General features: G+C 37.8%; 6 protein-coding genes and 2 long non-coding RNA genes across 9 annotated transcripts; 6 read left to right on the top strand and 2 right to left on the bottom strand.

Annotated features, from left to right (window-relative positions):
- The first annotated feature begins 5,311 nt into the window (after window positions 1-5,311).
- On the top strand, window positions 5,312-16,089 carry LOC126819497 (organic cation transporter protein). Its single transcript, XM_050547602.2, has 10 exons — window positions 5,312-5,578; window positions 6,348-6,565; window positions 8,666-8,896; window positions 9,442-9,644; window positions 10,692-10,782; window positions 12,562-12,764; window positions 13,365-13,499; window positions 14,412-14,497; window positions 15,147-15,264; window positions 15,802-16,089. The coding sequence occupies exons 1-10, from the start codon at window positions 5,440-5,442 to the stop codon at window positions 16,085-16,087; spliced, it is 1,710 nt and encodes a 569-aa protein (XP_050403559.1). The 5' UTR covers window positions 5,312-5,439; the 3' UTR covers window positions 16,088-16,089.
- A 5,386-nt stretch (window positions 16,090-21,475) lies between these two features.
- Window positions 21,476-25,146, top strand: LOC130012350 (uncharacterized). Its single transcript, XR_008787778.1, has 3 exons — window positions 21,476-21,587; window positions 23,713-23,930; window positions 24,993-25,146. It is a non-coding gene; the product is annotated as an uncharacterized LOC130012350 (long non-coding RNA).
- Window positions 25,147-30,058: 4,912 nt separating this feature from the next.
- On the top strand, window positions 30,059-32,928 carry LOC126819584 (uncharacterized). The gene is made up of 4 exons (XR_007679687.2): window positions 30,059-30,144; window positions 30,290-30,375; window positions 31,154-31,271; window positions 32,008-32,928. It is a non-coding gene; the product is annotated as an uncharacterized LOC126819584 (long non-coding RNA).
- Window positions 32,929-37,510: 4,582 nt separating this feature from the next.
- On the top strand, window positions 37,511-55,345 carry LOC126819545 (organic cation transporter protein). Its single transcript, XM_056100076.1, has 11 exons — window positions 37,511-37,571; window positions 42,472-43,008; window positions 44,190-44,407; window positions 46,569-46,799; window positions 47,764-47,966; window positions 48,953-49,043; window positions 50,444-50,646; window positions 51,834-51,968; window positions 52,950-53,035; window positions 54,062-54,179; window positions 54,995-55,345. Exons 2-11 carry the CDS (start codon window positions 42,870-42,872, stop codon window positions 55,266-55,268), a joined length of 1,698 nt encoding a protein of 565 aa, XP_055956051.1. The 5' UTR covers window positions 37,511-37,571; window positions 42,472-42,869; the 3' UTR covers window positions 55,269-55,345.
- A 15,065-nt stretch (window positions 55,346-70,410) lies between these two features.
- Window positions 70,411-128,698, bottom strand: LOC126819499 (organic cation transporter protein). Of its 2 annotated transcripts, none has more exons than XM_056100075.1 (10): window positions 128,593-128,698; window positions 80,216-80,433; window positions 77,853-78,083; window positions 76,709-76,911; window positions 75,148-75,238; window positions 74,330-74,532; window positions 72,736-72,870; window positions 71,682-71,767; window positions 71,334-71,451; window positions 70,411-70,713 (listed from the first exon to the last, which is right to left on the bottom strand). In XM_056100075.1, exons 2-10 carry the CDS (start codon window positions 80,255-80,257, stop codon window positions 70,440-70,442), a joined length of 1,383 nt encoding a protein of 460 aa, XP_055956050.1. In that variant the 5' UTR covers window positions 80,258-80,433; window positions 128,593-128,698; the 3' UTR covers window positions 70,411-70,439. The 2 variants fall into 2 exon arrangements, with proteins under 2 accessions (XP_055956050.1, XP_050403562.1); XM_050547605.2 differs by lacking the exon at window positions 128,593-128,698 and adding an exon at window positions 83,226-83,597.
- On the top strand, window positions 95,692-117,413 carry LOC126819543 (MAM and LDL-receptor class A domain-containing protein 1). Its single transcript, XM_050547676.1, has 6 exons — window positions 95,692-95,963; window positions 105,935-106,114; window positions 110,435-110,679; window positions 111,332-111,404; window positions 112,342-112,407; window positions 113,983-117,413. The coding sequence occupies exons 1-6, from the start codon at window positions 95,933-95,935 to the stop codon at window positions 114,396-114,398; spliced, it is 1,011 nt and encodes a 336-aa protein (XP_050403633.1). The 5' UTR covers window positions 95,692-95,932; the 3' UTR covers window positions 114,399-117,413.
- LOC126819481 (uncharacterized) lies at window positions 118,657-123,976 on the bottom strand. Its single transcript, XM_050547578.1, has one exon. It carries the CDS (start codon window positions 123,119-123,121, stop codon window positions 120,518-120,520), a length of 2,604 nt encoding a protein of 867 aa, XP_050403535.1. The 5' UTR covers window positions 123,122-123,976; the 3' UTR covers window positions 118,657-120,517.
- A 6,543-nt stretch (window positions 128,699-135,241) lies between the features above and the next one.
- LOC126819503 (uncharacterized) lies at window positions 135,242-140,497 on the top strand. The gene is made up of 3 exons (XM_050547611.2): window positions 135,242-137,227; window positions 139,102-139,175; window positions 139,787-140,497. Exons 1-3 carry the CDS (start codon window positions 136,090-136,092, stop codon window positions 140,201-140,203), a joined length of 1,629 nt encoding a protein of 542 aa, XP_050403568.1. The 5' UTR covers window positions 135,242-136,089; the 3' UTR covers window positions 140,204-140,497.
- Window positions 140,498-144,179: the final 3,682 nt, after the last annotated feature.

Raw genomic sequence — 144,179 nt, 5'->3', positions numbered from 1 at the left:
TGCAGTGTTTTCGGTTGATGTTGACGAACACGTCTCCCGATCATGTCCCAGGCATACTCTATAGGCAAAGGGTTGGGACTCATGGCTGGCCAAGGCATATGGACAATATGGTGAAGCTGGAGGTAGTCACGACACGAGCCATATTATCTTGAAAGATGAAACGTCGACCTGCACGTTGAGCAAAGGGCAGAACTATCGGTGCCAGGATGTGGTCACGGTAGTACACACCAGTGACCCTCCCTTGAACAATATGCAAGTCCATTCTGCCAGTCATGGTGATTCCTCCCCACACTCGAATCTGTCATGCTGTCTGACGTTAACATGACACTCATTTACACGCCCCCAAACGCGAGCACGCCTATCGGTGAAACCCAGAGTAAATCTGGACTCATCTGAGAACATTACACGCGCCCATCGACCATTACCCCCAATTTCTACGCTGCCTACACCGTTGACGCCTGTTTGCCATGTGCTGGCGAGTTAATGGAGGCACAACACGTGGTCGTCGCGCATCCAAATGGGCTGCATGTAGCCGATTTCTAATCGTTTGGGGTGTAACTCGAATTCTGTAACTTGGTACAAGTTTACAGAAAGCTGATTGGCCGTTTGTCCTCGATTTTGCAGGACCTGTGAACGAATGTATTAATCCTGGGCTTGTGTAGTGGCTCTAGGACGACATGAACGAGGTCTATCATCAGCATTGTGTGTTTATTGGTACCGGTTCCACAGTCTGCTGATCACAGACTATGACACATTAAGCATGTTGGCTACTGCTCGCTGAAACAGGCCAATAGCACGTAGACGTTCATCATAATGAAGACGTCTCATTGCAAATTAAGAGAGAGAGAAATGGGGTTTAACGTCCACTCGACACAGACTAGGTCATTTCGGGACTAACATTGCAAATTAAACGTAACAGACTAAAGCAAAGATACGCTAAACAGTAAATCGTATCCAAGAACCGATAGGAAAGCCAACATGGATAGGATGAACCAGAACGCGGCAGTTTTCATCAACCCGTCCTTGAAGTGTCAAATTTGGCAATGAACCCCTCTGTGGTTCTGTTGGGGCGGTAAGTTCTTTATCTGCAACATTCTCTCAAAGCATGTCAAGTGTCCATGACTTTTTCATATCTCAATTTGCATTTCAATATCCCCTACTTATTTTGAAGAGTATAATTCCATGTACACGCATATTTTACCTAGCACGTGTTTGATCTGCAGGATTTAAAAATAAAATGTACAGCGTCATGTGAAGTGTCGTCGAACTGTTGTTCATTTCGTTGGACCTGTAGCAAGTACATTGTAATTCAGCAAATTGTGAAACATATTTAAATTCTAAATTGCCATAGGATTTAATAATAACATCGGTCGAATAATGTCAACGTAGTTTAATGACACCATGGATTCAAGAATTCAGTGACAATATTGAATAGATTTCTTATGACATCTTATAAGTGATTGTTCTTCTAAAATTGATAAATTGAACGGGACTTACCTGTAAGGTAAAGTTTGATAACAATTTTATCCGTCATCTTCAAAAGGGATTAAAGGAGATTAGCATACTGATCATCAGTATTCAAAGTAGTGCATTACATGCCAACAGCACACAAAGACAATATATTACATAAGAGCAGAGAGGGAACATCTCACCTTTAATCCCTCCTGAAGAAGATGACCGGATAAAATTTTAATCAAACTTCACCTTACAGGTAAGTCTCATTTAATTTATCAATTTTATCCTGTCAACCTTCAGTCGGAATAAAAGGAGATTTCAAAGATTGCCTTGAAAGCAGAACACAAGAAAACACCAAAAGATCCCGTTCAAATACTATAAGACCAAAACCAAATTACAAAGAGTTAACTGTCTGCAAATTCAGAACACAAGCTACTGTGACAATTCAGAACTCTTTTCCGAAATACAAAAGTAATTGTAATTAAGCACTCTTAATAAAACAATGTATACTACAACGTACTGTTACCAATCACAAGGCATCTTCCTATGCCTAAACATGATAAAAGTAAAACATAATTTAACTGTTTAGATTTAAAACAGTTGTAAGAAAAGCATTCGCTTCGTTATCATCATTATTTGGCACATCATAAAAACGTTGAAAAGTTCTAGAATTAGTCCAGCCTGCAGCTTTCATAATTTAAGTCAAAGGTAACATACGAACTGCAGCACATGTTAAAACAGCTTTAGTGCTGTGTGCACTATAAATGTTCACATCAATGCCTGCCTTACTCAAAGCTGTTTTGATCCATCTGGATATTGTAGATTTAGAAGCCGGTAAATAAGGTGTTACACTTGTCAAAAACAGTTCACTGTTCGTACACCGAAATATTTCTGTCCTGTTTAAATACTCTTTCATGGCGCGCACTACACATAAATTTTGATTATCAAAAACTGGTAAAACCATTACAGGCTGTATCTTAGTTGGTTTGGATTAGTTAATAATTGAATTTATAGAGATTATAATCCTGTTAGTCTCAAAGATCAGATCAAAGGTCTTAACCACATGAAGAGACTGGCCTCTTTGTCCAGATACAATAGTTTCGTAGATAAATCCAAAAACGATGAGTCTTCGTTGGGAGAAAGTTTTTCTAAATAATTAAGCACAATTTTCACATCCCAATCACTTCAGCTACCATTCTGATTTTGGGTTTTGTATATTGTAATAAATTCTGAAATGAACAGATCAATTTCTTTGCTTTTTCAATTGGTAAACGAACAACCATATTAACCGAGTCTAGATTGAAGACCAGGTGCTCTAAAGATTGTTGTGGTTCAAAATTAGATTTGTCTTTGTGAATTAAAAATTCAAAAGCTTGACAGTGATGCAAACATTGTTGATATGTGTTACCCATAAGAAAAACATCATCACTATAACTAAGGACACTACCCCTGATTGTCTCGGGGTGTTGGGTGGCTTAGTGGTTAGCACGTGCGCGATCTGTCATTGAGTCAACTGGCGTGGTTTCGAATCCCCGGTTGTACGTGACAAGGAGTAGGGTCGCCTGTCCAACCTCGTGGGTTTTCTCCCGGTCCTCCGGTTTCATCCCACTGCTAAAGACCCCTACGCGCAAGCGAATTATGGAAATAAAATTGAACCATGTTAGTCCCGAAATGACCTAGTTTGTGTCTAGTGGACGTTAAACCCCATTTCTCTCTCTCTCCCCACGGACTGTCTCAAATGTGCAAAACTGGCTTCATAATTTTGTAAAGATTCGAGAGCCACTGCACAATCCATTAGACAGTGCATTAAATTGGTACAACTTCCCAACTTTCTATGATGTTTGTTGATAGGACCAGAATAATAAGCATCCCGCACGTCAAGCGAGCTAGGACATATAACAAGGTACAATAAGATCAAATGCAGTTCGAACCGTGTCCATCTTGGAGTGGCGATAAACTATAAATTCCTTTGGATTTAAAATCATTCGAAATGATCCGTCCTTTTTTTGGACGCCAAAAAATAGTTGACAGAAATTCCCCCTCAATGACCTTTTTATGTGAAAGCTTAATAATTTCAGAGAAAATGAATTCTCTCTCAGTGTTATGAAAAGTATGCTGTGTTTGGGGGGATTTTTTTTGAAAAGGAAGGGAAGAAAACTCAATATCAAATCCGGAAATGGTTTTCAAAATCCATTCATCAGAGGTATAAAGCTCCCAAACATCAACAAAATTACCAAACTGTCCTGCTATGAAGCTACTTATCCCTGATAAGTCAGGGAAAGGATCAAAGGATATAATATTATGATCAGTTCCTTGCCAAAATGCATCAATGTCAACTTTTGTCAAATCTGATTTGGTTAGGCATACCTGGTCATTACCTATATCAATGGAAATCAAATCTGGTAAATTTGACTTCTGGCAATCATTTGTCATCATTTGTTGTTTTTGGGCTTGCTGTGCACACTGGGACTGAAATTGCGTCCAAACTTCTTCCTTTTGAAGGGTTGTCTCTGGCGATTCTCTAAAAAACGCTGACCACTGTTAACTTTCATTGGCAGGTTTCTATTGAAGGGTTTCTACCACTGCTATATGGTGAGAATCGGTTAGAATGACGATCTCTGTAACTGTATTTGTTGTTAGCTTTCTGACTAACATGATTAGTCACGGAAATATCCTTTAGTTTTTGAGACAGGTCACTGCCGAATAAGAGGGCGCCGTTATCGCCCTTCAAAGTACAAAGAGAACGATAGTGTGAGTGAACCTCCCCTTTCATCCATATTCTCCTACGCCCATTGATATGAGCATTAGCCGCAGCTAAAAGGGCTATGGAACCTGTTAATAGCCGGAACCGTTTTTGACTTCTACTTCATCGCCTTCTTCATAAGCAGTTCACTCAACCTGGTCAACGCAATTAGGCCAGATATAATCATATTTTGGATTCTTTGCGGTTTCATATTTGGTTTCGCTGCTGAAAACCTCCCAGATGGATGGATTGACATTTGTTACCTCCAAAAATTAACAATTGCGGGGTCTTTTGTATTTATTTAATAACTATATTGGCATTATATTGAGAAAGAATGTCAACAATTCCTTCTGGCAAATTTGAAGACTTATCTAAGGGAAAGGGTGTACTACTAGTGGATGATGTATTGTGAATGCTGACATCAGCGCCTCTCCTTTTTGCTTGCCATCAAACAAGTTGTTCAAATTATTCAAGGGTTTGTCCCATAATCCACTATATCTTGTTCATTGTGAAACTCATCACAAGAAACCATAGACTCGTTATCACAGAAATAATTTTAAAAAATCATGTTGTGATTTGCGCATCTCTACTGCATAATCAAGTTGAGATTTTTAGCCATATCACTAACGGCTCCGGTAAACAAGTTTAGCGGGTTTTCACTTTCGTCAGAGCATTCTGAATGTTGGGTTGATGTAATATTACGAGTGCTCATACTCGGTATTCGCCACTTAGACGAAGTTGGAAGGTCATCCTTGACATTGGACTGGCTACAGGACTGTGTTATTGAATCAAGAAGAGATTGTCGTTTCAATTAACTCTCCGAACCCGCTGCCGGATTTTCCGGTACGTTTATTGGTAATTGCTCGACCTGAAATGGCACTGGGATTTATATCCCGACTCTTATCAGTCACATTTACATCCCTGTTCTCGGGAACATTGGTCGCCAGTACGAAACTGCGTTAGGTGTGATAAAAAACACATAACGACAGGTAATAAGAATTATTTAGTCAAGATAAAGCGGTGAATAACGCCAAAAGACATGAAAAAAGGGAAGAATTTTCCCCGAGTCTGCATAGACTCGCAACACGTTTCGTGACCAACGAGCTACTGATGATCACGTGACCCGATGCTAATCTCCTTTTATTGCGACTGAAGGATGACGGAATAAAATCCATAATTTCAAGTTAATGGGATTCTAAACGTCAGTACAAAGAACCACACCAGGACTAAAATCCAGAGAGATGGCAGTAAAGGGGACGGAAGTAGATACGGTTCTCAATGTTTTAGGAGGAAGGGGATTATATCAACATGTTCATCATCTTCTTATCGCTTTGTGTGCTTTTTCTGCTTCTTTCCAACTGTTAGATATGATATTCATTGGTAGGTGGTGTATTGTAAATATCTATTCTTTTATTTAGGGGCCGCTTCTGCGAGTATCTAGATTTTTTTTTTTAAAAAAAAGGTTAACAGAACACTTAAACGATACATTTGAATTACAAAATGATTATTTTGTTTTTGTGGAGTCAGTGTGTTTCATATTGCTGCAATGTTATCAGTGCGCATATTAGTTATGGATATACATCTCGCAGAAACATTATATGTAAGTAAACGCTACCCTTGTGACCTTTCCTTAAATTATCTGCTAGATAAGGAGCCTTTTGACCCTTTGATGTTCTGTCTCGCAATAGTCAAATTGTGCCTAAGTTCCTACTGATGTTAAAGTTGTATTAATACTTATTAATTGTTCTTTGAAACCTGTGCACGTACAAGAATTCAATTACTGTCCGTACAAACTTTCCTTCGTAGCATGCATGCCCGGTAGAAAAGTATGACCTTGAACCTTATTTCATTCATTTCATGCAGGGGCGCCGGAACCCGGGTACACAAATAGTACCCTGTCCTTTTCTGGGGTATACGTGTATACCCATGCGTTAATGATGAAAGTTTTCAACCTTTTTCCTAGTCTATTCATTTGTGAATAATCAGGGTTTTGTCTCTTTCATTATCATTTATTTTAAAGTGTTTTATGTTGGAATTTTAGAGGCGCTCTAAACAGGGTTCTAATTGTCAAATTTTTCTTTTGTGGTACCTGGCCCTCGCGCGGTTCCGGCGCCCCTGATTCCATGGTGTTGTGTTATTTGTTTTGCAGGACGAATTATTCCCCATGAATGCTCTGCACCACCTAATGGTACTGGTATAACCATAGCTGGAGTAGAATTATCATCCAGTAATTATACAGTGGAATACGGACAATGTAATATTTATATTAAATATAATACCACTTCTTCCATCAATACAGAACACACACTACCATGTATATATGGTATGACGTACACAGAAAGAAAAGATGCCTCGATCGTTTCAGAGGTAATTTTGTGTAGAGTGGACAAAATGATCGGTTATAATGACACCAATGAACATCCACGACATTATTCATACCGATAACATCTTATTATGTTAGCGCTCTCAATGTAAAAATGATATGGTTGATTTATGAGTTAAGGACTATTACTAATGACAATGTCGGTGGAAAACACATCTATATCGTTATTCGATTTGAATAATGTTTTCTATTCAGTTAAATGATTCACAATAGGAAGTGTTATGTGTCTAAGGTGACATACGCTACTACTGCTCCGGTCCGTGTATTTTAACAGTGATGGGTAATCTGATTAGAATACATATCTACGACTCGAATATTTCATTTTGTTTTTTTTTATACTTTCGATGACCTACACTACATGGAGATCTGACCGGTTGTTTTGGGAGGTCGCGTCCGGGGTCGTGCGAGCGGCATTTGACCCTATGACGTCAGACATTTAATTAACCAATCAGCATTGATGTCTCTAGTGGGTTACACACATTTCCGTGCACCTTACGCCAAAAGCTCGCCGTATCAGACCGTTTCATTGGCTAATCCCTTGCAAGAGAGAGAAATTGGATTTAAAATCCACTCGACACAAACTAGGTCATTTTGGGTTATTTCAATAATTCGCTTGCGCGCAGTGGGAGGCATCCGGAGAAAACCCACGAGGTTAGACAGGTGATCCTGCTCCAAGTCACGTACAACCGGGGAATCAAAAGTCCACCAGTTAACTAAATGACATAGCTTATGATACAGCGCGCACGTGCTAACCATTCGGCCACCCAACCCCCTGTAGTAAAGACAAGTAAAACGAAATTTTGAACTATAAAATACGAAACGAAATATGATCTGTGTTTTAATCAGAATGCAGTGACGGGTATTTGTTTGCTGACCATTAATGATCGAAAGCCCTTCTGTGATACTATGCAGGATACCTTCAACTTTCTTAGACGTACTCACAGTTCCTGCTACCGTTTATTTCTGGAAGTGGACTTCTGTTGTCACCTTTCGTTAAGAATGATTTCCTGTTACGTTCATGATCAGACATGAGGTCCGAGTTCTCCGCAGACACACGACAGATTTAGCTACCATATCACACGTCTATGAAATTGTGTTCTTTAAACCTTGCACATATGACTTAAAGATACGTTCCCAGAAAAGTATTTATCGCGTGATTATTTCCAATAAAAGTATGGCAATTTTGGTATAAATATCCAACCTTACTAGAAAAATACTGGATTCCCTGGAGCGCATACGGGACAAAAATGTAAGGGTTTCCCTAATCGGCAGCCTGACAATTAGGAAATGTCTGCTCGCGTGACGTCAAAGGTTGCACGTGGGGATTGAGCGCTTGATGTACATTTTGATAAACTTTATGAAGAATTAGACGTACAACACTTTCTTAGATAAAAAAAAATCACGGAAAAAGACGTGGGCAGTGGATAATCCGAGAATTTAATTAGGCTTCGTTATTTATGATAAATGGATAGCGGTTAAAGACAACATCGTCTTGTGTATGCAATGAATTTTCCTCCGACCTCGCACCCGTTGCTAGGTAGGTAGTTCGACAGCGAAGTCACGTGACACAAACATGGCCTCTTTTAATAGATTTTTTTATAGCAGGGATATTCCCTCGCGTAAACAGGGTTTTGAGAAGTATTTGAAGCAAAATTTTGATAGATTAATCGGTTTGAATACGGGAACGTATCTTTAATAAATGAGACAATACTAAATATCTTCAATTATCAATGACGTTCCATCCGTAAGATTGAGAGAGAGTTTAACATCCACTCGACACAATATGGGTCATTTCGGGGCTAACATATGGTACAATTTAATATGAATAACTCGCTTGCGCGTAAGGGTCTTTAGCGGGGCAGGGGTTGGACTTTCATTCGAGATAAACCCGGTCATTCCGGGACTATCATATGGTGCAACTGTTTTAATAATTCGCATGCGCATAGGGTTATTTAGCTGTGTGAGGGACCCTGTAAGACTGGTATCTCACACAAATCGAACATTTATCACCAATGAGATAGAAACAATTAATTTTATACATGCTTTTGTAACCATTATATCGTATGATTGTGTGATATTTTCAGTTTGATCTTGTTTGTGAACGTGATGCGCTCGGCGATTTACCACAGACGTTGTTGATATTAGGGCAGGCCATGGGTGCGCTGGTTCTACCGTTTTTCTCAGATCGTTATGGACGAAAGCCAACCAATATTATCAGCCATGTTGGTGTCATGGTGATCGGCGTTGCTACAGCTTTCTCTAACAGTTATATAACGTTTGCCATACTTCGATTGTTAATGGGAATAGTACAACAGGTATGTAAGCAACTCGGTAAAATATTATGCATCCCACCTAGGACGGACATAACTCAGTAGCGCGTACGTAAGAAAGGAGTTAGAACATTATGGGCTTTAGGTGACACATTTCGTCTACTGAATTTAAATAAAGTTTTGTTAAGGCAAAAGCAATGACCTCCTCGCTATGGAGAGGCACCAATTCTGTCTACGCCACTAAATTCTATAAAAATTAATTCTACCTTGTCTTGTTTTACATAATGTAGTAGTAATAGTAACCCATGCCACTAATGTTATAAAATTGTTTCTGGTCGTATTTCAATTGGTATTTAATCATTTTACGAATGCTATAGCAATGTTACCTGGCAGAATTTCGTGTGGTATTAACCCATACGCGGATTTCGGTCTCTAATGATTAAAGCGGTATTAAATGGACAATAACAGTCCGATAAATTCTTAACAGGAGGTGTTTATCTCCTAAGTAATTTGGTTGACATGGTGTAGTATTTTAATCGATCATGTTCCTAAAGCTATATTGGTGTATTTGATCTTTCTTTGGTTGACAGGGGATAGTGTTATCATCTGCTACATATGCTATAGAAGTGTATCCGACCGCATATCGAAGATATATGGGACTTATTGGCAAATGTGTATGGGGTACCAGTGTTGTCGCTATGACCCCGTTCGGATATTTTCTGAGGATGGAAAGTTGGCGAACTCAACAACTAGCTTTTTGCTCCGTTTCGCTCTTGGTTATTATTCAATTTATGTAAGTAGAAATGATTGACTTGTAATGTTACATTTCGTTATAGATATAATTTTATTACGATTTGGTGACAAAGAATGGCTTTTAACGTACACATAATGATCCGCTTCCTCGGATGGAACCTTAAATTAACAGTGAGCGAAACCCAGGAGGCTAGTCTACATACAGCGATCCTTGGCATCGACACACCACTTCGGAGCCACGGTGGCGAGGTGGTTAAGACGCTGGCTCGCTAGCCTGGAGGTCGGGTGTTCGATCCCTGCATTGAGAAAGTTCATCCAGATTTTCCGACGTGGTTTCCCCTTGTCAGTGGTGCAGAACGGAGGCCCTGACAAAGACATCTGTCTAGTCCTTCGGATGAGATAAAAATCGAGGTCCCGTGTATATATTGGAATGCACGTAAAAGATCCCCTGGCCGTTGGAATTCGATATAAGAGTAGGCGATAGTGCCGCTGTCCGGGCAAAATTTCCCTCATAGCACACTGTATGGCGTATGCCCGTCTTCATTAGCCCAGTATAGGAGCAGAGCAGTAGGGCGTTAAACCCCATTTCATTTTACGACACCACTTCGCTTACTGACAGACCTTAGGGTCTGATTTGGTTCTTTATTTGGTCCATAAATAATGTAATCACGTACAATTTATCTAGTTACATATAGTCATGTATGTAACAGAGCGATAAGAAATAAATCAAATCTTGCAGTTGGCTCAGCATAGCACGGGTATAGTCTTGAACCGGAAGTAGTATTACTCCGGAAGAAGTAGTGCAAATATTCGTGTTTAAAGAGAGGGTAATGCTAAACATGGGGACGTATGTGCACGCAGATATTCGTGTTTAAAGAGAGGGTAATGCTAAACATGGTGACGTATGTGTACAATCTCGGCTCCCATTCATTCGGGAACCGAGATTTGTATGTGCAAAGGAAAGGCAACAAAATAGAACAATTACGTTATATAGTCTAAATGTGGAAATTACACACAGCTATCGTTAGTTGCTTAAAATGCTGATGTAAAGATCGATTTAATCAGCAACTATTTAATAATATTGTAGATTTCTAGATGAGTCGTTCAGGTGGTTGATAGCAAATGGAAAATATGACATAGCTCTTAAGAATATAAAGAAAGCGGCTAGATGGAATAAGGTAATGAAATAACTTTGATATTACAGTACGAATACATCCAAACTATCCAACGCTGGGCATGATCTGGTCACCAGCCATGAGTCTGTGTCACTACAGACCCGGGACGGTACAGCGCATTGACATACCAGCTATCTAAAAAGCCATAGATATTTCTTGGTTTTTTTTTTGCCTCTAGCTCACTTCCATCGCCTTTTTGTATTACGGTTTCTTTCATTTATTTGATTGACCCAGCCAGTGTTATACTTATCTGTATATCAGTATTAAACAAATTATATGTATATCCTTTACCGATGGCCGTTTGCAGATTGCATGTGTTTCAACCCAACTTGTTTTTCCTCAGGAGGACTGGGACATAATTCTTTCCCTGGGTCTAAAACCATTTGAGAGAACTACTAGCAGGGAAGCCTTAAGAAGAGAGAGAGAGTTTAACGTCCTCTCGACACAAACTAGGTCATTTTGGGACTAATATTTGGTTAGTTTTATTTCAATAATTCGCTTGCACGTAGTGGGAGTAGTTTTTATGACATGAGCTTTTTTAGATCAAATAAAGAATTCATGGATTTTCTTCACAAAAATTGATAAATATTACCTAATACTTAAAGACGGGTAGTAATTAGAGAATCTAGTACGAGTCATTTGCGATATCAAAAAATATCGTTTTTGTTACTTTATCGACGAATGTTGATATTTTTTGATATAAAAAAAGACGAGTAGGAGATTTCATTTATCACCGAATCCTTTCTTACATGCACAAATAAATAAATAAATATAATTCTTTGCTGTAGATTTCACTTTTACTGAACCTGATTACATTACGGCGTAGTGATACATCATTTTTTGACAGCAATTCAACCATAGCAAAGTCCTTTATATTGACCCAGTCAATTAAATAACAATAGATCATTATAAAAAAAGTAGTTCCTTTTCAACTGACCAATCAAATTCATGTAAAGCGATATCTACTGTACTATTGGGTGATAATAAGTAATGTTGGTACAAACAGATACGTTTATAGCATTTATATCGGAGAACTGAGTCAAAATTTTCGTTCAAATAGCGAGTTTAAGGCTAAATTTACCGATGCGAGTGTCGATGTTTACTCCCGATGCATCTAAAGGAAAAATTGTTTCCTCGAAATCAATACTTACAAACACAGTTAAGCGGCTAGTCACGAAAATCCCCGTAATTCTACAGTACTCATGACATATTTGCTTGGACGATAGGAATAACCACACTCCGTCAAAAACCGCAGTTTCCAGTCTCAGTACACCAATGTTTAGAGAGTGATTTCTCGGGCCATTACTTCAGGGATATCAATCAAAACATGTTAATATTTTATACTGAATAGAATCGACTACAGTTCTGGTTCGATGAAGGTAGTCGAATGTCAAATTACAGCAAATCATATTGTCATATTTAACTAACCATATAGTCAAGTGTACTATACGAGGCTGTTTGTTCGTCATCATTCTTAGGGCACCGAATATATCGGGTAACGTCTTACAGCTAACTGGGAGCCACGGTGACCAGGCGGGTAAGACGTTGGTTTGCTAACCTGGAGTCGGGTGTTCGATTCCTGCATTGGCCGAGAAAGTGCAAGGGACAGCGTATAGTCGTTCTGAGGTTTTGTGTACACATTGGCGTGCACGTAAAAGATCCCTTAGCAGTTGGATTTGATACAGAGTATGGCGTATGCTCCTATTCATAAGCCCAGTCGAAGCAGAACAGTAGGACTTCAAAACCCACTTCAATACATTTATAGCTAACTGTATGTTTTAGATTGATGTCAATTTGGTTGTGGACAAATTTAACGAGCTGGTAGGAAGGCAAACTTTAATTATTCCCGAGCCGGAGAAGGGCGACGAACTTATTTTAAACGAAGGTGAAATGAAGCCAGTTGTGAAAATAGAGAAATATAGTTTATTAGATATTTTGAAGAGAAAGAAATTGGCACTTAACACATTTATACTGTGGTATCTATGGTTAGTATGCACTGATATATTTTTATTCACTCGATAGATTTAAGGGATGCGATGATGGGGGATATTTGTTGACACTCTACAGGTTTTTAGCTTATGGACCCTTCAGGATTTATTTGATTTTAAAACGGTTCAAATATAGGGATCAAAATCTTTATCCGATTATCCTTTTGATATTAGCGCACATCGGGCCTCCTGGTCCCTGGCAGTTTTATATTTCATTCAAATTGATCCACTATGAACCGACAGCTAAGCTGTTGAAATGTCCGGCTAGCCTTAATCATCATTACTAAAGTCAGTACGATAAACAGCATGTTCTCGATTATCCATTTAATCGTTTAATCGTGATGGAAAGTTATCCAGTAAATCGGTTCATAATCCACTGAAGTTCGCAGGCTATCGACGCCATCTAGAGTTGATTATGGTCTGGATAGGTTAATTAATGTCTAATTAATAATTTAGATAACATTTCAGGCCTAAAGAAAGACATGCAATAGACAGATTTAGCTCTTGCATAATGTATGTTTAAATAATCTCAAAAGAAAATCGTAAAGCATTATAGATAGAATAAACAATTACTTGGTGGTTTCGCTTCTATTTTAGGTGTACGGCTGCTTTATCGTATTTTGGTTTGTTTTTTACCTCGGCTTCCCTGGTTGGCGATAAATATCTCAACTTCTTCCTGTATGCGTTAATGGAATTTCCTGCCGTTATTATCTTCTTTCTGATTGTTGATAGGTTGGTACTAATATCAATAATAATACTTCTACCTATATGCTTTAGTGGAATTCCTCTTATTATTGATCGGTAGATTAACGGCTACAAGGGAAGGTTGCAATCTGATTGAAATATAGATTGAGGTAGTAGTATGGGAGGTCGCCTCAGGGGGTCATACGACTATCTGACGTTAGTATTCTGATTCAAGGGGATATTAGGAAATACAACTTATAGATTTGTTTTCTATTGCTGCGATTGTTGACCCACAGCTCCTCATGCCAGTCCATAAGCACTCAACCCAACAGATCATTTGGTTGGCTATCCCTCACATCTGCCAGAACGCGGGTTATTTAACAACTAGCCTATATCCTAGGTGTGTGAAGACAAGTTAAAGAAAGTTTCAACTATAAAGTACGAAACGCGGTATAGGATCTGTATTTTAATCAGATTGATTGGTCGAGAAAACATCCACTGACATTTTAGAACCGAGCAGCTCAATGTTTCGTTGCTCGACACTTTCCTGTACATCTGAACGCGTCCCGTGGAGAACTATCCACGCCATTTGCTATTAGTACCAGTAGTAAAAATCGACTGCTCGTTTCGTAAGTTTGATATTTGATGGTTCCGTCTATGTAGCTATGTGGTCAGGACGCTGACCACGCGGTTAGGAACTGTTGGCTTTTGGCTAGGAATTCGATAATATAAATTGATAGAATCTACGCTGCAGGCAACGTGCAATAATCTCCACGGTGTTCCAACCTTTCTCGAGATAGTTACGGTCCAAATCTGGTGGCAATTCTATGTATTCAGATCGTTTCAAAGCTAGTGATCGGATAGTTTAATGTGTAACCTTAAGACAACAATTTGGTTGCCGCAGAATAGTCCATGCCATAGAACTATATATAACTTCATCCATTCCTTCTCTCTCTATAGATATGGCAGAAAGAAAACTCTAGCAACATTTTATGCTTTATGTGGGACTGGTATGATTCTGGCTACAATTATCAAAGTTACATCTGGTAAGTCTTTTACATCAAGAATCGCCTTGACCACGGAAAATTAATTTTGTACTTAATTGGAAAAATACCATTCATTAAATCACTTAAATTTTGAACGCATGGTGTTTTAGTGTGAGTAAACTTTAAAACGGTTTGAAATTTTTAACGGTCGTTTCCGGCAATGAGATGGGGCATCGGTCTCTTATTTTGCGCACCGTCTATGTGAGGTCAACTTATGTCCACCCAAAGGTGATCAGGATACATATTCAGAGCATCTCTTGTAGTTCATTTGTGTCGGGAAAAACTGTAGTATTGAAACACACAGGGGTTTGAAATGAAATGGGGTTTAACGTCCTACTGTTCTGCTCCTATGCTGGTCTAATGAAGACGGGCCGATCTTAGAATAATGGCGAATTAGAGCCGGTCTTAGAGTAATGGCGAATTCCATCCGTTGCAGCTGACAAACCTTGTTATCGACAAATACGTTCTCAATCTCAAAATACTGAAGACATCTATGATAAGTGATGTTAATGGGCACTTCGTAATGCTTATATCGTTGGCAGAATTGATTCACACATATTCAAAGTCAAAGCCTCGATGGCCATCGACTTCTATCATTGCTCGGTAATCGTTTAGCTTCTCATCAACCCTATCTGAATTATTTTTACAGATAGCTATGCAGCATCTATATGTATAACAATGTTTTCATTGCTCGGTAAAATTGGAGCGGGTGGTGCTTTTGGTGCCTGTTTCTTCTATACCCCAGAAATATTCCCTACCAATTTAAGGTCAGTATGAGTAGAGTTTACCCTTGCTCAAGCTATTGGATTCTATGCGTACCACTTGCCCCTTTCCGACACAGTCATGGTATTTTCAACCTGTGACTGCCTAAACCATCGTTAATACCAGCTCACACGACTTAAAGACACTGTCGCACACACTAATAACCAAATCTTTCCGGAAAACAGTGCAACATATCGTAGAGGTCTGAACATGATCATGGCTGATCAAAAGTGACTGTTCCACCGTAGACACGGACATGCACCGAAGAGAAACGTGGTATTTGTGTTAAATCGTTAGTAACATTTTCTTTGGTGTCAGTAACCGCAGATCATACTTGACAACACTGTAGTTATAATGCGTCACAATAAACAATGATGTGTTATCGCAGTCAGCGATATTATGATAAGCCACGATTAGCTGTGATTTGCAATATTATTCTGAGTGTCCGTTCGGCTTTAGAGGATTCGTTCACTCGCAGTGAATTCAATAAAATATATTTGGATAATAAATAAAAATAAAATATTAGCTTTCTATTTTGTCAGGAATGTTGGACTAGGATCCGCGTCCATAGCGGCCCGAGTTGGTGGAATGTTGGGGCCTTTCTCACGGGTTTTATCTCAACATATATCATGGGGCCCAGGAGCTATATTCGGTGGTTGTTGTCTGCTTGCCACCCTGTTGATTACCTTGTTACCGGAAACTATGGGGAAGGAACTCCCACAGACTATGGCGGACGTGAAACTTCTGTATAAGAAGACAACAGACGGCTCGCCATTAAAGCTGAAGGACGGAAAGACAAAGATATATAAGTCATCAATTAAATGTTAATTAATACTAATTTTTGTTAAACTTGTCTAAATTAAAGTGTTTTGAATTAACCTGATGTGTTAGTTTGATTATTAAATGAGGCAAGTTCTATATGGTGAGTTATGTTGGGTCGCTAACCTAGAGGTCCCGTGTTCTTTGAATGCGTTGGCCGAGAAAGTACATCGAGATTTTCCGGCATGGTTCCTCCTTGTCATTGGTGTAGGACGGAGGGCCTGGCATGAGAGAACGTGTTGTCGTTGGCTTGCACGTAAAAGAACCCTTGACAGTTGGAATTCGAAATAAGAGTAAGCCATAGCGCCGCTATCAGAACTAAATGTTCATCATACCACACTGTCCGTCTTTACTAGTCCAAGGCCAATAAGAGCAGAACAGTAGGACGTTAAACCCCATTTCATTTGATTGCAATTGCTTTTCGATAGACGTAGTAGCAACGTGGATTTAAACTGTCAACTAGTAAACATAAAAACAGTCGCCAACAGTTCACATTCAAACCAGACTAACCTTGCATAGATGACTCATTTACTTGTCTCAGCTAATTCGTTACGCGAGAGCTTGTTCCTTTTATTCTGATTTCTTAAGTAGATCGAGGCATTTGTCATCTAAGCTTCAACTACAAGGATACTTGCGCACTAAACTTATTAAAACCTTTAAAAAGTTTTATGGCCGTCATATTGATTTGATTGGTAAATATAACGTGTCTCTCTCGGCTATTATTCTAGAACATTTAATTGACCCGTATACTATTACTATCTCCCTGATAATGTCTTCTACATCGTTAACACATTTCATCGCGTGCATTTTGCATACCGATAGTTCATTGGCCAATCACGCTATTGTACCGACATTTCGCCTAATAGTTTGGATGCGGGTGTGGCGCCAGACAGGGTACACGAGGAGCAGTACATTTGCTGATTACACTATTTTGCTTGAATACACTATTTTGCCTATAACGTTTTTTAGGACTTCGAATTCTGTCTTATGGTTTGGATTGTTCGTACTTGGTTTTATTTTATTACTATCGTTGTATAAAGCACATCGCAATCAAATTGTCTATCACCCTGCATACCCTAAGGCAACATGCTCATTATCGAACGTAACAAAGATATTCATTCAATGAACCCATATTTCACCACGAACACCGCCCTCCCTTCCTCAATTAGGAGCTAGGTTTTAGTGTTTTCTAAAAGTATGTCAATCAAATTGCACCGACTGGGCTAATGAAGACGGGCATTATTATAAACATCGACACCATGATTGATCATGCTGTGCAATTTACAAGACGGTTATGATTGTTTTTCAAAGGGTGCCATTGACTGACAAACATGCAAAGCTAATGTTCTTACTTAAGAAAGGTCTTCAATAGTGAAGAACCTTATACGCTGTCTGTAATAAAATATAGGGCGTTATGAAAATTGCATAATTGATTGGATTAACTGAACAAATAACTTAATCTTTTAATAAACTACATTCATACTGTGATGTCATTTTAATTATCTTCAAGTGTTTAGTATGTATTTTCATAGCTTAACAACTGAGTAAAATAATGCCGATTCGGGTTGTTGCAAATACCAAAACTTAGTGGCTGCAGAAAACATACGCCATGATCATTTATTTGACCTAGGAAGTGAGAACAAAATTAGTTTAGGGTTGGTATCACTGTTTTTTGGCCTAAGAGAGTTGCCCATCGTGATGTAACAAAAAAGCCAAGAACCTTTCAGATCAAAGTTGAAATACAATATCAGCTGAATTCACTGGATACATTTAGGAAGAATGAACAGGGCAGGGCAGGGCAGGTTAAAGCTGTAAGTTAAAAACGTGACCATACTAACATAACATAAATAAAAACACTCTACCATATACTCTTGCAATCCATCTGGTGATAGGCGCATCATTTCAGATTGTCGTAGAGATTTTGCTACATTGGAGTAGAAGTTACTGCTAGTTGCTGCAGCAGAACATGGTGTGCATGCTGCATACGGGAATCTGATGCTACCTCATGAACTACAAAATAAATAAAACACGGAAGAGCCAGCAGTCCAGTTACATAACACCAGTTACCTCCCTTTATATATGTGTGATAGAATTTTAATAATAGTGACGGATATTACAGAAGTCCGGCTTTATGAACTATCCTAAGTAAAGATCTGTTCATGATACCATACCTAACATACTTCTTTATTAATGTCACTTTCTCATTCATACAATGCAGCACATAGTTATTTCATATACATGTCTATATTGTTTGCTGTCATGTTGTAACCTTTACTTGAAGAATAAATAAAATAAAATAAGTCTAATGTGGATGCTTTACATGTTACATATTAAATTGTCACAGAACACCCTTAATTAAAGATACACTATGGGAGATTAGAGTTCTCATTATAATAGTTAAAAACTAGATAATGTAAAGGGGATTTGCTGAAAATATCAGTCAAATTGATCCACTCTGAACCGAGATTTTAGGGATTGAATTTTCGGCCTAGCTTCGATCATCATTACTAAAGTCGGTACGATAAAAAATATAGTCTCGATTATGATTAAATCAGGAATGGAAGTCGGAACAGCAAATCGGAATCTTATCACAGGCTAGCGATGACATCGGGAGTTGATTATGGTATGGTAAGTTAATTAATAATTTAGATAACATTTCAGAACTTAAGAAAGACCTGTAATAGGCAGATTTAGCTCTTGCATAATGTATGTTTAAAATTCATTCAAACTAAGGGGTTTGTTTTCGGGCATCGATGATTATTTTTCGGGATTTGAAATTTCTTTAAATGGATAAAATATAAGACATTTATAATCAGTGCAATGAACAGTGACCCTTTGTGCAAAACGATAATATCGTAAAGGGTCACCTCCAAGTCTATAAAACCAGCGGCTGCCAGGCAGGATACGCCCACATTTTCGAGAGATGGATAGAGAACAAGCTAAAAAGAAAGTGATTTATCGTACAATCAGGAGCCATAAATCAGGCAGTTACGGTCCGATATGCGTGAATATCGAAAGGAACCGAGATCTTTGGGTTATAAACCTACATTTCAAGTTTCAACAAAATCGGATAAAAATTGTGACCTCTATAGGGTCCACAACCTTGATATACCATATTTTTACGCTTTTTGAGAACGAAGGGCGGCCATTTTGTCTATCAGTTTTGGGCCGATTTTCACGAAATTCGAACTCAGTCGTCCTTAGGGTCTAACGGTAATATAATAATACGTTTTTTTAAATTTGAATAAAAATTATGACCTCTATGGGGTCCACAAGCTAAAATCGTGATTTTTCGTACAATCAGGGGCCATAATTCAGGAAGTTATTTTCCGATATGCGCGAATATCAAAAGGAACCAAGATCGTTGGGTTATAAACTTACATTTCAAGTTTCATCAAAATAGGATTAAAATTGTGACCTCTATAGGGTCCACAACCTTCATATATCATTTTTTTTAACGGTATTTTAGAACGAAGGGCGGCCATTTTGTCTGTCAGTTTTGGGCCGATTTTCACGAAATTCGAACTCAGCCGTCCTTAGGGTGTAACGGTGATATATTAATACGTTTTTTTAAATCGGATAAAAATTATGACCTCTATAGGGTCCACAAGCTAAAAACGCGATTTTTCGTACAATCAGGGACCATAATTCAGGAAGTGACCTTCCGATATGCGCGAATATCAAAAGGAATCGAGATCTTTGAGTTATAATCATACATTTCAAGTTTAAACCAAATCGGATAAAAATTGTGACCTCTACAGTGTTCACAAGCTAAAAACATGATTTTTCGTACAATCAGGGGCCATAATCCATGAAGTTACAGTCCGATACATGCCAATATCGAAAGGAACTGAGATCTTAGGGTGATAAACCTATACTTCAAGTTTCATTGAAATCGGATAAAAATTGTGACCTGTAGACTGTTCACAAACATGAAGATGTGGGCGTATAAAAACAATTAGTGTATAGTACATGGACTTTAATGTGATTTATAACTAGTATTATAGACCCTGCCTCGCGCACAACTACAGAAACGTGTTTTACTTATGTAACCGACAGAACAAAGGAATATAAAATCAAATATACAAATTAGACATTCAGTTACATAGTCCTTCATGTACATATCAAATTTAATAAATTCATTAACAACTACTTGAGTATGTTGAAACACAAATTATTACGATTAAGCGTTGACCGTATCTCGTTATCAGCAACTGACCATTAAGAATAACCAAATTTTGAAGTCCTGAAGGAGTTTCTGTCCATAAACCTGTTCGTCTACAAGAAGCGGCGTGGCCTCTTGATTCTGGATAAAAAAAATAGCAAAGCTCTGGGCCCTGTTTCACGAAATTTTATCTAAAGATAAAATCCAAATTTTAGTAGATACTTCAATTTTGATTGGCTAAGCACTAAAATCAATCTAATATCAACCAATCAAATTACTAAAATTTGTATTTTATCTTAGTTAAAATTTCGTGAAACAAGCCCCAGGGTTTTACCACTTGTCAGGGGCTGTGCCTGCGAGGCTGCAATGTGTACATAGTTGTTCGAATGATACAGAAAACCGATGCACGCATGGATCTCTTAACACTGTAAGTAACTCATTCCAAATTTAACAAGTTCGTTTTCACCAATAATGGAACCCCGTTGTTTCTAGCCAGTTTCACCAAATTATAGCGACTTCACCTTGAATGCCCCCCCCCCCCATGGGTCGTTTAAGCCCTTATTAATGCTTTAGAAAATGTTCCAAAGTATGCCCCTGTCAAAGTATGTAAACCGATGCGAAATTAGACGTCACAGTACACGGAATAAAAATGTGTGATAGCAGACAGTCCCTTGTGTGATCACAATCCGTCTATGGCGACTCTGCATGCGCACATTCTATTGCTCTATATAGTTTCGTGTTCTCGCATAATTTGTCTAGCACCTTTGAAAGATTTAAAAATAAACAGTTCACCCATTTAATACTGGTGGCATCTAGTTATGTGTCATTGAGCTAGCTGTTGGTCATTTTGGATGAATTACACCAAGCGTCCAAGAATTTAGTAACAAAAGTAAATACGGATTATTTTTATATGGACACCTGACCAGTTTGCTGGTTACTTATAATAAGTGCATTATAATTCAGCAATTTGTGGAACATATTGGAAGTTGAAGATTTCCGGAGGATGAAATAAAATCAGAATAATTATGACTGTGTAGTTTGATTTAAACCAAGAGTTCAAGCACTAATGACAATGTGAATACGGATTTTTTTATTTGGACATTGGCCATCTATTCAGAGAGTGTTCATCTACAATTAACAACTTCAGATTAATGTGATTCTAAACGGCAGTACTAAGAACCACTTCAGGACTGAAATACAGAAATATGGCAGTAAAGGGTACGGAAGTTGACACGGTTCTCAATGCATTGGGAGGAAAGGGATTATATCAACGTGTTCATCATCTCCTTATCGCTTTTACTGCATTTTCTGCTGCTTTTCAACTACTGGATATGATCTTCATTGGTGGGTTGCCTATTTATAAAATGGTATTATAAATAGCTATTCTCCCGTTCATTTGAGGACTGCTTTTTGGGATATTTGTAAATGTGTATTTATTAGCAGGGCACAGGACAGTAGAACGTTAAATCCCATTTCATTTCCACCGCACAGGCAATGCTCAAAGGCGCTTTACAAAAAAACATAAATTGAAACAATATAAAATTTAAATGTACATAAAAGTCTACATATAAATACAACAAAACCAAGTACGAACAATTCAAATTTATTAAAATACAAGAAATATAACATCGTTTTGATTAAAAGCATAAAAGGAACAGTCACCGGACATAGTCCGATCAGAGACAGTTCCGAAATGAACTAGGAAAGAGGGAGCCTATTCCAGAGTTTGGGTGCCTGGAAAGAGAAGAATCGGTCAACGTAGGAAGAAAGATTAACCGAGCTGGGTTTAAGAAGTTGCATCTTATGAAATGTATTTTCTAATATTGTTTTATTGTAAATATGAAAATAGTAGCTTTAATATACGGTGCATTTTAATCATATTCATGTTTTTGTCAAAAATAACACCAATGTCTCGCAGAGTTTACAAGTAAAATAACAATCTCAGCAATAGATATAAATCTACAATCAGATATTTGGCTTGGATTATTTTTTGATCCTCTATTCAGTCTTATTACTGCGTAATTTTAAAAAAATATACACAAGTTTCCCATTTGTCATTTTTTGGTGTTACTATCATTTGTTATAGATGAAATGAAATGGGGTTTAACGTCCTACTGTCCTGCTCCTATACTGGGCTAATGAAGACGGGCATACACCATACAGTGTGCTATGAGGGAAATTTTGCCCGGGTAGCGGCACTATATAAGGCCTACTCTTATATCGAATTCCAACTGCCAAGGGATCTTCAACGCGCATTCCAATGTATACACGGGGACCTCGGTTTTTCGTCTTATCTGAAGAAATAGACAGCTGTCCTTGTCAGGGCCTCCGTTCTGCACCACTGACAAGGGGAAACCACGTCTGCAAATCCAGATGAACTTTCTCGGCCAATGCAGGGATCGAACACCCGACCTCCAGGCTAGCGAGCCAGCGTCTTACCATCTAGCCACCGTGGCTCCCTTGTTATAGATAGTTTAAACGGAATATAAATGTGTATATCATCTGCATATATACTAAGCCATGGCCTAGAGCGGGGAAAATAATGGGTTAAAACAGTTGATCAGATACAGAGCTGGTAGTTCTCACTATAACAGTTAAAAGTTGGATAATGTCAAGGGAATTTGCTGAAAATTTCAGTCAAATTGATCCCGTCTGAACCGAGAATTTAGCGATTGAATTGTCGGCCTAGCCTCGATCATGAGTACTTAAGTCGGTACGATAAAAAAACGTAATCACGATTTTCCATTTCATGATTAAATCTTGAATGAATGTTGAGTATCGGATCCTAATCCAGTAAATATCGCAGGCTAGCGATGACAACGAGAGGTGATTATGGTCTGGATAAGTTAACTAATGTTAATTTAGCTAACATTTCAGGCTTAAAGTAAGACCTGCAATGGGCAGATGTAGCTCTTGCAATGTATGTTTAAATAATACTTTATAAATATTTAAAGCAAAAGTCAAGACCTGCGATAAGGTGATTTAGCTCTTACATATTGCATGTTTAACGATCACCACTTCATTGCAAGGAAAAACATCTCTAAAAGGCTATCCTTAAATGAAAGTGAAATCAAATAGCTACACTACAAGTATCAAACAAAATAATCAGGCATAGAAGTTGAATACCGAATTCAAGATCAGTTAGAAATAAAACAACTGAGTTATCTGATTTTATTTTAGATCATGATCTAGATATATTTGGAATAACAGAAACATGGTTACTGGTACATGAGCCGAGATAATTTAGAGGTGGGGGTATTGGCCATATTTTTAAATCTGTCATAAACGTGAGCAACTGATAAATACAGCTACGTATGTATCCCAGTCAGTGCACAACAGCGGGACGTTACACCCCATTTCATTTCCATTCGCACTGTATCCTTCATAACAAAAACAAAACATTTAAAGCGATATATATGTAGGTTAAACATTAATGAAATTATCGTGAAATGTGTTATTTGTTTTGCAGGACGGATTATTCCCCACGAGTGCTCTGCGCCACCTAATGGTACTGGTATAACCATAGCTGGAGTAGAATTATCACCCAGTAATTATACAGTGGAATACGGACAATGTAATATAAATATTAAATACAATACCACTACTTCCACCAATACAGAACACACACTACCATGTATATATGGTATGACCTACACAGAGAGAAAAGATGCATCGATCGTTTCAGAGGTAATTTTATACAGATAATAAATAGGACCGCACAAATCAAAATCCCATAACATTTGTCATTTCAATCAAACACACAAATTAGATGGATATATCATCCCTGCCATTGGTGAAACCATCATTTTGGTTATCAATAGTAAGCACAGTAAGAAAGTAACCGATCTTATACGGTAACCCGGTCCACGTAAGGGCAGTCAACGCTAAAGTAACGATGTTTTTTGTTTGTCGTTTTGTTTTCAGTGACTTATATTGTGCTGGTTCACTTACCAGGAGGTCCCGGCGTTGGCCTTGAAAAGTTTATCGCGATTTTTGAGAATGGTTTCTTTGCACAAATTTTTGTTTTACGGTAACATTCCATTCCTAAATTTGGAATAATAGCTGAGCGTAAGTTTGATAATGGCGGACCAATTTTGTATCGCATAATTCTACATGAAAATAGTGTTGGATTTTTATAAATTTGTGTGGGATGTGGCAAGAAATGATTCCTTTTGGCGATCAAAGAAGTATCACGGTGAAACATAGACGGTAAGGATTCCAAAATAGCCTTAGAACCGAGATGGGGGGAAAAGGCCTTATTTTCATATTAGTTGTATAGAGCATGCACCAGTAACATAGTAGAGAACAGAGGCGATACAATATACGTTACTAAAGTAACTAACTGTATGACGTATGCTCGCCTTCGTTGGCCTAGTTCGGGCAAAACAGGCCGTTAAACCCCATTTGTAACATGGACAGGAAATCTTCCTTTGTTCTTTTCGTTGAATAGGCAGATTGTTTTCCCTCTAGTAGATTGGGTGGAGCTTAACCGTACAACAACTGGACATGTTCAATGTTATTGCACACTTTTGCTGGTTTACAGTAGTTTTAGTAGAAATCATATAGAGAAGTGGGTGGGTTTTCTGTGCGCAATAACAACAAGCATGTTGAGCAAGTCATTTATAACACGCTTCATTCGTTAACAGGTTTAACCCCTCGTCCTCTCTGGTTAAACCTGTTAACTCATGGAAAGTCGTGCTATAAATGCAACTTCATTTAATTTATTTCATGATTTTGTAATATTTTCAGTTTGATCTTGTTTGTGAACGTGGTGCGCTCGGTGATTTACCACAGACGTTGCTGATATTAGGACAGGCCATTGGTGCGCTGGTTCTACCGTTTTTCTCAGATCATTATGGACGAAAGCCCACCAATATTATCAGCCATGTTGGTATGATGGTGATTGGCGTTGCTACAGCTTTCTCTAACAGTTATATAACGTTTGCCATACTAAGATTGTTAATGGGAATAGTACAACAGGTATGTGAGTCTTTCGGTCCATTGTTAAGCTACACGCCAATGAAGGAGATACACGGTAGCGTATTAAAAGGAGTACTGGGCTGCCAGCTTCAGGCTGCGCATTTCGTGTACTGCGTTTCCAAAAGGTTGTGTTTCAGCCCAGGAACACCACTTTTGTCTTTGCAATTTATGCATGATTGGGGTGTGCGGGGAGGTATTGCATAAACTGTAGTTACTCCCCGGAATTATATCCTGGGGGTGGGGGGGGGGGGCTATTAAAATTGGTCTGCATGCCCGTCGTTCTAATTCTGGTAGAATGTTCCAACTTGGTGTAGGCCTTGATAGAGTTTTAAGATGAGTATGTGATGTAGTCTGTTAGTGCCTGCAAGATCCTACGACCGTTGCCAACTAAGCAATACATCCTATTCTACAAATTCTCTATAAATGTTATGTGACCGTATTTTGTTTTATAGGGGGTACTATTAACCAATGGTGTTACTTCATTTAAGGCGTTATCAACCTGTATTTTGTTTTATAGGGGGTAGTATTGACCTATTCTACGTATTCCATAGAAGTTTATCCGACGCAATATAGAAGATATGTAGGAGTTATCGGTAATTTCGTATGGGGGATCTGTGTTGTCTCCATGACCCCGTTTGGATATTTCTTGCGGATGGAAAGTTGGCGAACTCAGCAACTGGCGTTTTGCTCCGTTTCGCTCTACGTTATTATTGTAGCCATGTAAGTTGATTGATTCGTGTAAATGATTGATTTTCTTTAAAGTCGGAGCTCTATGGTTCATAACGCCTATGAAGGTTTATCTTTGAGTCTACGGTAGCGTTGTTTCGATCCTAAGCTTATGCGTCACAAGTAGTAGGGTCGCCTACCCATTCACGTGCCTTTTCAGCGGTTTAAACCCAACTGCTAAACTAAAGAACCTTGCGAGCATTACATATTGTCATTTAGGATATTGTCGTTAGCGATATTCGGTATTGTCCATTATTGTCAGAGATGCACAGAATCGTAGGATATTAAACTACCCACCACCATCTAGAAAATAAAACGACCCTTTTTGATTATCACGGTGTTGGTCCGAGAACGCTACTCTGGCTTTCGCCCCATGTCAGTGATGCAGAAAGGGATGGGCGCTGAGGTGGATAATTGTCTATCTGTGACGACAAACCGATTTCACCAGTGTATTCATTTACGGTTGGAATCCGAAGAAGAGAAGGCCTCAATCCGGTAAAATAACGTGAAAGTGCCTCATGGAGGCCATCTTGAATAATTAGATTTGCCCAAGGATGCCAGTGTATATATTAATAATGGCAAGGATACATGTAACTAGACTATTTGTCAATGGATGAAAGTACTGATGTAAAGAACTATTTAATAATGATATTGTAGATTCCTGGACGAGTCGTTCAGATGGTTGATAGCAAATGGAAAATATGACATCGCTCTCAAGAATGTAAAGAAGGCAGCTAAATGGAATAAGGTAATTGAATAGCATTAGTATCACAGTATGAATACATCGAAACTATCTTAACATTAGTCAGTAATCCGGCGAATGATGGCAGGTTAGCAATCTGCAACAGTCAGGGACACATGGTCATAACATCACTTAGCTCGGGGCCTAAGGGAAAATATAGTATTAATTTTCCGAGCTTTGTTGATGAGTCTGTGACTCGTTGTTTGTATGATATAAAGAAATGATAACTGTTTGAGATAGGAGTATGGAAACGACATGTTTTGCTGTTGCCTGTGACGCAATGTTAGTATTTCTTAACATCACCGACTAATGTACGTTTACGGATCCGTAAATTTCAAATAATAGCTAGTCTTCCTCTCGAATAAGCTATCGTTATTTTCTTCTTGGAGCTGTGATAACACACTTTTGTAGATATAATGTAATGCTTTATGTCAACTCTTAAGACAGAAGAAAGGAAAACATTTATGTTAAGCAAATTGGATAAAGAAGACATCCTTTAAAAAGTCTAATCTCGATCTTGCAAAAATATGTTAACAAGCGGTGCCGTGCAAGATTTGTACGAAATGGACAGAACAAGCTAAAAAGGCTACTTTGCGCACAATCAGGGACTGTAATCCAGGACGTTACGGTCCGACAGGCGTCAATATCCAAGGGAACCGAGATCTTTAGAATATTAACATATATTTTAAGTTTCATCAAAATCGAATACAAATGGTGACCTCTAGAGGGCCTACAGCCTAAGTACATTCTAATTATATACTCAGCCAAATTAAAAACTTGACACTGATGAATTTCAACAAATTTTTGTTCTGGTAAGTCAAATCAATTTTAAAGTGTTTCTAACGATAGTAAGTAGTAAGAAGCCTTTAATTTCATAAAATTGTAAAGTCACGTGATTTTGAGCATATAAAGATGAAAAACCTGAAAAACACGTGCAAACACAAACTCGTGAGGTCAATCGATGCAAGTTTGCTTAAACTGAACACGCACACGTAACTTGAACTGGAAAAACAAATTAAAATTGTTATTTTCATCTTTGTTAGAAAATGCCGCGCCTTTCAAATGTAGAACGTCTACGTGCTATAGGTAGGCTCTATGCTGGTCAGTCTGTGGTCACTGTTGCAAGAGCCTTTAATTGTTCACGCCAGACAATAATTAATCTTAGAATGAGAGTGCTTCAAACTGGAACTATTGCCGACCGCCCAAGGGCGGGAGCGCCACGTGTGACGTCACTCTAGGAAGATCAAGCAATACGATTACGTCATCTTAGAAACAGATTTGTCACTGCAACCTCCACAAGTAGAGATGTTTGGTGGAAGGGTAACTGCTCAAACTGTTCGAAATCGCTTGCAGGCTGCTGGTCTTCGAGCTCGGAGGCCCTATAATGGACCAATATTGACACCTCTTCATCGCCGTAACCGACTTGTGTGGGCCACAAGACACATAAGATTTACTCAAAGACAGTGGAATTCGGTTGTCTTTAGTGACGAATCTCGATTCACTTTGAGATTTGCCGATAGCAGATTCCGAGTGTACGGTGTACCGCAGACGAGGTGAACGTTACGCTCAAGTATGCGTCAGAGAAGTTGACCGATTTGGTGGCGGCAGCGTCATGGTTTGGGGTTCTTTTTGTGCACATGGACGTTCTCCTCTTGTTGTTGTCCAAGGGAACTTAAATGCTGTCCAGTACAGGGATCAGATTTTGCAACCTGTTCTTCCGTTTATGCAGAAACATGGGCCTGGACTAACGTTTCAACAAGACAATGCTCGACCCCATACAGCAATTGCTACCCAGAATTTTTTAAGAAATGCCGTTGTCCAAGTCCTGGATTGGCCGTCGCTTAGCCCCGACCTTAATCCTATTGAACACATCTGGGACGAACTGGATCGACGTGTTCGTCAGCAAGTGAATCCACCACAGACGTTGCAGGCCCTTCAACATGCTCTTGTTGAGCAGTGGCGACGTCTTCCTCGGGTCGTGTTTACTAATGTTCTGAGATCCATGAGAAGACGTTGTGTGGCAGTACAAGACGCTAGAGGAGGCCACAACCGTTACTAAACACTTTATTCCGATTGTTCTCCAAGTCTGTGAATTTCATTTTGAGGGGTACTGTGACATCACGAACGTTATCAATGTCAAGGACTTTCAGCGAGACGTATTCTTGCTTTCTGTTGATGTCAAGGTCGTCTGTGCACAACATAACACTAAAATAGTTGTCTTAAACCAAATATTAAAAATCTAATCCCAAAAATCCCGAGTGTCAAGTTTTTAATTTGGCTGAGTATATTATTTGAGTACAGGGAGCATCCATTTTGTCGGGTAGTTTCCGTCCTAGTTTTGAAAAAAATCGAACTCATATATTTGAACCGTGTTTATAATCAAATGCAAATTGTGACCTCTAGAAGATCCATAAGCTAAAAACGTGATTTTTTATACACGCCATAATCCAGGAAGTTGCGCCAATATCGAACGGAACCGGGATCTTCGGGTTATAAACAAAATCGGAAAACAATTGTGACCTCTAGAGTATCCATAAACTAATTTCGATATTGCCTTTGTTTGTGCCCCCCCCCCCCACTTTACGCAAATATTGTTAAAGCATGTAATGCCAAGACTGCGGAACCTGTGGAAGTAACAATGGGTATCAGTTTTTGGGGAAATTTAAAATATACCTTTATATCTCAAAAATCTCAGATCCTTTTGATATTGACGCACGTACGTTGCACCTATATAACCTCCTGGAGTCCGACCCCTTATTGTTCGAAAATCGCATTTTAGCTTGCTGTCTGCCCATCTCTTGTAAAATGGAGGTATATCATGCATGGCAACAGCTTGATAACTGTTATTATCATGATTGGAAATGTTATCAATTTTCATCATTCTAGACAACCTAATTTACTTGGGAAGTTTTTATAGCTATTCGTATGTTACAGGTTGATGTCAATATGGTTGTAGAAAAATTTAACGAGCTGATAGGAAGCCAAACTTTAATTATACCCGAGCCGGAGAAGGGGGACCAACTTCTTTTGAACGAGGGTGAAACGAAGCCAATTGAGAAAATAGAGAAATATAGTTTATTAGATATTTTGAAGAGAAAGAAATTGGCACTAAACACATTTATACTGTGGTATCTATGGTTAGTATGCACAAATATATTTCCAGCGTGGGTTTTCGCCGGGTGGGACTAAAATTCGGAAAATAGATAATAAAAAGGGAATATGTTGAAAAGAGATCTGCATTAGACAGGTTCAGCTCTTACATAAATGCATATTTAAGTTATGGAGTGGACTGAAAACGTTAATGGATCCTTGTTTCAGGTGTACGGCTGCTTTATCATATTTTGGTTTGTTTTTTACGTCGTCGTCTCTAGTTGGTGATAAATATCTCAACTTCTTCCTGTATGCGACAATGGAATTTCCTTCCGGTATTATATTCTTTCTGATCGTTGATAGGTAAGTAATAATATTAATAATAATACATTGCTAATTCTAGACTACAGAGGTCGACATGTTCAGTTCTTTTAGTGGCTTGATATTGTCCCGTAGATCTTACATAACTTAACGAATTGTTGTATTCCCTTCCTCTCTCTCGCTGTAGATTTGGTAGAAAGAAAACACTAAGAACATTTTATGCTTTATGTGGGACTGGTATGATTCTGGCTACAATTATTAAAGTTACATCCGGTGAGTCTTTAACGGTAATTACCACTTTCACCATGGGCTTTTAATTTATAAACGTAATTTGGAATACTATTATATTCATGCTTTATGTTGTTAACAGGGCAAAATATAAGAAAGGCCTGTTCTACACTTTCGAAATTAAGTGATTCTGACATAAAGTAATGTATTGTGCGCAGACGATCGCTGAGAGTGGTGTATGGCTCTAAAATTGAAATTAACATCGTAATGGGATCTCGCGATCCGTCTCTTAATTTGCACACTCTGTGTATTTAAATCATGTTCATTCAAAAGTTGCAGGCGGAGGTATTCAAAGTATCCATTTTTGCCCCCGAGTGTCAATTCAAAAGTTACAGGCGGGGATATTCAAAGTATTCATTGCAGTCCATTTTTGCCCCCGAGTGTGTGATTGACTAGTATTGAATCACTCACTATTTGCCATTAGATAGCAGCTTGTCATATTAGTAAATTGGGAACCAGTAACCGATGTCATTCATAACTTTAGCTCTGTTAATTCTTCCAATCGTTAAATCCTGCCCCAACCTCAGAATACCCAAAGATTCATCGACACCAATATATATTTCAAAACCGATTAATGCTTGAAAGATATGGTTGGCTGCCCTGATGTTCGAAATTCGAGTGTCCCCGGGATCCAGAGTATAAGCGTCAATGGCTATTGATTTTTTCACAGGTAGCAATGAAGAACAGCTCTGTGTCACTAGCTGTTACCATTGTCTGGTAATATTTCAGCTACACATCAAGCTCAAATGAATTCATTTTACAGATAGTTATGCAGCATCAGTTTGTATAACTATTTTATCATTGGTTGGTAAACTTGGAGCCGGTGGTGCTTTTGGTGCATGTTTCTTCTACACCCCAGAAATTTTCCCCACCAATTTAAGGTTAGTATGAGTTCAAGCTATTCCAGTATTGGATCCGCCGCACTCCCACAATAACCAAAGTCTTCACAGTTTAAGGTCAGTATGAGTACAGATAACTGTTCACGTATGTGCACAGGTCTTGTAGTTTACCCACGTGTGACTGCTTAAACTCTACGTCCAACTCGAGTGATAAACCGTTTTAACCCTTTAATGCCAGCTTACAGGACGCTGAGTAAGGCACTGGCGCACACTCAAAATAATCAAACTTGCAGACGGTAACAACAAACCCCGCTCCCCGAACCAGCAAACTTTCCGTTCCGAACTGTACTGTACTCTGTTACAGTAAAATGCGATAGCCAGTTATCGGAAAGAATAACTCGGATGTTGACCAAATGTGATGAGAATCTGTCCCAGAAATTCGACCTCTGACGTGTTCACAAACTTTTCTGGCACTTAAAACATCTCTGGAAATGAATGTTACAGAATGTTGAAATCCGAAAGCTTCACGCCAAATTCGAGCCCTAATGCTTCAGTATCGTTTTATGGCTGATTTTATCTAGCGTAGCTGATCATGGCTAATCACAGCAAATTTGGACTATCGCAATATCATTTGGAATGGTTGCTTTCTACTGGAGAAGGTTGAAATTAAAAATAGGCGATAGGAACTTTTTCCTCAACGTCAGCAATCGTAGAGAAATCGTCGGTAATCATAGATCATTCCTGACACTAAAGTAGCTATTACTTTATATTTTTCTAGGAATGTTGGACTGGGATCAGCGTCCATCGCTGCTCGAGTTGGTGGAATGTTAGGACCATTCTCACGAGTTTTGGCTCAACATATATCATGGGGTCCAGGAGCTGTATTCGGTGGCTGTTGTTTGCTTGCCACCCTCTTGATCACCATTTTACCGGAAACTAGAGGGAAGGAACTCCCACAGACTATGGCGGACGTGAAACTTCTGTACAAGAAGATACCAGATGACTCAACATTAAAACTGAAGGATAGAAAGACAAAGATATTTAAATCGTAATTTTAAATAGATAAATAGCAATATCTAAAATTTCGACTTGTGTTTAAAGAAACAGTGCGAAGTTAACTCGAGGTGTTATGTTGATTAGTAACGAGGCAACCTTTTTTTAATACGCCCGTCGGTTCCTTCACATTTGTTTGTGGACATTCTACAGGTCACAATTTTTATTCCATTTTGACAAAACTTGGAATATAGGTTTATCTCCATAAGATCTTGGTTCCTTTTGATATTGATAGGTAACCGACCATAACATCACGGAGTATGGACCTTGTTTTTAGCTTGTTGTCCCTCTAGAGGTCATAATTTTTATCCGATTTTAAACACCGTTTACATATATCACCGTTACACCATAATGAAGACTGACTTCGAATTTCTGGAAAATCGCAACGAAACTGACTGAGTTCAATGATTAACATTATCAGCTAAAGCTAAGTAGAGCTAAGCAATTTCATTGGTCGATTCTTTGGGACAAGATACATTTGATTCTAACTGATGGAGAGTGATGAAACTTAATTAGCGTATAGCTAATTGCTCGATACTTTTCAAAAGGATAAATGCAATGTGCAATTAATATATATATGTGTCATCTATTTATTGTGGGATTGCGACGGGGGACATCAGGCGGTTGATATGGGGCGCTTCGTTACTTGTCCCCAGAATTGTAACGTTGATTGCTTAGGAAATAAAACAATTATGTATTTTTATTATTGATAAATATGTAGCGAGGTCTAATGAAGTCACATATGACAAAATCTGCTATCGGTCTTGGCTTTTTTAGACCTTACCTTCCACAAACTAAAAATGTGATTTTTCGTACAATCATGAGCAATATAGTCCAGGAATTGCAGTCCGATATTCATCAAAATCGGATAAAAATTGTGATCTCTACACTGTCCACAATCTATTTCAAGTTTCATAAAAATCTCCTCTACAGTGTTCACAAGCTTATAAAACGTGATTTTGCACACTGTAGAGATTACAATTTTTATCCAATTTTGATCAAACCTGACGTGTATGTTTATAACCCAAGGATCTCAGTTCCTGTAGATATTCGTGCATAGCTGACAGTAACTTACTGGATTATCGCCCCTGATTGTACAAAAAATCACATTTTCGTTTTAGCTCGTTCTCTGTCCATCTCTTGCAAATGTGGGCGTATTTACGGGATATCGCTTTACATGAATTTGATTGGTCAATTAAAAAGAACCTACTTTATTATTAAAAAGGAACTACGACGACCATTCTCTCTGGTGACAAGGTTTCAGTAGGCCTTTCTGGACAAGGAACGGTTTCAAATAGTGTAGATGAACTAATTACTCTGTTGAAATTGAGGGTTCTGGCTATATAGCTTCAATTCATGTAGACAGACTCCAGTTGCTCGGATCCCAAAACACAAGTATTTCCAATGCAGAAGAGCAGACAACCACTTCAAATGTCATATCTATAAACCAAAGTGTGCTCCCATGTACTTCTAGACCAGGAGTCCGGGTCCGGGGGGGGGGGGGGCCTAGCTGAATAGTGTACTAATTTTAACCTATATGGTATCAATGCATGCATATCTGGTATCATTAGAATGTAAGTCTGTCGGGTATCTGGTAGTGGGTGTGGTATTCCACTCCTAAAATGTCATGCCCCCAACTAGGCTAGATTAGCTCAAAAGTGTACCACATGAAAGTCGAACAGCAGTGTACCGTACATCTTCAGGTGTTACAAAAACACTTTGACAGACATTTCTAGTGGTGGAGTACCCCTGACAGAGATATGTAATTGCCAAATATTTCTAGTAGTGGGGTACCCCTGACAGAGCTATCTACAGAATAGATTAGCTGAAATCTGTACCACCTAAAACAGCTTTGGAGTTGTTCAGACGTACCACCATAGGAATCAGAAATGACCACTGCCAGATATACATGTATTGATACCATATAGGAGAAAATTGGTGCACTTTTAAGCTAGGTTGACCCCCTGGGCCCCTGCTCTATTCTCTGACTGGCCGTGAACGATTTATTACAATTGACTAAAGCAATATTGATAAATTATTTACTGAGCAAGAAAATACAAATACTGCAAGAAAAATATTAGCAGACACAAACCTACTACATAAATTCATTTCTAAGAACAAAGATGCTCGACAAATCCATGAAATTCCACCAAAATGAATTAAACAAATGAAATGAAATGAAATGGGGTTTAACGTCCTACTGTTCTGCTCCTGTACAGGGCTAATGAAGACGGGCATACGCCATACAGTGTGCTATGAGGGAAATTTTGCCCGAGAAGCGGCACTATCGCCTACTCTTATATCGAATTCCAACTGCCAAGGGATCTTTTACGTGCATTCCAATGTATACACGGGACCTCGGTTTTTGACTCATCCGAAGGACTAAACAGCTGTCCTTGTCAGGCTCTCCGTTCTGCACCACTGACATGGGGAAACCACGTCGGAAAATCCAGATGAACTTTCTCGGCCAATGCAGGGATCGAACACCGACCTCCACGCTAGCGAGCCAGCGTCTTAACCACCTAGCCACCGTGGCTCCAAATGAATTAAACAACATTTTGTGCAAATTTATTGTGTCTGAATGCAAACTTGATGGTGGCGAGTCTGAAAGCAATACTTTGCGTGGTATAAGTTCATCTGTTAAACGCTACCAAAAATGTGGGTACATATAGACTGAATAAAGAACGTCGTCCAGTGAAACTATACAAACTTTATAAGAGTTTGAGGCCTCACAAGTTCTCAAATCCAGAAAGCCCTCCTTTTTATATTTCATGTTCAACTGGATCTAATCCAGAAGTAGATTCCCAATGGGTTAAGTGTCAGCAACTTGGCATACATAAACTTGAACATTTCATGAAAACCATATCAAAGTCAGCTGGAATTTCAACAGACAGAAAACTTACCAATCACAGTGCAAGAAAACACCTAGATCAAAAACTGAATGATTCCGATGTTGCTCCGCCAGACATTTGATTAACCAATCAACGTTGATGTTTCTAGTGGAATACCCACAGAGAGGTCACCAATACGGACTGTACCACAACCACACCGATATGAACCTATTTCCTATGCATATAACAGTCCATTCCCACTACATGCTTCCAACTGGCCTAGTTTTCAATCATTTAGTCGTAACCCTCCTCGGGTTCCCTATAATCAGTCAAATGTGTTCTGGTAATTATAAGTAAACACATCTCTACGTGCCTTTTCTTATATCTTTCCTTGAATGTAAAAGGCTGCTTATTCGATAGCGATTCTGTAATCTTTTATTTCTCATGACTTGAAATCTCAGTTGCTAAAATTAGCTTTATGTAAAGTATGAAGAATGATGTCAATGATTTTTCAAATTAAAAGTACTGGGTCCTTATTCAAAGGATGTCTTAAGTCTTAAAAGATATATAGTCACTTAACTACTAGCTTTCATTTCAAGGTTAAGTGGTATTCAAAGGCAATGTTAAGTATCAAATTTTCCCTTCAATTAAGTTAAGTCTTGTGGTGATATTCAAATGCCAGTTTAAGTGAGAAAAATCCACTTAAGTGACCTATTGGAGGTACCTTAAAGTTAAGCGAGATTATAATGACTTCTTTGTACCGAAGTACGGTACACATTGTAGTAGCAGGCCAGTTATGGCGGTTTTTAAAAGGAAGCGGATTGAGACTGAAACAAAGACAATGTCGCCGGGCGTAATTGGCCTCAAAGTTTTTTATCCTCAGCTTTGATATGGTATTGGTATCTTGTGATATCGCCCTTCATGATTCCTCTTTGACTGGGACTGCAGGACGGAAGGCCTGGCAATGGATAACGTATAGTCGTTCGGATGATACGAATACCCGACGTCCCCTGTACATATTGGCGTGCACTTAAAAGACCCCCCTGACACTGTATAAAGTATGCCCGTCTTCATTAGCCCAGTTGGAGCTGAAGAGTAGGACGTTAAAATTTCATGTCATTTTCCTAAACCAATCGGACTTTTGAGGTTGCAGTGCCATATAATAATAGTGTATGGTTTTACTACCACCGAGATGGTCAAGGAATTTTTTTCTGATCATTTATCATGTTCGTATTGCTTAATAATGTTTTCCACAACTGTCTCATAATGAAATTTGCTGCGTTCAATTCATTTGCAGAATTTTACATTGTGATGACATTCTGTTGTAGATTTCAGCAAATATTTATACTGCTGCTATAAGAAATTCATTCCCATTTACATATTCGAAAAAATGAAATGAAATGGGACGTCCTACTGTTCTGCTCCTATACTGGGCTAATGAAGACGGGCATACGCCATACAGTGTGCTATGAGGGGAATTTTACCCGGGCAGCGGCACTTTCGCCTTCTCTTATATCGAATTCCAACTGCCAAGGGATCTTTACGTGCATTCCAATGTTTACACGGGACCTCGGTTTTTCGTATCATCCGAAGGACTAGACAGCTGTCCTTGTCAGGCCCTACGTCCTGCATCACTGACAAGGGGAAACCACGTCGGAAAATCGGGATGAACTTTCTCGGCCAATGGCAGGGATCGAACACCCGACCTCCAGGCTAGCGAACCAGCGCCTTACCCGCCTAGCCACCGTGGCTCCCATACATATTCGAAGTTAGCTGCGGATTGCGAATAGTATTGATTGAAACATGTTCTTGTCTTCGTATATAAATATGATGATGATTGCTGACACAATGATTTACAATTAATTGTTTGTCTTACCTACTGCGTTTTAATTGGTAATAGGCAATGTATCCTCAACACACACCAGGCCTTTCGGATTCTAAAGTATAGGCACTGACACAATTGCTATGCATTTCTCAATTAAAAGCCAAAGGTCTTTGTGTATTGCTAATATGTTGTTTTCTATCGTTATACATTGTTAAAACAATAAAGTTTACAATATCCATCATTACACCCCCACTTTTCGAAAACTGCAATTGAAATCGATTGAAACTGATTTTTTTAAAAACATCCACGAAAACAACTGTTCCGGCAAGGGATGCGTACTATCATAATTGATCATAAATTATAATCATACTATTTTCATGCGTTACAATATATGTCGACAAACATTTTCCAAGTAATGACAACTAAGATTTAGTAGAGCACAGTGGTGCTCTTAAGGCGACATAATTTGCGCGCAACGTGAGAAATTTGTGATTTTTGGCAGTGGAGGGTGATCCATAGTTAAAGATTCATGCTTTTTGGCTAATGTTGGTATTCCATATTTTAAGTGTGTAGTTAAGTTTTCGACAGTCAAGAAGATGTAAAATAGAGCCTGCCTTTGAATACCGATTTAAGGTAAGACACTTGGTTAAGTGGAAAAATTAAGTGTTTTTACTTAACTTTAAGAAAACCTTTGAATACGGACCGAGGTATTGAGAAGCAAGGAAGTACTGTAATTAACTGCTGCCTGTCAAGACTAAATATTGATGTTTTAGCTACTGTCAAATGTTGGTATCGATTTGATGTTATTAATATATACACAGTAGTACATGTTTATGGAGGAGCGGCTGAATTGGTTTCTGTTGTTTTTTTTCATAGGTAGGGCTATATGTTATTGTGTGGCTGTCCAGTTACTAACATAACATGCCTTTAAAAGATTATTATATTGTTACTAACAATAGCTTACTCTTCAGTTTATTAACACTAGAGCACTTGGGGTAATTTAGGTCAAAACAGCTAAGTTCCCAAGCTTTTAAAGATCAACGGTAAAGATATGAAGTTATAAATACAAGTTGTTTTGTTTTTTATTTTATTTATTTATTTATTTTTTTTTTTTGGGGGGGGGGGGTCATTTTTTTCTTCTCTTCAGTTTTAATGTTTGTATATGTTATTGTTAAAATAATATCTCAGTTTATCCCTTGCTATAATGGTCTTTGTTATGTACATTGTTATGTACAATGTTGTAATCTGTGTTGTACTGTACTGCATTTGATATCAATTTGATAATTATTTTAAACTAGCTCAGTCTCTAACCCAACATCATCCAAAGTCTTCGACATTGAAAACACGAATTATTTATCAATTTAAATCACATTGATGTTGTGATCTTACCGGGAAAAGATGGGCTATGATATCCAATATTTAAGACGAATCTTGTACCATAATGCGTTTCAGGGCCATTTGTAAAGGACTCAAAGAACAAGGCTAGACATATTCCACAAGTCCTGTCAAAGAGTGACGCCATATTCTTATCTGGAGAGCATGCCCAATAAATACTATCGGTGTAAACTGGAATAACCAGACGTTAGGGGCTGCCATTCGATTGAGACTTCTGACGTATATCGCTGAACATAACTGATTAGAAATTAGAGTAAAAACAGAAACGTAAATCAGTTAATATACAGTGTACATTCATATTACATTAATATATGCGTTACGACCCATTTGTGTCAATATCTTAGGTCCCAAATATTAGCGATTTAGCTCCTTTAAGTCAAAGCCAAACATAATGCCCAGGATTGTACTTTAATATTGTACCTTTCGGCCTCTTAACCTTTACATGTAGTAGAGCATTACTATTTATAGGTTGTGTTATCTCTTGTAGTTTATTTCTGTTTTTTTAAAATTTTATTTATTTCTACTGTACATATACTTGTCTTAATTTTCACATATTGTATAGCCATTATAGTGTTTATGCTTGATAATATATTAGTCCATAAAGGCTTATATGTCGGGCACATTAATGTTCACCATGTGTTCAACAAAATAGATGAGGTGAACATGCTTATTAATGACTTTCATGTTTTGGTCACATTGACACACATTTAAACCGAAGATTTAAACCGAATAACAAAACAACTTGCTGTAAAGATTTCTGACTTCCATGAGCCATTCAGAAAAGATAATTGTTTGGGCTGTTCCCCCGGTGTCTCTTTATATGTAAAAGAATCTCTGTAGGGGGGGGGGGGTGGATGGCCGAATGGTTAGCACGTGCGCGCTGCGCTGTATCATACGGTCTGTCATTGAGTCAACTGGTGGGGTTTCGATTCCCCGGTTGTACGTGACTAGGAGTAGGGTCGCCTGTCCAGCCTCGTGGGTTTTCTCCGGGTCCTCCGGTTTCCCCCCACTGCTAAAGACCCCTACGCGCAAGCGAATTATTGAAATAAAATTAAAGCATATGTTAGTCCCGAAATGACCTAGTTTGATTCGAGTGGACGTTAAACCCCATTTCTCTCTCTCTCTCTCTCTGTAAACGTAGGTCTGATTTTGAGCATTATAAATTTATTGAATGTATCTGGGTGGAAGTATAGGCTATCTAAGAAACATTCTACCTATTTGAATCGGTTGTTTATATCGTATATTCCTGCCTCCTTGACCAATGGCTTGTATATTTGCAAGAAATGATGGATACTGTTTGGAATCTAGGTCATGGAATTAGTATGACGGGAGACAGGAACTTTGATCTCTTTAAATCTAACAACTTCTTTTGGACAGATATTCTTGGGTTATATAACCTTAAAGCTGCAATTTCATATTTTTAAGTTATATTTTTAAAATTTATTAAAATAAAGCCTTAAAATAGATGGTATCTATAAACAGTCCTACCTTGTTAAAGAATAATCCTATTAATCCTATAATTCACTATTGCCAGTTGAGAAATTGGCAAAAATATCATTTTTAACTTTAAATTCAAACGTTTGAAGATAATTATTTCATGGGGGGGGGGGGTATAGAAAAACAAGGGAGGTAATTGTGTTATTATTTCCGGGGTCGAAGGATTTTTAAGAGGGAGAATAATACCTATAATTGTATAATAGTGAGTTGACAACCTATTGAGCAAACGACATAGAAATAATTATGTTTTGACTTTCTTAGAAAATATGAAATTATCGCTTTAAACAATCGATTGATTTTCCTACACGTGTTACGGCATCATCAACATTAATTGATCATTAGGGTCTTCTCTTCAACACATCGTGGAAATTAATGTACCAATTATAAATTTATCCATGCTGTTTTACATGCTATAAGAAAGGTATCATGATCGCGAAATCATCCCATCCTACCATTTCTTATGTCATTCAAAACATTCAATAAAACTGATTTCTTGGGTGATTTAATTTTGCCCCTTTTGATAACGTGCTCTTTAAAATGTGGTATGATACGATTATTCCTGTCATTACATGTTCCTTTTAAGGACTAAAAGAGTTAAAACTGTCTCAAAACCGCTATGGCTTTCTGAGAGGCGAAATCATTGAATATAAAAAATGCAGACAAAGATTGAAAAATTTAATCAGAAGCTCTAAATCTAAATATTTCCGTAGAATTAGTAACTGATTCAAAAATTCAAAAGCAATCTGGAAGAGAATTAATAATGTAACTGACACGTCAAAATCTAATTCGCCTACACCCATTGATTGTGAAACTACATGTATTGACTATTTTTCTAAAATAGCTAATAATCTTTTGAAGAAGTAAGGCGCTGGCTCGCTAGCCTGGAGGTCGGGTATTCGATCCCTGCATTGGCCGGGAAGGTTCATCCCGATTTTCCGACGTGGTTTCCCCTTGTCAGTGAGGCAGGACGAAGGGCCTGACAGGGACAGCTGTCTAGTCCTTCGGATGAGACGAAAAACCGAGGTCCCGTGTAAACATTGGAATGCACGTAAAACATCCCTTGGCAGTTGGAATTCGATATAAGAATAGGCGATAGTTCCGCTGCCCGGGCAAAATTTCTCTCGCAGCACACTGTATGGCGTATGCCCGTCTTCATTAGCCCAGCATAGGAGCAGAACAGTAGGACGTTAAACCCCATTTCATTTCATTTCTTTTGAAGAAAGTACATGTCTCACCAGAAGATTTCAATGATTAGCTAGTTTTTAATATTATTCAAGGGCACCGTCAAACACAAGTGGTTTTTGAAATTACTCCTATAGCTATTATGCAAGTGTCACAATTCTTAGGGTACTTGATACAACTAAAACTAATAAATAAAATTCTGAATCAGAAACTGTTTCAATTGCGAAGGATCAAAACATATCTATCTAAATCCTTCCAACTACAGTATTACAAGTCACATTTCATGCCATATACATTTAACTGCTGTCCAATTTGGGGTAGTTGTAGCAAGACTGCATATTTATACCTTCAACGTCAACAAAATCGTGTCTTTAAACTAATTCATGACTTGCCCCCTTTTCTAAAGAAATGCAAGCTGTGAATATCAGTTAAGTAAACATATTTGTTTCTATAACATACTTAACAATGTTTGTCCAAGATATTTATCTAATATGTGTAGCATAAAGTACGAGACTTTATCTTGTTTATAAACCGTCTATTTTTACATGTAACTAAAATGAGAATATCCCAGAATTTCTATAAGGAAAACAAAACCTCCCCTGGGGGAATAACCCGTTACAGGCTTAAAGAAAAACTTTCAGAAGAATAACCCCAAATTACCCTGAATATATACTAAGCCGCCGCCGACTTTCAGACCACAAGTTATTCCGGGCATTAAATATACCCAAATGATCAAATAGATTCACCGTTATTGGTTTATAATAATGCTATAAGACTCCTCGACCGACCCTTCTCAGACCGAATTTAGATATTGTTAAGAATAGTTTGCGTTATAAGGATGCAAAATTGATAAGTGGTGAAAACATAAAAAATTGCAGACATGTTCATTCCTTTCCAAGACTTATTACTAATATGTGTCAAACCTAAATCGCAGTTTTACTAAAACTACTAGTATTACATAAACCAGGGGGTCACGGTGGCCAAGTCACTGGATGATCGAGACTATGTTTTTTTATCGTACAGACTTTAGTAATGATGATCAAGACTAGGCCAAAATTTCAATCGATTAAGTGGATCAATTTGACTGAAATTTTCAGCAAATTCCCTTTACATTATCTAGTTCTTAACTATTATAGTGAGAACTGCCAGCTCTATATCTTATCTCCCATAATGTATCTTTAAATGATTGATATAATTATTTCATTTATCTTGCACATATATATGTTTTATTTAAGCTCGGAAATTTTAATGTTTTTATTTTATAATTGTAATGCATTTTAATCATTTAGTTTTTGGTTACTTGTTATGCCTGCAGGGATTAGAAGAGTCTATTTCAATTTGTAGTATTGCATAATGGAATGTTCCATTATCTATTATCTGCTAGCTGGCTCCCACATCTTTATCTGCGAATTAGTTTCAACATATAACTTACGGCTTGTCTTTTATTATATTTTTACAGTTCATCGACGCTCATCCCATCTGATTGTTGAAGTACAGAATAGTTATAGAACTTTGTATTAGTCTTCTTTTGTACATCATCATTTAGTGAATAAAGTTATTCTTAGAAGTTGACTGAACTGTGAATTGTTAAACGACTACTATTATTATAGGATCTATATAGGAAGTGCGAGATTAGTTAAACATATTGGAAGATGAAAATTACCAGAAGATCAATAAAAATCAGAGGAGTTTAGTTTGTGTAGTTTGTTTTACACCAAGAACTATTACCAAAGTGAATACATGTTATTTTTTGTGGACATTGGCCACCTGTTCAGAAAGTGTCCATCTAGAATTTTCAGGTCAATAGGATTCTAACACGTCAGTACCAAGAACCTCTCAGAACTACTAACCAGAGAAATGGCAGTAAAGGGGGCGGATGTTGATATGGTTCTCAATGCATTGAGAGGAAAGGGATTATATCAACATGTTCAACTTCTCCTTATGCAATTATGTTCTTTTTCGTCTGATTTTCAACTACTTGGTATGATCTTCATCGGTAGGGGCGTATTTATTAACTTTTTTTAATAAATATATATCCTCTCTTCCATTTGAGGACTGCTTTTTGAAATATTTGTAAATGTGTACTAATAAGTTTATCTCTTCTCTCTTTCATTATAGGGCGGCGTTTTATGAATGTTTTTCTTTTAAATGTACGTAGTGATCATTCGAATTTTAGATGTAATATGCAAGAGCTAAATCTGCCTATTGCAAGTCGTTTTATTTTTTGGCTTCAAATGTTATAAAAAATATTATTTAAACATGTATTTACATACCAAGCACATAATCAACTCCCTGGCCCATCGCTGTGGCCATTTAATGATTATTATTTAGGCATGTATTTACATACCAAGCCCATAGTCAATTCTCTGGCCCATCGGATGGCTCCGATTGAAGGTAGATTCAAACGCTGTGGTCATTTAATGAATCAATTTAAAATTGGCGACACGAGGCTAAATCTCGAATAACAAATGCCATTGTTATGATAATAATCAGTCTATGAAATGTGTAGCTCAGAATAGAGTAATTTGAATTAAATTTTCAGTATATTCTTTTGGCGTTAAATCAGTCAATGCCATGTGTTGTCAAAACTTCAAACAGTGATAATTTAGCTCAGAATAAAGTAATTTGAATTAAACCGAACGGCCAGCTCTTTATCTAAATCTTACATAATGCATATGTAAGATTGATATCTTGTTTTCCTATTGCTTCAAAGGTCCTAGAGTGCATATTAGTTATTGCGTAAGGACATGTCGTTATCGTCGAATTATCGCATTTGCTGCATGTTAGCGATACGCCATATGTGCGAACGCTGCGCTTTGTCCGATATAAGGGGACATAATACCCAACACAAGGGGTCAAAATATATTTAGCCTCATTGAAGTTGTGTCCATACTTTATTATTATTCCTTTGAAAGCCGTGTACAAGCTAGTTACTTTGCCTCCACCTCCCATTCCCCCCATCCTCGTTGCACTCCAGGCAATAAAGTGTCGGCTAAGGGGTGAATATAACACTGTTAACACATAGCTATGCCTGTCCTCATTAGTCCAGTCAGTGCAGAAAAGCAGGACCTTAGACGCCATCTCATTTCATGTTTATTCGCCATTTATCTTTAATGACAAAAAATCATGTAAAACGATATAATTTATAAAGTAATTAAAATGTTATTTGTTTTGCAGGACGAATTATTCCCCATAAATGCTCTGCGCCCCCTAATGGTACTGATATAACCATAGATGAAGTAGAATTATCACCCAGTAATTATACAGTGGAATACGGACAATGTAATATAAATATTAAATACAATACCACTACTTCCACCAATACAGAACACACACTACCATGTATATATGGTATGACCTACACAGAGAGAAAAGATGCATCGATCGTTTCAGAGGTAATTTTATACAGATAACAAGCGGTTGCCACGCAAGATACGGACACATTTTGATGGACAGAAAACAAGTTAAAAAAACCAATACAATTAGGGGCCATAATCCTGGGCCCGATTCCTAGAAAATTCTTAAGCACGTTCTTGTGCTTAGATTTAAGTAGACTTTGCATTTAAGTAAACTTACCTTATTTTGTGTTCCCAGAAAATTCTTCAAAACGTTCTTGTGCTTAGATTTTAAGTAGACTTCATTGTAAGCACAAGCACGTTATTATGCGTTCCAAGAAAAAAACTTAAGCACAACATCGTGCTTAAAAATAGTCAATCTTAGCACAAGTCCCAAGCAAGGTATACGGCTTGCTTACCGACCTTAAGTCTATTTCTGCTTTAAAAAGATGGCTGACCGTAGAATTATTCGACGGCATTTCCGACACCTTTTGATACCAAATAGTCAATTCTCCAGAAGAAATTTCAAATTAAGAATGCTATAGAAAATTTCGCTGCTGGGCCTACCCTGAAACCATTTTATTTATTTGCCAATTAGTAAAAAATAGGCTACAAACACACAGGCTACTTTAACATCAGGAGCTCTCACAATTATTCAGTTAGTTTCTATGTGTCTGCGGGTTTTTTTTATCTTGTGGCACATTTTATATGTGAATAGGGGACATGCATCGAAATGAACCATATGTATATATATATAATATGACGTCAATGAAGCAGACGACAAATTTAAGACGCAATTCGCATACCAATGTTGTTTTTATGACGTTAAAGAGCATTGTAGTCTCAGTTTATGGTAAATTTTACCAGTCACAATATGCTTAGACTTATACTTGACTTGTGCTTGAGAATTTTCTAGGGAGGGTATTTTTATAAGTTTCTTACGTAAGAAAAAGTGAAGCATGACTTTGTGCTTACTTTAAGAATTTTCTAGGAACCGGGCCCGGAAAGTAAATACGGATATAAACATATTTTAATCGTCATTAAAATCGGATAAAAATTGCGACCTATAGACGGTCCACAACCTTGGTGCATGCCCAACCCCCAGGGACAGAAACACACCTATTTTATCTTTGTGCTCTTCATTTTAAAAAGTATCATATCAATCAAAGCTAGAATGTTTACGTATATTGCAGCGGTAGCGATGCTCTTATCTGATAATTACTTAGTGAGTTGCTACTCTTAATCAGATTTTAGTGTATTATAAATGTTTCATTACCGGCAAAAGAAACCATTAGCTCGCTCTCAGTGATTAATGATGTTCTGGCATTTAACCATACATTATGCAACAGCTAAATCTTCCTATCTTTCTTTAGGCCTGAAATGTTATATAAACTATTAATTAGACATTTATTAACATAATAAGACCATAATCAACTTTCGATGGCATCGGATATCTCCGATATTAAGTGGATTAGAACGGTTCAGACATATTTTGATTTAATATAATAATGGAGAAGCGAGACTTAGCTTCGAACAACCAGTACGTTGATTGCAGTTTTAACTATATCTTCGTTCGCATTTGAGTAATTGTAATGAAATTTTCAATATATTAATTTTGAATTATCTATTTTCGAACTATTATAGCAAGAATGGCTCTCTCTTTATCTAAATCTTGAATAATGTATCTTTAGGCAAATTGTTGCTTATAATATATCTTTAAACACATGTATTAGTCGTCATCGTCAGTTCCATCATTTTACAGTGTCAAACAAGTGCCTGTACTCAAAACAACCATAACAGATGTTACCAATCATGCATCACAAAGATATCGTTTGTTTTTGCATGATTATTTGGATAAGAAGAACACTGTAGTAGTAAAATGTATATAAATTCAAATTTTTACAAAAAAAAAAATGGTCTAAATTGTGATTTTGGTATGTATGAATAAAATTGCAATGCATGCGGTAGAACAGACGGTTAGTCATGCATGCTTTTGTAATCATCTTAACTTGTCAGTGGCGCACATGCATCGAGGTCCCGTGTACACATTGGCGTGCACGTAAAAGAACCATTGGCAGTTGGAATTCGATAACGAGTAGGCCGTAGTGCCGCTCTCTGGGCAAAATTACCTGTATAGCCTACTGTATAACGTGTGCTCGTCTTCACTGGACCAGTTGGAGCATTTCATTTAATTTATTTCATGATTTTGTAATATTTTCAGTTTGATCTTGTTTGTGATCGTGACGCGCTCGGCGATTTACCACAGACGCTGTTGATATTAGGACAAGCCATTGGTGCGCTGGTTCTGCCGTTTTTCTCAGATCGTTATGGACGAAAACCAATCAACATTATCAGCTATGTTTGTGTCATTGGGATTGGCGTTGCTACAGCTTTCTCTAACAGTTATATAACGTTTGCCATACTTCGACTGTTAATGGGAATAGTACAACAGGTATGTAAGACTTTCGGTGCATCAACTGCCGTGGTTTCGATTCCCCGGTTGTACGTGGCAAGGAGTAGGGTCGCCTGTCGAGTGGACGTTAAACCCCACCTCTCTCTCTCTCGGTTTATTGTTATGCCACACATCAATGAAGGAGATACACGGTAGCGTACTAAAAGGAGTACGGGGCTGCCAGCTTCGGGCTGCGCATTTGTTCTACTGCGTTGTCAAAAGGTTGTGTTTCAGACAGGGAACACCGCTTTTGACTTTACAGTTTAGACATGTTTAGTTTGTATTGGGAGGGTGGGTAGTTTGGTGTGTATTGTGCTCTCTTTTTATTATAAGGAGAGGGTGGGCTGTGGCTGCATGGATCTCTCCAGGTTGCACAAATTATTGTAATTACTCCTCTGATTTCTATCATATTTTGTTTTTCTTGATATAGTATTACTCTATATATGCTACAAAGGGGTATCTGGCCATATTTTATTTTACAGAGAATTGTATAAATCTCAATCTGATTAAAATAAAGATCTATATTTCGTTTTTTTATTCTTTCGGTGGCCTACACCACATGAAGATCTGACCAGTTGTAGTTGAAGGTCGCGTCAAAGGTCATACCAGCGGTATTTGACCCCATGACGTCAGACATTTGATTATCCAATCGGCGTTGGTGTTTCTAGTGGGTTACCCACAGTTCCGTGCACCTCACGCTGAAAACTCGCCGTAACAGACCGTTTCATTGGCTAATCCATCACATCATCGAGGACGCGGGTAACAACTCTTCCAGATCCTTATAATGTAAAAACAAGTAAAACGAAAGTTTGAAATATAAAAACGGAAATAAAATAGGATCTGTGTTTTAATCAGATTGTATAAATGGTATGCTACAAATACTATACAAATGTTATGTGACCGTATTTTGTATCAATGCTGCTAATTCTTTTAAGGCGTTATCAAACCGTATTTTGTTTTATAGGGGATGGTATTGAGCCTTACTACGTATTCTATGGAAGTGTATTCGACGCAATATAGAAGATATGTAGCAGTTATTACTACTGTCGTTTGTGGGGTCTCTTTTGTCTCCATGACCCCATTCGGATATTTTTTGCGAATGGAAAGTTGGCGAACCCAGCAACTTGCTTTTTGCTCTGTGTCGCTGTACATTATTATTGAAGTCATGTAAGTGTATTAGTTCATGTACATAATTGATTCCTAAAGTCGGGGTTCCTAAAGTTCATGCTTTTAATTAGAAGGCTTGTCATTGAGTCTATAGTAGCGTTGTTCCGAACTCAAGGCTGTACTTTGCTATTAGTACTGTCACCTACCCAGCCACGTGCCTTTTTAGTGGTTTACTCCCAACTACTAAAGAGCCTACGAGCATTACATATTGTCACTTAGCGATATTGTCATTATTTTTATATTGTCAGTTAGAGATATTATCATTATATATATATTAGCGATATTGTCATTATATATTAGCGATATTGTCATTATATATTGTCATAACATATTGCCATTATATATTGTCATTATTGTCAGATAGCGATATTGTCATCATATAGTGTCAGATAGCGATATTGTTATCATATAGTGTCAGATAGCGATATTGTCATTATAAATTGTCAGTTAGCGATATTTTCATAACATATTGCCATTATATATTGTTAGTTAGCGATATTGTCATAACGTTTAATTGTTAGCGCTATTCGGTATCGCCCATTTGTCAGAGACGCAATGAATCGTGGGATAAGGAACTACCCACCGTTATCTCGAACATAACCTTGTTTTTATTTTTATCCCGGTTCTGGCCGAGAAATTAATGTAGGAATGGATGGGGGCTAACGAAAAACCCATTCTACCAGTGTATTCATTTACGGTTAGAATGCGATGAAGAGTAGACTCAATTGCCGCTATCCGGCAACGCCTCGTGGCGGCCAACTTGAATAATTAAATTTCCCCAAGGGTGCCAGTGTGACATCATCCGGACTCGGAATCTACACATACTGAAGATAATAATATAATTCATCAAAAAACATAACGTGAACTATATTTTCATGAATAGGGTTAACCAGGTTAAGTGAAGACATATAAATAATGGCAATGATACATGTGACTAGATTATTCGTCAGTTGTTGAAAGTACTGACGTAAACAACTATATTGTAGATTTCTAGATGAGTCGTTAAGATGGTTGGTAGCAAATGGAAAATATGACATCGCTCTCAAGAATGTAAAGAAGGCAGCTAAATGGAATAAGGTAATTAAATAGCTTTGATATCAAATATGAGAATACATCCAAATACTTCCATCCAGTAATCTAACGAATCCGCGATAGTAATGAAGTAATTAAATAGCTTTGGTATCATAGTATCCAAATACTTCCATCCAGTAATCTGATGAATCCGCAATAGTCAAGGACACATGGTCACAACATCTGTTAGCTCGGTCCTGAAAGTCGGGTAGAGGAAGGGGTTCGAGAGCAAATTTTAATTTTCCGGGCTTTGTTGTTGGGCCTGTGACTCCTGGTTAGTAAGATGTAACGAAAGGATAACCGGATGTTGACTGTGACACATTGTTAGGATCTCTGAACATCAAACTAAGAATACATGTATGTTCATACTCTACTGATCCATGAATGTCAAATTAAAAGTTAGCCTTCCTATCGGATAAGCTATCGTTCGTCTTCTTGGAGTTGACATAACCCGCTTTTGGCTTTTGTAGAAATGCGACATACGATATAATGTCAGCTCAAAGAAGAACAAAGATAGCTTATCAGAAAGGAAAACTATTATGTTGACCAAATTGGATAAGAAAAGGATCCTTTAAAACATCTGATACCGATCTTATTCACAGGCTTCTAAAAAGTATTAACAAGCGGTTGCCGTGCAACATACACCACATTTTGTAAGCAATGGACAGAGAATACGCTAACAAAGCGGTTTTCGCACAATCAGTATCTAAAATCCAGGACAGTAATATCAAAAGAAACCGAGATCTTTAGGATATTAACACATTTTAAGTTTCATTAACATCGGATAAAATTTGTGATCTGTAGAGGGGCCAGAGCCTAGTTACATACTTAGTATACTATTATATTAGCGTCAGGCAGTCTCCTTCCGATTTTCACAAAATTCGAACTTAACCGTAATTACTGTGTACCGGTAATATATCGGTTCCTTTCGATATTGGCATGTACCGGGCCTAAGGTCATGGATTATGGCCCGTGATTGTATGAAAAATGACGTTTTTAGTCTGTGGACAGTCCTAGGGGTTCGAATTGTTTCCGATGAAACTTAAAATGTATGTTTATAACCCAAAGATCTCAATCTCTTTCGATATTGGCTCATATCGGCCCGTATGACTTTTCGAAACATCACGCTCTTAGCCTGTGGACTCTTTAGAGGTCACAAATTGTATTTGATTTTGCAGAAACTTAAAATAATATATGTTTCTATCCCAAAGATATTGACGTACGTAACATCCTGGCGCCCCTTATTGTTCGAAAATCGCATTTTCTTTAGCTATTTTTCTGTCTATCTCTTACAAAATATAAGCGTATCGTTCATGGCAACCAGTCGTTGGAAATGTTATCAATTTTCATCATTCTAGAGCACCTAATTTGCTTAGGAAGTTCTTATAGCCAATCGGGCGTTTCAGGTTGATGTCAATGTGGTTGTAGAAAAATTTAACGAGATGATAGAAAAACAGACCTTAGCTACTTCCGAGCCGGAGAAGGACGGTCAGCTTCTTTTAAACGAGGGTGAAACGATGCCAATTGAGAAAATAGAGAAATATAGTTTATTAGATATTTTGAAGAGAAAGAAATTGGCATTAAACACAGTCATTCTGTGGTATCTATGGTTAGTATGCACTGATATATTTCCAGCGAGGATTCCCCGGTGGGACTAATATTCGGAGGTCGCATATCCATGGTTTAGTGTACGTAAAAGAACCCTTGACACTTGGTATTCGATATAGAGAAGATGGAAACGCCGGTAGCCTTCCTTCGTAGCACACATCCATGATGTACGTACGTCGTTATAAGCCCGAGGTCTGACAAGGACAGCTGCCTAATCGTTCAGATGGCACGAAAAACCGAGGTCCAATGTACACATTGGCATGCACGTAAAAGATCCCTTGGCAGTTGGAATTCGAGTAGGCCATAGTGCCGCTGCCTGAACAAAATTTCCCTCATATTACATGTACACTGCATGGCGTATGCCCTTCTTCATTAGCCCTGTCGGCGCATAACACACACCCATGATGTACTTCCGTCTTTATTAGCCCAATTTGTGCCGAAATGTAGGACGTAAGACAAATTCAACGGAAATATAATAAACTTTTGTCGGGGGACTGCACAAAAAATGTAGAAACTACGAGGTAATGAGAGAAGAGAGAGAGAACTGAGGGTGGTGGTGGTGGGGGGGGGGGGGTAACGTCCACTCGACACAAACTAGGTCATTTCGGGACTAACATATGGTTCAATTTTATTTCAATAATTCCCTTGCGCGCAATGGCCTTTATCAATGGGAGGAAACCGGTGGACCCAGAGAAAACCCACCAGATTGGACAGGCGACCGTATTCCTTGTCACATACAACCTGTTCCAAAAGAGGCCGAGTAATTGCAAAAGTTACCCGAAAAGATGCATTTTGTAAGATCCAGACAAAGAGTTGTCAGATCTGGATATAATACACGTAGTTAACAAGTAGATAATGAAAAGGGGGTATGTTGAACATTTCAGTAAACTAAGTTGATTCTAAGCGGAATTATGGCCGTTTGAATAACAGTTTTATTCTCGGTTGTCATTGCTAACGTTGTTAAGATAATAAAGTCACGATTATCTATTTTTAGATCAAATTATTAACTGGCAATCGTGTTTAAATCCGTTGAAAATCAAAACCATACGATGACCTAGAGAGTTAGTTATGGGCTTGGTTGGCATGTGCATAAATGTATAATTCAAGATGTATATAACATTTGATTCTTACAAAATGCATCTTTATGTTACCGACTGAAAAAATTAAAGGATTTCTTTTTTGTTTCAGGTGCACGGCTGCTTTGTCATATTTTGGTTTATATTTTACGTCGTCGACTCTAGTTGGCGATAAATATCTCAACTACTTCCTGAATGCGTTAATGGAATTTCCTTCTGGGGTTTTATTCTTTCTGCTTGTTGATAGGTAGGTAATATAATTAATAATAATACATTGCTAATTCTAGCCTAAAGAGGTCGAGATGAGCAGTTCATTCGTTCGTTCAATGGGTTGATATTGTCCCGTACATCTTGTATAACTTAAAGGAGCTAAGTCGCTAATATTTGGGACCTAGAAATTGACACAAATGGGTCGCAACGCATACAATAATGTAATATGAATGTATATAAATTGAATTACATTCAATCGTTTCTGTTTTTACTGTAATTTCTAATCAGTTAGGTTCGGCGAAATACGCCAGTATTCTCAATCGAATTTCAATCTCTAACGTCTGGTTATTTCAGTCTACGTCGATAGCATTTATTGGGCATGCTCTCCAGATAAGAATATAGCGTCACCGTTTGACATGACTTGTGGAATATGCCTAGCCTCGTTTTTCGAGTCCCTTATTACAAATAGCGCTGAAACGCATTATGGTACACGATTCGTGTACCAATTGTAAAATGTTTATTTTGTCATTAAATATTGGATATCAGAAGGTCATTTTTTCCCGGTAAGATCACAAGATCAATGTTGATTTAAACCGACAAATAAATCGTGTTTTCAATGTCGAAGATTTTGGATGATGTTGAGTTAGAAACTTAGCTACTTTAACTTATTCGTCCGTCATTTGTTATATTTATCCAATGGTTAGAATCGATTGTGCGGCTGGTGTGCTAGTTATTAATATTTGTAGATGAGCCCCTTTCTTTGTTATGTGGTTGGAACACTTGACTCACGACTAGAGTGTTCCCTATTCGAATGCGGAATAGTTCAACCACCGGTTATGACACACGGCCCCTGGCCAGAAAGTCCCGTGTACGAATTCTTTATTAGGAAATATCGCCGCTAGAAACTTGCAATAATATAGTATCCACATCGTAATTACCAATATAAATATGGTGGTTTTAAAATTTTCGAATTGTATTTGACGATGGTAAACACACTATTCCTATCCTTTCTCTGTAGATTTGGTAGAAAGAGAACACTAGCAATATTTTTTGCTGTATGTGGGATTGGTATGATCATTGCTACTATTATTAAAGTTACATCCGGTGAGTCTTTTACGGTAATTATAACTTTCACCATCTGACTAATTTATATACGTAATTTGGAATACTATTATATTCATGCTTTATGTTGCTAAAAGGGCAAAATATCAGAAAAGGCCTCGGGCCTAATTTTCCACCCTTTCGAACCTAAGTGAGTATTATTTTTACTTAAGGATACATTATGGGAGATTAGATAAAGAGCTGACATCTCTTATTGTAATAGTTAAAAACTAGATAATGTAAAGAGAATTTGCTGAAAATTTCAGTCTTGGCGAATGAATTTTCGGCGTATAGCCTCGATCATCATTACTAAAGTCGGTAAAATGAAAAACATAGTCTCGATTATCCATTTTATGATTAAATCATGAATGAAAGTTGAGCAGCAAATCGGATCCTAATCCAGTAAATATCGCAGGCAAACGATGATATCGAAAGTTGATTATGATCTGGATAAGTTAATTAATGTATAATTAATAGTTTATATTAATTCAGTTCAGGCCTAAAGAAAGACCTGCAATAGGTAGATTTAGCTCTCGCATAATGTATATTTAAAGCAATGTCTTGTGCGCACATGATCGTTGATAGTGGTGTATGGCTCTAAAATTGAAATGAAAAACGACGGTATCTTCGCAATGGGATATTGGACACGTCTCTTGATTTGCACACAATCTTGAATATTTGACTGACTGTAGTACTGAATCACCAACTATTTGCCATTAGATAGAAGCTTGCCTTATTATTAAATTGTCAACAAGTATCCGATCACATCCATAACCATAGCTCTGTCAATTCTTCCAACCGTTAAATATTGTCTCAACCATAGAATACCCAAGGTCCACCGAAACCAATATTTATTTCAAAACCGATTAATGCCTGAAAGATAAGGTTGACGGCCTTGATTTTCGAAGTTTAGGCGTCAATGGCTATTGACTTTGCACAGGTAGTTATGAAGAACAGCTCTGTGTCACTGTTACTATTGCTTGGTAACGTTTCAGGAATTCACGAAGCTCAATTCAATTCTTTTTACAGATAGTTATGCAGCATCAATTTGTGTAACTATTTTTTCAATGGTTGGTAAAATTGGAGCCGGTGGTGCTTTTGGTGCATGTTTTTTCTACACCCCAGAAATATTTCCTACCAATTTAAGGTGAGTATAAGTATGGAAGGGTATGGTATTGCTGCCAATATTAAATGCTCTGCTAAAATTTCTTTTCCATTGATTATATGTAAAAAGTGCATTGCATTTGACGTTTTACATTTAACTTTGCCTTTAGAGGTATTTTGACTTTATCATTACCGGTATTAAGACTTTGTACATTGTATTTTCTTCACATATTCAATGGAAAATACATTTTAGCAGAGCAAATAATATTGACAATAACCAAACTTGACAATATAAGTACAGATAAATAATCAAGTATGTATGCAGCGCTTGTGTCTTACCTACATGTCAGCTTACCGGGCGTTGCGTGAAAGACATTGCCGTACGCTCAAAATAAACAAGCTTTACAATAAAAAAAAACCGCGAAATAAAAACTCCCATGTTGACCAAATGTGATGGGAATCTGTCATGCCTTTAAAATATCTGATCCCTGTCATGTTCACAAGCTTTTCCGACACATAATACATCTCTGGTAAAAATAGTCATAGGATGCTAAAATTCCGAAAGATTCACACCAATTTTGAAAATCAGTAAGATCCATCCTTGCACAGTCGTAATGCTTCAGTGTCGTCATATAGCTAATTTATCTAACGTAGTTGATCATGGCTGATAACCGCAATCGTAGACTATCCCTGTAGCGATTTAATCTGGAATGGTTGCTTTCTACTAGGGGATGTTGAAATTAAGAAGAGGCAGTAGGAACATTTTCCTCAACACCAGTAATCGTAGAGAAATTGTCGATAATTGTAGATCATTCTTGGCACTAATGTAGCTATATAACTTTTTTCTAATTTTTCTAGGAATGTTGGACTCGGATCAACGTCCGTAGCTGCTCGAGTTGGTGGCATGTTGGGTCCATTCTCAAGAGTTTTGGCTCAACATATATCATGGGGTCCAGCGGCTATATTCGGTGGCTGCTGTTTACTTGCCACCCTCTTGATCATCTTTTTACCGGAAACGACGGGAAAGGAACTTCCACAGACTATGGCGGACGTGAAACTTCTGTACAAAAAGATACCAGATGGATCGACAGTAAAACTGAAGGATGGACAGACAGAGATAATAAAATCGTAATTTTAAATAGATAAACAATATCTAAAATGGCGATTTGTCTTTAAAAAAACAGCGCGAAATAAATGAAGTTAACCCGATGTGTTAGTTTGATGAGTAATGGATCTTGCTATGGCGTGGTCTTTTCTATAGTTGCAGGAAACGCCAGTTTCGCTTTTCACTTAAACTATCTACCATTTAACTCAAATTCAGCAGCCAAAGTGAACTAAACCAAGTCAACCATGAGGCTAGCTTCCTCGTTTCAATCCCAAAATACATAAGACCCATTTACCTGTTTTATAAAGCCTCTAACTATCAAACTGGTTATCACCCTCCCGCATAACCGAAGCCAAAAATTATCATGATCGAAAGTAGTCAAAGGTATTCATGTAATGCAACTCTTCACCAAGATACCTTTTGTTGCTTGGCCGAAGCAGAAAATGTCGATCATCGGAGTTAAGACATTAAGTTATAGCGGTCAAACATTTTGATTAAATGTATTATTTGTCATTAATTAGCATCCCAGTTACGGAGACGCTGGGGCGCGGTTTCGTCTCGTCAGTTGTGCAGGACTTCTGAGCTTGCCAGGAACAGTGATTAATAAGTCGTTCGAATAAAACAAAGAATCGAGTTGCCGTGTACAAAATGGCGTGCCCAAAAATAAATCCTTGGCATTTAGAATTTGAAATAAGAGTAAATAATATCGCCGCTGTCCGGGCAAATTTGTCCTCAAATCACACCGTATGGCATATGTCCGACTTCAATTAGTCCAGAGGGCAGAAAACTAAGTCGTTAAACCCAATTTCACGAGGTCCAATCACACCTTCTTCAATCAATTGTTTGACCCGCCTAAAGGAGACTGAGGATTTGCCCGGACATTAGATAAAAGCATCGAGTGAAGGCCCCTAATGGACGATTTCGGTTTCAAACTTTTAATTTAATTGAACTTCGCCAATCTATTAAAACATCGCTAAAACCCGAGATCAACATAGCTCCTTTAATACTAAAGCGACTTGGAACTATTTTTGAGCTGATATTCAAATTTCACAATATTATAGAATGCATATAGCTAAATTCACGCACCACTGCGTCTTTAATATCCATATGCGGATCAAACATCTATCAGAATCCATTTAGATTTTCCGACGTGGTTTCCCCTTGTCAGTGGTGCAGAACGGAGGGCCTGGCAAGGACAGGTGTCTAGTCCTTCGGATGAGACGAAAAAACCGAGGTCCCGTGTATACATTGGAATGCACGTAAAAGATCCCTTGGCAGTTGGAATTCGATATAAGAGTAGGCGATAGTGCCGCTGCCCGGGCAAAATGTCCTAGGCCTGAAATGTTATCTAAATTATCAATTAGACATTAATTAACTTATCCAGACCATAATAAACTTACTCTCGATGTCAAGGCTAGCCTTCGACGTTGGGTGGATTGGATTCCTATATGCCGCTAACGGCCGTTGATAATTAAATAAAAAAAATTGGATAATCGAGACAATGCTGTTTATATTAATGATTTTAGTAATGATGACCGAGACTATGCAAAAATGTCACCCGCTTCTTTCTCGGCTCATAGTGGATCAATTTGACTGAAATTTTCAGCAAATTACCTTTACACTATCTAGTTTTTAACTATTATAGCGAGAACTGCCACCTCTTTATCTTACCTCCCATAATGTATCTTTAACATCTAATTAAAAAGATAGGTTTCCAGGCAACAAAACATACACCAAAACATACAGTCAACGAGAGTTGACGTATATTTGTTTAAACATATTTTATTACCATACAGTAAAAGGATTGGACAAGTTACATAAACATCTTCTCCTTCATAAGTGTATCAAATTATTCAGGATCACAAAAGATGCAAAATAAGAAGTGAATTAAGCCGGTGTGCTGAGGAATAAATCTCAAGATTTTCAAAGATAATCTAAGAAAAATATCTAAGAATTATTCCAATGAGTGAAAGAATCTTGATATTTCAACCCCACTTGAATCTATCTTACAGCGAAAAAATAGCGAAAGTTTGCAAGAATGCTACTGTGAGGTTATTGCAAGCTTAAAGGTATATACCCAAGTAATAAATGAAATGAAATGGGGTTTAACGTCCTACTGTTCTGCTCCTATACTGGGCTAATGAAGACGGGCATACGCCATACAGTGTGCTATGAGGGAAATTTTGCTCCGGCAGCGGCGCTACGGCCTATTCTTATATCGAATTCCAACTGCCAAGGGATCTTTTACGTGCATTCCAATGTATACACAGGACCTCGGTTTTTCGTCTCATCCGAAGGACTAGACAGCTATCCTTCCGTCCTGCATCACTGACAAGGGGGAACCACGTCGGAAAATCCCGATGAACTTTCTCGGCCAATGCAGGGATCGAACACCCGACCTCCAGGCTAGCGAGCCAGCGTCTTAACCAACTAGCCACCATGGCTCCACCCAAATAATAACTTAGGCTAAGGGCCACTCTAAAACAGTTGGCGAATTTTCGTTTACATTTCACAAAAATCTATGGTATTATTATTATTGGAAGCACACCTCTGACGTGTTGACCACAATCATGTTTTTAACAAAATATCCTGTTCATTTCGAATAGAAAGAAGAGTAATAATTCAGTAACATTGTCAAATCATTTAGTATCTTTAAAATATTTATGTATCTTTTTTAAAGGGGCATTATGGGAGATTAGATAACGCAGTTCTCACTATAATAATTAAACACTAGCTAACGTAAAGGGAATTTGCTGAAAAGTTCAAAATGATCCACTCTCAACCAAAATTTTAGCGATTGAATTTTCGGCCTAGCCTTGATCATCATTACTGAAGTCGGTACGATAAAAAGCATAGTCTCAATTATCCATTTCATGATTAAATCATGAATGAATGTTAAGCAGCAAATGGGATCCTAATCCACTAAATATCGCAGGCTAGCGTTGACATCGAGGGTTGAATAAGTTAAATAATGTCTAATTAATAATTTAGATAAATGGAATGAAATGTGGTTTTGTAACAGGCCAGCGCCAACCGGGCTATATTGCGCCAGACATACGGTGAAAAGTATGAGACAAACTAAATAATATCACAAGGATTTCATGTACACGAATTAAAGCAATTATCACAGTATATTAAAAAAAATAAAAATCACAACTTCATGTACACAAATATTTAAAAATAAAAAAAACCAAGATGATATATATTTACAATTAAAATTGTTTATAAAAATTTGTCGCTTTTAAAAAGTCTAGTAGTTTCGAATATAGACACGGTTGGGCAAATAAATGATTTAACGGTTGGCAACGGTAATAATTTGTTCTGATGTCTCTAAGAAATGTGCTTAACTGTCAAAGGAACTTTACAGTGGTGACATTCTGGTTGAGTCTCTCGCTTTAAGATGAAAATGTGTGTTAAAAGAGTATGACCTCTACGAGAGCGACACAAAACAACTTTATCCCTCCTGTTGGTTCTGTAGGAGTTTGGCCAATCCCCTAAGAGAGGCTAAGGGGGTACTCGATTGAACGTTCCGGAATTTAAATCCTTCAATTCCAAAAATAGTGACAATCGAATGAAAATGTGATTTCGGGTTACAGCGTGTGCGTCGCCTGAATAAGTAAATATCTCAACCAACCGTGCAGCCGAAACCTTTTAATTACGTCACGATTCTACTCACACCACCTCCGTTGTTGGGACTGACAGAACTGAATTCCGCGTTACTCGATTGCAATTCTGTACGTTGATTTTCAAAGATGGTGTTATTTTCAACCGCTCGGCCGCCATACTGGATTTTACAAAAACCATTCAAATTGATATTCATCCGCCATTTTAATTCCGATTTTCGAAAGCTTTTTTTTTGTATTGAACCTACTCCAAATGGCAACATTTATTAGGGAACCGATTTTTTAATTTCAATTTTGTTTACTTCCGGTTTCGCTTAGAATTTTGTTCGACTTTTCACCTTCTAGATGGTGACCTAACTATTCCATGACCCTTGACGCCGATGTCTACTAACGATTACTATAAAAAAAAGTTCGGTCGTGAAGTAAACTTCCTGTTTTATTAAATGACAAGGTTTTACACTTTAATAGGTATTGGATGTTACTATACCCAATCATTGATAATTTATAGAACTGTAATAGTTCAATTTTGGTACCTATATTGCCCATAAATAGATCAATACATCGATTACTTACACGTCAATAATTTATGAAGAGTGCTTGTAAAAAAAACAAACTCGCGATACTTCAGAAGTTATTTCCAAATGAAAGCTGTTGCCTACAGGCAGGTACGGATAGATCTGTAATCGATCAAGTTGGAGTCTTGTTGTAGTACGAGAGATTTGGAATGTATTCGGTGATTATATTTGCATGTGCCATTCTACTGGTTTCTATTCATGCACTAGAAAAAACCTGCTCACGGATCACAAACTTCCCACTTATTCAAGAGGATAGACGCATAGCTAACCAAAGTTTTATCTCATTTGAAAATTTATACCTTTTGAAATGCGTTCAAACGTGCATGAAAAGTTCAATTTGTAATTCAGTTAGTTTTGAACTAGTCACAGGAAAATGTTACTTGTACCAAAGAACTGTTTCTCAATACCATCTTGAAACAGTTAACGGATTCATCGCAACTGACAGATTTGAGTGGACCGAAGAATTGCTCGAGTCGTGTAATGGACACACTTGCCCCAACAATACTCTGTGTGTCTCAAGCTCCATTGGACCTTCCACCTGTGATATTGTTGGATGTTACACAACATCGGTATTGGAACATGTTTTAACCCATGACCAGCTTGTGTACCCCGTTGGTTATACCTTGGAAAATGGCTGTATGCAGGGATATTATTCTAATTCCTCAGTAGTTTGTCAAAGTGATGGATTGTGGTCAAGTTTTATCTGTTTGCCGTACCCACATAGTTGTGATGAACTACGACAGTGTAACAGTTCCTATGGAGATGGTGACTATTGGTTATTTCATCAAGACGGTGGCCAAATGAAAAAGATGAAAATATATTGTCATGAATTAAACAGTAATACTCCAACGGCATACATCACCCTTCCATATCCAAATACAGCCTCTAATTCAACTTATAAATACTTGAACAACGAAACCTGCAATGTCACAACATTTACTGCCTCGGAGATATTGGACAGAGAATTGGGAGAAACAGTGTTCCATAAAGTTTCTGTTAATACGTTTAACTTAAAACTTGTCAGAAGTAAATCTACGTTTGCAAATTTTACACATTTTACCAAATACGGTGTGGCGCAAGATTGTACCAATTTTATAAACCCGACATGTCCTTCTCTTGGAACTTTTGTCATTGACCTCAGAAATACAGGGTTCGTCATTCAAACAGGAGCAACTTGGACGCTTACTGGCAACAGTCCAAGGAAGATAGATTACACTAATTTTACAGAAGCTAATCAGGTTGTTCATGGTAGGTGTGGTGGATCTTGTGGGGGATGTCATAAAATTGGTTTGTATGTTGAGATTAACGAAGCCTTACAACCGGATATTGAATCAGCCGTATTCCCGGTTTGTACTGTTTAAAAGGTTTGCAGATTAAAACGTTAGTATTGGAAGTGAATTAAAGTACTCAAAAGACAAGTTCCCTAATTGATAACAGGGGAGACACGGACCTCGTGCATAATCCTGGGTATCGTTCATTCTTGGGGTTCAACGTCCGCTTCCACCGAGGGTGGTATCGCAGACAATCCGGGGGTATGTTCTACTGAGCTATATAAATAGCCATCAAACGTGAATTTTTCTACGTATTTATCAACTATTAAACCTGTAAAATTTCTATTGTTAACGATTCCGAATAACAGTTATTTTTAGCTTTTTGGTTGTTACAGCAGCTGTGGAAATTTACGTCCGTTATGGTTTTTTTTTAATTTGCTTTTTTAACTATACCGCTAGGTGTAGCATCTTTTGCTTTAGTACAATTAAGATCTCCAACGCTTGCCCGTACGGCAAAATAGAATACTAGTAGTGTTTTCCTTTTGCGTTTACAAAGTTCTCAAAACAATTGTTGCCTACCTCGCGAGCTACTGATTTAGATTTTTATACGCCCACATTGAAATGTGGTCGTATATTGTCGGCGCCCCCGTCCGTCCGCCAGTCCGGCGTCGACAATTGCTTGTGGACGCTCTAGAGGCTAAAGTTAATATCTGACTGACTTTAAATTTATAGACAGTGTTTAAGGTCATGAGACGAAGAAGCCTATTGATTTTCAGCGATTTCCGATAATTACTGCCAGAGTTATGGCCCTTGATCACTTCAAAAAATTTTGTGGACGCTCTAAAGGCCAAAGTTAATATTCGATCGACTTTAAATTTATACACAGTGTTGAAGGGCATAAGACGAAGGAGTCTGGCCCTTGATCACTTCAAAAAATCTTGTAAATGCTCTTGAGGCTAAAGTTAATATCCGATTGACTTTATACACAGTGTTTGAGGTCATGATACAAAGAATCATATTGGTTTTCAGCGATTTCCGATAACCAGTTATTGCCCTTGATCACTTTGAAAGATCTTGTGACGCTCTAGAGGCTAAAGTTATCATCCGATTAACTTCAGATTGATACACAGAGTATAAGGTTTTGAGATGAACAAGTATATTGATTTTCAATGAATTTTGATAACTTGAACAGCTACATCCATGATATTAAATGTTTCGTATACTAAACGTTAGCATGGGGCAAACTTTATAAAAAAAACAAAACAAATTCTAATGTTTTTTTGATAATCACTTAATGAGTTGTTACTCTCAATCCGATTTTAATGCATTATAAATGTTTCATTACCGAAGAAAGTAAAGTTGATTGCCCGGACGATTTAGCTGCTGTGTGCGTATGTTTCGTTGCCTGGCAACCTATCTTTTGATCTAGGTTTCTGTAATGTTTCGTAGAAAATTGTCTTGATTATCCAGATCTGTCAATATGAGGCGGAGAACCAAGGGCACGTAACCTATTTTGCACTCAGAACTGTCTAGATGTAATGGCAGTTTGTTATTTACCCTTTCAGTCTATATTTTATTGATATTTAAATGTATATATCTTGTTAAATACTATCTGACCGTTTATTTAATAACGATAAATATGATACAAGCAAGTTAAGGCTTGATATATATGTATATTCAATACTTCGAGCAATTATGGAACAATACACGTTTATGTACATCAATGATGTATGGAGACAAGTTTAAAAAAAAATTGTTCTTTTACGGCGGCAATCGATGACAATGCTGCAGACTCAAACTAAATATCTTTTTATAACCCACGCGGAGTTGGGTGTGTTTATTCAATACTTCGATCAATTATGGAGCAATACACATTTATGTACAAGTTTTTTTAAAAAAAACAACATGTTCTTTTACGGCGGCAATCGATGACGGTGCTGTAGACTCAAATTAAATATCTTTTTTATAACAACCACGGAGTTGGGTGTGTTTATTCAATACTTCGATCAAGTTAAACAAAACTTGTTCTTTTACGGCAATCGTTGACGATGCTGTAGACCGAAATTAAATATCTTAATTATCCCCCGCGGTGTTGGGTAAATGTTTAAGATCATAAGGTTTGTGGCGTGTTTTCGAACCTACACTTATATGTGTCAAGGAGTAGGGTCGCCTGTTCAAACTCGCTGGGTTTCTTCGGGTCCTCCGTTTTCCCGCCACTGATAAAGACGATGAACACAGACACTTTTGGGAGGTATATCCAAGATCAGGGGATTTAGCGGGTCTAATGTTTTTTGGGTTTTTTTTTATAGAAATCCCCTTCAAACCCAGGTCTCGGAGAATTTATCACGAATTTTAAACAACCAGAAAATACCTCATGGAGGCCATTTTGAATATTTAAATTTCCACAAGGATGTCAGGATGGCATCATCAGGATTCTGAATATAACATATTGAAGATACGTAATCCACAATCCATCAAACAAATAATTGAGCTGTATTTCCAGGCTTGTCGACCACCTGCAGGACTACTGTTTCGTTTCGTGTGTAGTCTACCGTTATTCCAATCTGATTAAAATACAGAACGTGGTGAAGCCAAGAGAATAGACCCTGTGTTTTTAGACGGGTAAATGATTAAATGCATATTAATCTGTTCATTATCGCGGTAGGATAATAATTGCCCTACTGGCATTAATAAGAATATTATTGATATTGGAGGTTGCCAGCTGTATGTCATCTTGATTAGGTTTTAGATCCGTCACCATGAATTGGTTAATAGATGTACAGGAGTTTGGTTTATGTAGCTCAATCAAGAAGGCTTGATCTGAGTTTTCCTGCCAGACAAATTTTTTAACTAACTTCTTTTTCCCTATTATATAATCTTGCTTTTTGGGAGAAATAGGTTTATTCACTTTCGGTTTAACCTCGGTTGGACGGATATTATTAGTTTTAATTTTGCAAGAAACAAAACAGTGGTCAGACAAATATGTTAGTGGCGATACCTGCATACTTGAAATTTGGTCGAAGTTCGATACGCCAGTTAGAATGTAATCAACCGCACTACACCCGTTGTAGTTTACGCAAGTGTATGCTCCAAGTAAATCCCCGACGAACCTGCCATTTAAAATACACGTGTTAGTACTAGTACTAGTAGAAGGAAGTATTATAAACTATCCCATTTCTTTCAATATGATTAAAATACAGATCTATATTTCGTTTCGTTTTTTTTTATACTTTCGATGGCCTATACTACATGAATATCTGACTGGTTGTAGTAAAAGCTCGCGTCGGAGGTCGTACCAACGGCTTTTGACCTTATTACGTTAGACATTGATTAATCAATCAGCGTTGACGTTTCTAGTAGTTAGTCGCCCTTACAGATGGTTTCATTGGCTAATCCCTCACGCCATCAAGAACGTAGGTTTTGAACTATAAAAAACGAAACGAAATAGGATATGTATTTTAAATCAGATTGCCCTTATTCCAGATTATTCACAAAGGTGTCGCTATTAATTTTACAGAGACAAAATAATCGAGATCCAGTTTGTAGTTTTTGGGTTGTCTTTAATAATAAATTGTGTTTTTTTTAATAATGTAAAGATTTTCGACCTAGCTGCTAATTGAAGAGAAGTTTTTTTTATCGGAAATCTTGAATGTATATTCTCGATCGGAGAAACACGCCACAATAAATTCTTAAACTATATTGAACGGTTCGTCAACTAATTATTGAGTTTGACAAATTGACTTCAGCATGAGATAATGTTTAAATTATGTTGATGGTAATAATAACAGTATTGCCAAATTAAAACTATTACTGGAGTATTTTGGGTATTCGACATATTAGGCTATGCTTACACATTTGATTTTGTTCGCTGTGGCGTGGGCGGGTACTTCGACATAATCATAATAATATACTATTCAAAAAAAGTAGGGGATATTTGATTTTGGGGGCATAATACTAAAATATGCAAATGACTACGAAAAAAGTCACTATAGAACCTAACAGAAGAAACATTTCCAGGTACATGTGACGCCCAAACGCACCAATAGCTACCGCTTGGAATGCAGGTGATGCTTGGGATCATCATGGGGGTCCAACCCAAGATTTGCACGACTCTGACTTTGAATGTTACAGTCATTGTGGCATTGAATTCCAGGGTGGAAACATCAGTTTAATTGTTTTAGTGACCAGAAAACAAATTTTGATATGCGTCGGCTTACCCAAAATAAAAGGTTACGTGCCCTTGGCATGCTACAGATCGGCACAACACAGGCGGTTGTGGCGCGGACGATGAATGTTTCTCAGTCTGTCATAAGCAGGCTATGGTCCAGATACCGTGATACACAATCTGTACAGGACAGACCACGCTCAGGTCGACCAAGGGCGACAACTCAAGCCCAGGATCGATTTATCCGTACCTTGGCCTTGAGAAATCGTGTCATCACAGCAAATCAGATCAGCGCTCGTCTTCAAACAGACACTGGTGTGAGAGTGAGTGGCCAGACGATTCGGAATCGACTGCATAGGGGTCACCTTCGCGCCCGACGTCCTCGCGTGATCCCTTGTTTGAGAGATCATCACATTCAGGCAAGACGTCGATGGTGTAGGGATCGTCAACACTGGGATAATCGACGCTGGAGCAATGTGATGTTTTCAGATGAGTCAAGGTTCACTGTTGATTTTTTGGACAGACGTAGGAGGGTGTGGCGTCGTCGAAACGAGCGCTTCCAAGACGTTAACGTCATCAGACATGATCGATTTGGGGGTGGTTCTGTTATGGTGTGGGGAGGCATCACTGTTGCTGGAAGAACGGCTTTACATGTTGTTGCAGGGCGTGTTACAGGCCAGTACTACCGGGACAACATCTTGGCAGTCCATGTTGTGCCGTTCACACGACGTCATGGCCGCCGTTTCATCTTTCAGGATGACAACGCAAGATGTCACACGGCCAGGATCGTTACAGGTTACCTCCAACAACAGAACATCACCACATTACCTTGGCCAGCACTGAGTCCCGACCTCTCCCCCATCGAGCATGTCTGGGACATGCTTGGACAGAGGTTACGTCAACGTCAACAACGTCCTGCCAATGTCCAAGAACTTGCTGCTGCGTTGCAACAGGAATGGGACAATCTGGACCAAAATGACCTTAGACGTCTCATTAGGAGTATGCCACGTCGGATCAATGCTTGTTTGGCAAACAGAGGAGGATTTACCCGTTACTGACTTGGTTGTGATGCTGTGGTAACTTTGCTGTTTGACCCCGGGTATCATTTTACCCTTATAATGGTCAGTCTGTGCCTTACTTAGTCTAACGATCATTTGGAATAAATCGATGAATGTGAACTTCATTTCATTTTGTCATTTGTTTCTTCGTCAGTTTCATTAGGTGACTTTAATAACACTTAAAAATCAAATATCCCCTACTTTTTTTGAATAGTATATTAGACTATGCCGCGGGGGCGGGAGGCGGAGAAACTTAGCCACAATAAGATATTAGGCTTTTTGCTAACAGCTTCGCTGTTCAAGTCTGAAATCCATGTACACCTTAAGTACGACATGTTTCGGTCACAGCATCATTCTACTGACTGACCTAATAGTACTGACCACCTATTGAGGTTGATTCGCGAATCAAACAATAAATTAACATATGGCGTAAAATCTGGATTTTTAGAGTTGGCGAATTTGAAGGTCCTTTCCTCAATTTCCTCGCTGTTAAAAAAAATGACAGTCCTGAATTTTCTCGTCAACTTCTCGGCTAAATTTAGATTGCAACCTCTTGGATATTCGTGGTAGCCATATTAACCGAGCAATGCGCTGGCCAACTAACTAGAAGGTTCCTGGTTCGATTCAGGTGTTGGCTGAGGAAAGTTACCGGGATAGTTTAGCATGGCCCGTCAACCCTCCGGACAGCTGAGTTCCACCTACACCGACAGACAAAGCTTGATTTTCACAACGTGTATGTTGCAGTATAGACAAATCCAGAGTAGCACCGAATATTAGCATAGAAAAATAGCATTAATCTGTAAACAGCCTCAAAGGTAATACGGGGATTATCGTATATCTCTGGCGATTAGCTGAGGGGGAAATTTTTTTCTTCACCTTACATTATCATATGTAGGGCCTGACAAGCACAGCTGTCTAGTCCTTCGGATGGGACAAAAAACCGAGGTCCCGTGTACACATTGGCGTGCACGTAAAAGATCCCTTGGAAGTTGGAATTCAATATGAGAGTAGGCCGTAGCGCCGCTGCCCGGGCAACATTTACCTCATAGCACACTGTATGGCGTATGCCCGTCTTCATTAGCCCAGTTTAGGAGCAGAACAGTAGGATGTTAAACCTCATTTCATTTCATTATCATATGTAGAATGCATTGTTAACCTATCTCATAAATCAACTGTGAACCTGAACAAATATGTGTTCACTGCAATCGAGACGGTATCCGCTATACAAGGTCGAGACTATTTGTGAGGTGCAACCTTTAAAGTAGCCAAGTCTCTTAACTCAATATCGTCCAAAGTCTTACACGTTGAAATACGAATTATTTGTCAATTCAAATCAACATTGATGTTGTGATCTTACCAGGAAAAGGTAGGCTTCTGATATCCAATATTTAAGACAAAATAACCATTTTACCATTGACACACGAATCGTGTACCATAGTGCGTTTCAGCGTCGTTTGTAGCAAGTGACCAGAAAGAACGAGGCTAGACATATTCCACAACTCATGTCAAATGGTAACGCCATATCTTATCTGGAGAGCATGCGCAATAGACTGGAATAACCAGACACTAGAAATTGCTATTCGGCTGAGACTCATGTCGTATTTCGCTGGACATAACTGAGTCCAAACGGAAACAAATGAATGTTAAACAGTTTATATACAATTATATTACATTATTATATGCGTTGCGACCCATTTGGGTCAATTTCTAGGTCCCAAATATTAGCGATTGAGCTCCTTTCAGGTAATAGTTAACCAGTATCAACTTATTATTATTATTATTCATCTTCTATAGCGCTTCATTATATCCGGTGATATTTCAGAGCGCTTAAGAAATTTCACGTCACAGTTTGTAATCATATTTAAACAAGTGTGTTTTTAACTCTGATTTATATTAACAAAAGTTGAACTTTCTCTAATTGTTCTTGGTAGCTTACTCCACATATGGGCACCATTTATAGGGAAGGATAATTTTCCTCTGAGTCTCTTGTAAGCAGGCACAGATAATAATGTAGTATCTGTGGACGAAGGAAGATTCGGTCTTTCATATTTGTAGAATGTAAATAATTGTTTCATGTAGGAGGGAGCAGTATCCGAAAAAAATCTTTATACACATTTGATAGCACTTTAAAGTCGTTCCGGGCTATCACAGGCAGCCAATGAAGACTTTTGAGAGTTTCTGTTAAATGATCTCTAGAAGATGACTTGGCAGATAGTCGAGCACAGTTATTTTGTGCAACTTGGAAGACAGTTGAGGGAGAAATCTGGAATGCCAGCCAGGAGTCCATTTCCATAGTCCAACTGAGATATGACTAATACAACTCTACCACATGAATCGTTAGTAAGATACCTCCTGATTCTGGATATTGGTTTTAATCCCATGTACATTTTACACATAATATTGTTAACCTGTGGGATGAGAGACATTGTCTTTGTCCATGATAAAACCATGATTTCGTGCTTTGGTAAAAAGTTGTTGAAGCTTTCCAGTTTTGATCTTGGCAATATCATCAGGAATTCTGTCTTTTCATCGTTCAGCTTTAAGTTTTGATTCATCCATGTCCGAATATCACTGATACAAGATTCTAGCTTCTTTAGGGCACCGTGTATTGACATTTGGTCAGAAGGAATGAATATGTTATGCAATTGCGTATCATCGGCAAAACTATGATAGCTTATACCATGTCTATGGATAATTTTACCAAGTGGAAGTACATACAGTAAGAAAAGAAATGGACCTACGACCGATCCCTGTGGGACCCCAATGGACAGCAGTTTACATACAGAGTTGCTGCTATGAATATTGACACATTGGCTTTGGTCAGTTAGATAAGACTTCAACCAATCCAGCACCGATCCTTTGATTAACACAGTTAACTGGAGTCGATTGAACAGAATGCTATGGTCGATGGTATCAACTGTCGCACTTAGATCTAGAAGTATAAGGTTGATGCCAAGGTTGATGCCCAATGCTGCATCAATATCAGCTTTTACCATCAAGAGTGCTGTATCTGTGCTGTGACCTTCTTTATAAGCAGATTTTATAAAGTCATGACCAGAGTACTTCAAGCGATCTAAGTTTACATTTCAATTACCCACTACCGTGATTGCGCGTGCACGTGTAAGGGATAGTATCCTGAAAGCGCTTTTGTTAGCAAATACAGAAACTTCAATATACATATCGTTTTTCACTGCTTTTGTAGCAGTCTATGTGATTTTGCTCTGAAAACGAATTCCTAACGTCCGCATTCGGGATTCTTCGGGTTTTTTTACGTACGTACAATTAACGACTGAATTTAACATTTGTAGCAACCCCGGGAGAGAGAGAGAGAGAGAGAGATTGTTTGTATTTATCAGTTACCTTTTCGGCTGATTTTTTTAACGTTTAAATGCAATAGTTAAAACTTTCTAATAAGGGTGAATTTCGTGGTTTACAAACGCAGTATGTAGAGAGTGCTTGCCGTACTTATATTGTAGATGTTAAATATACTTTATGATAATCCTATTTTGTTTCAAATAATTATCACAGACAAATATAAATATTATACACATCAAAAACAGAGCACACGACACACGCAAAGAAAAACGCCTGAAGCATTTTCAAAGCGGTTCGACAGAAGTGGTACACATTGGCTTGCACATAAAATAACGTTCAGTTTCACCATGGCTCCAATGATTTTAACAGAATTGTGGGGTTGGGGGTGGGTCAAGAAGACAATGGTACAGGATGTTCTGATGCATCCGGTGGTGGCTGACAGAACTCAGATGGGATATGGATTTCTATACCCTGGTTATTGCAGAAGATTGGCACCTTGCAAGAAAAAAGTTATATCTGCATTCTGTTTGTTTTGGAGACATTACTTTCTCTTGGGAACTTTAGCAAATAGTTACCTCGCGAAGGATGGTTTCTTCTAGAAGTGTAGAAGACTTAGAATAATTGAATTTTTGTAGAGATGGACATGGTCTCATTTTACTAGTGTGTTTTCAAACTCGTGTCAAGAAAAGATAACCTCTAATGTACTGTATATACAGTACCACTGATTACTGACAAGTGGCAATTGCATGACCTTTTCTTATAGCTTAAGTTATTGTAGATCTTTGTTGGTCTATTGGTTCTTGCAAAATTCCAAGTTTCTTCACGATCCACGCCATTATACCATCCAGGAACACTGTAATGAAGATTCCCGTGCCATTACCGCTTAACAATCGCGACCCATCTCTGATTTAATATAACAAAAGGTATTATATTGTGTTATTTCGTTTAGTGATGGGATTTAATCTTTCTTTTCAAAACTCCTTTCCTACGTTTAGGATTGTTTGGATGTGTTGCTTTGACTGTTGATTTTGAGTGATAAGCGAAACTAGCTTCTGCCTCTTTCGAAAGGCAAATACAACTATAAAGAGCTTGCCTCATTATTAATAAATATAACAGAACACTTTAATTGTTTAAATATTTATTTTTAGAAATTTGAGCCATTGCTTTTATTCTTTTATCTACGATCTAAAATCATGATTGATATATCTTTGTCTTTCCATCCTTCAGTTTTAATATCGAGCCATCCGGTACCTTCTTATACAGAAGCTTCACGTCCGCCATAGTCTGTGGGAGTTCTTTCCCTCTAGTTTCCGGTAAAATGGTGACCAAGAGAGTGGCAAGCAGACAACAGCCACCGAATATAGCTCCTGGGCCCCATGATATATGTTGAGCTAAAACCCTTGAGAATGGCCCCAACATTCCACCAACTCGAGCCGCTATGGACGCTGACCCCAGTCCAACATTCCTGGGAAAATATAAAGTTATAACTGTTTTATCAATTTTACACCGAACATTTTCTATTAAATATCGATAGTACGGGCGGCTGAGTCGTCTAAAGTCGGCTTATCATACGATCCTGCCACAGGTAATCTTCAAATAGCATATCGCAGACAATCGTACAAATGAACGCTCCTACATACACGCTGCGATTGCAATCGAGCTTCCTGTGATATAAAAGAGAGGGGGGTATAAGAATCTTAGGTGTTGATTCCCAACCGGTTACGATATAACCACTGTTGTCACCGAATGACCAAGAATTTCCATATCGAACTAATTGTTGGTGATGAAAGTTTCTAATTGGATGAGATGATCAAGTAGCTTCTTTGGGAACGAAATCCAAATTAGGGGACAGTTAGAAGCCAATTTCTCTAAAGGTATTATTTACTATGACCACACCTGTGTGTAATAGTCGGGATTACTGGTGTTCCGGTTATCAGGTATATGTTGGTGTTCTATCTATTCTCTAAATATATATGGCTATTTAATGAACTTAAAGACATAAAGAATTACATTGCTTCGTTTGGGTGTGCTGTCTATGAAGATTTCAATAGCTCGTACAAGGGTAAACACCGTACTCGTACTAACCTTAAATTGGTGGGGAATATTTCAGGGGTGTAGAAGAAACAGGTACAAAAAGCACCACCGGCTCCAAGTTTACCAACCAAAGATAAAATAGTTATACATATAGATGCTGCATAGCTATCTGTAAAAATAATGCAAAAAATGGTAACTGTTGCAGTGGTACAGATAGATGCTGCATTGGACCATAAGAAGTCAAATAGCCCGAATCCATCTGTATTCCCCCCCCCCCCTCTCTCTCTCTCCAAAACTCCAAAAAGTTTCTTTAACGATAATATTAATCCTTAGATAGTGTGCAACTTTGATAACTGACATAGAATACTAACTTGATCAATCGTAATATAAAAAGCTTACCAGATGTAACTCGGATAATTGTAGCCAGAATCATACCAGTCCCACATAAAGCATAAAATGTTGCTAGAGTTTTCTTTCTACCATATCTATAGGGAAAGGGAATTAAATTTGAACCCCATAATCGTAATATACGATATGATGATTATTGCAACGTTTGCTGTTAAGGAATGTGTATCCTGTCCTAAGCGCGTGTTAAGTGGGAACGGGTAGACAGATCCCGCGCTGGTATTTAAGTCGGGAACATTCTGGTCCTAACCACATAGCTTAGAGAAATGGAACTAACCTTCAAATATTAATCACGAACAAATGAAACAGGAAGCCGAATCTAGCCATTGGGTGAAATAACAAATGGCGTATTTAATAAGAATAATGTGCCACTTACATGGGGACAATTTTTTTAAGGACACGCAAACATGTCCAAAGTGTACGGGACAGTATCAATAAAATAAAACCAAGTACGAACAATCCAAACCATTAGACAAAATTCGAAGTCCTACCCCCCCCCCCCAAAAAAAAACAAACAAACCGGTATTGGCAACGACATGCGATGCTAGGTTCTGTCTCGAACCTACCCCGACTATAATATCCTTGAAGTAATAATACCTAGAGTTGGGAACTCGAGTCCCGCGACTCAAGACTGGAGTCCGACTGAAGTCGCATCAATGATCCGACTCGACTCGCGTCTTGAAAGAGCTTAGGACTCGAATCGCGGCATAAGTCTAAATTACCTTATTCGCCATGAATTGCTGACTCATTTGATCAACGGGCGCCTTGGACGCGACTCGGGCTTTGTGCAGACTTGGGACTCGAGGAGCGGCGACTTAGGACTCAACTCAGACTCGAGGTCCCGCGACATGTTCCCACCTCTGTTAATACCTATCTCTATATTCATATGTTGATATTAATATCTATATATCAATAATATAAGACCCGGTGGGAATTCCATTAACCATTTGTGAAGTCTTAGGACTCGACTCAGACTCGAGGTCCCGCTACATGTTCCCACCTCTGTTAATACCTATATCTATTCCCATGTATTGTTATTAATACCTACCTATCAATAATCAAAAGGAATATAAGACCCGGTGGGAATTCCATTAACGCATTCAGGAAGAAGTTGAGATATTTATCGCCAGCCAGGGAAGACGACGTAAAAAACAAACCAAAATATGATAAAGCAGCCGTACACCTGAAACAAAAACCAATTATTCCACAGCTTACAATTTTCTGTTAAAATTACTCTAGTATTATAAAGCCCGCCTCACACAAGGCAATCTTTGCTATGATACGATACTATTACCTATAATAGCCGTTGACAGGTAAAAAGTCGTAGCGTGTAGAGATGTCAGTGATACGAGTTTTGGTAAGATACGATATTTTAATGTATCGTAGAAAATCGTAGTATATTGTATCGTGCTCAAACGCAGTCGTGTGGGGTTTATCGTGGAATATAAATCTTTATGCTAGGTTCCCACCATCACGATTCGCGTTACGCTCTGAAATCGTCGAGTAATCGTGATGATCCTATCATATATTGTGGCAATCGTGTCGATCGTATCCGAACGTATCTTCACGTACAAGATCGTGGACTCAATAGGGACAATCCTACCGTAACGCATCGAACGACAGTGGGAACCTAGCATTAGTCGTTGCTCTCTACTGGGGAATGTAGATATTGATGAACAGGAATGATGTAATATCGATGAGGTTCATGTCTACAATAGTCTTTGATATTCGATTCCACAATTATCTACGATGTGTAGAATAGACAGAATGTCGATTCATATGGTGTCAAACTAGCCTCGGGATGACAGTTATCCAGGCGACGGATGGTGATGATAAAACTTAACGGTGAACGATTGTGACACTCGCACATTGAACCGTGGGGTCTTGAGGACTAGAAGAACAGTTCCATTTACGGAATTATTAACATTGCCATGAAAACCTTGTAGACGTATTTGGGGGCAGTTATTAATGGATTTTGTCAAATGTTGATAGATTTAATCATATCATCTTGGGATGAACCCTATTGAAAATGAGCATGTTTTCGCGAGTGATTGTCCTTGCCCCCGAAAACCAATTAGCGCGTTATAGTCCGGCAGTCGAACTCGTTTCAGCCTTGACATGAAAATATAGTCTACGGCTTAGTCGGGAACATATTGGCATGTTCATATTTGAATTACGCGGCACCCAAAAGCTATATTTCAGTATATTACACATATAGGGAATTGTATGATTTTTCCGTCAGTTTTGAATTTCGGTCCCTAGCGGAATTTTCGCCATCACTTTTGGAAGGGGTACCCACGCGTTCAGCAGGTCGAATTCTTTCCCAATTAAATAACCCGAAAATGCCCAATAGCGGCATCTTGAATATTTAAATTTCCCCATGGATGCCACGGTGTCATCATCCCGATTCTACTGCACACATTGAAGATATATCATCCATCAACAACATTAGGTGGACGACAATATCCTGGTTTCTCGACCTGCTGCCGGACTATTAGCGAGGACATGCATCCATGAATGTTTTGGGGGTTTTTATCCCGAAAGAGAAATCATAGCGTATTGTGTCAGCTGGGTTATGCAGGTCCCCATCTTCTCTTCCGTTGAATTTGATTAGTAAAGAAAATATACAAATGAATACTAACCATAGATACCACAGTATAACTGTATTTAGCGCCAATTTCTTTCTCTTCAAAATATCTAATAAACTATATTTCTCGATTTTCTCAATTGGCTTCGTTTCATCCTCGTTTAAAAGAAGTTGGTCCCCCTTCTCCGGCTCGGGAATAATTACAGTTTGCCTTCCTATCAGCTCGTTAAATTTTTCTACAACCATATTGACATCAATCTGAAACACACAGTAAAAACAAATATAGTTAAATGTGGCAATAATTTGTTTTATCCGGTTCTATGTATTCTGAAATATTAGCATGAATTAATTTGTCAATAAACACTTTTTTATCTGTGTCCGGTCATAAGTACCCAAATAGCGCCATCGCGTCTTGTTGACCACCGCTAGTAAACATAGTAGTTCCTACTACATGACCATGGGGAGGAGTGAGGCGGGGGTGGGTTGGTGAACCACTTTGCCCCACTCCTCTTATTCGCCTAAATACCTAAGAGAGAGAGAGAGAGAGAGAGAGAGAGAGAGGGAGGGGGGCACCAATTGTGATACTGATACATAAGTTCAAAAGTTATCCTGACAGTTATTCTTGTTAAGAATTATTATTCTTAAAACTGAACTAAGAAGCCATTATTTTCCTAACATGAATATGGAGTGATATGTCATATAAACACTACATACGTATGTCGCATTCATAGAAAACCGGCTTTCTAGGCAATTGGGTATTGAATGAGAATATGTTTATATGATTCTATAATATAATACTTTTCGCGAACTTCATATTTGGACACTATCCATTATAATGTTAAGGCAAGGATTCACTTTTGTTATATATATTACCTTATTCCATTTAGCCGCCTTCTTTATATTCTTGAGAGCGATGTCATATTTTCCATTTGCTATCAACCACCTGAACGACTCATCTAGAAAGCTGCAACAGTATTAAATAGGTACTGATTAGCTGTCGTCCAAACTGAACGCTTTTCCCCGTCAGTCCCCCGTACTGCATCACTGACATGGTAGACAGTTTTTAAAACCCTGAGGAACGCTAGGGTCGAATCATTCACGAAAACTTAAACTAAGATACAATCGAAATTTTGAGAAATACTGCAATTCGATTGGCTGACCAGTAAAACCAATTTACATATATCCAATGAAGTTGCAGTATTTCTTACAAATTTCGGTTGTAACTTAGTTTTAAGATTTCGTGAATAAGGGCTCTGATTAGTGTAAGATCGGCGTTGTCGTTGTCAGACACTGCTAATGACCCCTACGCGCAAACGAATTATTGAAATAAAATTGAACCATATGTAGGGTGATCCATGTACTCACAGAAATACAGTCCACCGCTGATAGTTCGAGACTACCACTGAAGCGTGCACATTCGCCGTGCCGAGACCAACTTTCTGACAGTATGATACTATAAATAGCCATGGCACGTGCAATTCTCTACAAATCTATCAACTATTATAGCAGTTAAATTAAGCTTCTTGGTTATTACAGCAGATTTAGAAATTACGTTCGTTTCATTTTTTAAATCGCTTTATCATTAACTGTACCGTTAAGAGCGGCATCTTTTGGTTTAGTACAAATAATATCTCTGAATCACTCGGGTTAGGCAGGAACATGATACTAGCAGTAGTTTCATTTTACTTTTACAAGCTTCTTAAAACGATTGTTGAGCTACCTAACGTGCTTATTTCTAAATTCAATTTCTTGTTCTAGCTTTCTGTTACGTTTCGTAAAAAAGTAGTCTTGATTATCCCGACCTGTCAATCAGACGTAGAATGGTCGATAGACTGGTTAAGCGAGACTAATTTCAAAACAAGGGCACGTAACCTATCTTTTACTCAAAAGTGTCTGGATGTTATGGACGACTCTTGGAACCAGTTTTCAGTCTATTATTTATAGATGATTAATGGTCATAGCTTATTAAGTACAACATGATCGTTTATTTAGTGACTATAATTGTGTGAAACTGATTTGAGGCTTGGCATATATATAAATATTGTGGCGTAATTGTCGAGATATATGGAGATATTTATTTATGGTGGGTCACCCTACCATATGTTAGTCCCGAAATGGCCTAGTATGTGTCGAGGGAACTTTAAACCCCATCTCTCTCCCCCTTGTCAGACAATATATGCTGCACGACTGTCAGGGTAGCCGTGCTGGACAATCCCGAAGAAGTTTACGGGTCACCTGGTTACCAAGTTAACATGTACATCTGAGACCACTTGACAATCTGTTATGTCAATATCTCGATTTTGTAACTGCATATTTTAGTAGCATTTTTTTAAGTGATTGCATTTACCGTATGGCCCATTTTGAATCAAACTTTTCAACAGTAACATTACAGATGTCGCAATAAAAAACTTTTAAGTCGATCATTTCAACTTACATGATTTGGATAATGACGTAGAGTGAAACGGAGCAGAAAGCCAGTTGTTGGGTTCGCCAACTTTCCATCCGAAGAAAATAGCCAAACGGGGTCAGGGCGATAACACAGATCCCCCATAGAAAGGTGCCGATAACTCCGACATATCTTCTATATACCGTCGGGTACACTTCTATAGCGTATGTAGCCATGGTCAATACTATCCCCTATAAAACAAAATATACTAGTCAAATAACACTTCTGTAGCATATGAAGAGCCCCAGGGAAGAACGATCTTAGTCACTTTTTCAACGAACCCCAGTTAATGGCACCATTATAAGCTTTCTGTGGAATAATCTATTTCAGGTAAAAACGATCGGAGTCACATCGAACCAAGGCCGTTCTAAAATGGCCTCCTGGATAAATACAAGCCCATCGTACCCTTTTATTTAACCTTAATTTGCCTGAAATTACTGGTAATTATGATTCGTATTAAACATCATTTTGAAGTTGTAATTAAACCCACTTGTTGTTCTGTTCGCGTCAAACATTCTCGTCCAACAGTCTGTTTTGCCTTTTATGCGAAAAGACAAAAAAGTGACTTAGATCGTTCTTCCCCTGGACTCTTCATATGTAAATACTAGTATATACCATCCCCTGTAATACACAGATAACACTTCTGAAGCATTAGTGGCATACTATCAGATGACACTTCTGCGGGATATGGTGTTAATAGCACATGTAAAACAAAATACGGTCCGATACTAATTACATAACATTAGCAAAATATTGTAGGATACTCTTCTTTACAAAATTATCTCCTGTAACAATTGGGTTTACATCTTCTCAAAATGTTAATCGAAGTATAACAAACGTTATAAATATAACTGCCTTGACAACTATAAATGTGTTCCAACCTCGTCGGTTTTCTCCGGGTCTTCCGGTTTGCTCCCACAGCTAAAGACCCCTATTATTGAAATACAATTGAACAATATTCTAGTTCCGAAATGACCTAGTTTGTGTTGAGTGGACGTTACACCCCGCCTCTCATTTAAATTTGCTTACGACAAACATATATATATAAATATATCGTTTCGGCAATTCCCCCAAAAAACACCAGTAGCTAGGGTCGTGCCACTTTTGGAGGTTCGTGTGTTTGAATACATACCTGTTGTACTATTCCCATTAACAGTCTAAGTATGGCAAACGTTATATAACTGTTAGAGAAAGCTGTAGCAACGCCGATCACCATGACACCAACATGGCTGATGATATTGGTTGACTTTCGTCCATAACGATCTGAGAAAAACGGTAGAACCAGCGCACCCATGGCCTGCCCTAATATCAACAGCGTTTGCGGTAAATCGCCGAGCGCACCACGTTCACAAACAAGATCAAACTGAAAACATTACAAAATCATACGATAAAAATGGTTACAAAAGCAAACACAAACGAAATCGTACTGAAATTATTACAAAATCACATTCTGATTAAAACACAGATCCTATTTCGTTTCGTTTTGTTATAGCTCAAAATTTCGTTTTACTTGTCTTTACCACACAAGGATCTGGAAGAGGTGGTATATAACCCGCGTTCTAGATGATGTAAGGATTTGGTTAATCAAATGTCTGACGCGACCTCCCACTACAACCGAAAGAATAAAAAAAACGAAATATTTTCTTCATGAAATAAGATGATTACAAAAGAATTGAAACGAATTTGTTTTACTACATTCGTTTCAAAGGCACAATTTGTAAGCGCTACTCATATTGTTCCTAATATTGTTCTTGGAAGCTACGATCTTCGAATAAAGTCTAAGACTCCGCCAATTCAGGTATGATTGACTTGACATGCTTGTTCCATGGACAATCGCGCGTCGATTGACGAAGAACGCTAGATCGAAGATGGTTCATCACCAGAGGCGTAGCTGTGAAATATATATATTGGGGGGGGGGGGGGTCCGCAACCCTTAACCCTAACCCATTTTTAAAACCCCTAAAAAATATAAACAAACACCATGTGGCCTAGCTGTCTACCAAGAAACCGCGTGTAAAAGCATTATGGTTACGTTGCTGGCTGAGCGGGCGATAAATATTTGGTTTAGGCGGTTATGTTTTTGGGTACCTACATGCGAGTCACTCTGATAAGTGGCAGAAAAAAATTAACAAAATATTACTGACAGGCGAACTAGACACAATTTTATGGAACACAGGTACTTTTCACTTCACACATGTTTCCAGGATGATTATCTCTGTGTTTTATTTTAGCAGTATAAACCATATTGGGATATGTACAGGTTTTATACAGATAGAATCTTAACTAATCCTAATCAATGACAGACTTTATGACCATTCAGCCATCCAACCCCCCTTAATTTGTCGGAGGAAAAAAGTTAATATTTGTGAAATGAAATGAAATGGAGTTTAACGTCCTACTCCTATACTGGGCTAATAAGACGGGCATACGCCATACAGTGTGCTATGAGGGAAATTTTGCCTGGGCAGCGGCACTATCGCCTACTCTTATATCGAATTCCAACTGCCAGGGGATCTTTTACGCGCATTCCAATATTTACACGGGACCTCGGTTTTTCGTCTCATCCGAAGGACCACTGACAAGTGTAAACCACGTCGGAAAATCCTGATGAACTTTCTCGGCCAATGCAGGGATCGAACACCCGACCTCCAGGCTAGCGAGCCAGCGTCTTAACCACCGTTAATATTTGTGCTCATTAAGTCGCATCGTTAAAATTTGTGACTCATTAAGTCGCATCGATGTCATCCTTATCAGTGATTGTCGCCAGGCGATACGTTTCAAGTCAGTAGCTTGAAGCGTATATATGGTATTAGTGTCAGTGGCCTGTGGCACGAAGTAACAGTATATTGTCGCATACATAATATATTATGTCAACGCTTGGGCGATATAATATATTATGTCAACGCTTGGAACTAGGATGGAGGTGACTAGGCATGAACTTGCAACGATAGATTTAATTGGCGCTTTGATAACCAATGAATGCTTGTTTTTTTCTTTTCTGTTTTTTCTCTCTTTTCTGTGTCCTAACCCTAACCCTAACCCTAATCCGAAAGAAAAGTGCCCTTTTTTGAAATTCTGACATCACAGGTGCCCTTTTTCTGATAAGGATGCCCTCTTTTATTTACAGGGACACTTTCTATGGCTCTGATGACGCGTACATTCCACTGAGTCTACAGGTCTAATATGCTAACACGCTTGGAGCGTCAACACAATATATTATGTCGCCCAAGCGTTGACATAATATATTATGTATGCGACAATATACTGTTACTTCGTGCCACAAGCCACTGACACTAATACCATATATACGCTTCAAGCTACTGACTTGAAACGTGCAGGGTGTTGTCGCGGCCTAGCGAACATTCACTGCGGATCAGTGTGTGCTATCATATGTAGTCTCTTATCCGTAGTACAGTGGTACTTGGTATGATAAATGTTGTAGTATGTTTATTTGTGCCATTAGAACCGATCCTATTTTTTTCTGTATAAAATTACCTCTGAAACGATTGATGCATCTTTTCTCTCTGTGTAGGTCATACCATATATACATGGTAGTTTGTGTTCTGTATTGATGGAAGAAGTGGTATTGTATTTAATATAAATATTACATTGTCCGTATTCCACTGTATAATTACTGGATGATAATTCTACTTCAGCTATTGTTATACCAGTACCATTAGGAGGCGCAGAGCATTGATGGGGAATAATTCGTCCTGCAGAACAAATTGACATGGAGAAATAAATATAGAAGCAAAGTCGGATACACAAATCAGACCGACCTTTAATTGGCAAATAATGATACTTATCTCTCGATAATATATGTTATATATAACATATTAACACTTCATTTAGGATAAAATAGATACAATGAAATGGGCTTTAATGTCTCGTTCACGAAAACCCATCCTTCATTATAAGACAAATCGGTTTGAATTCTTTTACTGTAACGAACGGTAGTTGAAATGCATTTGAGCAGCAGCGTTTCCGCCTATTCGCATTAGATTTCATAGGCATTCTTCTTCATGAACACCAATATCTACACGAAAGATTCCATTATTTCGTTACATCAGTGAAGGCTTAAGCACATTTCGTTGTATTGAGTATTGAGCCGAACTTTAAAGGATTCTTATCTAGCAGACGATTACATGTCAGGTTCATTGACCCCCCCCCCCCCCTCGCCCCTTTAACATGCATTATGTGAGATCTAAATCGTCCTATTGCAGAACTTTCTTTTGTCTTCAAGTGTTATGTAAACTATTAATTATACACCATCGGATGGTTATGGTTTTGAACGGATTGAAACACGGTAGCCATTTAATATTTTTTATTTGGACAATCGAGACAGTGCTTACTTTCGTCACAACGGTAGCAATCAAAATCGAGACTACGCTCTTCTTCAATCAGTCATAACTTCCCTCAGAATGAAGTAATTTGACTGAAATCTTCAATACATTCCTTTTACATCATCTATTTGTAAACTATGATAGTAAGGGCGAGTAGCTCTTTATCTTTATCTTGCATCTTTCAGACATGACTTCAAAAGGTCAAAGTGGCCCTTATCTTGCAGACGATTTGATATCGTTCAGGTCCTTTAGCGTTCACACATTTAACGCATCTTTATCGTGGAAGCAAATACAATAATTCTGCGTTTTAATCTGAAACGTGACAATGTCGGGTCAGTTGTATGATGCGCTCTGGGAACCTTTCAGCAATATGAAACACGTGAACTCTTCAAAAACGAAGATAAAGATTTACATATATATGTTGGACTAAGGGTTCACCTCGCGGTCAGATTAGCCCCGTGCATCCGCGAATCTGTCTAATTTCCGTTTACTAATCTGCGCTTGCGGATTTAAGTCTGCCCAGGGTATGTAATTGATTAACTATATGGAAATAATCCACGGGTCCAACTATGTTAATTTTACCGCGAGAACGTCGCTTTTTCACATAAAGCAAGCGGATTCTTTTTCCACACGGGTTTTTGTTCATCCAAACATCAATCAACTGGACCTCCTGTTTTAACTGATTTTTAACACCATGTTTTAAAAGTGACATTCTGATATACAAGAACTTATTTTTGTTTATGTTCTTATGTAACGGTTTTTTATATCGGATAAAAATTGTGACCTCTACGGGGGCCACAAGCTAAAAACACGATTTTTCGTACACTCAGGGGCCATAATTCAGTAAGTTATGGTCCGATATGCGCAAATATAAAAAGGAACCGAGATCTGTGGGTTATAAACATGCAATTCAAGTTTCATCAAAATCAGATGAAAATTGTGACTGCCAGAGGGTCCACAACCCTGATACACAATATTTTGACACTATTTGCGAATGAGGGGCGGCCATTTTATCCGTCAGTTTCGGTCCGATTTTTACGAAATTCGAACTCAATCATCCTTAAGGTATACGGTGATATATTGTAACGTTTTTTTTTTAAATCGAATACAAATTGTGACCTCTACGGGGTCCATTAGCTAAAAACACACGATTTTGCATACAATCAGGGGCCATAATTCAGGACGTTATGGTCCGATATGCGCAAATATATCAAGGAACCGGGATCTGTGGGTTATAAACATGCATTTCCAGTTTCATCAAAATCAGATGAAAATTGTGACCCCCAGAGGGTCCACAACCCTGATACACAATATTCTGACACTATTTACGAATGAGGGGTCCACAAGCTAAAAAAACACGATTTTTCGTACAATCAGGGGCCATAATTCAGGAAGTTATAGTCCGAAATGAAATGAAATGAAATGGGGTTTAACGTCCTACTGTTCTGCTCCTAACCTGGGCTAATGAAGACGGGCATACGCCATACAGTGTGCTATGAGGGAAATTTTGCCCGGGCAGCGGCACTATCGCCTACTCTTATATCGAATTCCAACTGCCAAGGGATCTTTTACGTGCATTCCAATGTATACACGGGACCTCGGTTTTTCGTCTCATCCGAATGACTAGACAGCTGTCCTTGTCAGGCCCTCCGTCCTGCATCACTGACAAGGGGAAACCACGCCGGAAAATCTGGATGAATTTTCTCGGCCAATGCAGGGATCGAACACCCGACCTCCAGGCTAGTGAGCCAGCGTCTTACCCACTTAGCCACGTGATCCCCCAGTTATAGTCCGATATGCGCGAATACCGAAAGGAATCGAGAACTGTGGGTTTAAACCAAATCGGATAAAAATTATGACCTTATACAGTGAAATTAAGAGTTCCACAAGAAATTAGATTTCTGTAAATAAATACATTCCACAAGATTTTCTGATACAGTGTTTTGGGTCTGTGGTGTTTTTCACCACAAGAAATTTTCCAAAATTTCTCCTCGGGGCCCCTTATAAGCCTGTGTGGTACCACATTCCACAAAATTTTCGACTTAGAATAATTCTGATACAGTGTTTGGGGTCTGTGTTTTGTCATGTCTCTAATCGATTGATTGTCCTCAAATGGAAGAGAATAGATATTTATACTACAATTTGTAAAATACACCACCTACCAATAAATATCATATCTAACAGTTGAAAAGCGGCTGAAAAGGAACATAAAACGATAAGGAGATGATGAACATGTTGATATAATCCCTTTCCTCCCAATACATTGAGAACCGTATCTACTTCCGTCGCCTTTACTGACATCTTTCTGTATTTCAGTCCTGAAGTCGTTCTTAATACTGACGTTTAAAATCCCATTAACTCGAAAATATGGCTTTAGCAGAACATTCACAGATCAGATGTCCACATAAAATAATCCGTATTCACTTTTGTTACTCAATTTGTGAACGCTTGGCGTAAAACAAACTACGCAGAGCTATTTTGGAACTTCTATTACATTGTTTTAAAAGAGGTTCAATTCTTATACAGTTGCGAGACTATCAGTGAACTATTTTTAAAACTGCTGGATATGCGTGCACACGAAACTATATCGTCTCCATCATGTGTTATCAACATTTGAGAATAATAGGTCGTTGGCTAGATGATCCGGTCTTTTACATTATCATGAACAAAGTCCAAGAGACGTAACTAGCCCTAGAACAAGATGTCAACGCCCATGAAATTAATTTAAGAATTGCCATTTCAGAATACCCAACATTCTTATTTTTTTATTGTAAATTTTTTCTCTTCATCGACCATATCTATGGTTTTTAATTAATCCTAATCCGTCGTCACGTTTGTTTATAATAATGCATGGACTATGGGATTTATTTCGGCAAGGGAAGCAACCATTATTTGACTTGGCCAAAAATACTGGATAATCATTATCAACTACATAAAAAACCAGTTACGCAACAGATACAAACTTGATATGAACATTTTAGAGCATGCCGAAACCATTATTGGAGGCGAAATTTTGATTTCGACTTCACGACCCATGTAGACCATTTAGCTTCCTCCAAGTGCTTCTTGTTAGAACTCCCAGGATTGTAACTTGATAAAGCTCACTGAAAAACTGTTCTAGACGCAAGCCTGAATTTATTGAATTGGGAATGGGTTATTTTAAGAGTAATGATCGACATCCTTCCATTTGCAGTGTTCAGATGTTTCTGTCCACTCGTCTTCAACTATGTAAACCCTTCAGCTCCAGCTCTCACAAGCATTTATGACAATGGGGCTGGTAAAGTCCAGAGGTTTTCTTGGGTCAGACCATTTATATTGTTTATCGGGGGTCATGTGTCCATGGGGACCCGTGGTGGCTCAGTGAGTATAACGTTGGCTCGGTAGCCTAGAGGATCGATCGGGATTTTCCGGCGTGGTTCCCCCTTGTCAGTACTGCGGGACAGAGTGCCTGACAAGGGATTACGTATAGTTGTTCGGATGGGTAAAAATAAGATGTCGCATGTACGAATTGGCGTGCACGTAAAAGAGCACTTGGCAGTTGGAATTCGATATAAGAGTAGTCCGTAGCGCCGCTGTCCGGGCAAAAGTTCCCTTATTGTACATTGTATGGCATATGACCATCTTCATTAGCCCAATCTATTCTTAACGTGGACGATCATGGTTGTGGTCATAAACTTCTGTTCAGTAAAATTTGGGCGACTGCTCACTGTTCAATTACTGATAACGCGATAAGGTATATGTTTAATCATAATAAATTGTGTTTACACAAGATCAAGTAGTTGTTAATGAATCTATTAAATTTAATATGTATAGGGCTATATGTAAACGAAAGTCTTATTTGTATATATTCCCTTTTCTATCGCTTAAAAATATATAAAACCATGTACGAGTTAAACTTAAAGAACCATTTCGCCCTTTTGCTAAATATCTGACCCTACTTTATTGATTAGTTTTACTGGTTTGTCTGACAAATTACTCTTATCTTCCCTTTGAATTTATGAACCTGATTTGATATAACTGGCAGAGCAACTCTACGGTTGTTGTTGGGGGGGGGGGGGGGCAGAATGGTTAGCGCGTGCTCGCTGTATCATAAGGTCTTTCATTAAGTCAACTTGTGACAACCAGCTTTTCCATGTTTCCTTAGTCACTTGTTGTTGAGTTACTTTTTCGTTATTGTATGTAGACTTGCAAACCAACCTGAGATTACGATCTATATCTAAGTCAATGCCTGTTATTTTGTGGTATATTTATATTCGTTAGTATTCTAACATCGCAATAACCCGTATGTCATATTTTCCTCTGATTTTATATATTAACGGCTTGACACTTCATTTTCTATAACAATTCGCTCTGATATCATGAGCGCGGCCATTGTTGTTTACATTTTCGCACGATACTTCCGGTAGTCTCGATCAACGCTTAGCAACCTTCATAGTTACGGCGAACTTTAAAAATTGCCGGCCGTAATCTCTTAATTATATCACAAGCGTTAGTTCATTACTGTTTTATATTTCAACAGCTATTGTATTCTATATTATTAAAAGCAATTTGTATTTTAATATATTTTTCATACATGTATTTTCCATCCTTGTCTTGTATTTTGTGGAATACTTCCCACAGTTTCCAACCTTTCCAACATTATTCCACAAGAAATTCCAACGTCGTTGGAATCGGTGGGTCTATGTAAGGCAAATAGCGCGCGGAATTCGAGAACCGCCAGACCAATTTTGGAATTCAAAGGGGAAGGATCTGTAAACTAATTTAGTGTTTTATAAGAGTTTTTCCCATTATATCTAGTCTGATAATCAAGGAGGTGCATTTTTATGGTGAGTTGGCTGTTTACTATAATACAATAGTCAGGATTAATATTTACTTATTTTAGTTTATTCTGGTAAGAATTATAACTAAGGGGTTCTGTTTTGTCCAGGATTTGGGCAAAGGGAATTGTTTCTGACTCAAGTTTAGTAAGGGAAAGCAACTCATTAATTAACATTCTAATTGCAGAGTATAAAGCCTACGATTACTTATGCTAAATTATAATTCTATAAAATATTTGTGAAGATTCATGATCATATTTTATTGCACTTAATGTAAATACTAAATTCATGTCAGCACTTGTTTCATTAAAGTATTGGTTTTTTTTTTCACATTTAGTGGTTTCTTCTTGCTTGGATAATTTGTTTTGTCAAGCCAGGTAACACTGGTAGGGACAGTGTTTTATCAACTTAATTTGGGGGGGCTAGTAGTTTATGCCGTCGCCCCTGTCCGTCCGTCCGTCCACAATTGTTTGTGGACTCTCTACAGGTCACAATTCTTATCCGATTTCGACGAAACTTGAAATATAGCTGTATCCCCAAAAGATCTCGACTGCTTTCGATATTGGCATGTATCGGATCGAAACTTCATGGATTATGGCCCCTGTTTGTACGAAAAATCACGTTTTTAGCTTGTGGACCCTATAGAGGTCACAATTTTGATCCGATTTTGTTGAAACTTGAAATGTAAGTTTATAACCCAAAGATCTCAGTTCCTTTCGATATTCGCGCATATCGGACAGTAACTTCCTGAATTATGGCCCCTGATTGTACGAAAAATCACGTTTTTAGCTTGTGGACCCTATAGAAGTCATAATTTTTATCCGATTTAATAAACCGTTCTATTATATCACCGTTACACCCTAAGGATGACTGAGTTCGAATTTCATGAAAATCGGCCCAAAATTGACAGACAAAATGGCCGCCGTTCATTCCCAAATAGCATAAGAATATGGTATAACAAGGTTGTGGACCCTATAGGGGTCACAATTTTTATCCGATTTTGTTGAAACTTTAAATGTAAGTTTATAACCCAAAGATCTCGGTTCCTGTCGATATTCGTGCATATCGGACCGTAACTTCCTGAATTATGGTCCCTGATTGTACGAAAAATCACGTTTTTAGCTTGTGGACCCTATAGACGTCATAATTTTTATCCGATTTAAAAAAACATTCTATTATATCACCGTTACACCCTAAGGATGACCGTGTTCGAATTTCGTGAAAATCGGCCCAAAATTGACAAGACAAAATGGCCGCCGTTCGTTCCCAAATAGCGTAAGAATATGGTATATCAAGGTTGTGGACCCTATAGGGGTCACAATTTTTATCCGATTTTGTTGAAATTTGAAATGTAAGTTTATACCCCAAAGATCTCAGTTCCTTTCGATATTCGCGCATATCGGACCGTAATTTCCTGAATTATGGCCCCTGATTGTACGAAAAATCGCGTTTTTAGCTTGTGGACCCTATAGAGGTCATAATTTTTATCCGATTTAAAAAAACGTATTATTATATCACCGTTACACCCTAAGGACGACTGAGTTTGAATTTCATGAAACTCGGCCCAAAATTGACAAGACAAAATGGCCGCCGTTCATTCTCAAATAGCGTAAAAATATGGTATATCAAGGTTGTGGACCCTATAGAGGTCACAATTTTTATCCGATTTTGTTGAAACTTGAAATATAAGTTTATAACCCAAAGATCTCGGTTCCTTTCAATATTTGCCCATATCGGACCGTAACTTCCTGAATTATGGCCCCTGATTGTACGAAAAATCATGTTTTTAGCTTGTGGACCCATTAGAGGTCATAATTTTTATCCGATTTAAAAAACCGTATTATTATATTACCGTTCCACCCTAAGGACAGTTGAGTTTGAATTTTGTGAAAATCGCCCCAAAATTGACAGACAAAATGGCCGCCGTTCGTTCTCAAATAGCGTAAAAATATGGTATATCAAGGTTGTGGACCCTATAGAGGTCACAATTTTTATCCGATTTTGTTGAAACTTGAAATATAAGTTTATAACACAAAGATCTCAGTTCCTTTCGATATATGCGCATATCGAATTGTAATTTCCTGAATTATGGCCCTTGATTGTAGGAAAAATCACTTTCTTGTTAGCTTGTTCTCTATCCATCTCTCGAAAATGTGGGCGTATACTGCCTGGCAGCCGCTGGTTTTAAATAATATTTTCAGGTTACTGGCGATACAATCCATAATATAAATTTTAAAAAGCCAAAAGCTTTCAGTCAATGTAGTAGTAAGTAACACTAACACTATATTACTACTGAGGCGATGTTTGACGCCGCATGCTGTGACGCTACATGTTGAATGCAGTCATCTTTTACAGAGAGATTAGAAGATTTTCGTAATCCTCTGTGAAAAAGATTGGGGTTGCTCATGAGAAGGAGGCTGTTGATGAATATTTTACATTCAGCCAACATGATTTCAAATACATCTTGAGCACCCTTGTCTTGGAGCTTCACCAGATGGATTAACCAATTGTGATTTGGACTGGTGTAATTGAAATCAAATGCCCGTTTTCTCGAAGTAATTCATCTCCATGTCAAGATCCACTTGCCATGACCCATAAATGTTTTACTCAAATTCAGGGACAAATGTACATTCTTAATTTAAACCATTGGAAATTTATAGCATGGACACCCAAAGGATTGCACATTGAGAGAATATTTGTATTGAACTGTAAAAGTACTTTTCTAAGATTGTTTTGCCAGAATTGTTAACTATGAACTAACGAAGGCAGCAATAACATAAATTATATTGTCAATACTTGGAACACTTCCTTCATCGGTAGTTTTTTTTTTAAATTATGGTAATTGGTAAAGTTCCTTGCAACATTTCTAAGATTGTTTTGCCAGAATTGTTAACTATGAACTAACGAAGGCAGCAATAACATAAATTATATTGTCAATACTTGGAACACGTCCTTCATCGGTAGTTTTTTTTTTTTAAATTATGGTAATTGGTAAAGTTCCTTGCAATATTTCACGTTCCATATGAATTATGGCTCCTGATTCTTTCACCTCCTTAGCGCTAGGATCTGTTTACGCGTATCGAAGGAAGTGGCAATGTGGGTCAGGCCGTTGTCTAAGCCTACGCACGAAACATTATGGGATACATTCCAGATGGATTTCCCCAAGTGCGGTTAAACGGACTATGGAACCCTACGACAAACTCTAAATAAAAATAAAATTGAACCATATTTAAGTCCCGAAAGGACCTAGTTTGGGTCGAGTGGACCTTAAACCTCATCACCACGACAGCGTGGAAAGGTTTTGGCCTTGCTTTAAGAAAAGTAGTAACTGAACCAGGTCGTGCTGTCTTGTATTGGTAAACTGATGTCTGATAATCGTTTAAAATCCTACTCGACACCATCGATATTGTCCCATTGGGTTATTTACGAATATGTGTGGCAATTCGGATCAGCATTGTCCCCGGCGATGACAATTAACCTCTCATAAACTAGTTCAACATAGAATAAAGGGACTATTGCTTGCCGCATTTCCGTGTCAGTATTATTAGCAATCGCTGATGATCTCGCAGTGGCATTGCGTAATAGGCGTTGAAGTCACTATCCAGGCACAAATCTCTTTGCATTATCCACGTAAGCATAATAATTGCCACATTTCAGTTACAAAATGACATATACTGTGTTGGTCTTTGCTAGTCTCGGTCACATAGAACCTCCTAGTCTTGAACGTACTGAGGGTCGAGGACCGTTGTCAATCTTTGACGAAAAGTCGACTGCTCATGCGTAACTGGGAGTTTGGTTTTTAATGTGGTTGATTATCCAGTATCTGGCCAAGTCAAGTAAGAGTTGCACCCCTTCCCGCAATAAATCTCATAATTCTTGCATTAATATAAACAAACATATATTTTGACAACGAATTAGGATTAATTTTAAAAAACATATATGACCCATGAAGAGAGAAATTTTACAATAGAAAAAAAATACTCTAATCTTTAATTAGTATCCTTCCACTGCTATATAGTTTCAATACAACTAAAATGCAAACTCACAATGACTTTGATAAACTCCACCACGAATTTATAATTTAAGCTTTGTAATGCTGTGGTCTAATTTCTTATAGTACACTTATGGGGGAAGTTCAACAAATTTTGGGCCAATTCAGATGAAACTTCACTGTATATGTTAAGGATCACAAAATCGTGGAGGCGTTGTCCGAGAGATGACCATCTTGAATATGCCCACCATCTTTGATTTTCGAATGGCCAATGGACTTTTTCTAAGTCTAAATTTAAAATTACCTGCTGCTCAATTAAACTTTCTTTTGAGTCACTCGATTAATGCGAATAATTGATACCATTTGTATTTTTTGCTAAATGATAAATATTACGCAGTAATAACTTTACAAATTATATAACTTGCAGGAAACCAACGACAACAACAAAGTGAAACTATAGCGATAGACGTCACTCCAAGTTACAAACTGGTTAAATCGGGCACAAAGTTTCTGCTAGCCGAGAAGTTCATCTCCAGCAACACTTGACAACTAGGCTTTGGTATTGAAGAGAAACAGATAGTTGGTTGGATTGCAGGGCGAACTTATTAGGTTAGTGATGGGGCAAGATCCACGGTCAAGCGAATACAAATCAGATTGTCATGCAAAGCAACATGTAAACAGAGTACAAACACCACGAAACAACATCCAGAAACCCGAATAAAATCTGTTCAGATTTAGTAAGTAATACATAAAAGCACTTAAAAGTTTCAGCTAAACGTCTAAAAAGTGATGTCATTTAATAACATATAAATACCATGTATGTATTAAAGGTATGCGCTGGGTTAAAAAAAATGTGATCTAAACAACAGGGGTCACATGTTGAATGGCGCAGTTCTGAATGAAATGAACCGGAAACATTACGAATATACGAAAATGGACAATGAAGAGGGTGTGATTAATTCTGGGAAAATATATGGTTAAATTGGGGTTTAACCCAGATGACCTTTATATTATAATAAAGACTGTTAGATAAAAGAAACGGCACGAAAAGAAGAAATACTTCACATATTTTGATGACGCCATGACACTGATTATACACCAAGTAATCAGATTTTACATAACTTAACATGCTTTTGGTTGAATACGAATATGTGTACAAAGTGTTATGTTGTGGATATTATCGATGTCATTTGGAAGTTTATTTTCAATTCTACAAACAAAATTACTCATAATTGCTGTTGATTATGTGCACTAGACCCGATTGTCAAGCCTGATAAGTTTGCATACCATTCTAAATGACTTCCGTGTCTGGGTTAATCGCGACTTTTTGACAAGGTTCGTGATGTCCTATCGCTGGCACGGACCCCACTGTTTGTTAGTAAACACGTAATCTCGAGAATTAACGCGAAGTCACGTTAATCCACGTATTGCTCGTACCAACACTAAACGAACAGAAACACAAGTGGCGTAATTTTCACTTGTTGATTTTTAAGGCCACTAAAATTTACAATTCAATATTTGCTGTTGGGTGCTTATTTGGGAGAAAAAAGGCGCTAATTAATTAATCTTTCGTTCTCTTCATACGTTTTTTACTCCCCACGCACTCCGCGTTGTCGTAATAGCATTATAGGCCCCTATTCATATGGGAATAAAAATGTGATCTTGCAGAAGTGACCGTGATACTAAACCAAAGGCGAATATTTTGTTCGTTCCTAAAGTGTTACGTCCACTTCCACCAGGGGTGATATCGTAGACAAGTGTTTCCCAAAAAAACTTACTAGAGGACGCCAACGGAAATAGGCTTGATCCAGTTCGATTTTTGAAAGACAAAGTGTCTTTACAGGGGAATGCCCAAAGTAAATCTCATCGAAAAGAGAAAGTTCGGGGAATAAAGGCGAATAGCAACGTCCACGTATTTATCATTTAGGATAGTGTAGTATTTGTATATTGACAGCAAATCACAGCATACATAGATTAGCATAGGGCCCTTAAACTCGTGGGGTCCAAGGGCAACTTCTCAGCATCTCAGCAACCCCATGCGTTACGACGGTCCTGACGCACCCCCTTTCCACCGAACATATTTAAACTGTTAAAACAAAGAGCGGCCGAGTATTTTGTGTAAGGAATCTAAGCACTGAACGATTCGGGCATACGAAAAAGTTGCATTTACGCAAATCTAAATGAATTTTCGGGATGGGATCGCCCTATAATTTGTGTATTTTTTTTAAACTATATTTTATTCAATAAGACATAGGATTGGGAAACAATATACATGTAATTACAATTAGTTTACTTAAATACATGTATATAATCGAAACTATTCATATTGTGTTATTAATTATTAAAATTCTGAAAGTATACAGTAATATGTTTTTTCAAATAAAAAGGTTATTTGATATACATAATGACTAAATTTGGTTTAAGGCCTGAAAGTGTACAAATATGTAAACATAATCTAATGATGGTAATGATAATTGACGATTACAGTACTTAAAATCTATAACTTAATTCTAAAAAGTTTTGCACCTCAATAAATATTAATTTATTTTGTTCAACTGAAATATCCGTAGAGCCATACAGTAGAAATTTTGTGTTGGTGTATTATGTTGGTAATGTTTTTATGGTTGTATTTCGTGCATCTGAATATAAGGGACATGTCAGCAGAAAGTTCACATCGGCAGGTTGGAGAGTCGGTTATGTGTCTTAAAAATGCATGCCCATTTAGATCACTGTTTGATAAACGAAGTCTTGAATGGATGATTTGAACTTTTCTTTTTCAGATATTGTAAAAAGAAGGTACCAAGTGATCATGTTTTGGGTTTTTGTTTAAAAATGAATAACGTATCTGAATTACGTATAGAAAGATCTAGATTGTTCCAAAGTCGTGTAGTTGAAGGAAAGAAAGAATTATAAAATAGATTAGTTTTACAAAAGTAGCGGGGTAGGGTTTTGTCATTTCTTAATGAGTAGTTACTTTGTGTATCAAGTGTATGTCTACATAAATATGCGAAAGCTCGTGGTTTTAACTTGACAACTTCATCGGCGTTGCCCCACTGCTGTTTTATATTTGGACCAATGGTTTCGTTTATCTTTTTATTTATTTACCAATAACTAAAAGGTTAAAATAAAATATTACCTTTAAGTAACGATGCGTGAATTGCATTTTTTGTGGGCTATGGTTTCGGGCGTCAATGAAAAACATATCCTACAAGCGAATGCCGAAGTAATTAGTAAAGGCCGATTCACAAACTATAAAATAATAAATAAAAAATCTATAGATTGGACTAATCAGGCGTAAACAACTGTCGTTCAGTTTGAACTATTCACGTATTTCACCGAACATAATTGATTAGAAATTACAATATTTTTCAAAAGTTTGAATATAAATTATTACATGTATTTCCGTCTACTTTAAGGTTCTAAAGAACAGTGCCATACGTCCTTTAATGCCTAGGGCCCACTGGGGAAAAATCATCGGCGATGTGGAAATATACAAATTTTCTACCGATGGCTTCCGATGATTTTGGGCACAAAAACGGAGTAGTCCCGTAGAGATCACATAGGTAAAAATTTCAATGCTTGTTTCGCAGTGCTCCCGAAGGTTTCACATTGTGCGCGACGCCCCCGAAGATTCCCAGGGACACCGGGGAACTTGTTCCCGGCTCCTCCGGAGGCTTATCAATTTCCATCGGTAGTACATCCCCGGGGGAAAACATGACCAGTGGGATTTAGGTTGCCTCGTATCATTACGCTGTGCATAAGTCGGGCAAACGGAATGACATAACACAAACAGTGCAAACACGGTCAGTATTACATCTCTATGTCAAGGCTATAACAAGTGACGGTGCTATGTACGAGGCGAGGTATGCTTAGTTAGAATGACTCGTATAAGTAGGTCGTTGACTATTTGGAAAAACTAGAGACAACGGTGCAAAAGCTATCAATATCGCATCCTAATGTCATATACGTCTTCATTCATATATCACATCATTTTATATTATTCTAGCCGTCAGTCCTTAATAACAATACGTGGTATCATGTGTTTCGTACGGATAAGCACTCATTTTGGTAACTGGTAAAGATTGTAGGCAACAAACACCCCAACGAAATGTAGAATGCACTATTACATAAAGATGCATTATGTAAGATTTAGACAAACAGCTGATCGTTCTTGGTATAGTTCAAAATAGATATTGGGAAATGAAAATATTGAAAATTTCTATCAAATTACTTTATTCAGAGTATTTGAAGTTTTACCAAGAAATACCGATTGTCCAGTACCATTGGTTTGATAATAAACTGAGTTTCGATTGTCAGTCATTGTATTGAATATATAGTCTAATCTATTCTATATCGCAGTCATTCGAATATGTAGAGAGTTGATTATACGCTTAGTATGTGAATAGATATGAATTTATGTAACATTTGAAGCTAGAAACCTGCAATAGGTAGATTTACCTCTCGCATAATGCATCTTTAACATTTCAATTTAATTTTATGTTTTATTAACTGTCAAAACAACAAAACCGTAACGAAATTTAGAATGTATTAATAACAAACTTAAAACGTCAAACGTTTCAGTCTTATGTTCTCCTGTCTGTTGTACGATAACAGCTAGATGGTTTCCGTTCAATAAAAACTTAGCGAAATTAGTCAAGCATGATTAGGTAACTGTTCCCAAGTTAGATTCATCTTGTTTATTTTCGAAAAAAAAAACAACCCTAAAGTTGTGCCAATTCAAAGTTGTGAAATTTGGCATGTTTCTTGGGTAATTGCGCATTGATTGCCTGACTCTGATTGTCGATATGACGTCACAGTTCAAAGATGGCGGCTATGAAGTCACGCGCGATTAATAATCAACATATTAATATCGTACTGTTTTGGGTTTTTTTTTTTCTTGAACGATGAATTTCTTTAGTGTGAGATGTCAATTCATTTAAACCTCAACTAACGTAACAATTTAATAATAGCATTAAACATTCAGTTGTATGTTCTATGTTCTGTTGTACTTCTTGTAGATATGTTCTGTTTTAGTGGGCAGATAGTCACAGCCCAAATAAAGATATTATTATTATTAAAATATAGATGATGGCGATTAATGTATCCGCAAACGAAATTAAGAATACACCTTTACGCAACAATTTAACAATAAAATTATAACTTTATACTTTTTCATTTTATATTTTGTTTTCTGTTGTAACAAAACTTAGAATTCATCTTTATGTAACATTCGAACAATAAGATTATACTCATCTTTACATAACTTTATACTCATCTTTACGTAACTTTATACTCATCTTTACGTAACAATCTAATAAAATTATAACGTTATACTTATTTCTACGTAACAATCTAACAAAAATTATAACGTTACGTAACAATATAATAAAATTATAACGTTATACTCATCATTACGTAACAATATAATAAAATTATAACGTTATACTCATCCTTGCGTAACAATCTAACAAAACTATAACGTTATACTCATCCTTACGTAACAATATAACAATAAAATTATAAAGTTATACTCAGCGTTACGTAACAATTTAACAATAAAATTATAACATTATACTCTAATGTTTATGTTTTATTTTTAGTTATACGATAATGTACGCTATATTCTATTTCCTATTGTGCTATGAAATACCCTAGATGATGTCAATTCATAAAGTACTTAAACCGCTTACTGTAATATATTTTACGTCCCATTGTTTTAGTTGTTTTTCCTTCAACGCCCTTGACTTGAAAAGAGCGCACGGTATTTTAATCAAATTGTGCAAGGCTTTGTTAGTTCGTGCTCTAACTTGCATAAGATTAGTCGATGAAATAAAGAAAGGATTGAAAGGATATTAAAATATATTTTGCTTATTGAAAACTTTAATTTTAGATACAAAAGTTCATTTTTAGTGCGTAAATCCTAAAGTGAGTAAACAAACAATCGGATTGGTTTGGCCTAAGTCATAGTTTGTACCATCCAAGGAGATGGAGAATTTGGAGAGAACATCATTTGTGTTTTAGTCGTGGAAAGTGGTAACATGCCGGTAATATCTCTAATAAAATGGATTTAGTTATACCTATATACCTGATAGGTAAGTACATGTAATAATAATACAATATATACACTTCTGTGATAGGCATTCAGTATTTGAACATAACTTATTAACTCAAGGTACAGTTTTATCGATAAAAAATTACTAGATTTACTAATATACATATATCCTTTAAATGACGTTTACAAAAACTTTATGGATACACTTCTGTGATCGGCATTTAGTATTTGAACATAAGATATTAACACAAGGTACAATTTTATCGATAAACAATTACTAATATACAAATATCCTTTAAATGGCGTTTACAAATACTCTATATACACTTCTGTGATCGGCATTTAGTATTTGAACATAGCATATTAACACAAGGTACAGTTTTATTGATAAACAATAACTAATATCCTTTAAATGACGTTTATAAAAACTTTATGGATACACTTCTGTGATCGGCATTAAGTATTTGAACATAACATATTAATACAGTATAGTTTTATCGATAAACAATTACTAATATACAAATATCTTTTAAATGACGTTTACAAAAACTCTATATACACTTCTGTGATCGGCATTTAGTAATTGAACATAACATATTAACACAAGGTACAATTTTATCGATAAACAATTACTAATATACAAATATTCTTTAAATGGTGTTTATAAAAACTTTATGGATACACTTCTGTGATCGGCATTTAGTAATTAAACATAACATATTAACACAAGGTACCGTTTTATCGATAAACAATTACTTATATAACATAACATAACATATTAACACAAGGTACAGTTTATCGATAAACACTTACTTATATCCGTTAAATGGCGTTTATAAAAACTTTATGGATAAATTTCTGTGAGGGGCATTTAGTATTTGAATATAACATATTAGTACAAGGTACAGTTTTATCGATAAACAATTACTAATATACAAATATTCTTTAAATGGCGTTTATAAAAACTTTATGGATACACTTCTGTGATCGGCATTTAGTAATTAAACATAACATATTAACACAAGATACAGTTTTGTCGATAAACAAATACATATTATATGCTTTAAGTAGTGTTTATAAAAACTTTACAGGCGCAATGTTATTGATGGCAATGTTATTCTGAACTACGTTTAGAACCATTCGCCCGTCTTCATTAGCCCAGTATAGGAGCAGAACAGTAGGACGTTAAACCCCATTTCATTTAGAACCATTCGCTCTGAATAAATTTCATAGTAGTTGTTAAAATATCTATGTACACATATCCTTTCATTAGCATTGCTAAAAAGCTTGTTATAGATAACAATAACTTGAGTATGTTATTCAGAGCTACGTTTAGAACAATTCGTTCAGAATGTATGTCATAGTAGTTGTTATGTACACAAAAGGAAATATTGTGTATTCGAAAACTATTTATGTACATGTAGTAGTAGTAGTAGTAGGTCTACAACCCGAATCGTCTTGATTCGTAAATGAAATGGGATTTAAAGACCTAAGTTTCTCTTCCAACCGTGCCTAATGAAGACGGTGTTGATTCCTTTTGTTTCAGTCAAAATGTATTATATATGGATATATATTTTTTTATCTGTGTCCGATCGATTTGAGTTTATTAAAAACTCCTTTAAAATAGACGTTTTTATGAACCATGTTCCTTCGTTTTCAGTAGTTAATTAAAGATGCATTCTGTGTGATTTAAATAAGGAGATGGTCGTTCTTGGTATATAATAGTTTATCAAATTAGTATAAATATTCTCGATTGTCAAGTATCATTACTACCATAATAAGCAAATTCTCGAATATCCAGTTTAACTTTAAATTATTAAATGGCGCGGTTGTTCTAATGCATTTAATATCTCAACCATTCGATAGGCCCGAGATTTGATTCCGGGCTTATCACAGTACATTTCTACATAATAATTTATATAACATTTGAAGCCAGCAAAAAATTAGGCTATTCAATTCGTGTCATATTTTTTTAAATCCATGCCATATGTGTCAAGTACCGAAAGAGATAACTATAAAACTGGGCTTTAAAATTAATCTAGATAATCCATAGAAACTAGTTTATATATATATACATTCTGGACTTATGTAGAACTTATAATAGGCCTCACACAAATGGGTCTAAACTGCAAAATACTAGTTCTTGGTTAAATTTGTATAAATGTAATTTGCTTTTGGTTTAATTCATTTTAACTATTTATATACACGAAATGCCGGATATTCATTTTTAAATTGTATATATTATCTGTGATACTTGTTTTTATTTGTGTATTTAAATATATTAATGTGATAATGTTTGATTTGTCTCGTTAAATTCACCATATGTTTGGTGCAATATAGCCCAGTTATTGCCGGCGTGCCATTAAACAACATTTCGTTTCATATAATTGGCCCTAGTCATAATATTACAGGATAGAAATAGTCTATGTTGTGAAACTATGGATTATGGGTATATTTATTTAGCAATTGTAGATCTTAGCCGGTAGTAATCAGAGGTGTCAATTTAGATTACATGTTGGGATGTAGACATTTTAACACATTCTTCGCATTATATTGAATTTCAAAAGTTCCGCGGATGAGGTATAACAGTGCGTTGATACAATGGGGTCAGTTCTTCGGTTTCCTATAATTACCGGAGTCTACGGTGATGTGTAATATGATATTTTATCGAATTACTTCTAAAGACACGTGACATAATGAATGAATGACTGAAATGGAGTTTACGGTCCTACTGTTCTTAACCAAAATGACTATTTGAATTCCAACTGTGATGGGTTCTTTCAAGTGCATGTCAAGGTGAACATGGAACCCTAGTTTTACGCCCCATCCGAATGACTATTGGAGCCTGTTCCTCCGCGTGATTTGCCCTCGTAGCACATTGCATACCTTATGATCAATTGCCTGGTGGGGAGTGACACATAGGACGTTAAACCATATTTCATTTCATTTCCAAGAAATTACACAGCGACCATTTCAATACGTATTCATGTTGACCGTCGTCGGGTCACAATAATTGCATGAGTCATTTATTACATTCTTCCAGTACTCAAAGGTCTGTGTCATGGCGACACAGTCGCCTCGAAGTCAGAAAACAATCTTCCTTTCACAACGTTGTGCTATGTTATACACGGCTATTGTGTACAGGCAGTACTTAGCTAAACATTTAAAAACAATGGGGAAAAGATGTTATAAATAGTGTTCAAAAATAGAATATTATGCAAATCGCATTTTTCTATATTTAGTTTCCGTTGATTTTTGCCTTGTTAATTACTTAAAATTTTGTTTTGGATGTCTTTACGTTTTTTTTAGAGTTTCATAATCCAGTAAGCAAACAATCGAACAAGTCTCCGTACAAGTTTTAAACATTCAATTTGGGAACATCAAAGGGGTCGTTAAATTTAAGTTATTAGCGAACATTTTTTAAAAAACCAAGTGTATATTTATCTACAGTTTATCAGACATTACATATGTGAACTAAATATCTTACTTTAAATATTTTAAAATTTACTAATATTAGAGCCAAACTTTGACATTGGACAGTGTTAGTCATGTGGCAAAAATTTGTACTTCATATCGATATTAAGGAGGGTGGGGGGGGGTCGATTGGTCTAACGCGAGCGCTTTAGATCATGCTAATATTAGAGCCAAACTTTGACATTGGAAAGTGTTAGTCATGTGGCAAAAATTTCTACCACATATCGATATTAAGGAGGGTCGCGGGGGGGGGGGGCAGGAGGTAGATTGGTCTAACGCGAGCGCTTTAGGTCATAAGGACTGTCATTATGTCAAGGCGTGTGGTTTCGATTCCAAGCTTGTGCTTGACAAGGATCCAACCTCGTGGGTTTTCTCCAGATCCTCGCGTTTCAGCTTGTGTCGAGTGGGCGCTTAACTGTCAGGCATTTATGTACATGAAAAGCCAATAACTAACTCTCTGGGTCATCGGATGAGTGTAATTTTGAAAGGATTACAACACCCGCGTCATTTAATAATTTAACATCAAAATGGAAAATTGAGACTATGTTTATTATCGGAACAATGGTATCTGACAATCAAAATTGTCTTGTCAAAACTTCTCATATCGCTCAGATAAAGTATAAAAAAGGGCCTGCGATTATATGTTAAATGTTTTGTGATAATTGTTAGTTCACAAGATACATAAAGAAACGTGTTCGTTTGAACTTTAAACAATAATCAACGCACGTGAGTCACTTGATGTTTCCGCCTACATTTATAAACTAGTAGTATGTTCAGGGTTTTTTTTATATGAATAAAAAATATAATAAAATCTGCTTTGAAATAGTAAAGGTTAATCATAATCTCTAATTACCAAATCCATTAAATTATTTAGATTTTTTAAATACAAAAAAACAAAAATGTCCAAACATAATAATAAATTATATGTTACATCCTATAATATTTATATTACAATTTGTTGCCGAATTTATTGGGGGTTGGTGGCCGAATTGTCGAACGGGTACCCTTTAATGCTAGTTCCCACTGTCGTGCAATGCGTTAGGATAGGATTGTCCCTATTGGGTCCACGATCTGGTACGTGCAGATACGTTTCGATACGTTCCATACGAACAACGAGATTGCTACGACTGACCTCAATATGTGATAAGATCTGATAGGATTACTCCACGATTAAACCCTAGCATTAGATCTTAATGTATATCATGAGTCATGGAGGATATTAAGGTCTGTCATGGGGTCAAGTTGTGTGGTTTCGAATCCCCGCTTGTACCTCGTGGTTTTTCTCCGGGTCATCATCCGGTTTCATCCCACTGCTAAAGACTACTACGCGAACACCAATTATTGAAATGAAATTAAACCATATGTTAGTACCAAAATAACCAGTTTATGTGTTTTTTGTATACAAAATCCCAACAAAAAATAAATTGTGTATATTATTGATGTTGTAATCTGCCTGACAGTTGCCAGATGTATTGGTTTTAATTCCTTTTTATTTATAAAAAAAAATACTGACAAAAATTAATTAGGTATGTGATCCTATTATATTCTGTATTTGATTGAAATTATAATCGGCATGACAATGAGTTTTACTACGGACTGACATAATAAAACACTAAAATATCAAATATTTTGTGGTAATCTTATAAAAAATAACAATAAACACCCACAAACTGAAAATTTTGTAGACATATGGGGTAACAAGTCAAATACCTTGTGGAACACCACAGATTATAAATTTTAACGTTTTTTATTTAAATTAAAATTTCTGTCATTTTATTGTGACGAAACATTCCACACGAACGTCCATAGGCGAACGGGACAGGGCGGGGAGGGGGGGGGGAGCAGCTGCCCCCGCTAACTTTCGGGTAATCTGACTTTTCGGGCAGCCGGGTAAAGTGAAAAAAAAAAAATATCATTTCATCTAGATGGCAAAATAAAGTGCCAAAATCTTTTGTCTTGAGCCACTCTATTTTTCGGGCATCGATTATTAATTATGAATGCAGCTGTAACGGTTTGGTTGGATGGATAGAATTCAGGTCGGCATAGAGTGGGATTTTGGTTACAAAACCAATGGACAACTTTTGAGTTGCTTAACCCACGGGCAGAATAGCAGAAACACGCATTTAAGGCGGTTAGATTTCAAAATTTTTTCCGGGAATGCGAGGCCCCCATACCCCACGACGATTGATTGGTTGTTTGGGATTCAGGTCAGCCACCTATAAGGTAGGCTATATTGGACCACACTGAAGTTGCTGTAATAGCAGAAAAACACGTTTGCGGCAGTTAAATATTCAAAATATTCTCCCGACGATACTGTCTACGTGGACTGTAAACGATTGATTGGTTGATTGGAATTCCAGTCAGCCATCTTAATTAGGCTATATTAGACCACTTTGAAGTTGCTGTATTCACGGGCTAGAATAGCGGGAAATGCGTTTGCGGCCGTCCAATTTTCCAAACTTTGCTTGGAGTGTTTCTACACGGTAAGCTCCGCTCTTAAAGACGATCGGTGCCGCCGCCTCTAACCCGAAATTTTTCCGGGCATTTCAGGTTCTACCCCCCCCCCCCCCCCAGTAAATGTTATCGAACTCGTACGCCTATGCAAACGTTCGTCCCCAAACATTGTTATATGTGAACAAGTAGGCAAACTTGTGTGATCTATGTAGTGGCGTACAGAGATTTGGTGATGACAGGGAACAACTCCTTGCTTGTATAAACCCAAGACTCCAGTATAGGGGCTGGTTCTCAGACGTGAACTAGGAAGACATTTTAAATAATCTTTTATTCAAATTAAGTAAAGAGAGAGAGAGAGAGATGGGGTTTAACGTCCACTCGACACAAACTAGGTCATTCCGGGATTAACACATGGTTCAATTTTATTTCAATAATTCGCTTGCGCGTAGGGGTCTTTAGCAGTGAGAGGAAACTGGAGGGCTCAGAGAAAACCCATGAGGTTGGACAGGCGACCCTACTCCTTGTCTCGTATAACCGATGATGGCGTGCACGATGGCTGTCGTATATAGCGCCGTTGGTGAAAAATTAGCAAACTACATGACGTATGCCCGTTTACATTAGCCCAGTTGATGCATAAAATTATTGTTGAACTCCATGTCCGTTTATTTCACCAACAAATGTAAATGGGGTCAAACCGCGGACCTACAGAGCTTAAAATAGTGACGGGGTGTCATGCAATAAGGTTAAACGTTCTAGAGCACCTTGAGGTTATTAATTAATTTTAATTGCTTTATTACTGGCAGAGCAAGTCTACGGTTGTTGTATAGGTTCATTGCTGAAACAGAATTATTGCGCATGTGCATATTTGAATTCGTTCAGTAAACTGAAATTGGTCTAGTTTCTAGATTGTATTTGTTTATCAGACTTCTATACCGTTTGAATTTGTACAGACAGACTACAATTGAAGTTCGGTCTGGCGAAACGGAGCCAGACGTTCTAGTATCTGTTTTACTGAAAGATGGTGTAGTGGTTAAGTTTGGTTTGGTCGGAGCCGTACTATTTTGTGTTCAGACTGTATTTGTTTGACAACCATGCATTTAGTTCAAACAAAGTCAAGTGACTTCTATAGCCAGAAATAAATCCAAGATGTTGATTTTGTGTTTAGCAAGTTTTTAAGTTAATCCCCATGACAGCCATCACGGTAAGGACTTAAAAAGTTTACAGCCGAGGCAAACACCACGGTACATTAAAAAGGACGGACCTGATTAATAGTCAAATAGTACGTGCAGGGGGACCACACTACACGCAAACAAAACCCATAAGACAAAGCTGCGGACAAGCCACACAAACTACTCATTAAATAACCATATATATCAAATCTAGCGACGGGGACAAGCCATAAGCGGCCGCTTCGCTTGTACAGTCCCCGAGTCTAATTATGCAGATCCCACTCAACACAGTGTTTCCATAAACTGGAATGAATGGTATGCTTCGTAGCCTGAATTGATTTACAAAAGTTTAGCGGTCGCTTGTGAACAATGCGTCGGTTTAAGTAGAACGGTTCTTGGATTGCCTATAGTTACGGCGTAGCTATGAATATGTACGGCGTTGGTCGTAACTCATTATATCATTTTAACTGGTCTTAAAATACAGTGAATATTTACGGTATTGATTATCATAGCCTATTGACCTTAATCTATTGAATAACTCAATTTAAATGTATATCACTGAATCGGTCGTGCTTACCCTTATACCAGTATGGTATGAATCCTAACCGATTGAATAACTCAATTTAAATGCCCATCACTGAATCGGTCGTGCTTACCCTTATACCAGTATGGTATTGACCCTAATTGATTGAATATCTCAAGTTAAACGTGTATCACTGAATCAGCCCTGCTTACCCTTATACCAGTATGGTATTGACCCTAATCGATTGAATAATTCAATTTAAACGTATATCACTAAACCGGTCTTCCGTATCCTAAAACCTGCAAAATTCCATATACGGGGTCACTCCTTATAAAAAATAATATAATTATAACAACTAAGGTCCTGCTCTGGGAGCCGCGTGATGATTTTATATCTCATTACCGTGCTGCATTACTTTGCATTGTACCTGTACCTAGTTACAGCTGGGTAGATCGGACGACAGGGATGATGCAAGGGCTTGACACACATCCAAAATGAGGATCTAGCATACAGCCTTATGTTTACAGATCTAGTTTGATAGTCGCCATGTCGTTTCCCTCGTCTGTTCAAATGTTTCACCATCACTACTTGCCCGCCGTACTCTGATCTTACTGATTATTATCACATAAATTTCGTCTTTAGTATCGCTGCCTTGTCGTTTTCCTCGTCTGTTCAAATGTTTTACCATCACTACATACCCGCCATACTCTGATCTTACTGATTATTATTACATAAATTTCGTATTTGGTATCGACGTGAGTTATGAGCCTTCGTTCGTTCGTGGGGTTTAGTGTCCGCGTCAACCTAGGGTGATATCGCCGACAATACTTCTGAACTGATCTATCCATAATGATAAGGATAACCGATAGTTGATCGTAGTATCCGATTGAAACCAGAGAGAGAGAGGAGGGAGATGAGGTTTAACGTCCATTCGACACAAACTAGGTCATTTCGGGACTAACATATGGTTTTATTTTTTAAAATTCAATAATTCGCTTGCGCGTAGGGTCTTTAGCAGTTGGAGGGAACCGGATGAAACCATAGAACACGATAGTCTCATCTTTACTGTAAAATCCATCTCTGTTCACCTTTGAGCTTCTGATGATTTGAGAAGTAGTCTAAACAAAAGTACATGGGAGAGGGAGGGATGATGGTAGTAAGGTTAATCTGATCGGAGGTATTACAAAACCTTCACAGTTCACAGTTCATCTGTCATCATTTAAAGCCAAATCTTTTTATTAATCTCTGGAACATTGGAATAAACACCCACTTGCTATAAGAAGCAGTCCCACGGTTGATCCGGTTAAAATACCCTTAAGGTTCATTGATTTTTAAACATACATTATGCAAGAGCTAAATCTGCCTATTGCAGGTCTTTTGGCCTGAAATATTATCTAAATTATTAATTAGACATTTATTAACCTATCCAGACCATAATCAACTCTAGATGGCATCGTGCGATATTTGTTGGATTATGATCCGATTTGCTGCAGAACCTTCCTTCGCAATTTAATGATTAACTGGATAATCGCGACTATGATTTTTGTCGTACCGACTTTAGTAATGATGATCGAGGCTAGGCGGAACTATCAACCGCTTAATCCTCGGTTCATAATGGATTAATTTGACCTAAACTTTCAGCAAATTGCCTTTACATTATCTAGTTTTTAACTATTATAGTGAGAACTGCCAACTCGTTATCGAATCTCCCATAATGTATCTTTAAAAGCGTATGAAAGAATAGTATCTTAAATGGCGCCTTTGTTGGACTTTTGTTATAAAATTATATTATAAATGTTTTTAGAGTTTTATGTTTATACATATATTGATGCTATGTTCTATTGCAATACTTGTAAAAATGTAGTTAAAAATAATAATTACCAATGAGGGTGTGTATAATTATCAATGCCTGTCTATAATTATGAATGGACATGTATCAGTATCAATTTGCGTGTATAATTATCAATGGGTGTTTACAGTTATCAATAAGTGTGTTACTGGGGATATAAATTTACCAATGGATGTCTCAGTGGGCGTGTATAATTACTAATGGGTGTGTTTAATAATCAATGAGTGTGTACAATTACCAATGGGCGTGTATAATTATCAATGGTTGTTATAATTATCAATCGGTGTGCCCAGGGTCGGATTTACCAATAGGCGTAATTAGGCCATTTGCCTATCTGTGGCCCACTGAAATTAATTTATTGCCAGCGTATAACTTTCTTTCCCACATTTCTATAAATTTGAGGCCCACTAATGAATTTGACCAAGGAGGCCGAGGTCCTACAGGTAGGTAAATCCGGCCCTGGGTGTGTGAAATTATCAATGGTTGTGTATAAGTATCCATGGGTGTTTTTACTTATCACTGGTGTAATTCTATATTTACAGTGCACGCAGTCATACTGGGAGCACGAGGCGATGTACATTGTAATTTTGAATTTGGTAAATTGTGTGACGGCTGGTCACAAGGTGTTGACGGGGCAGAAGATGATTTTGATTGGTTAATTTGGAATGGACACGAGCCTTCCCAACCTGCAGGTGATATGCAACCCGGATATACTGTCGATTGTAAGTTACTTATTGTTTTGATGTGTTATTTTTTTTAATTTTTTTTTAAAATTTATTTTAGTACACTAGAAGTGTAACCGAATGAGTTTTGTTTTAGATGGGGAAGTATTAACTACCCAACATAAGCTACTAATTTTCTTTTTTTAACCTGCATATTTCTATAATGACACGCTAACCCTAACTCTATTTGAGAATTGTAACCTGTTTGAGCATCATCTTTCCAAATGAATATTTATTCGTAAAGTGTTTATTCCGCCACTAATCGAAATGACAGATTTGATCAACCCAATTCATTACTTTATTTTGAACTAAATCGGAATTAAATGGGGTTTAACTTCCTACTGTTTTACTCCGACTATGCTAATGCAGACGTATATTTCGTTTCGCTTTTTATACTTTCGATGGCTTACACTGCATGACGATCTGACAAGTTATAGTGGGGGTTAACGTCAGGGGTCAATTGATTAATCAATCAGCGTTGACGTTTCTAGTGGTTTACCCACAGTTCCGTGCATTAAACGGCCAAGAACTCGCCGTAACAGACCGTTTCGTTGGCTAATCCCTCACATCATTCAGAACACGTCAATGATATCAACTCTTCCAGATCCAAGTGTAGTAAAGACAAGTAAAACGAAATTCTGAACTATAAATAGGATCTGTGTTTTAACCAGATTGAGGCTAATGAAGACAGGCATACGCAATATAATGTGGTATGAGGGGAAATTCCATCTGCCAAGGAATCTTTTACGTGCACGCCAATGTGTACACGGAACGCCGGTTTTCGTCCAATCCGAAGCACTAGACAACTGTCTATGACAAGGGATAATAACACCTAAATCGAACAGGTGAACCTGTGTTAATGTAAAGAGGAAGAGGGGGGTAAATTTGGTTTAACGTCCACTCGACCCAATCTAGGTCATTTCTGGACTAACATTTTGATCAATTTCAGCAGTAGGAGGAAACCGTATGACCCGGAGAACCCCAGTGTAGTAGGTCTGGGCACCATATTTCTTGCCCCCTCGGATCGAAACCACGCCACATCCTCTAGACACAAACTAGGTGGTTTCTGAACCAACATATGGTTCAATGTTATGTAGGAAGCTTGCGTGTATGGGTCTTTAGCAGCAGGGTGAGCCCAAGAGGTTGGACAGGCAACCCTACTCCTTGTCATGTACAAAATGTGGGATCGGAGTCACGGTGGCTAGGTAGGTAATACACTGGCTCGCTAGTCTGGAGGTCGCAGGTTCGCTCCCGCTGTCGGCCGAGAAAGTTCATCGGAATTTTCCGGTGTAGTTTTTCCTTGTCAGTAGTGCAGGGCGGAGGGTCTGACAAGGTCAGCTGTCTAGTCGTTCGGATGGGACGAAAACCCGAGGTCCAGAGTACACACTGATGTGCACGTAAAAGTTCCCTTGGCAGTTGGACATCTATATAAGAGTAGGCCCTTAGCGGCGATATCCAGGCAAAATTTCCATCATAGCACACTGTATGGCGTATGCCCGTCTTCATTAGCCCAGTCGGAGCAGAACAGTAGGAAGTTAAACCCCATTTCATTTCATTTTACAAAATGTCGGATCGAAACTATGCCACCAGACTCAATGACAGACCTTATGATCTAAAGAGCACGCGTTAGACCATTCGGCCACCAACCCCTTTTATGAACAAAGATGTTCATTTCATCTATTAAATCTTTTAAGCTTTATTTCATCCAAGAGGTCGTAACATTTTAAATTACCATACTTCATAAAACGTATCTGGTGTCAGTCTCTTTTAAGCCGTGGAGGATTGTGACATTCACATGATGTCATTTCATTTTATCTTCTTAGAAAATTAGTCGGAGATTAATTTAGATAAAACCGAATAATTAACCTTTGAAACAAACAAACTTTCTTTAAAATGTGACATTTATTTTTAATGACAAAACATTGGGTTTGTGTTGTATTTGATACATGCGTGTCATTTTTTGCCCGACATTTTTAATCCCGAACTACAAAGTAAAAGGTTTGTGTATAATTTGTTTGACATCTTTATAAAGGTGATGATATCATCGTTGATGTGGTAATATATGGGTTACGACCTACCTTTAGATGCACGTATATCTATATGAATGGGCGACTAGAAAATAATTAGATATATGTAGTACATGTATCTTATTATGAATCATAAAAATGCCCGAACGTTGATTACTACAAATTAAAAAGATCTTAAATTATTTTACAAATATCAAACATGCTTTATGCAAGTGATAAATCTGCCTATTGCGGGTCTTTCGTTGATGTGGTTATTTAAGACCTACCTTTAGATCCACGTATATCTTATATGAATGGGCGACTAGAAAACAATTAGTTATATGTATTGCGTGCAGGGTAATTGTAGTATATGATTATGAATCATAAAAATGCCCGAACGGTGATTACTACAAATTAAAAAGATCTTAAATTATTTTACAAATATTAAACATGCATTATGCAACAGGTAAATCTGCCTATTGCAGGTATTTCGTTGATGTGGTTTAAGGCCTACCTTTAGATGCACGTACATCTATCTATAGAAAATAAATAATTAGATTTATTGCGTGCAGGGCAATTGTATTATTATGAATCATAAAGATGCTCAAACGATGATTACTACAAATTAAAAAGATCTTTACGAATATTAATTTATAATTAAAAGGCTGGTATGTGGGATGTTCTAGTACAGTATAGCGTTAAGTATGTCAGAAGTTGGTTCCATGGTGTTCATAATCTTCTTATTATTCTTCTTCTTTGGCTAACTTTCTTCAAAAAGGTCCCAAGACACCGTCAATTCGTGTATGCTCGACTTGAAACGTTGCATGTGTGGACAAATGCGCTTTGGGCATTGTTCATAGTACGTGTTTCGTTTGAAGTTTGAAGATGATTCCTAGAGTAATCTCTTTAAAGCCTCCTTTACCCCACAGAACGTAAATATAAATCTCAGTGTCAAAAATATGTGCTATTTTAGAGTAAAGACTGTGGTTTTGAACATTAGCACATCCCGACATTAAAATATTCATAAAGACAACAGGCTTAGTATTACTATATATTTTGTTTAAGATATGTGTAAACTTAAAGATACATTACGGGAGATTAGATAAAGAGCTGGTAGTTCTCACTATAATAGTAAAAACTAGATAATGTAAAGGGAATTAGCTGAAAATTTCAGTCAAATTGATCCCCTATGAACCGAGATTTTAGCGATTGAAATTTTCGGCCTAGCCTCGATCATCATTACTAAAGTCGGTAGGATAAACAACATAGTCTCGATTATCCATTTCATGATTTAATTATGAATGGAAGTCGAACAGCAATTCGGAACCTAATCCAAAAAACATCGCAGGCTAGCGAGGCCATCGAGAGTTGATTATGGTCTGGATAAGTTAATTAATGTCTAATTAATAATTTAGAAAACAGTTCAGGCCTAAAGAAAGACCCGCAATAGGCAGATTTAGCTCATGCATAACGTACATGTTTAACTTGCCCATTTCTTAACACACATAATGCAAGAGCTAAATTTGCATATTAATTAGACATTTATTAACATGAAAAGATCATAACTCTCGGTGTTTTCTTATGTGTCCGTTTTTTATTGGATTGGAATCGGATCTGCTGTTTAATGCCCATTGATGATTAAACGCAAACCTAAATAATCGAGACTTTGTTAATTAACCTGACAGCGGTAACAATGACAATCGGGGCTACGGTGATTTTAAAATAAGTTTTTCTCGGCTTAGAGTGAAGCAATTTGGCATTTTCAAAGATACACCCGGACCAACTTACGAGTAGATTTGTTAGAAGTTGAGGGCCCTTATTCACGAAAACTTAAACTAAGATACAATCGAAATTTTAAGAAATATTGCAATTTGATTGGCTGACCAGTAAAATCAATTTGCATATATCCAATTTGCATATTGGTCAACCAATCGAATTGCAGTATTTCTTAAAATTTCGATTGTATCTTAGTTTAAGTTTTCGTGAATAAGGGCCCTGAAATAAAAGATAAAATATATCGGGCAATGATTTTGACGTTCTCCTTGTTGCGGACAGCCATAACAAGCTAATGAAGACGGGCATACGCCATACAGTGTGCTATGAGGGAAATTTTGCCTGGACAGAGGCGCTACGACCTACTCTTATATCGAATTCCAGCTGCAAAGGGCTCTTTTACGTGCACGCCAGTAAAAGGTTGAACTACTGTGAATAAAACGACTAGACCAGTAAACGGTTGAACTGTTGTGATTAAAACTAAACAATACCATATACTTTCTAACTATTATTAAAGTCTTGTTTTTCTTTCAAATTCCAGATACCTTGCCCAGTGCTAAAGAAGAGCGGGCCATGTTTGGAACGCCAGTTTTAGAACCAACCGGGGGGTTGGTAAATGTCAGTTTTTGGTTCCGATTAAACGGTGTAGATGTCCGCCATCTTAATGTGTATGTTCGAGATTTATCCATCGGATCGCCTGCTAGAAAACTTTGGTCTGCTGATGGATCACAAGGAGAAGCTTGGCATTATGTGGATCTGGTGTTCGAGGTGGTCGGACCCTTCAGAGTAAGCAACTTTTTGTTTTCATTACTGCTGTTATTTCTAACACCAAAGCGAAAGCCTTATTATTTGATAACGCAGTCATCGCATTTCCTCACAAATTTTTATTATTTTTTTTACTTGTATTATGTATGGATAACGAACGCAGCCATCTCATTGTAATCAATCGATGACATGATGTCACGTAATTTAAGGTGTCGAACATTACATGGGGCGTATGGAGATTTCCCTATGAAATGCTAAGATTACCTATGATAGCATGTTGTAGGACAAATTGTGCACTAATTTGGAAGGCCTACCCAAGACCAACATCGACAAAATCATCCAAGAGCACCCTGGATATATGTGGCATGACATTTCTACGATTCTCTTTGATTTCCAGTCGTAACTCTGTGGGGCTTAATCGAGGACTGTTGCTGTAGCATTTTTATCTGGGGTAGTTGCTTGCTATTGAAGAGCAACGGTGTATGTTGTAAGTTCTTACATTTCAAATCGAAGAGCAATGATTTATTGTCGCAGTCAATACGATTATAATCGGAGCGTGTTGGGGTGCTCACGTCCACGGTTAGCTGTGATAGGTTACATTTCGTAGAGGAAAATCGCAAGGTGTGAGGTTGGCTTCAATTTCGTATTAATTATGGTTCTATTTTCATTTCAGATATTATTCGAAGCAACAATATTTGGTTATGACTCAGATATTGGTGTTGATGATATATATGTACAAAATGCAGGTAAGTTCATATTAACCCCTGGTCATACAATATGGCTGAATTATTGATAACGGTGTTGATATTTCGTTCTTAACACAACCTCATGAAGTAATGAAATAAAATAAAATGGGGTTTAACGTCCTACTGTTCTGCTCGAACTGGGCTAATGAAGACGGGCATACGCTATACAGTGTGCTATGATGGAAATTTTGCCAGGACATCATGAAGTAATGGTTATGAGCTTTACGTGTTTAGGGGTTGGATTGCCAAACGGTTAGCACATGTGCGCTGTATCATAAGGTCTGTCATTGAGTGAACTGGCGTGGTTTCGATTTCCCGGTTGTATGTGACAAGGAGTAGGGTCGCCTGTCCAACCTCGTGGGTTTTCTCCGAGTCCTCCGGTTTCCTCCAACTGCTAACGATCACTATGTGCAAGCGAATTATTGAAATAAAATGGAACATGTGTTAGTCCCGAAATGACCTAGTTTGTGTTGAGTGGATGTTAAACTCTCTCTCTCTCTCTCTCTCTCTCTCTCTCTCTCTCTCTCTCTTTTTTTTTTTTTACATGTTTCTGATTATTTATCTCCCCTTACAAAAATAGTTGTATAAAATATACATACTATTTGGCCAGAAGAGGTAAAGGCACGTTATTTTATGTTTTCTATAACGTCAATTATGACACAGTGTGATTTGGGTTATGACATAGTGCAATTTTTGTCAGCGTGATTTTAGTTGGCACGTAGTGTGATTTGGGTAAGGATACAGTGAGCAGTGCAATTTAGGTTAAGACACATTAAATACAGTACATACTCCAAATGATTTCACCCATGCATTTCGGTGCCCTTTTATCTCGCCAAATACGACAATTATATGCATCCCGGTATTCTAACCAACCCAACACAAATGAAATGTTAAGCTCGCCCTAAAAAATGTATGTATGAATTACTTTGTGTTTCAGACCCATTGCCAGATGGAAGTAATCCATGGGGTGAAAAAATATACCCTAATCTTCACGCAGCAATAGGTAAGTTGTTTTATAGCTTATATAGAGCTCTCGGTTAAATCAAGCTTGTTAATCTTATTTGGGTGCTAAAAACACGTTCTGTTAACATGACAGGTGGACCTGCTTCCTAGTTCTTCACATAGTAATCTTCTACTTTCAACTGTGTTAGGGGGGATGGGTGGCCGAATGGTTAACGCTTGTGTGTTGCATCATAGGATCTGTCATTGAGTGGTTTCGATTCCCCGTGGGTTTTCTCCGGGTTCTCAGGTCCCTGTCTCTCTCCCTCTCTCTCTCTGAACTGCGTTATATACTCGTATGTTCATTATTGTAGAGTAGTTGGGGGATCACGTGGCTAAGTGGGTAAGACGCTAGCTCGCTAGCCTGGAGGTCGGGTGTTCGATCCCTGCATTGGCCGAGAAAGTTCATCCAGATTTTCCGGCGTGGTTCTCCCTTGTCAGTGATGCAGGACGGAGGGGCTGACAAGGAAAGCTGTCTAGTCGTTCGGATGGGACGAAAAACCGAGGTCCCGTGTACACATTGGCGTGCACGTAAAAGATCCCTTGGCAGTTGGAATTCCATATAAGAGTAGGCCGTAGTGCCGCTGTCTAGTCGTTCGGATGGCACTAAAAACCGAGGTCCCGTGTATATATTGCCGTGTACATAAATAAATTAGAAATAAGAGTATACCGTAGTGCCGCTGTCCGGGCAAAATTTCCCTCATAGCACACTATATGGCGTATGCCCGTCTTCATTAGCCCAGGTTAGGAGCAGAACAGTAGGACGTTAAACTCCATTTCATTTCATTTCGTTTTGTAGAGTAGTTGTTTTCCCTGGTTAATAAAGACGTTTATGATCTCTGAAACTAATATGGGAGATAACTCCTATATAATAATTCCACTACCCCATCTTAATCTATTGTTTTGACTGACAAGAAACATCTTCTCCTGGAAAATACAATTCGCGGAGATAGTCACATGAAAGAACCGTCCCCATTGTCATATGGTTTGTGTCAGTTTCAATACACCTAGATGAAGTTAGGCATGTGTTTCAAAAGTTCAAGAGATTTATAATGCAAAATGTTGAATTTACGTGTACCAAAATCTTGCGAAACGAGGCCAGGGGCGTGAAAGCATTTTTAAAATTAGAATTATCACGATCACAATCTGATTAAAACACAGATCCTATTTCGTTTCGTTTTTTTATAGTTCAAAATTTCGTTTTACTTGTCTTTACTACTCTAAGATCAAGAAGAGTTGTTATATAACCCGCGTTCTAGTTGATGTTAGGGATTAACGGACCAATGAAGAGGCCTGTAGGAGCGAGTTCTTGACGTGCGATGCACGGAACTGTGGATATCCTACTAGAAACATCAACGCTGATCGGTTAATCAATTGTCTGACGTCATAGGGTCAAAAACCGCTAGTATGACCCTGACGCGACCTCCCACTACAACTGGTCAGATCGTCATGGAGAAAAGGCCATTGAAAGTGTAAAAGACGAAACGAAATATAGATCTGTAGTTTAATCAAATAATATGCATGTCTCCCATAAATTTGCCCTTTTCGGTAACATTAAAATTTGACACACTTTTTTCAGACATTCCAACACTGGCACCCCCACTGTATCCTGTAAATGCTGGAACTCTTGGCGAAACAACCAGTGATCAACAGCAGAAAACGTGGCTAGCAGAATATCTCCCAATTATTCTGGCCGTGGTTGGCGGTTCGTTGTTCTGGATTGGAATTATTGTGATTATTAAATGTTACGTCCGGAAACGACGTCGACGCAATAAAGCACGTAGAAATGTCATTGATTTTTATCAAACAAATCGCGAACGTCCATACTGCAGTCAAACGGAAGAAGAAATATACACACTTCCGATTCCGCCGGATATACCGGCACACGAGACAATAACAATATCGGATGAAAACCAGGTGTATGATACTCGTGATATAAGATACGGAAAATATGGATTCAGTGACTACTCTACTGTGACGTCAGACTTTAGGTGAAGGCTCTATTCATTGGACAATCGTGGATTGAAAGTTGTGAAGTGTTGTCTGTTCGAAGGGAAGCATGATGCGCAGCTGATATTTAGGCATGGATCGAAATTTAGACAGATACACACAGCAGATGATTCCTAATATAAAGCAGCTGATAGCTTGGATTATATGTGCATTTTAGCAGTTAATTTATACTATTTATTGACGTATCGGACGAATTGCCTAATAATGTCACCCAATATGTGTTTTGTGCAAACACCAAAGTCATTGTCTGATCCTATTTTTATTTTTAATGTTTTGTATTATTTCTCATATATAATTAAGATGTCCAACCATCTTCCCGAATCAAGGGATGTTTCATTTAATATATTCCAACTGTTGACAGTAGATTAACTGTAGTTTGTTATGTTCGTTAGATTTCTCTCCCGCAATATTAAAAAATCTAGCATCAGAACTTAGAGTAAATCATTTTTCAGAACGAAATTTCTTCAAAAAGTAACGTTTCTGAAACAATTAAATCTCTGAAATGAATGTCACTCTAGAAATGGTTCAAGAACCTCCCATATTTACAAGGATATGATGCATTCAGATATTTGTCAACATTCTGGAGATGATATATAGCCGGGGTTAGGGCTGGGCGAATGGTTAACGCGTGTGTGTTGCATCATAAGATTGAAATATCGTTGCTATTTTGTTCTTGTTTTCTTAATTACATAATAAATAATCAAAATGAACAGATTTTAGAGTCGATTAAGCCATGAAAGAATGTATGGTTCCCGAAAGATGCAAATAACGATCGGCGACGTTAAAGCTCTTCACATGGAACTGAACCATTTAACTACCGCCAATATCGCCTATTTCGATCAGATCTAAATATTAAGGCCACCTGCAAACATCGTCATGATCACGAGATGTAAATAGGGCTAAGATATGCGATTGTTGCCGAGGATTGTGGGTTAGGGTAAGGGTTAGTGTTAGCGCTAGCCCTATTTACATCTCTTGACCTTGACGAAATCTGCAGGTGGCCTTAATATTTAGATCGAACCTATTTCGTGACGTGTTTTTAAACAATTACAAACAAAAAGTGATTGCTAGGATACATGTCTTGTTCCAATTTCAAGCAAATCTTGAGTTAAAATTTAAACCATCAATACAACTGCATTGCCTATCCGATTTCTGTTTCAAGTTGATGTTTTATTTTTTCAAAGATTTCGGAACATTTATTCGGAATTTATTCGACAAAAAGTCATCACCAATTATATTTTCCGACATATTTCAAGGACGTGTTACACATTCTACAGATTTTAACACAGTAGCCATCATATAGTAATGCACTCGCTAAGATACCAATAGTTGACGTTCTGTTATAATTATGGTTTAATATTATTGTGGGATTATTGGAGAATGCGAGTATCGAAGTCTGTTTACAATATCGACATATCGCTTCCTCGTCTTATAATATAAAACTTTTTGGGGGAAAAACTAGTTTAGAGATTTACAATATCGACATCTCGCTACCCCGTCTTATAATATAAAACTTTGAGGAAAAAATAATTTAGAGATTTGAACATGCTCTCGTGAACCTGTACTTGAAGTCATATATCTGTACCTTGTTTAGCGACAAAATGTGGATAAGTTAATCGTATCGAATATTTGAATTTTAAAGGAACAAAATAATTAATATTTGGACCTAGAAATTGACACAAATGGGTCGCAACGCATATGATAATGTATTACGAATGTATATAAACTGATTTGCATTCAATCGTTTCTGTTTTTACTGTAATTTCTAATCAGTTATGTTCGGCGAAATACGCCAGAAGTCTCAATCGAACGGCAATCTCCAGCGTCTGGTTATTCCAGTCTACACCAGTGGTATTTATTGCGCATGCTCTCCATATAAGACTATGACGTCACCGTTTGACATGAATTGTAGAATATATCTAGTCTCGTTCTTCGAGTCCCTTGTTACAAATATTCCAATGGTAAAATATTTTTTTTGTCTGAAATATTGGATATCAGAAGTCCATCTTGTCCCGGTAAGATCACAACATCAATGTTGATTTAAACTGACAAATAATTCGTGTTTTCAATATCGAAGACTTTGGATAATATTGAGTTAGAGACTTGGGTACTTTAACATAGTAAGCCAAACTATTCACATATATCTAAAAGGTAAAATATATGTACTATTTTAATATAAACACCCATGTATTATGTATTCAAATCTAAAGTAGAAGACAAAGTACTTCATGGTTTGTTTATTATGATATCTTTACATGTCTAAAACATAATAGACCAATTTAAACTTTAAATGATCAGAATTAATTAGTTTAAATAATGTATTTTTAATAAAACTTGAAAGTACTTTGGATTTTTTTAGAGTCTTAATATTTATATCAAACCTTAAAGTGAAATAAATTGATATTGTCCAAAGAATTATTACAGTACGGTAGACCTTTAGGGCCATGAAAAAATACGAGACAATCAATTTTTTTTATTGATTTGATTGACCTTAACAGTCTTCCGTATTACAGCTAAGTTGTTGTTAAAGGGGCATTATATAAGATTTAAATACAGATTTATAATACTCGCTATTATAGTTTAAAATAGATAATGGAAAGGGAATAGGTTGAAAATTTCGGCGAAATTAATTTATTATGAGCCGAGTTATCGGCGTTAGAACAACAGTGTAGTCGGGATTGTCATCGCTAAAGTTGTTAAGGCATTAAACAAAGTCTCGGTTATCCATGTTTAAATTAAATCATTTTGACAGTTTCCACTGTCAATCGTATATAAATCTGTTGAAAATCTCGAGTATCCGATGATATCGAGAGTTGATTATGGTATTGGCAAGTTAATACATGTCTAATTAATAATGTATATAACATTTAACGTATAAAAAAAGACCTGCAATAGGTCGAATTTAGCTCTTGAATAGTGCCCCTTTAAATATTCAAGCTGTATATTTTGTATTTGTTTATAATGTCTGTACTTTTGTTAATAAAATCAATTATATATGTTTACATTTGTCGAATTTTCCTTTTTAATAATAAGACAGATAACGGTGACAACAATCAATTTTCTCGCCACACATGCCCCCACTGCTTAAGATCCGATATGTAACGTCCTATTATTCTACTCCGGATGGAGAGAGAGAGGGAAATGGGGTTTAACGTCCTCTCGACACAAACTAGGTCATTTCGGGACTAACATTTCGTTTATTTTTTTATTTCAATAATTCGCTTGCGCGTAGGGGTCTTTAGCAGTGGGAGAAAACCGGAGAAAACCCACGAGGTTGGACAGGCAACCCTAATCCTTGTCACGTACAACCGGGGATTCGAAACGCCAGTTGACTCAATGACGGGCCTTATGGCACAGCACGCACGTGCTAACCATTCGGCCACCCAACCCCCCCTACTCCGAATGGGCTAATTAAAACGGACATACGTCATACAGTGTGCTCAATGTGAAATTTTGCTCGGACAGCGGCGCTACGGCCTATTCTTTTATCGTATTCCAAATGTCAAGGGTTCTGTGACGTTTCTCGGGGGGGGGGGTCTGAATATACTTGCCCCCCCCCCCCCCAAAAAAAAAAAAATAAAAAAAATTACATAGTAGGCCCTAACTAATATTTATTTACAACAATTATTAGGATTAGGTGAGATTCTATCTGTATAAAACCTGTACATATCCCAATATGGTTTCCATTGCTAAAATAAAACACATAGAGAATCATTCTGGAAACATGTGTGAAGTGAAAAGTAACGGTGTTCCACAAAATTGTGTCTAGTTAGCCTGTCAGTAATATTTTGTAAATATTCCAGAAGTATAATTTCACGCATCACCGCTGCTAATGGAAAAAAAGGATGTCACAGATTGTCAACGGCTACGCCTCTGGTGACGTTGTTCGTCCCAACCGAACGATTATACGTAGTACCTTGCTAGACCCTCTGTCCTGCACCACTGAAAACCTAGTCCCGAAATGACCTAGTTTGTGTCGAGTGGACGTTAAACCCCATTTCTCTCTCTCGCCACTGAAAACCCACGAGGTTGGACAGCTAACCCTACTCCTTCTTAACTCAATGATAGTCTTTGTGATCTATCGCGCACGTGTTTAACCATAATATTTTGGCAACTAAGCAATATGGAGAACCCATATATAGGCCACATAAAGATATACACAGTAAATTACAACCACCGAAACTGTTTTAAATTTAAACAAATATATTTATGTATTAAACATATAATCCATAATCCATTAGAAATACAAACGAGCTGTTTATATTGCAATAAATTAGAAATACAAACGAACCTTTAATATGTAATCCATCAGAAATACAAACCAACTTATTATATTTTAATTCATAAGAAATACAAAGGAACCTCTTATATTTCCTGTCTTCATTAGGCCAGTCGGAGCAGAACAGTGGGACGTTAAACCCCATTTCATCTTATATTTTAAATCATCAAAAATACAAACGAATTTTTTATATTTTAATCCATCAGAAATACAAACGTACTTTTTATATTTTTAATCCATCAGAAATACAAAAGCACCTTTTAAACTTTTATGAGTAAGGAAATACTACGAGTAATACGATGAGAAATGCCCGCGAGAACGACCTCAATTTAGCTTCATTTTACGGATAACCATAACCACCAAAAGATGGGATTTTGTTAAGTGAACCCTACCATAATATTTCGTTGTGCCCTTACTGTTGGTCACAACCAAAAGGTAATGTCCGGTTTATAGCTACCCGCCAATGCGATATATAAACTTGGAATCCGACTTTCTTCATATCCCCGTCCCCGCATATCAACATTTTGACTTTTCTGATATAACCAAGGTGAAGGTGTTTGGGTGGCTGATGTGTCGAACGTGTGCGGTTTAGATTATAAAGCCTGTTAGCTACTTCAATCCCGGGTTTGAAAGTGAGAAGGAGTAAAAAAGATTTGAACGCATTCGTCGATTTTCTCCGGATGCCCCCTTTTTTTCCCACTTCCAAAGAGTGGATTACTGAAATATCATTATACAATATGCCAATCTGATTAAAACATAGATCCTATTTCGTTTCGTTCGAGATTTCGTTTACTTGTCTTTACCACACTAGGATCTGGAAGAGTTGTTATATAACCCGCGTTCTGGGTGATGTGAGGGGTTAGCCAATGAAACGGTCTGTTACGGCGAGTTTTTGGCGTGGGGTGCACGAAACTGTGGGTAACCCACTAGAAGCGTCATAGGTTAATCAAATACCTGGCGTCATAGGTCAAAAACCCGCTTGTATGACCTCTGACGCCAATTTGTCAGATCTTCAAGTAGTATAAAAGTATATAAAAAAGAAACGAAACGAAATATAGATCTGTATTTTAATCAGATTGACCATATGTGAATTGACAAGGTTATTAAACATAGATTGTCATATACTTTATAAATTATCCAGTAACAAAATTGTTTTAACTATGCTCAACCGGAAGTATAAATTGTTTTAAACACGTAATATGACCTAATGAGCGAATCTGCAGCACGTGCTATAACACACAGGCGAATAAACAATGAGCAAGTTATCAGATCGTTGGTGATACAAATTGTAAAATTTATACACTAAACATTGGGCACAATCGATCAAATTGCGGTAACGACAAGTGGCATCAGGTGTTCAAAGTAATACAGATAATGAACACGTTAAAGTTTAATGAATGAAGTCTTTTAAGTGTGTAGAATCACCACATGGGAAAACTCCATTAATGGGGTTTAACGTCCTACTGTTCTTCTCTGACTGGGCTAATAAAGACGGGCATATGCCATATAGTGTGCTATGGGGAAAATTTTGCCCAGACGAATTCCAACTGCCAAGGGATCTTTTGCGTGCACGGTAATGTACACGGGACCATGTTGTTTTTTCGTCCGTCCCATCCCAACAACTAGACAGCTGTCCTTGTCAGCCCCGCCCCCGCACCACTGACAAGGGGGAAACCACGCCGGAAAATCCCGCGACCTTCAGCGTCTTACTCACTTAGCCACCGTGGTTCCAGTAATAGAAGTAATGAAATGAGGTTTGACGTCCTACTATTCTGCACCGACCGGACTAATGAAGACGGAATACAAGAAATGAAAACTATAACGGTTACACTAACGACTCAATCGTCGTAACGGGTTTATGATCAAACGCGTCCAATCTTTCTGTCGAGTTGTATAAAGAGTTCGTTCCTGTTGGTGTAGGATCCACAGTTAAAGGGCAACTAAACGCATTTCGAATAATTTCATTTCTAGCCACACTTGAGGAATCCTTTAAAATGTTTTTATAATTCCGACTGTTAATAACAGCGTCTTCTTCGGACGCTTTATTTCGCCAGTGCTTATATTGTTCGTGTTTCTGAATTGGGATGAAGTGTCGTTCAATGATGGGCGAGTTATCTTGTGTTGAAATGTCTTTATGTTCCGTGCTGTAAATATATTGTTTGAGTTGGCTTATTTTGTCCAAACTGTTTATATGAAGACCCGAATCATTTTCTGTTGTAGGAATCAAATATATAGGATGTTTAACGTCACTATACATGGGACTGTCATTACTTATTGTGGACACGGGTACTCTTGCATCAGTGGTTGCATTCTGTTTACGTTGGTCCGGATCACCGAAGTTGCGTATTAGCTCCGTTTCACTGGAACTGGTTGTCTGGTCATGTTGAATAATATTTTCTCGGACATCGTCAACGGACATATACCCAGAATCTTGTACCCGTTGCTTTAATTGATTATTAATTTCGTGACGTCGTTTGGGTTGGTCATGTTTCTTGCTAGGGCAGAGAGTTTTCGCTGGAGGTTTTAGGTCTTGACATGCACTCTTCTCGTACAAAAGATCGAAAATTGACACTGTTTCTGATAACCAATTTTGGATTCTCTTTTGGCTGTCCATAACTGTTTGAGGTAATGAATTCAAATTTTCGAATTGTGGTTTTTGACATGATTTCCACACCCCTTCATCTGAGGATAAACTCATGTTGGTGCCTGACGAATCCGACACCGTTCTCGTTGTGGATTCGTCATGACTCGTGTTAACATAACTTGACTGCGAAGTTGTGCTATTACTTAAATGGTAGTCATAACTATTGCTGGCGGACATCTTTGATAAGCTGTTTACTGCTGGATGCAGAAGATCGTCATATTTAAGAAGCCGATGGTCATGGTAGTTGTCCGTTCTATGCAGTTTTGTGTGCCCGGTGTTGTCGTCTGTAGATCGCGCCCCGTCGCTAAGGTAAGATCTATTGAATCCCAGTTTGAATCCTTGCCGACCCCGAACACGTTTGGTGTCCGATCTAAAGATATTTAAAATATCATCAGTTACATCACCAACATTCGGGCTTGACACACAGAACGACTCTGGAACAGACGCGGATGATCTTAACGTGGAAGTTTTCGGGTAGTGGAACAAAGCTTGAGCTTGTCCAAAGAGAAGTCTCCTCTTCAGTCGCTTGCTTAATTTCCGTGGGAATTTGTGACCGCGCAATGCTTTTGGAGAGAGAATAATTTCGTTATTTTTCTTAGAAACGTTTCCACGTCCGTTGCTGAAGTTACGAGATGAGGAAGTCTTGCGAGAAATAAAAGTCTCGGTCGTGTGACTTCCGCCGGATGCAGACACTCGTAAAATAGAAGAATGATGGCGGACACGTGAAACTACGGTTTCGCGCGGGCTATGACGAATGTCATCACTCATGGACGGTTGATCTTGTTCTTCAAATTTTGAATTATGACTATTCGAGGTAGTTTCGGATTCGTGGGATAAAAAACACCACCCTGAATATTTAGATATAAGAGCACTTACAAATAACACCATTATAAACACAACCGTCACTAACTTAGCAACATACTCCATGTCTGAATAAAGCAACCACACAGCCGCCATTATAATGTTCTCCACAAGGATAAGCGTGTAGAAGGCGACATATTTGCACTGAATAACACGTAGATTACTTTCAATCAAATCAAAAATATTAAAGTAAGACAGTGTGGTAAAACGCGCCAAATTTAATGGTGTGCAAGCACGCCTTTGCCACGTGATATCCTCGCTACATATCATATAGGTTGTCATTAGAATGAAAAAGTGACATCCGATCGGAAACAGAACCCACAATTTTTCTGTGGATGCCATTAAGACAATACTTCCTATGCGAGATGCTAACAGCAAAAATGTTCCGAGTGTTATCAGAAATATTCCAAAAAGACGCCTCAAGTAATGTACAGTTTGAATTTTATTTTGGTGGGTCACAGAATTCTGCAACGTAAATGACGTCATTGCGAGCGCCACTGAAATACATGACGCAAACAGCGTTATCAATGACGTCACACTTTCGAGTGTAAAAATGGCGTGACTGAGATACAATGACCCGTATATAACCATAAATGGTAGCGTCTGCAACCCACAGTGTATAAATCGTATCTTATGATTGTGCGAATCCGAGTTAATTCCCACACATAACATTCGCCATAAAAGTCCCAACTGTAATCCGTGGAGTACGCAACACATCACGATATTTGTCAAAGGTTGGGTGGCACGTTCTTTAAGAGTTAGCACCAATGATGCCATGTTAGATATCACAAACGAACAACATATCAATACCAGTGACGTAGTAAACACAATTCTAGACGTCACTGTAGTATAAATCACATAGATCTGTAGGATTGTTTCTATGTACAAAACACAGATTCCAAGGAGAAAAAATCCGCGATACATTTTTTTTTTCAGTTGGAATTAAAACAGAAGTTTCTTATCTTTGGGTAAACACACAATACCTGATTTCATTTAAAACTTAAGTTCTCTTGTGACATTAAACAAAGGCCCACAACTCGGGATTTCAATGAATACCTCTCCCAAGACTTCACTCAATCCTAAACAAAGTTTTCCACGAAGTCATTTTAATCCAAATTTACTTCGTTATTTAATTCAAATCTCTACAAAGATCACCAGTGCACTGCCGAGATTTACGGATTATCTTCTTAATTTCATGGCACACTAAACACACTAAATGGTCCCCCTGAAATCCTACACAAAGTTACCACGAATTAATTTAATCCATATCTCTTTAAAGATTATCAACACAGTATAAATATTGACGGATTATCTTTCTAATGCACAAAACTGTTTATTTTATAGTTTATATGAAATTCAATAGATTTCGCTACAATCACTTTGCTTCAGCCCTTATGTCCTAAAATGGTTTCCGTGAATTAACTTAATCCGCATTACATTAAAGATTTTCAGTCTACTTATTTGGACCAACTCGAGTAATTCATAATTTACTCAATCCGACAAGTAACCTGACTATTTGCTAGGCATTGCGTAAGAGTAAAAGCTTCACGAATCATTTCAGCCGCATTTCGATATCAAAGATTTACTGCAAGTCCTATTAACGTTGTAAAAGCCTCACCAATCATTTCAGCCGCATTTCGATATCAACCATTTACTGCAAGTCCTATTAATGTTGTAAAAGCCCCAAGAATCATTTCAGCCGTATTTCGGTATCAAAAATTTACTGCAAGTCCTATTAACGTTGTAAAAGCCTCACCAATCATTTCAGTCGCATTTCGATATCAAGTCCTATTAATGTTGTAAAAGCCTCAAGAATCATTCCAGCCGCATTTCGATAGATATCAAAGATTTACTGCAAGTCTTCTTAATGTTGTATTATGAATTGTACTGAATTTAGCACGCACGGTATCTAGTAAAACTCCGTGAATTAATTTAAGCCACATCTCTACCAAGATTGTCAACACTCTCTAAATATCAAGATCTTTTTTAATTCGCAATACACAAAATTTTGTATATATATATATATATATATATATATATATATATATATATATATATATAGATCTATGTATTTGATGTGTATATATATAGTACAATAGATCCTCGCAAGTCGTCAAGACACAGAAAAACTCCTTTGCAGAATACACTTTCTCAATATCAAAATTTGCAGTTGATCTTTTAAATTTCATAATACATGTACTCCAAATATTGTACTTACATATCTATATGTATTTAGTGTGTATATGTCCTCGCAATTCCCTAAGAAACAACACAACACCTGTGTATTATGCACCTGATAACGTTGGGATAGAGTTCACAGAAGGTTTGTCAATGCATCTTGGCGAGAATTGTTTTACATCCATGAATGCACTTGGTGAGAACTGTTTTAAAGCACATGATCTGATTGCCGTCAAATATCACGAAAACAAACAGATACGACGTTCTGTCAATTCTTCCAGTTTACTTTCAGTAAAACTCTGACATTTCGGTTGTTTCTATGTTGTGTGTGAATGACCCAGGTACGTGCGAATTAAGTTGAGAAAACGTCTTTCTTCTTCCAGTGTTCTCTTTCACATTCCAAGGTAATTTTCTCTTACATATTGCTTGATGTTGGCTTTCCTGGAATAAGTTATAAATAAATATGACGAATTAGCCGATGTTTATCGAATACATATCTAAATTCCAAAGTAATACCGCTTTTTGTATTTAATAACACACACCTTGTGAACATGCCACGGGTCCACTAGCCTTAGTAAAGCCTTTTGGCGAGCGGATTATGTCCCACCCGTATCACTTCTCCGTAAACGATAATTTGCGTCAATGTAGTTTAATAACACACACCTTGTGACCATGCCATGGGTCCACTAGCCTTAGTAAAGCCTTTTGGCGAGCGGATTATGTCCCACCCGTATCACTTCTCCGTAAACGATAATTTGCGTCAATGTAGTTTACTAACACACAACTTGTGGCCATGCCATGGGTCCGCTAGCCTTAGTAGAGCCTTAATTGGCAAGCGAAATTTGTCTCACCCGTATCACTTCTCCGTAAACGATAATTTGCATCAATGTAGTTTTAGAGTTTGTGCAGATTTTCGAGCCGCGTACGTATGAGTTTCGATTTTCACCATTGGGGTGCTCTTTTTCAATGATTAAATTCCAGCCTTTTGTCAGGTTTAAACCCACATCAAATATACACCTTCGTGTTCTACGATACACATAGATTTATAAAAACGCTAGGACACAACATTTCAGCGTCTAAAAGTGGGAAAAAGACAGTAAAAAGACGACGATTTTATACGGAACTTTTCCGTGTGAAAATTGTTTGATACGTGTTGCCGTGCCCGTATGCGAATTACACACAAATTGATGACGTTCACACGAAAAGTCGATAATATGGACCAGGAATTTCCGCTTGCCAAAAGTCTAGTTATTATAGCCTTGGTAATGGTCAAGCAATTTTTATCGAATTGGTATCATGGTCAAAATGAAATAAAATGAAATGGGATTTAACGTCCTACTGCCCTGCTCCGACTGGCCTAATGAAGACGGGTTATCGTGGTCAAACTCTACACATGTGAAATTAATATATACCATATGTTAGTCCAACATTAAACATATTAATTTGAGTAGGAGTTAGCAATATACACACGTAATAAACAAAAAATATAATATAAAACACTATTATTATTTTAATTGTTTGATAACGTCGAGAGAACTCTACCTACGAAACGTTGTTTCAATTAAAATAGTAATTGTGTTGCATATTATGTTTTTTAGGTTTATTATATTTGATTATGTACGGGTTTAAAATCTATATATTTAAGTTTAAAATTATAAATACGTAATAAATAGATTGCGAAATTAATATTTAAAAAAAAAAGAAAAAAATAATAATTCTTAACCTGGTAAAAACAACTAAACATACTAAAACTTCTCCATGGTTAACTGAATGTTCGCATCTAAATATTTATTATTTTTATGTATACGCCCCAAGCATGTTATTTGGAGAATTTATTTAATGAAATATAGTTAGAGGGCTTAAGTCTAAATCAGATTGTTAAACAGATTAATATTTAATTGTTTTCCGTAAAAACTGTCCAAGTAGGACATTTACTCGTATGTCCTGTTCTCAAATTGAAAAATAATCTGCACCGACTGGTCTAATTAAACGGGCATACGCCATACAGTCTGATATGAGGGAAATCTTCCCCTGACAACAGCACTGCAGCCTGCTCTTATATCGAATTCCAACTGTCAAGGCATCTTTTACGTGCACGCCAATGTGTACACCGGACATGGGTTTTGTCTCATCCGAAGGACTAGACACTGTCCTTGTAGGGCCCTCTGTCATGTACCACTGACAAGGGTAAGTCACGGCGGACAGCGGCATTAAGGCCTACTCTTATATCGAATTCCAACTGCCAAGGTTTTTTTTTAATCTGCACACCAATGTGTACACCGGACATGGATTTTTGTCTCATCCGAACGACTAGACACTGCCCTTGTGGGGCCTTCTGTCATACACCACTGACAAGGGTAAATCACGCCGGAAATCCCGAGGAATTTTCTCGGCGAACACCGTTGCTACAACGGAATATCTTAGTTATTGGAACTCTTGAAATGAGAAGTGGTATCAGACCATATCTTACCTTTTTTTACTGATTACGTCCAGCATCACCTGTGTGAAGAGACAATTAACTTTATGTTGTCTATAATAATCTATGATATTATCACATACCAGTCTAATGACAGCTGCATAACAAGACACAGGAGATACCACAGTAAGACATCAAATTTTTTTAAAACAACTGAATAGGTACTTGGTCGGTCTTAAAATGATTTTCTATATCCAATATTTAATAGATTTTTTTCAATCAGTTAAATTCTAGTCACTATACACTGTGTGAACTATTCTCGTGCATTATCTCCGGTTTCACGTCGGCGACCCCACAGGTGATGTCGCCGGATCCCATATCGCCGAACGTCTAGATTTTTGTCATATATCCAACATATACTCCCGTGCTGTGTGGGAAATAGATTGATTTGACGTCCGCTTCCACCAAGGCGATATCGCAAACAAACACTCTAACTCTGGCGATAAAGGATTTGAAACTTAAAAGGTAGCTGATAAATTCCCTCTATGACAATTCTCGCAAATTCATTATCTCGGTAAAAGATCGAGGTAATACATAGATGGGAAGTTAAACTCCATTATTTCGCTCTCGATTGATTATCTATCACCTCTATTATCCAGTCGTGAAATAAAAAGACAAGAAACAACCTTTACCAGACTCTGTTTAAACACGTCACTTCATTCAACTAACCCTCACTTAAAGAGACATACCATCTAGTTATTTACGTCTTTAAATGAAATGGGGTTTAACGTCGTACAGCTGTTCGGCACCGAACTGGGCTAATGAAGACGGGCATACGCCATACAATGTGAGTTGAGGGAAATGTTGCCCGGACAACGCCACTACGGCCTACTCTTATTCAAACTGTTAAGGGATCTTTTACGTGCACGCCAATGTGTACACGGTACCTCACGTCTTTAAACCATCACACGAAGCAAGCGGATTATGAAATGGTTAGGCACTGAAAGTGACACTAACTTTTAAATTACTTACATGCACTAAACAGGTCACAATTCTATGGAATACAATTACTGCTTATTGCTTGATAATGACTAGAGAAACCTAGTTGAAATGAGGCTCAGTAATCAGCAGTAATTGTATTCCATAGAATTGTGACCTGTATATTCCAGTTCAATTACTAAATGTCATTGAAACAAATTATTTTCATGCACGATTAATAATAGTAAATAAAAAATAATGTACTGCTAGTGTACATATTATAATTGTATTTTTAGTATATTTATTAAAGATACATTATGAGAGATTAAATAAAGAGCTGGCAGCTCACTATAATAGTCAAAAACTAGATAATGTAAAGGGAATTTGCTGAAAATTTCAGTCAAATTGATCCACTATAAACCCAGATTTTAGCGATTGAATTTTCGCCTAGCCTCGATCATCATTACTTAAGTCGATAAGATAAAAAAAAATAGTTTCGATTATCCATTTCATGATTTAATTATGAATGGAAGTCGAACAGCAAATCGGAATGTAATCCAAAAAATACCGCAGGCTAGCGATGCCACCGAGAGTTGATTAAGGTCTGGATAAGTTAAATTAATGTCTAAGTAATAATATATATAACATTTCAGGCTTAAAGAAAGACCTGGAATAGACAGATTTAGCTCCTGCATAATGTATGTTTAAATAAGGAAACAAATTAAAGTAAGCCTTTGGCATGTTTTGAATCCTTACTTTATGACAATGCGTGTATTAATTACCTATCTTATTTGAATAAATATTGTTTAAATCCGGTATTTACCTGTAAACCTCTTCTGGTTCTCCAGGCTGTGGTGGTCGTGTGGCAGAAAGTGGAATGAAACTGTGTTGAAACGTTCTAAATGTCTGCACAAACCCAGTCTGGTGAAAACGGTCATACACAATGTACTATGAGGGTGAGTTTTGTACTGACCTTGGGGTTTCATGTACGTGTATTATAGCAAGTACACGGATGGGAGTCGATTATGCAAGGTATAAGAAAGACTGGATAGTTTTAAATGACAGCCTCCCCACCCTTTACCACTGATAAAGGGAAATAGGGTTGGAAAATCCAGAGAATATTTACAACTTAATGAGCCCAAACGGCACAGAGTATAATAGCAGCGCTATGCCACATAATATGTTTAAAATGTCGACTCGTCCATCAACTATATCAGTCTGTTTGTGTGTATGTGTGTGGAGTGGGGTGGGGGCGTGCATGTTGTGTCATAAGGTTTGTCATTGAGCCAAGCGGCGTGTTTTGGATTCCCCGCTTGTACGTGATAAGGAGTTGTGTCGCCTGTCCATTCTCCTGAGTTTTCTCGGGGTTCTCCGGTTTCCTCCCTCCTGCTAAAGACTCCTATGCGAAAGCGAATTATTGAAATGAAATTGAACCATATGTTAGTCCCGAAATGATAGAATGTGTCGGGTGGACGTTAAACCCCATTTTTCTCCCTTTATGTTCGAATCTAAAATGTGGTTATTTATGTTGATTGTTCTTGTTATAATAGATAGGGAGCCACGAAGAGTAAGGCGTTGGCTCGTCAACCGGCCGAAAAAAATTTCATCTGGATTTTCTGACGTGGTCCCCCTTTGTCAGTGCTGCAGGAAGGAGGTCCCGTGTACACATAGGCGGGCACGTAAAAGATCCCTTGGCAGTTGGAATTCGATATAGGAGTAGCGCCGCTGTCTGGGAAAAACTTCCCTCATAACACACTGCATGGTGTGTGCCCGTCTTCAATATCCCAGTCGGAGAAGAACAGTAGGACGTTAAACCCCATTTCATTTCTTCTAATGTCTTCTCCACAGCCCGTGGAATATCCTGGAGCCAACACTGTACAGCTTGGCATAACCGCGATCTCCGTCATTTACATTTTTCACGATTAAAAGAATGTTACAAATGACATTTTTTTTTATAAAAAAAAAAATTGTAGCATACGCTTCCTCATGCACATCACACTGTATCAGCTACAATACTCTAATTTGCATAAAAGCTTTGCATAAAGCAATAACGAACTGGACCTCAGCGAATTGTCTCTTTAACAGATCGTAGACCAAAGAGCTAATTGACCTGAAACATGACACGATTTGTATGTTTTTAAAGGGATTAATCCCACCCTGATTAATCTCACATCAAGGGGAGACGATCTGGTGTTTAAGTCGGTATTAGTCACACTTCATTGCGCATGATCAATAAATATATGTATTTAATTACACATGTTTACAAATTGTCTTTTTTTTCATTTAATTTAATACCCTAATCAAACAATGATTGACAAGTCTTGCTTGCGATATAATCTTACAAGGACATGTGGCTTCTTATAAATTTGTGATTTTAATGAATTAGTCATCGAAACAATTGATAAACCGATTGTTTTTGTTTTGTTTTTTTTGGTTCTGTTTTTCTGCCTTTTTGATTTGAATTGTTCTGATTTTCGAGGGTAGGGGTAGAGGAAGGGGCGTGGAGCGAGGGGGGGGGGCAATTAAAAGCTCAACTTCCACATTTTTGGGGAACCGCGGTGACGTATAATCTAGTCGTTCGGATTTGACTTTGAAGTCTTGAACTTTTAATTTTAAGCATATGGAACTTATTGGATGAACACTTTTAATATGCAAATAATCTACGGGTCCAGTAATGTGATTTTCCACATAAAGCTTTTTCCCCTTTTTTTTTTCTATCCGCTCTGATGACGCCAAACACCAGTCAGCTGGACCTCCTGTTTTAACTTTATTATGACAAAGGGAGAAGATGACCCACCCTCTCTTCTCACGACAGCGAATTTATAAGTGTGTTTTAAGGAACTTTTGATATCCGAGGATTTTTTTTATTTTGTGTTTTTAACAATTTTCAAGTATAAATAATTTAATTAAATCAACCTGTCCATAATATCATACTGAATGTATTGGACGTTAAATCTGTAATAAACAACAACAAAATGGGGCGTAAACCCGGAATCCCGTGTACATGTTTGCGTGCACGTAAAAGAACCCTTGACGGTTGGAATTCGATAAAAAATATACGGAAACCCTACTGTCTCGGCGGAATTCCCCACATATCATACTGTATGGGGTAGGCCAGCCTTCATTATGCCGGTCGATGCAGAAACGTCAAGACATTTGGACCGAGACCTGGGCCCCAACCGCGACTCATCATGTTGTTCTTCCTGTCTTCAATTCGATATAAGAGTAGGCCATAGTGTCCGTCTTCATTAGCCCAGTCGGAGCGGAACAGTAGGACATTAAACCCCATTTCATTTCGGGCATCACGTGGCTAAGTGGGTAAGATGCTGGCTCGCTAGCCTGGAGGTCGGATGTTTGATCCCTGCATTGGCCGAGAAAGTTCATCCAGATTTTCCGGCGTGGTTCCCCCTTGTGAGTGATGCAGGACGGAGGGCCTGACAAGGACAGCTGTCTAGTCGTTCGGAGGGGACGAAAAACCGAGGTCCCGTGTACACATTGGCGTGCACGTAAAAGATCCCTTGACAGTTGGAATTCGATATAAGAGTAGGCCGTAGTGCCGCTGTCCGGGCACAATTTCCCTCATAGCACACTGTATGGCGTATGCCCATCTTCATTAGCCCAGTTTGGAACAGAACAGTAGGACGTTAAACCCCATTTCATTTTTTATAGTTTCTGCTATGCTTATACAAGTTATACGATATAGAATTAAAATTATTTATGAAATGATATTTTTGACGAAGAGATTAAATCACTGTTGGATTTTAACGCCATCTAATCCCATCAGTTGAGATTAAATATGTTATCTATGTATACTCGCAATAGGATAGTGGGATTAAATACCGTAATCTAACAAATAGGTGTGCAGAGTGTGAGGGTGTGGTGTGGTATGAGAGAGAGAGAAATGGAGTTTAACGTCCACTCGACACTAACTAGGTCATTTAGGGACTAACACGTGGTTCAATTTTATTTCAACCCACGAAGATGGAAAGGTGGCCCTACTCCTTGTCCCGTACAACCGCGGAATCGAAACCACGCCAGTTGACTCAATGACAGACCTTATGATACAGCGCGCACGTCCTAACCATTCGGCCATCCAATCCCCACAAGGTGTGTGTGTGTGTGTGTGGGGGGGGGGGGTGAGGCGTTGTTAAACTCGCCAAATCCCACATCTTCAAATAAATGCTTGATATTTAGAATTTTGGGGAACCTCACCGACCACTTATTCAATTGCTGCCGCGTACTCTACATTCTGTTTCAGGAACCATTAAGAATCCATGAAGTGCTTCACACTTGTGGACTCATAGAAAATATTAACAGGTATTATGTAGGAGCTGAATCTGCCTATTGCGGGTCTTTCTTTGGGCCTTAAATGTTATGTAAATTATTAATTAGACATTTATTAACATGACAAGACCATAATCAACTCTCGATGCCATCGGGTGTCTCCGATTTTAAGTGGACCAGAATAAGCGAGACCAAGATTTGAACGACTAGTATAACGGTTATGATCAATGCACACAGTCATCTTGTCAAAAGTACAACCTTTTATAACTTCGCTCATTATAGCCAGCTCTTTATCTACATCTTACATAATGCTCCTTTAATTATAAGTCTACCAACAAGCGACTGGAATTTAAAAAAAAAACCTTGGGTTGACCTAAAACGATTCCTTTTCCACATCTCGTATGGTTTTTACATAATCACTTACAGTTTTAGTAGTCACAATTGTACACTTTTGAAACATACAATAGTCATCCGGATGGGATGGAAAAAAAACATGTATAACACTGACAGCTCATTTAGGATGCACCGCAGTTAGGAATCGAAACGAAAATAGACCTATCTGGATTAAGTAAATTCTGTAAATTCCCCCCCCCCTCTCTCTCTCTCTCTCTCTCTCTCTCTCTCTCTCTCTCCAAATACAACAGTCGATTGTTAGTAATATTAAGGAGATATTACTACGGGAGTTCATATAATGGGTAGTATACGGTATATCTACACCTGTAATATAATAGTGTGCATTTTTTAAACCCTCGATATATACTGACGTTCATGATAATATATTTCATTACACGTCAATCATAATACTACACATGGTCACAAAACAATCTACCGTATCTATTTTACACGGGTTGTATGACTCGTACAATACTACGAAACCCCGGAGTTGTCCTAAATATTTAAGGCCTACACTAGGTTAAAACAAGACAGGTAAATTTAAACAGAATACTCTGCTATAGTTTCATGGGGAGCAGGGGTGGTGGTGGGAGTCGAGTGTGGGGGGGGGGGGCTGGTTATCATTTTAGGCTTCACAGTACAAATAGGTTTATAGCAGGGATAACCCACTAAACAATCCACCATGTTTGAAAAGGATGATCATATTAAAAGAAATCTACACTCTGGTCGAAAGCGATGTGGTGGGGTAGTGTTCGACCGCCCTGAATTGGATTGGACGAGGTCATTTCGGGACTAACATATGGTTCAATTTTATTTTAATAAGTCTCTTGCGCGTAGGGGTCATTAGCAGTGGGAGGAAATCGGAGGACCTGGAGAAAACCCATGAGGTTGGACATGCGACCCTACTCCTTGTCACGAACAACCGGTTAATCGAACCCACGCCAGTTGACTCCATGACAGACCATATGATACAGTGAATTTAAACGTACAAAGCATCGACAGGCCCTGATGAAATAATGCGGACATTTTTCAATTCTCAATTGACAATTATCATTAGTATCCTGACCAGTCCTTATCGATTAGTCCAGTACACATCTCTTCTGTCTCCCGTTTTCCGAAAACAAAACTACTGAACACAGTATTAAGGAACCTGGTGATGAAATAAGGTTTGGCCTCTTAAATATCCCCATTCTGCACACAGAGATACGTCTACTTCATACTTCAAGAATAGACCTCTTCCAAAAGTCGATTTATGACTTAAAATGTCAGTCATCTAGCTTAGTGTCTGTTCTCAAGCAGCACTGTAGACATACAGCCTAAGTTTAGTATGAAATGTTCTGAACTAACCGAACTTATGGAGAGAGAGAGAGAGAGAGAGAAAGAAATGGGGTTTAACGTCCACTCGACACAAACTAGGTCATTTCGGGACTAACATATGGTTTAATTTTATTTCAATACATCGCTTGTGCGCAGGTGACCATACTCCTTGTCACGTACAACCGGGAATTCGAAACCGCACCAGTTGACTCAATGACAGGCCTGTATGTGTGTACATAAAAGAACCCTTGAAAGTTAGAATTTGAAATAAGAGTAGGTCGTAGCGCCGCTGTCCGGGCAAAACAGCACAGTGTACGGCGTGTAACCCGTCTTCATTAGCCCATACGGTGCAAAGAAGTAGTTCGTTAAGCCCCATTTCATTTCATTTATTCACTTATCCGCCACGACCCCCACTTCATGTAGAAGGAAAACCCAAGATAACATTATATAAACTATTAATTCGGTCTACCACTCACATTACATTTATTTATAACACATGCAGTGGAAAGACATGGATCAAAGTGCACGAAGTCGTTACACACATTATTGGACAGTCACCATAACCGTTACTTTGATCAAAGTTGTTTATGCAGTTGACCTCGCTACTAGGAAGTTGATATGCCCGAGTTCTTTATATCACGCAAATAAGCACACTAACGACAATATATCTATTTTAAGCAAACAAATAGAAATTGCTGTTAAAGCACAGTGTGTTGTTATTTTTCAATATGAATAAAAACCTATCTATTAATATCTAAGAATATAATATTATTACATTATGTGTTATAAGCCAACCACCCCACCCCAAACCAATACATTAATTCTATGAATAGCATTCTTTCTTAACTGGTAATCTATAACTGTGCAAGTGATATAGTGCATTGTATGTGTGCCACTACTATTTATAAGTTGTAATTGAAGACAGCCATTTTTTGGTTAGACCTATTTCATAAGGCCAGCTTTAAGGGTGATCAAAGGTCACGAGATGTAAACAGGGCTATCGCCAATCCCAATCCTAACCCAAACCTTGGACCTAGCTCTAACGCTTACCCTAACCTTCACCTACACACCTCACCAACAATCACGTGCTCTAACCTTAATTACATCTCAGCGACATTGACGAAGATTGAGTTGGCCTTAACAAATAGATCAGCGCCACCAACACCAAAAAACAGTGTAATCGCTTTTGTATATAAATCTAATGTATTGTATGTATTTTTTTAATAAAACTAGGAAATATCACGAACTAATTTGTCATCATCCTAGGTCAGTGCTTATGCGGAGACTTAACCTCTCCCCCAAATTCTTAAACCTAACCTACAACCCCACCAACAATCACGTGCTCTAACCTTATTTACATCTCAGCGACCTTGACGAATATTGAGTTGGCCTTAACAAATAGATCTAGTCATAAGGTGTAATTTAATATTTTATATTTAATACGGAAGTTAAATGACTATGCGGTGTTATCTGGCAAGTTAAAGCATGTATATGAGGTGACCGTGCCCTATATTAAGACGTCCATTCATGTTAGACAGAGAGTAATATAACTTTTAATTAATTGGATAATTTATACATGACTCGATCAAAGACACGGACCCATTCGATGCCTATAATCAAAATCGACTCTTACCAGTCATTTGCGATCAACACAGCCGAGATAAGTATACATTCTTCCTGTGCTTGTTTGAAGTGGGTACGTGTAGCTAGAATTGTTGCTGGACGTGTCTGTAGTGGATTTGTGTAACTATAGTTGTTGCTGGACTTGTCTGATGTGGGTTGCTGGACTTGCCTGAGGTGGGTACGAGTAGCTAGGAATTGTTTCTGAACTTGTCTGAGGTGGGTTCGAGTAGCTAGAATTGCTGCTGGGCTTGTCTGGGCTGGGTTCGAGTAGCTAGAATTGTTGCTGGACTTGTCCGAGGTGGGTTAGAGTAGCTAGAATTGCGGCTGGACTTGTCGGAGGTGGGTTCGAGTAGCTAGAATTGTTTCTAGACTTGTCAGAGGTGGGTTCGAGTAGCTGGAGTTTTTGCTGAACTTGACTGGGGTGGGTTTGTGTAGCTAGAGTTGTTGCTGAACTTGTCTGAGGTGGGTTCGAGTAGCTAGAATTGTTGCTGGACCTGTCTGAGGTGGGTTCGAGTAGCTAGAATTGTTGCTGGATTTGTCGGGGTGGGTTCGAGTAGCTAGAATTGTTGCTGGACTTGTCGGAGGTGAGTTCGAGTAGCTGGAGTTCTTGCTGGTATTTCCTGAAGTGGACCAGCGTGACAATCTCGGCCGACTGTCTTACATACCTACTGTATGTTCTATGGTTTGATGAACAGTCAACAGCATGGCCGAGAACGTTGACAATATAGAATGGTGTGATGACGTCACTACACTGGAGGAATTAGGGGACCATGCTACATTCCCCTGTGTCGTCAAGGTTACCGAGGGATTCTACAGCCACCAGGACGTCAGTACTTTCTCATGCGGGGATCTTCTGAAAATTGATAGTTTGGAAACTATTGAAAAGGTAAAAACTAATTTTGTTCGTTTGAGCTCTTGTTCGAGCACAAAACAGAGTAGCTCCGAGAAGAGTCAGAGTTTGGATCATCGAAGGACTTCACGTAGATCTGTGTATAGATCAATACCTGGAGAATTCAGCATCCCGCTCTCTTACAGAGGTGCAGTTAAAATTCTCCCAGCTAATGGAGTACAATACGTATACTCAAATATCACAGATGTTATGGAAGATCGACCGCGATATCTTCATGTGCAAGAAGCTGTGAGCTTTAAAGGAAGGGATTCCGTTGTTAATCTAAAACATGGCGACATACTTAAAAGTCTTCCCGTAACCACTGATCAGAAAGCATCGCCTCGGTACCTAAGATGTTTACATAACTTGAACGATATCATTCACATTCCTTCAACTCTAAAGGGACAATTTCAAGTTTTACCAGACGAAGATGAGTATAGTTTACAAGAAGTCATTGACAGGTTCCCATTGCCACAGATAGTTCAATTCGGGGAGACACTTTCCAGAGAAGTTGTGTCCGATGATATATTGGAAGCGTTTGGCAACCTGGATTCTTTTGAAGGGAAAATGTGCTTAAATCATGTATACTCTGAAGACGTCCTTGTGGGCCACTACAAAGCCCTGGAAGAGAATCAAGATAAGAGTGAAAGTAAATTTATCAAAAGATCCGCTTTTGTTCTTCCCCTAAGCAATCCCGAGTTAAGTGAAGTTTCCGTTCAGTATCCGATGTATATGGACTCCTCGAATTATAACTTTTTTGTTGCCAGGAACTTTTCACATACCCCCAAAGGAAGTGAAGTTATGGACGGCTCGCTGTATGTTGAGTTCACGAAGAAAGCCCAAGTGCGATTTGCTTTAGAGGGTAAAGAGAAATGCCCTCCACCACGTCCACCGAGAAAGAAGACCAAGCCCGTGGCAACGGTTTCTGCAGTTAAAAGAGCGCCTCAACCAGGTAAATATATAAAGAATATCGTTAGGTAGGATCATGATGACGCCTTCTGAAGTAAAAGCGCCTTTATTATTAGTCTAGTTACATCGCATAGTTAGTACGCCATTTGACACATATATGGTATATTGAGAAAGATAATATGGTTTTGGCAGGTAGAAAATTTAAAGAGACTATCCCATTCTGTTGAAAATATTGTAAGGTCATTTCCTAATGAATTGTGAAAACAATCCTGCAATTTTGTTATTAAAACAGACAGCTGTATGGATAACATTCGCTAGGTTTCAACGGGGGTACTCTCACCATATAACTAACTGGCGGTGAGGGTACCCATTGAATCGTTACAGTTAAACATCCATTATGCAAGAGCTAAATCTACCAATTGAAGGTCTTTCTTTAGGCCTGAAATGTTATCTAAATTATTAATTAACCTAACCAGACCATAATCAACTCTCGATATTTACTGGATTAGAACCCGGTCTGCCGCTTCTGATTAAATCAAAAATGGATAATCGAGACTATGTTTTTTATAGTACCGACTTTAGTAATGATGATCGAGGCTAGGTCCAAAATTCAATCGCTAAATACACGGTTCAGGGTGGATCAATTTGAATGACTTGTTATACATAAAGATGTCTGTTATTATATATCGCTAAATGCCCTTTACAGAAAATTTCTGTTATTAATCAACAGTTTACCCTTCAATATCCAATGATGTGAAAACTATATATAGATATACAGTGATCACATTTAACAGTCCAGTACAAAAAAACCAACAGTTTACCCTTCAATATCCAATGTTGTGAAAACTATATAGATATATACAGTGATGACATTTAACAGTCCAGTACAAAAAAACCAACAGTTTACCCTTCAATATCCAATGTTGTGAAAACTATATAGATATATACAGTGATGACATTTAACAGTCCAGTACAAAAAAAACAACAGTTTACCCTTCAATATCCAATGTTGTGAAAACTATATAGAGATATACAATGATGACATTTACCAGTCCAGAATACAAAAATTCAAAATGACGATTCGGTCACCTTTCTAACAATATCACCTTATATGGTCTATATTCCATAACAAATATTATTTTAAAGTTGCAATTTCATATTTTTACGTTATATTTTTAAAATTTATTAAAATAAAGTCTTAAAATAGATGGTATCTATAAACAGTCCTACCTTGTTAAAGAATAATCCTATTAATCCTATATTTCACTATTACCAGTTGAGAAATTGGCAAAAATATCATTTTCCTCTTCAAATTCAAACGTTTGAAGATAGCTACTCCATGGTGGAGAATAGAAAACCATGGAGGTAATTGTGTTATTATTTCCGGTGTAAATGAGTTTTAAGTGTTACAATGACACATATGATCGTATAATAGTGAGTTGACAACCTATTGAGCAAAAGAAATAGAAATAATTATGTTTTGACTTTCTTAGAAAATATGAAATTGTAACTTTAAAAGAAAAAGACTTTATCGAGAGAAATGATGAGATGCCAACGAAACTCACGTGGTTCTATCGGTGACACACCTTATGAAAATGAAATCAGATGGCGTTTAACGTCCTTCTGTTCTTCGCCGACAGGGACGTACAGTATGTTATGAGGGAAATATTTCCCCGGAAGCGGCACTATTATAGGATACTCTTATGTCGAATTCCAACTGTCAAAGGTTATTTTACGTGCATGCCAATGTGTACACCGGGCCTCGATTTTTCTTCCCATTGACTAGTCTGTACCATAATTATTATGACAAGTTTTACTTGCTTCAATGTGCTCGTTAGTAAATTTATGTCAGAATTTTCCTTTTTTACTGGAAGTTAGCGTTCAATATATTATAGAACCACAATTGTTTATGTTCAGATCCTGTCATCTCTATGCCGTCCATACCCCCACCAAGAAAAGAAGTTACAAAGCCCAACACCAGAGACGACAAGGTAACGTAAACTTCATTGCTATCTCTCAATTTCGACTGACCGTGCTATATAGGTACTGTATTCTCTATGCCCCGATGAAACATTTGGTAATGCATGTAAAAGATTTCTTGAAAAGAAGTATGTGGAAACGCCGCTATTCGGCCACTAGAATTGGTCCTAATTGGGTTTCATGGAAGCTTGCAATGAAATGAAATGATATGGGGTTTAACGTCCTGCTGTTCTGCTCCGAACTGGGCTAATGAAGACGGGCATACGTCAAACAGTGTGCTATGAGGGAAATTTTGCACGCACAGCGGCACTACGGCCTACTCTTACATCGAATTCCAACTGTCAAGGGATCTTTTACGTGTACGCCAATGTGTACACGGGACCTTGGTGTTTCGTCCCATCCGAACGACTAGACATCTATCCTTGTCAGGCCCTCCGTCCTGCATAACTGACGAGGGGGATCCACGCCGGAAATTCTGAATGTACTTTCTCGGCCAATGCAGGGATCGAACACCCGACCCCCAGGCTATCGAGCCAGCGTCTTACCCACTTAACCACCGTGACTCCCAAACTTGCAATGAAATTAATATCAAAGATAAAATGAATGATGTGTCATTTTTCAGGTTCAATGGACTATTGGACCCCTTTACAAAAATACGTCAACCTTGACATCATCAGTTAAAACGAAAGCAGATCAAAATAGAGATGATGATGATGATGATGATGATGACGAAGAGGTGGGTGAATATGTTGAGATTGATGATTTGGATTTAAAACCTAAATCCTCCACAACCACAACTGGTGATCAAAAACCAGTAAAACCATTTTCTGACCTCACGGTCGAGGAATTAAAGGACGTGTTTAAACTATGTAAACTGTCGAGTTTAGCGAAGATTTGTGGGAAGGAAGCTTACGATGGGAAAATGTTCTCTGTTTTTTCGAAGGAAAATCTGAGGTCGAAACCCTTCCGTCTAAAATCGACCGATCTGATTAAATTGGATCGTATAAAACAGGGCTGGAGACCAAGCCATACGAAATGAAACAGCATTGGACTTCCCACGTGTCATCAGTGACAGAGGTGTGGACTAGTAATTGCTTCTCCAGATTTCATGATAGTTGAACGTTGACCGTTGTTTATCAGGCATTCTCTCTTTTCCCGCCTTCTGTCCTTTTTGGTCTGAAATCGAAGAAGAAGGTTGTTAGAATTGGCATTGTCTGTCGGGTTTTAGTGAATACTTCTGAAACAAAATAGCATTGGGCTTACCATGCAGTGACAGGGGTGTGGATTGGGTTTACAATGCAGTGACAGGGGTGTGGACTGGGCTTACCATGCAGTGACACATTTGTTAATTATGACAACTTTTTAAATGACAGGTGCCCTAGAAACCCTAGCATACCCTTCACTACTTATACCACAGTGAAACGATGCTTTGATTTAGAGTGTTTTTAGATACCTTGTACCGTAGCTAGTGTATGACATCTGTCACTATAGTTATTGCTTACTGCAGCCATGCATTGGTTTAGGATGTTTTTAAAGAACGATCTAAGTCACATTTTTTTTCTTTTCGCATAAAACGCAAAACAGACTTTAGGACGAGAATGCTTGACGCGAACAGAACAACGCGTAGGATTAATTACAACTTAAAAATGGTGTTTAACAAGAACCATAATTACCAGTACAAGGTTAAATAAAGGGTATGATGGACTTTTATTTGTCCGGAAGGCAATTTCAGAAGGGCCTTGGTTCGATGTGAATCTGGTCGTTTTTACCTGAAATTGATTGTTCCACAGAAAGCTTTTACAACTTGCTACCAGATGGCGCCATTAACTGGGGTTCGTTGAAAAGATGACTTAGATCGTATTTCCCCTGGGCTCTTCATTTAGAAACATAATAAAAATAATATACGTCCACAATATTGTAAACACACGAAGCAGCAAATCATTTTACTGGAGAACGGCAAGAATAGAGAGAGAGAGAGGGGAATGGGTTTTAACGTCCACTCGACACAAACTAGGTCATTTCGGGACTAACATATGGTTTAATTTTATTTCAATAATTCGCTTGCGCGTATGGGTCTTTAGCAGTGGGAGGAAACCGGAGGACCCGGAGAAAACCCACGAGGTTGGACAGGCGACCCTACTCCTTGCCACGTACAACCGGGGATTCGAAACCACGCCAGTCGTCTCAATGACAGACTTTATGATAAGCGCGCGCACGCTAACCATTCAGCTATTCAACCCCCCGTATTTAGAATAATTCCTTGAGAAATGATATGTTAAAACTATTTAGTATAATGTGCGTCGTCTATGATTTCCTGGCTTTGAATTAAAACATCAAATTAAAAAACAGGTCAATCTGCAACCTGTTAATATGTCGTCTTAAATGTTGAAATAATTTTAATTCATCATTTCTTTGTAAATACTGAACGGAATTGAATCATTTTTGGACTGATATTTTTTTGTTGATTTTACTTTCGTAATACTGTAGTTTGACACTGTTGACCACAATATTATATTATCTTTCCAAGCTGATGCTTGGTTATTCGTGGCTAAGTGGGTAAGACGCTGGCTCGCTAGCCTGGAGGTCGGGTGTTCGATCCCTGCATTAGCCGAGAAAGTTCATTCAGATTTTCCGGCGTGGTTTCCCCCCTTGTCAGTGATGCAGGATGAAGGACAAGGACAGCTGTCTAGTCGTTCGGATGGGACGAAAAACCGAGGTCCCGTGTACACATTGGCGTGCACGTAAAAGATCCCTTGACAGTTGGAATTCGATATAAGAGTAGGCCGTAGTGCCGCTGTCCGGGCAAAATTTCCCTTATAGCACACTGTATGACGTATGCCCGTCTTCGTTAGCCCAGGTTAGGAGCAGAACAGTAGGACGTTAAACCCCATTTCATTTCATTTCATTTCGCTTGGTTATTCTGTTAATAATAAAGCTTTAAATATATAACATTCTTATTTAACATGTCACTATAGCTAGAAAATATCGCATAAATATTAATTTATGTTCCGATGGTACACGGCTGTTAAACAGACTGACCATTGTTAAACACTTGACAAAATCAATTACTTTCTATAGACAATGTCCTGTGCAAACAAAACGATTTTGAATTCGTCGTTCCGCAAGGCAGTGTCTGATTTTATTTAACCTTTATACATCACTAACTGACACAATAATTAGAAAATATGGAATAAATATTAATCTATGTTTCGTCGATTGTACATGGTTGTTAAACCGACTGAATCTTGTTTAACACTCGACCAAATAGCTAAAGAAAATGCGATATAACTGATTACCTGTATTCTGATGACACACAATTAATTTAATGTATCTCAATCACAGCTTTTGATTGATATTCATTTATTTCGTACTCTTTTGTATTTTATACTTGCCCCCCCCCCCATTTGGAAATTCTTGCCCCATGACAGACTATAAATGGTAGAAATAGTAATATACTTGCCCATCCTCCTCCCCCATTTTGAAATTCTTGCCCCATGACAGACTATAAATGGTAGAAATAGTAATATACTTGCCCCCCCCCACCCCATATCGAAATTTTTGCCCCCTGACAGACTATAAATGGTAGAAAAAGTGATATAATTAGACCCACCCACCCCCACACCATATCGAAATTCTTGCCTCACGACAGACTATAAATGGTTGAAATAGTAATAGAACTTACTGAAATTGTAAAAATAATATATGCTTATCTCGGTGTTCCATAAGGCGGTGTCTTGGCGCTGAATTTATTTATGCTCAACAACAAGACGTGATAAAATAGCTTGTAAATATGGCATAATTGATATTCATTTATTCCGTATTGTTTTGTATTTTATGTATTTTCTGTCTATTTATGTTATTTCTATTATTTTGTATTTTATGTTTGTTATATTCATTTATTCCGTATTGTTTTGTATTTTATGTATATATTTTTTTCTTTTAAATGATTTCATCATTCATATATTTTATTAATATTTATTATATTTATTTTTATGTAGATCGCATTGGCGAACACAACTGTATAACGGTTTTGAAATAATAATAATAACACAAATGTAATTCTTAATATATTTAATTTTGAAAATGTTCACCAAAACATTATCATCATGTGCCATTTATTCCGGATTCAAATACTTCCGAGGGCCGAGAAGATTCTTTGAACCCGGGACACTCCGGGTGAATTTTTGTGACTTCCGTTCGACTCGTTGAGGGAAAAGGTGTCGATTCGTTCGAATGGGATTTAAAAAGAAGTTATGTTTAAAAAATAACAGATCGCTTAAAAAAGATCTTGACAGTGGGAATGTGAAAAGAGTAGCCAGAAACGCTTGCATATCAGCAAAGTTCTGCTCCAGCTTAACAAACACGTAACCATAAATAATCGAATAAATCCCAATTCTTTCCAGTGCCCTGAAATGTTATGGGTGAAAAATCTGTGAATGACATTGTAGGATCCCAAACTGGATTAAGCCAGGGATTATCCAAGTGTATTTTCTAACTAGTGGTTGAGTATTATTGTCCACACAACCTTCATCTTTATTCGCAAGGGGGGTGTGGGGATGGTCGAATGGTTAGCACGCGCACGCTGTATCAAACGGTCTGTCATTGAGTCAACTGGCAAGCGAATTATTGAAATAAAATTGAATCATTTGTTAGTATCGAAATGACCTAGTTTGTGTCGAATGAACGTTAAACCCCATTTCTCTCCTCTCTATCTTATTCGCAAGTCTTGAATTTTGTTATTTTTTTTATCAAACGATAGTTTATAAGTGTGGTTATGTCCCTTGAATTACTATCTAATTTACTCTAATTGTATCAATAGATCAAAATGAAATGGGGGTGTTGTATCATACGGTCTGTCATTGAGTCAACTGGCGTGGTTTCGAATCCCCGGTTGTACGTGACAAGGAGTAGGGTCGCCTGCCCAACCTCGCGGGTTTTCTCCGGGTTCTCCGGTTCCCCCCACTGCTAAAGACTCCTACGCGCAAGCAAATAATTGAAATAAACTTGAACCATAT

The sequence above is a fragment of the Patella vulgata genome, chromosome 4 (genome assembly GCF_932274485.2).
Source record: "Patella vulgata chromosome 4, xgPatVulg1.2, whole genome shotgun sequence".
Classification (NCBI taxonomy): Eukaryota; Metazoa; Mollusca; class Gastropoda; family Patellidae; genus Patella; species Patella vulgata.
Note: the sequence above shows the minus strand (reverse complement) of the source record. Positions and strands in the feature narration are given on the sequence as shown.

Coding starts and splice junctions, on each gene's coding strand:
- LOC126819545 (XM_056100076.1), top strand. CDS start 42,870: ATGGCAGTAAAGGGGGCGGATGTTGATATGGTTCTCAATGCATTGAGA. Junction 46,800..47,763: donor TAATGGGAATAGTACAACAG/GTATGTAAGACT, acceptor TTTGTTTTATAG/GGGATGGTATTGAGCCTTAC. Junction 53,036..54,061: donor TATTATTAAAGTTACATCCG/GTGAGTCTTTTA, acceptor TTCTTTTTACAG/ATAGTTATGCAGCATCAATT.
- LOC126819499 (XM_050547605.2), bottom strand. CDS start 83,364: ATGTCAGTAAAGGCGACGGAAGTAGATACGGTTCTCAATGTATTGGGA. Junction 75,239..76,708: donor TACGTCATTATCCAAATCAT/GTAAGTTGAAAT, acceptor ATACTGTTGCAG/CTTTCTAGATGAGTCGTTCA. Junction 74,533..75,147: donor AGGCGGCTAAATGGAATAAG/GTAATATATATA, acceptor TGTGTGTTTCAG/ATTGATGTCAATATGGTTGT.
- LOC126819481 (XM_050547578.1), bottom strand. CDS start 123,121: ATGTATCGCGGATTTTTTCTCCTTGGAATCTGTGTTTTGTACATAGAA.
- LOC126819543 (XM_050547676.1), top strand. CDS start 95,933: ATGGATTTAGTTATACCTATATACCTGATAG. Junction 95,964..105,934: donor TATACCTATATACCTGATAG/GTAAGTACATGT, acceptor CTATATTTACAG/TGCACGCAGTCATACTGGGA. Junction 110,680..111,331: donor AGGTGGTCGGACCCTTCAGA/GTAAGCAACTTT, acceptor TTTTCATTTCAG/ATATTATTCGAAGCAACAAT.
- LOC126819503 (XM_050547611.2), top strand. CDS start 136,090: ATGGCCGAGAACGTTGACAATATAGAATGGTGTGATGACGTCACTACA. Junction 137,228..139,101: donor TAAAAGAGCGCCTCAACCAG/GTAAATATATAA, acceptor GTTTATGTTCAG/ATCCTGTCATCTCTATGCCG. Junction 139,176..139,786: donor CCAACACCAGAGACGACAAG/GTAACGTAAACT, acceptor GTCATTTTTCAG/GTTCAATGGACTATTGGACC.
- LOC126819497 (XM_050547602.2), top strand. CDS start 5,440: ATGGCAGTAAAGGGGACGGAAGTAGATACGGTTCTCAATGTTTTAGGA. Junction 5,579..6,347: donor GTTAGATATGATATTCATTG/GTAGGTGGTGTA, acceptor TTTGTTTTGCAG/GACGAATTATTCCCCATGAA. Junction 10,783..12,561: donor AAGCGGCTAGATGGAATAAG/GTAATGAAATAA, acceptor TGTATGTTTTAG/ATTGATGTCAATTTGGTTGT.